The 121,896-nt window shown below is 65.7% G+C and overlaps 2 protein-coding genes across 11 annotated transcripts; both read left to right on the top strand.

Annotated features, from left to right (window-relative positions):
• Positions 1-2,978: 2,978 nt before the first annotated feature.
• On the top strand, positions 2,979-101,780 carry RNF213 (ring finger protein 213). 2 transcript variants are annotated; one of them, XM_070060184.2, is made up of 68 exons: positions 2,979-3,186; positions 5,919-6,065; positions 10,164-10,345; positions 13,313-13,696; positions 15,168-15,281; positions 15,610-15,776; positions 16,321-16,476; positions 17,767-17,969; positions 19,135-19,418; positions 20,189-20,448; positions 21,285-21,482; positions 22,753-22,975; positions 23,522-23,577; positions 24,653-24,806; positions 26,347-26,514; positions 28,741-28,830; positions 30,799-30,921; positions 34,567-34,747; positions 35,961-36,134; positions 37,269-37,424; positions 40,562-41,178; positions 42,965-43,130; positions 44,507-44,724; positions 45,594-45,734; positions 45,836-46,000; positions 46,345-47,500; positions 48,447-48,637; positions 48,802-48,957; positions 50,942-54,550; positions 56,396-56,532; positions 56,742-56,837; positions 57,991-58,109; positions 59,917-60,036; positions 60,397-60,524; positions 61,020-61,155; positions 61,831-61,966; positions 63,495-63,686; positions 64,250-64,389; positions 65,790-65,944; positions 66,890-67,093; positions 67,291-67,472; positions 68,192-68,312; positions 71,155-71,255; positions 71,349-71,531; positions 72,107-72,276; positions 72,693-72,792; positions 77,166-77,277; positions 77,760-77,973; positions 78,124-78,314; positions 79,297-79,416; positions 82,017-82,127; positions 84,001-84,243; positions 84,520-84,601; positions 85,256-85,290; positions 86,537-86,631; positions 88,100-88,259; positions 89,102-89,282; positions 90,497-90,588; positions 91,022-91,273; positions 94,402-94,534; positions 94,869-94,952; positions 95,177-95,357; positions 95,500-95,701; positions 96,555-96,632; positions 97,034-97,228; positions 97,927-98,016; positions 98,098-98,276; positions 100,100-101,780. In XM_070060184.2, exons 2-68 carry the CDS (start codon positions 5,969-5,971, stop codon positions 100,248-100,250), a joined length of 15,390 nt encoding a protein of 5,129 aa, XP_069916285.2. In that variant the 5' UTR covers positions 2,979-3,186; positions 5,919-5,968; the 3' UTR covers positions 100,251-101,780. The 2 variants fall into 2 exon arrangements, with proteins under 2 accessions (XP_069916285.2, XP_069916284.2); XM_070060183.2 differs by having other exon boundaries at positions 23,486-23,577.
• A 2,335-nt stretch (positions 101,781-104,115) lies between these two features.
• On the top strand, positions 104,116-116,555 carry ENDOV (endonuclease V). 9 transcript variants are annotated; one of them, XM_051830613.3, is made up of 9 exons: positions 104,816-104,952; positions 105,303-105,474; positions 108,809-108,943; positions 109,101-109,140; positions 109,941-110,053; positions 110,185-110,253; positions 110,741-110,869; positions 113,353-113,426; positions 116,417-116,555. In XM_051830613.3, exons 1-9 carry the CDS (start codon positions 104,897-104,899, stop codon positions 116,424-116,426), a joined length of 798 nt encoding a protein of 265 aa, XP_051686573.1. In that variant the 5' UTR covers positions 104,816-104,896; the 3' UTR covers positions 116,427-116,555. The 9 variants fall into 9 exon arrangements, with proteins under 9 accessions (XP_051686570.2, XP_089174719.1, XP_089174718.1 ...); XM_051830609.3 differs by having other exon boundaries at positions 114,939-116,555; XM_051830610.3 differs by lacking the exon at positions 105,303-105,474 and having other exon boundaries at positions 104,116-104,952; positions 114,939-116,555.
• The last annotated feature ends 5,341 nt before the right edge of the window (positions 116,556-121,896 follow it).

Genomic DNA, 121,896 nt, shown 5'->3' with positions numbered 1-121,896 from the left:
GAGCGTGGCCGTCCCCGTCCCCAGCGTTTGGCTGCTGGGAGCCTGGGGCGGCGTCACCACTGGACCGGCAGGATGAGAGCAGGAGGGGCGTCCTGGGCCGAACCCGGTCTACGCCACAAACGCCGGCGCCAGCACGGAGAAGGCAGCACCCTCTGTGCCAGGTTTCCATGGAGCTGGCCGAGCCAGGGAGGGACCGAGAGGCCCGGGGTCCTGACGGGGGCTCGTCTGCTGATCCCGGATGCTTCTCCCTGAGCGACTTCCTTGCCGGGACCCAGGGCTGCCCCCCCAATGCCTTCATCACACCCCAGCTTCCTGGTCCCCCAGCCCGTGGCCGCCTGTCTGCAGGCTCAGCCCTGTGCGTGTAAGTCACTCCTTTCTGAGATCACACGGCGTTTGCTGACTTCACAGCCGGCCTGCAGGCCCCCAGCACTCCTCCGCCGCGTCCACTCCGGCTGTTTGGGTCTCGGTCCCAGCGTGGCTGACCTGTGTCACCATCCAGCTGCCCTTACCTTCAGGCTCGTGGCTGTCAGGGGTGGACACCCCCACCCCAGCAGCTTCTCCCCACCCTGGTGGCTCGCGTCTGCACCTGTCAGAAAGACCACACAGCTGGGCCCCGCTGGCTCCACCACGGCTTCCTCTCCTGCCGCACTCCGGGACTCACCTGGAAGCCCACGGGACAGCAGCAGCGCCCGGAGGGGACGCCTGTGGGCGGGATCACCTGACCGCTCCGTCCGCAGCCTCGTTGACCTCGGAACCTGGAGACCCACTGAAGGCAGGACCGGACCCTGTCTCTGGCCAGATGTACAGAACCCCGTTACTGACCTGGTTACCCCTCTAGGGGGCAGACGGGGACCTGGAGGGGGGTATTGGAGGGACGCCCCAGGGCACTAAGATGGGCTCGCAAACCCAAAGGGTGCCTCCCTCTGTGGGGCCTGCTCTCCCTCTGGACCCCGGTTCTCGAAGGCCAGGCTGGGTTCTACCGTGGGCAGGCTCAGACCAGGCAGTGGACAAGATGACCGTGTCTCCAGGTGCTGCTGGCTCCACACCAGGAGGCGGAAACCCAGCTGCCCCTCCAAAGAGCTCATGGACAGGCCCCGGGTTGGTGGCCAAGCTGCCTCACCTCCCTGGGCTAGCCACTGCCCCTCAGGACACACTCAGGAAGTGCCACGCAGCTGCCGGGGCTGGCTGCGCTGCTGGCCGGCAGTGTCCAGTCTTGGCAGCACTCCGCCGGCCAGCGCTGCCTCTGCTGGCTTCCTCAGACCCGAGGGGTGGCAGACACAGGGTGGGGCAGGGCTGCAGGCTCCCCTCTTTTTTTAAAACATTTTTTTCCAAAGATTTATTTATTTGCAAGGTGGAGTTTAGAGAGAGAGAGAGGGTGCCACAGACAGAAATCTTCCATCTACTGCTTCACTCCCCAAATGGCCACCATGGCCAGAGCTGGGCCAGGATGAACCCAGGAGCCAGGAGCTGCATCCGGGTCTCCCACGTGGGTGCAGGGGCCCAAGCACTTGGACCATTATCTGCTGCTTTCCCAGGCACATTAGCAGGGAGCTGGATCAGAAGTGGAGCAGCTGGGTCTTGAACCGGAGCCCATATGGGATACTTGTGTCACAGGCGGCGGCTTTACCCGCTGTGCCACGGCGCTGGCCCCGAGCTGCCCCCCGCCCCCCGACAATTCCGACAAAGGAGGCCACGTGCAGCTGCTGGGACCTGCAGCGTTGACCAGCCCGTGGAGCCGCCTTCCCCACTAGGACCCAGAAGGGCCAGGCCAGCCCAGTGCAGCCCGTGGCCTCCAACACCTCGGACTTTCTGACCAAGTCCAGGTGGCCCAGCTCTCAGAAGATGCTCCCCCCCGGCTAGGTCATCTCAAGGTCAAAGGCCAGAGCAGGAGGGGGTGCTTGGTGCTGCAGTGAAGCAGTGCCTGGGGCACAGCGTCTGGGGCTGAGTCCCCTCTCCTGCAGGTGCACACCTGGGAGGCAGCGGGTGATGGCTCAAGGACCCTGGTCCCTGGACAGCTTCTGAGGGCACTTGGGGAGTGACCCAGAGGATGGACAAGCTCTCTCCCTCTCTCTCTCTCTCTTCCTCCCTCTCCCTGTCGCTCCGACTTTAAACAGGCCACAGCAGTGGACGTGGCTGGATCCTGCCAAGACGCTGGATGAAGTGGCCGGTGTGGGAGAGTGGGCTGTAACTGGACTTGGTGAAACACAAGCCAGTCCTGGGGAGGTGCCCTGGACCACCTCCGAGAAGCCTGCCCTGCATGAGGGGGTGCACGGGGGACACCCCAAGAAGCGCAGAGGTGGGATTCCCAGCCCTGGAGGAGGGGTGCAGCTGCAGCTGCCGGTGGGAAAAGAGACCCCGAGGGAAGCTGGCAGGCGGCGCCCTGGCTTTGTAACTTGACAGTAACAGCCACCCAACAGCCCCACAGCAGTGGGGGGGTCCGCCCCTGCAGGCTCGGCCCAGGGCCCCCACCAGGTGGGACAGCTGAGCAGGTTCTCAGCCCTAGGCGGCTGGACAATGTGCCGAGCGAGGAGGAGTCTCCATTAGTTGGGGCCACCGTGGTCACTCAGCGACCCCCAGACCGCCCCCGGGGGCTGGCGACCCCCACCTTGCGCCTGAGTGGCGATGAGGCGCTCCTGAGCGACCCTCCCCTGTCCCGCTGGCTCTGTCCAGGGTGCTGAGCCCCCCTGGCTCCCCCAGGTCCCGCCCTGGCGGCTGGAGGCGGAGGGAGGCGCTCAGGGACGCCGGGTGCAGACCCGGGTGCGGGCAGCGCGCAGCGGCAGGAGGCGCCTCCCTGGGCCGGGGTCCACCGCCCGCCCAGCGCGCGCGAGCCCGGCCGCGAGGGAGGAGGCGGGCGGAGGGCGCCTCCGAGCTGGGTCCGCAGCGCGGCGGTACGGCGCGGGTCCGCGGGCCGGGCGTGGGTCCCGCGGGGCGAGCCCGGCAGCGGCGCCTGCGTCCTGGCGCGCCCCGGGGCCGCCTCTTCCTGCCGGCGCCGAGTTTCGGTTTCGCCGCGGGGCGAGTGCAGCCCCGCGCTCCGACGGCCGCGGCTCCCGGGCTGCTGACGGCAGGTGGCGTGCGGGGCGGCCCCTCGTGGGGTCCCGAGGACTTGCCCGGGCCGCGACCGCACAGACGCGCGTCTCCGGGGCTCGGTGGCTCTCACCGGAGCGGCGGGCGCGGGACCGAGGCCAGGTGGGCGCCGCGGGGTGGAAGGCGTCGGAGGTGGGGCGTGGAGCAGGTGCAGAGGGGCGGGGAGCCACCCGGCCCGCAGCCCGCTTTCTTCGCGGCTGGGGGCGGGGAAGGGGGGAGGGGCTATTGGCCTTGAGTTCTCAGGTGCCCCCTGCCCACCTGGGACTGTGTGACACCAGCGGGTCCGTAGGTAGATTTCAAGCAGGGTGTTTGGAGAAACTGCAGGCCTGGGGGTAACTCCGATGTGTTTGGTCAGGAGGGTTGGACACCTGGTGCATAACAAGAGGGCGGCCTCAGGGACCCCCCACCAGCCCCAAGCCCCCTTCCGTTCTCAGACTCCCGTGTCTGACCTCCCCCAGCCCCTGTCTGGGGGACTGCGTGGGCTTGTAGCTAGTGTGTATGGTTTTCCTGCTGTTCTCTGTGCCCAGCCAGAGAGCCCAGGCAGCAGGGGGGAGCCACTGTTCTGCCTCCTGCAGAAGCGTCTGAGTGAGGGGAGGGGGTGCCCGGACCCCTGGGTGGTGGGGCGCAGTGGACGCTGGGCTTGGCCAGGCCAGCGAGCTGCACCACTGGTGTCCATCCCGGGAGGAGGTTGTGCGAAGGAGCCGCTGCTTGGCCTGGCTCCACGGAGTTCTTGGCCCAAAGCCCGCAGAGAAGGGAGTGTCTCGGTGCTCCTGGGTTCTGCCACGAGTCTGAGCCGCGCCTGGCTGGCGTGCACACTGCGTCAGTGGAGGCCGAGCGCGCCCACCCCTGCTGACCTGGGCGTGGGACTCAGCAGAGCTCAGAGCGGGGCGGGCAGCGGCAGAGGGGCAGCGGGCGGCAGGCCAGGTGTCAGTGTCCCATGACCACAGGGGACACAGGTCGCCCTAGCCCGGGGTGTGTGTGCCCCAGGCAGATTGCCGCCGGCTGGGGGGCATTTCCATCATGGGGGGGTCACTTCCATCACGCGGGGCTTCTGTTTTGCTGGGGATTTTTGCTGGCGGCTTCCTCATTGCCAGGGGTCCTGGGCCCTTGACCGGGCTGATGCCACTGGCCACAGAGGGGGTCAGGGATGGGGCCTGCACACATGGCAGCTCTGCTAGCCCTGCCCTCCCTGACCCCACGTGGTCACCGGCGATTCCGGGGTGCTGTCGGGCTCTTCCTGCGCGGCATACCCAGTGTTCACCTGGGGTTTCCCCTGTGAGGCAGGTGTGCCTGCCCCCTTCCCAGGTGAGGTACCAGGACAGGCAGCAGCCCCCTCAGGGGTTCCGCAGGCTGGACCCCAATACCGGCTCCCATCCTGTGACCAGCAGCCGTGCTGGGGAAGCCCACCCGGCCCACCGGCTCCCCTCTCACTCAGGAGGGAAGGTGCACGGCGCAGAGGCTGGGTGAACTTGCTATGGGAGTGTTTTCTGTAGAATCCCAGGACTGGGTCCATGGGCCTGGCCTGCAGAAAGCCAGTGCAGAGTTAGAGAGAGCGAGAGAGAGAGAGGTCTTCCACCCACGGGTTCACTCCCCAAATGGAGAGAGAGAGAGAGAGAGAGGTCTTCCACCCACGGGTTCACTCCCCAAATGGGGAGGGGGGGGTCTTCCACCCACGGGTTCACTCCCCAAATGGCTGCAATGGCTGGGCCAGGCCAAAGCCCGGAGCCCGGAGCTCTGGCCAGGTCTCCCACGTGGGTGGCAGGGACTTGGAAGCTGGACTCAAACTGGTGCTCACACGGGACGCCCATGCGATGCTGGTGGCGTGGCAGGCGGCAGCTTAACCCGCTGTGCCACAGCCGGCCCCAGGGCAGTGGATCTGCCGGTGCAGATGTTACCCGCGAGGCTGGGATAGGTCCCGGTGCCCCGGAAGTAACCAGCTCCAGGTTGTGGAGGAGCAGCGGTGAGAGGCGGGGCCCTGGTTCAGGTGGCTGGGCCGCTTCTCCCCTGTGTCTCCCCCCTCCTTCTGGGATTTCACTGGGCCAAGGGCTTTCCAGGAGTGAAACCCCCTTGTTCTCAGCCTGATTAGCATCGGAATAGCTGCCGTGGTGCCCAGCCCGGAGGATGGTCCTGGGACGCCCGGGGAGCAGGCTGGGCCCCGGGACTCTGCCGGGCAGTGCTGCGCCAGCCGCTTCCTTTCCTGTCACTTCCCTTCGTCCCCATTCACAGGCGGGGCTGGGGCTGGGGGCTGTGGGGGGGCTGGGGGCTTCTGGTTGGTCCACGGGGGCGTGGCCAGTGATGGGGGCCAGCGCGTGGCCAGTGGGTTGGCGGGACTGAGTCCAGGGGCAGGGTGGGTATCAGTTTCTCTGATGGGGGGCTTGGCATTCCTGAGAAAGTCTGGGACAAGTTGGCTGCGGGGGTGGGGGTGGTCTGGGAGCGGCAGGATTCCCGGGAACAGAGGCCGGCATTGAGATGTTAACCAGGCAGTTGTGCTCTGAGAAACTAAACGTTGCAAACTGAGGGAGAGATAAGGATGCAGATGTGTCCGAGGGTGAGGGGACTGGGGCAAGGTTACAGGCTCCGGACGGGAGGGGGGAGGAGGAGGAGGAGGAGGAGGAGGCTGTGAGGGCGTGAGGGAAGTGGTTCCTGGGTGGAGCAGGTGGAGCTGGCCTTGGGACCGGGGGCAGGTGCAGGGGTGCCCTGGGCTGGGTTTGCGTTGACTGGGGACCGCGGGGCTGCAGGATTTTCAGTTTCCCAGAAAATGAAACCTAAGCGGGCGGGCGGTCACGTGACGGGAGGCGTGGTTCCCAGCTGCCGGCTCGCGCTTTCGCCTCCAGGTCGGCAGCGGTCGGCACCGGCTGCCAGAAACCCCCAGGCGGGCGGACGCATGGAGTGTCCGGCGTGCCATCACGTCTCCAGCGAGGAGGCCCCCAAGTTCTGCAGCGAGTGTGGGGAGAGGCTGCCACCCGCGGGCGCCCTGCCAGGTAAGGCCCGTGGGTGCACCGGGGGGACACTCGTGCCCAGCAGGCACCCAGGTGCCCCCAGTGTCCTGCGGCTCCGACTCGGTCCCGGGCCGAGGAGGAGGCCGTGGGCTGCCCGGGAGGGCGGCTGCGTCGGGCCCTGCGCCCGAGGTGCCCCTTGCCTTGTAAAGTCCACTTCCCACCCAGAACCCAGGGTCCCCCTTCAGCCTCGGGCTGGGGAGTGTCGGGCAGGGCTGAGAGGTTCTCAGAGGACTTCAGGGGTGCTGCTGGGGTGGGGACCCTGCCTGGGTCTGTTTGTAAAGTGAGGGGTCCCTGCCGGCCCCTCCTGGCTCAGGGCGGCGGCGAGTGACTGATAGGAGCTGGGCCATGCACCTGCCGACGCCGCCTCAGCCGGTGCTGCCCTCTCCGACCCGGGCCCCTCCATCATCTCCCTCTGCTGGCCTCGTCCGGTTCTGTGGTTTTAGTTACTTATATTAAAAAGTATTTATTTACTTAAAGAGTTAGAGAGAGGGGGAGAGATAGAGAGAGGTCTTCCATCCGCTGGTTCACTCCCCAGAGGGCTGCAATGGCCAGGGCTGGGCCAGGAGCCGGGAGCTTCCTCCGGGTCTCCCACGCGGGTGCAGGGGCCCAAGCACTTCTGCCGCTGCTTTTCCAGGCCACAGCCAGGAGCTGGATCAGACGTGGAGCGGCACCCATACGGGACGCGGCGCTGCGGGCCATTGCTTTCCCCGCTCCGCCGTTCTGTGGTTGCAGTGCCGCCCAGGTCCCGGCAGCCCCCAGGTTCTTCCTTTCATCTCAGCTGACCGCACGGCCCTGAGGCCTGGCTGCCCGGAGGACACCCAGCACCGTCCCTGGCTTCTCTCCCTTCCTGCCGCACATCCAATTCCAAGGAGACCCCCTGTCTACACCAGCACCACCTCCTGGCACCCCAGGATGGCTGTGCGCCCAGGTGCATCCCCCACCTGCTAGGGCTCCCCAGGCCGGGCCTCTAGGAGGAGCGTCCGCGTGGTGGGGCCCCGAGGACTCCGGGGCCCCACGGGGCTCTGCCGTGTGGAGAGCAAGGTAGCTCACCTGTGCGCGCCCAGCCCAGCGGAGGGAGCGCCCCAAAACCCTCATTCCAGAGGTGCTGAGAGCGAGGCACAGAGAGGCCTGTAAGTGGCCTGTGGTCACACAGCTGAGCAGCTGGCAGAGACAGGAGTGGGCCTCCGGGGGCTGCTGGTCTGGGGACTCCGTGGACGGCCCGGGCCCGCGGCCCTGTACCTGCAGTCCTGGGAAAGCCTTCCTGGCTGTGAGCCTGGGGTTAGAATTCATCCCTCGGGCTGGGCAGAGCAGGGGCCCCGCGCGTGGCTGGCGAGAGGTGGTGTGGACCATGGAGTGCCCGCCGCGCCCCTCCCGGGCAGCGGTGACCTCTGGAGGCCTCACATTCCTCCCCTGGGCATGTGACGTTCTCTCCAGATGCCCGTGTGCTGGGAACAGAAACCGAAAGCAGGATGTGGGCTGGGAGCCGGCCGCAGCTCCTCCTCCCGGCCGCTGCAGGTCTGCCGGCTGCCCGGTCTCTGTCGGCTGCCTGGTGGTGGGAAGAGGAGCACCGGGGTAGAGGCACGGAGTGGGGGGTCCCTGGCTGCCCACCCGCCCCACCCCGCCCCACCCCGCGCCCCGGCCCCAGGCGGTTACCGCGAGGGCTGAGGGTCTGGGTGATGGATGTCTTTTTCCTTTTTGTGCTCTGAGCTTTCTTGAAGGATCGGGGTTGCTGTATCTGGAGGAATAAGATGGGGAGCCTGAGGCCGGAGTCCAGGCAGGGGCGCGTGCGCAGGCGGCGGTGGTGGGGTGGGCACTGGCTGAGAGGGGGCGCGGGTGCAGGACGTGGTGCCTGCAGGTGCCCTGGGCAGCTCGTGCGGCTGAGGGAGGCCTGTGCCGGTCTCGGCGAGGGACCTCGGGGTGCCCAGGTGGGCGTGCAAGGGGCAGTGGACGTTTCGGTGTCTGGGGCCACAGACGTGGGCTGGGAGAGCAGCGTTTTCTGTCGCGAAGTGGACATAACACATGACTTGGCTTTTTTATTTTAATCATGTATTTATTTATTTGAAAGGCAGAATTACAGAGAGAGAGAGAGAGAGAGAGAGAGAGAGAGAGAGATGTTCCGTCCCCTGGTTCACTCCCCAAGCGGCCGCAGTGACCAGGGCTGGGCCAGGCCCAAGGCAGGCACTCCATTCGGGTCTCCCATGTGGGCGCTGCTTTCCCAGGTGCCTCGGCAGAGGGCTGGATCAGGAGCAGAGCGGCCGGGCATTGAACTGGCGCTCTGACGGGATGTCGGCATCGCAGGCGCCGGCGAAACCCGCTGAGCCACACTGCCGGCCCCACGGCGTGCGGGACTGCCCTGGGGCGGCACCAGGCACGGCCTGCTCAGTGCTGGTGGCCGTCGTCCTGGCCCCCCTCCTGAACCTTCTCATCCTCCCGAGGTGCAGCTGTCCGAGCGCCCACTCCTGAGCCGCAGCCCCCCACGTCTCCCACGTCCGACTTCCCGCGTTCCTCCCGACAGGGGTCTCGCCGGCTCTGAAGTGCACGTGTGGCTTCCTTCTGGGAGGGGCCGGGCTCGCTTGGGCTTCACGGCTGCCGGAGGCCGACCCAGGGGGACAGCGTCACGGTGGGAGGCTCGCGTGGACGTCGCCCGGCTGCTGACCCCTGAGCGAGCACGCGGCTCCTGCCCGCGAGCTCCTGGCTCCCTCCGCCATGACCGATTTCGGGATCTGTCTGGAGGAGGGCGCGGCCCGCTGCGCTGTCTCTGGGTAGCTGTGCCTCTGTGTCCCTGCCCACAGAGCCCGCAGCCAGCAGGGCCTGGTGCGCTGCACGCTCCCGGGGCTGGGGCGGGGCTGGCTCTGATTCTGCCACGGGTCGGGGGGCGAGGACTGAGGCCTGGAGCCTGGGTTCCAGCCCTGCCGGCTGGGAGTGCGTGTTTGCGTCATGGCATGGCACGGCACGGCACGGCGTGGTGCGGTGCCGGGCAGGCTGCTCCCAGTGCTGCCTGGGGAGGACGCCCTGAGCTGACTCGCTGGACGCTGTGGGTGCTCGTGCTTCTCAGCCCCGCTACTTTCCCCTGGATGGTTCTAGAAGTGTACTTGCAGACAGAACCAGGAGACCTGAAGTCCCCCGCCCCTCTCTGTGCCAGCTCCATCCTCCGGCCAGACGCAGACGGGCCGAGGTCTCTGCGTCAGATCTGTTGGTCCCTCCAGCAGGATGTGGCTGAGACCCCAGCAAGGAAGCCCCGGCCCTTTCTTGAGTCCGGCTCTGTGGCCCGGGTGGATGCCAGGTTCTGATTGGGTGCAGCCAACCAAGGCCCGCCCCTCCTGCTGGAGGAGGGGGCGGCAGCCAGCAGAGTCCGGGTGTGTTAGGAAGCCCAGCAGGCACCCGGGCTGTGTGTGTGGCTTCTGACCGTCGGGTCTTGAGTGTGCTCCGTCCCGAGTCCCGCCCCAGAGCTGCCTTCAGCCCACGGCTCCTGAGGGCTCCGGGTGTCCAGGCGCCACGGTCAGCGTGGTCCCTGCCCTCAGAGCTCAGCGTGGGGGCAGGGCAGTGAGAACAGAGGGCGCGTGTGGAGAGGCAGAGGGAAGGGGCTGGGGCAGCGTCAGGCTGGGGGAAGCCCCAGCTGGGACCCTCGGGTGTGAGAGCCGTGGGGTCACTGAGACCCTCGGAGCAGGCAGGGGGTCAGGTGCTCCGTGCTGGTGGGTGACGGCTCAGTGTGGGCCTGGTCCTGGGGCTGACCGACGGGATGGACGGATGGGTCAGGGCCAGGATGGGAGGCGCTGGGCCCCTGGGGACCGGGGACCGGGCGGTGTGTCCTGGAGAGCGGGACATCGGCCCGCATCCTGCTGCGTCCTGGCAGAAAATGCGGGTGTGGACCTGGAGGGGATGTTTTGGCTGCCCGGCCTCTGTCTGTCTGGTCGGTCCCCTTGTTGCGTCTGGGGCCGGGTCCCTGGCTCCGTCCTGCCCGCCTGGCTGCAGGGGCGTGGCCTGCCCTTGCCCGTGGGTCCAGCGAGGGGTCTCAGAGGCAGCCGGGCTCCTGTCTCAGCGCACGCCCCGGAGAGTGCTCATCCCGCTTCCTCCCTGCAGGCTCCAAGAATGACAATGGCGCTGGCACTGTGGCGGTGGCCTCGGTGGCCCTGGAGGCAGATGTGCAGTGTGTGGACACGGCACGGGCAGGAGACGGGGCCCCTGCCTCGACCCTGGGCTCAGGTGATTGGCAGGAAAGCGCAGATGAGCCCGGCTCCGACGCCTCCTGGACCGTCCAGTTGGTGAGTCTCCGCCCCCGCAGCTCACCTGCACCCCTGCCCTGCCGGCGAGCTGTGCCCGCTCTCGGGGTGGCTGGGCCAGGCTGGCCCCGAGCCCGCTCACCAACCGTGTCCTCATGGCAGCCGCCCCGGAGCCGCCTGGCGGCACTGCTGCCCTGTGCCCGCCTCGCCCACCACGGAGTCTCCACCTTCTGCCCTGTGTGTGCCGTGCCCACCATGGTCTCTGCACAGCCGCTGCCCGGAGGCCTCTGCCTGCTCGGGCAGGGGCAGGTGCAAGGCAGCGCGCTGGCCGCGGGCCACCCTTCCTCAAAGGCTGAGCCCTCGCTGTCTTGGACGAACTGGACAGGATCGGGGGTGGTCTCGGCAAGGCCCTCGCCAAAGCCTGACCTGTTCAGGAGGGGGAGGAGGGGAGAGTGGGAGGGGTCAGCTCCGGGCTCCCCGAGCCCCGTGGTGTGGATTGGGGGTCAGCTCCGGGCTCCCCGAGCCCCGTGGTGTGGATGGGGGATCAGCTCCCGGCTCCCCGAGCCCCATGCTGTGGATGGGGGGTCAGCTCCCGGCTCCCCGAGCCCCGTGCTGTGGATGGGGGATCAGCTCCCGGCTCCCCGAGCCCCATGGTGTGGATGGGGGGTCAGCTCCCGGCTCCCCGAGCCCCGTGCTGTGGATGGGGGGTCAGCTCCCGGCTCCCCGAGCCCCGTGCTGTGGATGGGGGGTCAGCTCCCGGCTCCCCGAGCCCCGTGCTGTGGATGGGGGGTCAGCTCCCGGCTCCCCGAGCCCCGTGCTGTGGATGGGGGGTCAGCTCCCGGCTCCCCGAGCCCCATGGTGTGGATGGGGGGTCAGCTCCCGGCTCCCCGAGCCCCGTGCTGTGGATGGGGGGTCAGCTCCCGGCTCCCCGAGCCCCGTGGTGTGGATGGGGGTCAGCTCCCGGCTCCCCGAGCCCCGTGGTGTGGATGGGGGGTCAGCTCCCGGCTCCCCCGAGCCCCGTGGTGTGGATGGGGGTCAGCTCCCGGCTCCCCGAGCCCCGTGCTGTGGATGGGGGTCAGCTCCTGGCTCCCCAAGCCCCATGGTGTGGATGGGGGGTCAGCTCCTGGCTCCCCCAAGCCCCGTGGTGTGGATGGGGGGTCAGCTCCCGGCTCCCCCGAGCCCCGTGCTGTGGATGGGGGGTCAGCTCCCGGCTCCCCGAGCCCCGTGCTGTGGATGGGGGGTCAGCTCCCGGCTCCCCCGAGCCCCGTGCTGTGGATGGGGGGTCAGCTCCCGGCTCCCCGAGCCCCGTGCTGTGGATGGGGGTCAGCTCCCGGCTCCCCGAGCCCCGTGCTGTGGATGGGGGGTCAGCTCCCGGCTCCCCGAGCCCTGTGCTCACGCACACGGCTGTGTGCAGCTTGCCGGTCCCCACTGGCCTTTCTGCTGGGCCCTGCGGGCTGCTCTGTGTTCTTGGGGGGCGGGGGCAGTGACAGCTCTGGGCTGTGACTGAGCGGTGCGTGTGGTGCTGCTTTGGGGTCTGGGGCCGATGGGCGCTCGGTGCCGGGCTGTGTCTGGCGTGTGGCCTGCTGTGGTGTGTCTGTGTGGGATGTGTCTGTTGGGATGTGTCTGTGTGTGTTGTGAGGGACTGCATGAGCCTTGTGTGCAGGAACAGAATGTGGTTCCGAATCTCCCGTCCCGGGGCTGGGCGAGGGCAGTGAGCAGAGCACTCTGGGCTGTGCTGACCTGGGGGTTCACTCTGGGTGAGAGGACGAAGCCCCACGCCCACGCTGTGGGGGCCTTGTGCTGCCCCCCCCCCCCAGCAGACAGGTGTGGAAGGCGAAGCCCGTTGATTTGAGCACACTCATGTAGGGCTGCGGCTGTGGCTGCTGCTGCCCTGGCCTGGCCCCACACCTGTCAGTCACCGTCCAGGTGGTCCTGGTGCCGTGGTGGGGGGTGGGGGTGGGGTGAAGGGACCGGCCAGGGCTGCGCCGCCCTCCCTGGGTTTGCCGCTCACAGCGTGGGTCCCTCTAGGGAACACAGAGTCCCAGGTCCCTCCCAGCCCTGCCGGGCGCTGTGTGTGTGGGCGAGGTCTTCCGTGGGTCACTTCCGTGGTCACTTCGCTGGAGAGTGTCGGCTGCAGGAGGGGGCTACTCAGAGTCCTTGCTCCTTTTCTTTCTTTCTTTCTCTTTTTTAAGATTTATTTGAAAGGCAGAGTGACAGAGAAGGAGAGAGAGTTCGTTCTTCCATCTGCTGATTCACTCCCCAAAATGGCCGCAATGGCTAGGGCTGGGCCAGGCTGAAGCCAGGATCCAAGAGCGCCATCCGAGTCTCCCACTTGGGTGCAGAGGCCGAAGCACTTGACCGTCTTCTGCTGCCTTCCCAGGTGCATTAGCAGGGAGCTGGACCAGAAGTGGAGCAGGGGCTGGCGCTGTGGCGTAGCGGGTAAAGGCTCGCCTTGCGGTGCCGGCATCCCGTATGGGCGCCGGTTCTAGTCTCGGCTGCTCCACTTCCCATCCAGCTCTCTGCTATGTCCTGGGAAAGCAGTGGAAGATGGCCCAAGCGCTTGGGCCCCTGTACCCACGTGGGAGACCGGGAAGAAGCTCCTGGCTCCTGGCCTCAGATCGGCCCAGCCGTTGCGGCCTCTGGGGAGTGAACCAGCGGATGGAAAGCCTCTCTCTCTGTCTGTAACTCTACCTCTCAAGTAAATAAATAAATATTAAAAAAAAAAAAAGTGGAGCAGCGGGACTTGAGCCAGTGCCCATATGGGATGCCGGCATTGGAGGCTGCGGCTTTAACCGCTACGCCACAGCACCGGCCCCTTGTCCTCTGCTTTAGTTCGGTTTCTTGTTGCAGAACGAAGTGTGGGGCCGGCGCTGGCGGCCGCTGGTGCCTGAGCCCTGCCTGTCGCGGCCTTGGTGCAGGGATGGGGGTGCGGTCGCGCCAAGTGCCGCACGGGCACGGGGAGAGCGTGGCGGCCGAGCCGCACACTGATGGAGCTCTCGTTCCATTCAGAGTAAGAAGAAAAGGAAGAAGAATCAGGGCAGTGCTGCTTCCTCAGCGCCGGGCCCCTCGCCCCTGCCTGCCCCCGGCCCCTCCAGTCTGGTGCCCCAGGACACAGCCCGGCCCCAGCCGCCGCTGCAGGGCACAGGCCCCGAGGAGCCGGCCCCGGGGGACAGCCGTCCCAGACCCCAGGACCTGTGCGAAGGGGCGGGCCTGGACCCCGGCCATCCCCTCGGGGGCAGAGGCCTCTCCGGGGCGGGGCCCAGCCAGGCTGCTGCCACTGCTGCCCGGGAGCTCCTTCCGGCAGAGTCGCCGCGGGACGACGCTGAGCCCGGGCAAGGACCCAGGAGCGAGCCGCAGCCAGCCAGGCGGCCGGAGCGGGCCCCCGCCTCCGGGGTGAGTCACCGGGCGGAGGTGGCCAGGGATGGCAGGGTGCCCCCGCCCCTCTGCTGTGTCATGCAGCTCCCACGTCCCTTCCTTGTCCCAGAGGGGTCCTCAGGGGCCTGCTCCCTGGGAGGGGGCCAGGGAAGGGGCGCCCACACCCAGGCCTGTGGCAGGTGCTGGCCTTGTGAGCTGAGACACGGGCTCCTGGGCTCTGAGCTCCTGGGCTCTTTGCTTATTTTAGAAGGTTATTTGAGGCCGGCGCCGCGGCTCACTAGGCTAATCCTCCACTTAGCGGCGCCGGCACCCCGGGTTCTAGTCCTGGTCGGGGCGCCGGATTCTGTCCCGGTTGCCCCTTCCAGGCCAGCTCTCTGCTGTGGCCCGGGAGTGCAGTGGAGGATGGCCCAGGTGCTTGGGCCCTGCACCCCATGGGAGACCAGGAGAAGCACTTGGCTCCTGCCTTCGGACCAGCGCGGTGTGCGGGCCACAGTGTGCCAGCCGTGGCGGCCATTGGAGGGTGAACCAACGGCAAATGGAAGACCTTTCTCTCTGTCTCTCTCTCTCACTGTCCACTCTGCCTGTCAAAAAAGCAAAACAAAAAAAGGTTATTTGAAAGGCAGAGCGCGAGCGAGGTCCTCCATTGCTGATCGGCTCCCCGATGTCCACTACAGCCGGGGCTGGGCAGGGCTCCAGCCAGGAGTCAGGGACTCCATCCGAGTCTCCCACGTGGGTGCCGGGGCCTGAGCACTGGGCCGTCTGCCGCTGCTTCCCCAGGTGGATCGGAAGTGGGGCAGCCGGGACTTGAACCGGCACTCACATGGGATGCTGGCAGCTTAACCAGCTCCCTTCTTAAAGATTTCTAATTTTTCATTAAAATTTTAATTTAATGTATTTGAAAGAGAGAAGGAGGTCTGCCTTCCACTGGTTCAGTCCCCAAAAGTGCACACCAGCTGAGGCAGGGCTGGGCCAGGAGGACGCCGGGGCCCGGGGCTCCATCCCGGTCTCCCAGGACTCGAGCCCTGAGGGTGAATGTCAGCAGGCAGCTGGCCCAGGACCCCGGCGGGGACAGAACCCAGGCACCCTGGGCGGGTGTGGGCGTCTCAACTGCAGAACCATGTGCCCACCCTGGCGCTGGGTTCTTTCTTCATGAAGATTCATTTATTTGAAAGGCAGAGTTAGGGATTCTAGGAGAGAGAGAGAGAGAGGTCTTCCATCTGCTGGCTCACTCCCCAAGTGGCCGCAACAGCCAGGACTGGGCCAGGCCAAAGCCAGAAGTCAGGTGCTTCTTCCAGATCTCTCACGTGGGTGCTGGGGCCCAAGCCCTTGGGCCATCTTCCACGGCTTTTCCCAGGCGCCTTAGCAGGGAGTGGATTTGGACGTGGAGCAGCCAGGACTCGAACCGGCGCCCATAGGGGCTGCTGGAGCTGCAGGTCGCGGCTTTAAGCCACGGAGCCACAGCGCCGGCCCTGAGCCCTCTCTCTTGCAGGCTGTTGAGGCTAGAGCTCAGCCAGCTGCCGGCGCTGGCGAGGAGGTGAACAGCAAGGCCCAGGAAACCAAGCCGCCGCCAGCGAGTGCCCCCGCTTCCCAGAAACAGGGCCAGGTAGGGCAGCTGCTCCCGGCCAGGCCGGGCCTCCTGGGGGGCCTCCTGGCTGCTGCTGTCTGTTCCTCTCCCGAGCCTCCACCCTTGCAGAGGGAGAAGGGAGCCGGCCGGGCAGGGCGAGTGCCGGGAGCCAAGCAGAGCCCCGGGGAGACGCCGTGGGGGCAGAGGCGGGGAGTGGGAGGGTGGGCGGCCCGAGGATGACTTGTGCAAAGGCCCTGTGGTGGAGTGTGGTGGGCGGGAGAGGGGCTGGAGGCCTGGGAAGGTTCCTGCAGGGGGAGTGGAGGAGCGGAGGGCAGGCCTTAGGCTCGGCGTTGGTTCCCGGCTCCAGGAAGCTGAAGCCCAGGACGCCACAGCTGTGACCGGAGACAAAACGCAGAAAAACAAGCCGGCAAAGCTGGAGGCCCCGAAGAGGCCGGAAGGAAGCAGCAGAAATTGTGCGGCTGCTCTGAGGAGCGAGAGGAGCCAGGAGGGGGGCGCCCGGGAGGCCCCGGAGAGGTGGGTGTGGCCGGCCGGGGCGGGCGGGGCCGGGGCCGAGCGCGGGGCGGCGCGGGCGGGGCATCTGTAGCCCTTTCCTGATGGTGCCTGGGATGCAGCTGCAGAGCGGGGCGCGCTGCGGCACAGCAGGTAAAGCTGCACATATGAAGCCGCCATCCCACGTGGGCGCCGGTTCGAGTCCCAGCTGCTCCACTTCCCGTCTCCAGCTCCCTGCCATGGCCTGGGAAAGCAGTGGAATTTGGCCCATTCACCCTTGGGCCCCTGCACCCACGTGGGAGACCCGGATGGAGTTCCGGGCTCCTGGCTTCGGCCTGGCCCAGCCCCGGCTGTAGTGGCCATTTGGGGAGTGAACCAGTGGGTGGAAGACCTCTCTCTCTCTGCCTATTAAATAAATAAATAGACGAGTAAATCTTTTTAAGGGAAGACAAGCGGGGCATGTGTGTGCACACATGGGCGTGTGCATGCGTGGACGCGTGTGTGTGCGTGTGCACAGGTTGTGGGCGGGACTGGACATGACCGGGTCTCCGTCTTGGCCTCCCTGCAGCGGGCTGAGCCCCGGCGAGGGAGTCACGGTGTACTTCCACGCTATCCTCTCTAAAAACTTCGACTTTGACCCCAGCCACCACAAAGTGTTCATCAGGGGAGGAGAGGAGCTGGGAAAGACCAAGTGGACGGATGTGTGCGAGATGAACTACACCAGGTGAGCACATGCAGGGCCCCACGCACACAGCACGTGTGCACAAGGAGGGCCCCGCGCACACAGCACACATGCACTTGGAGGGCCCCGCACACACAGCACACGTGCACACGGAGGGCCCCGCACACACAGCACACGTGCACACGGAGGGCCCCGCACACACAGCACATGTGAATACAGAGGGCCCCGTGCACACGGCACCTAAGTGAGCACATGGAGGGCCCCACGCACACAGCACACGTGCACACGGAGGGCCCCGCGCACACGGCACCTAAGTGAGCACACGGAGGGCCCCGCACACACAGCACACGTGCACATGGAGGGACCCGCACACACAGCACACGTGCACACGGAGGGCCCTGCGCACACAGCACATGTGCACACGGAGGGCCCCGCGCACACAGCACACGTGCACACGGAGGGCCCCGCACACACAGCACACGTGCACATGGAGGGACCCGCACACACAGCACACGTGCACACGGAGGGCCCTGCGCACACAGCACATGTGCACACGGAGGGCCCCGCGCACACAGCACACGTGCACACGGAGGGACCCGCACACACAGCACACGTGCACACATGGAGGGCCCCGCACACACAGCACACGTGCACACATGGAGGGCCCTGCGCACACAACACGTGTGCACACGGAGGGCCCCACGCACATGGCTCCCCAGGAGTACATGGAGAGCCCAGTGCACACGGCTCCCCGGTCAGTACACGGAGGGCCCTGTGCACACAGCACACATGCACTTGGAGGGCCCCGCACACACAGCACATGTGAATACAGAGGGCCCCGCGCACACGGCTCCCCAGGTCAGTACACGGAGGGACCCACGCACACAGCTCCCCAGTCAGTACATGGAGGGCCCCGCACACACAGCACACGTGCACACATGGAGGGCCCTGCGCACACAGCACGTGTGCACACGGAGGGCCCCGTGCACACAGCTCCCCAGTCAGTACACGGAGGGCCCCACGCACACGGCTCCCCAGGAGTACATGGAGAGCCCAGTGCACACAGCTCCCCGGTCAGTACACGGAGGGCCCCGTGCACACAGCAGCCCATCACGGAAACCTGTGGATGACCTCATGCTCGCTCAGTAAGGTGCCCAGCTCGGGGCAGTATCCCCTCGGGCCCGTCTGGGACCCGTGTCTTGTTTTGGAAGCACTGCTCCGGTTGGCTTTGGTTGCTAGCGCTGGGTCTGCGCCCGGTGCTGTGGCAGCGTGAGGAACTCAGGCTTCCGGGCTGGGGTCGGGGGGTGACCGGCTGGCATCCTGTGTTTGCAGGGACTTGCACGAGAACGGGTCCCTCATCGAAGGCAGCTTGGTCATCTCCAGGCAGCACCTGAACACGGCCATCCCCTACAAGTACGTCGTCCACCGCGGCAAAGACTCCGCGGAATACGAGTTCATCTACAAGCAGCAGCAGAGGTGGGGCGAGCACGTGAACCGCTGCCTGTGCGTGAAGTCCGCCCTCGTGGGCTCGGGAGGTGAGCCGGGGCCGTGGGGACGACCCTGCCCGAGGTTCCCCCACGGACAGACGGACGGACGGCCCGGGGAGAGCCGACACCTGCGCCCGCCCCGCTGGGGCTGTCGGGAGCGCCAGGGCCCTCTGCGGTTCTCCTGGCCGTTCCTGGGCCCTCTGTCCCCAGCCCTGGTGTCTGCCTGCGCCCCTCGTGCCGCCCTCAGCTCCCCTCTGTGCCTGGACACGCGCCGTTGGTCGGGGGAGCCGGGCATCGTGGGCTGGCTTTCCTCTTCTCTGTGCATCTGTGTCCTCGGGAGTCCGTGTCTCCAGGGTCTTGTTTGTCGTGTCTGCGTCCTGAGCGTTGGTTAGCGGGCACAGAAGGGCAGAGGCCTCGCCCCGTGAGTCCCCGGGCCCAGAGCCGCCCCGGTGACTCTGTCCAGCTTCCGCGATTTGGTGCGTTTCTGAGCGCTGTTTCTGTCCTGGGTGGTGGACTGAGAAGCCAGCTCCCCGGCCAGGGTGGGAGGCTGCCCAGGGTGGCCCAGAGAGAGCTGTGGCTTCTGTGGCACTGGAGATGGCCCCATTGAAAGAGCAGGAGGCCGGGGGCTGACCCGGGGCCTGGGCAGGTGTCACCGAGGAGGCGGCCCCCAGGCGGGGCGGGGCGGAGCTGGGCAGCCGGCCACTGCGCCCTCCGCCTGTCCTCTCTCTGCTTCTGTCTGCCTGTGTCCCCGTGGCCTCTGACCGTGGCGTTGCTCTCGTCCGTCTCCCGTCTTCTGGGGAGTGCCCCGTGCTCTCGGCCCTTCCCGCCCACACTGCTGTTATTTGCCGCTTGTGCCCGGAGCCAGGGGTTCAGCCCTTGTCCCGAGCAGGCGGCTGTGCCGGGGGCTCCGTGTGCGGCCGCCGGGACTGGGCATCCTTTGTGGGGTGGAGGAATGGGCGCACGTGCCACCTGGCGAGCTCACGTTTTAAGGGACGTCTTTGCTGGGCCTGCCTGCCGGTCACACAGAGATTCCGTGGCCGTGGACTCTTTGCCTGCCTGTCCCCCTCCAGGGGTCAGACCCCCAGTAGCCGGGGGGAGCGAGTCCAGCGGCCCTGAGTCTCCCGCCCCTCCCTTCCCGGCCGCTGTCTCTGTGTCTCTGCCTCGCGCCGGGCCCTGGGCGTCCCGCCTACAGCCTGGCTCTGGCGTCCCCCAGACTGGCACCAGTACGACGACATCATCCGCATGAGGCCGCCCGGGAAGATTCGGAAGTTGCTGGATAAATTCACGGACAACACGCGGAAGGACCTGGTGCGCGGGAAGCAGCTGGCGGCCGGCGTCATGCTGGACAGCATCTTCAGCGTCCTGCAGCCCTGGAGCCCCGTCAACCTCGGCAGCTTCTTCACGCAGCTGCAGCAGTTTTACGCCGTCGTCCGCGTGCCCATGGTGTACGAGGGCCAAGCCCAGCCCTGGAGGTCACTGCAGTACGAGGAGGCGCAGGTACCGGCGGGGAAGAGCGCCCGTCTGCTGCGCCAGGCCAAAGCCAGGAGCCAGGAGTCCGTCCTGGTCTCCCACGGCGGTGCAGGGGTCCAGGCGCTCGGGCCGTCTTCTGCTGCCTCTCCAGGTGCATTTGCAGGGAGCTGGATCTGAAGTGGAGCAGCCGGGACTCGAGCCAGCGCCCATATGGGATGCGGGCGTCATAAGCAGTGGCTAAACCCACCACGGGGCAGCGCCGGGCCCCAGGCTTCACTCCAGCCGCCAGCAGCCCCACCTGCCGGGCGGGCAGCCTCCCCCACCTGCCGGGCGGGCAGCCTCTCCCACCTGCCGGGCGGGCAGCCTCCCCCACCTGCTGGGCGGGCAGCCTCTCCCACCTGCCGGGCGGGCAGCCTCCCCCACCTGCTGGTGGTCACGTGAACCCTGACTTCCTGGCCAGTCAGTCCGTCCTGCCCGGGAGCACTTGTCAGCCTGTGCCCTTCTTCCTTGTCCCCGCGAGTCCTGCCCAGTACTGGTTCCCCCGGGCCTTGGGCAGAGTGGACATGAGGGGTAGAGGCCCCCTTACTGCCCCTCAGCCCCAGCGCAGTGCGGCCTGGCCCAGGCAGTTTTAGGCAGACTTGGAGCCACCTTGGAGGTGATGGTACAACTGCTCCTGCCGCCCTGCTGCCTGGCTCTCCGGGAGCCGAGGGGAGGAGCTGGGGGAGGCAGAGCCGTGCTCTGCGCGGGGTCCGGCTGCGGGCGGCCCCGTGACGCCCGCGTCTTCCTCCTGGGCCCAGGTGAAGGAGGACCTGTGGCAGTATCTGAAGAAGCAGATGGCACCGTTCCTGGAGGGAAAAGGCGGCGAGCACGCGCCCGGCGACGGCCCGGTGAGCAGCAAGCTGAGGATGGGCCTGATCATCCTTTTCTCGGTGGAGAAGTTTGACCTGTGCCTCCCACCGAGTGACCTGGGCCTGCTCTGCCGCCTGCTCGTGCCGGGTGCCCGCAGCGCCGACGCCCTCCATCACGACCTCAGTCACTTCCCCGGAACCTTGCACAGGTACGTCGGTGCTGCCGTGCGCGGCTGCCTCGCTGACCTGCCTTTGCCTACAAGAGCAGGTGCCAGCCCTGGAGTGGCCGGGCACGCCAGGGTCCCCCCGCGGGGTGGCCAGCGCCCTTCCTCTGCCGTGTTTGTGCCTGAAGCCATTCGCACTATCGGCCGCCCTGCCTCTGGGAAGCCCCGCGGTGCACAGGGTCTGGGGACTTCCTGGGAGCAGCCCAGATGTTCGCCCACGGCACTGCCCGTGCCCTGTGCTTGCAGAGCATGATTGTCACCGGCCTGGAAGGGTCGGAGGTGACAAGGCCAGGGCCTGTGCCAGGGAGGCTGCCTGGGGGCCTCCCTGAGCCCGCCTCTTTCCAGTCTGGTCTGCAGCTCTGATTGGTGGAACCTGAGAGTGACATTCGGGGCCTCCATGAGCGGCAGCTCTTGCTGGGACATCTGGTTTCAGGGGTTTTAACACTGGGGGTGGGGAGCGCCAGCGAGGAGGCGCGCGGGGTTAGCGTGTGCCCCCGGGCCATGTGCGGAGTGAGCGCACGTGTTTGGAAGGACGAGGACGCCCGGGCTCTGCAGGCTGCCCCGGCCTTGGCACTGCCCGGTGCTCAGATCGGCAGTGGCCTGGCGGCCTGGGCCCAGCCTCGCCCTGCAGCACAGCCCTCGGCTCTCTGCTCTCCCTGGGGGGCGGGGGAAGCAGCTCTGCAGCGTTTGCGGTGGGGATTGCCCGGTGTCCAGGGTCCCACTGGAGCACCCCAGCCCGCAGCCATGCGGTGCTCACCTCCCCGCGGGGCGGGCCCCACACGGCCGACGTCGGCTCACCGCGGCGTCCCCCGTGCCTGCAGCTGGCGAATGTTCTTGGTGAACCTGTGTCAGAGGTGCATGGAGAGCAAGGTGGACTCCTGGCTGGCCGTGCTGCCCGTCCTGCACTACTTCATGGAGCTGTCGCCGCCCAGCAGGGACGTGGCCAGCCAGCCCGAGGACAGCTGGGCGGCCCTCCAGGGCATCTCCTTCTGTCCGTTCCGGGAGAAGACGCCAGAGCCGTAAGTGGCCGAGTGGGGCCGGATCCTTCCCCTCAGGGTGCCCCCGCACCGGGGGGCCCGCGGCTGACGACAGCGCCTCGCGCTCTGTGCGCCTGGGACGGTCAGGCTGCGTGGGCTTAGAGAGCCAGCTCCGCGGAGCCTTGTTTGTCCTGCACTGACCAGTGCCCCGGGAACAGCTTTGCCTGCCCGGCTGGAGCAGGGCTGCCCGTGTCCGCCTAAGGCGTGAAGGTCGGCGACTCCTCAGCCGGCCGCTTGTTCCTGGGCACCTGGGCACCGTCCCGCTGGGGAGCTCCGCCCGTGCAGCTGTCGCCTTGAGATGAATTCCTGAGGGCGGAAGTGCTGTGACAGGCTCTGTGTGCGCCTCGCCCGGTGTGGGCTCCGGGCAGCGCAGTGGGCGGGGGACAGACCCTGACCTCGGCCACACAGCAGGGCCTCCCCTGCGTCACAGGAGAGTGATCGCACACACAGAGCCACACCACGGGCTGGGGTGGGGGATGGTCCTACTAAATACTGAGTTCATTTCGTTACAGTTACAGAGGTCATCCCAGGGCCCGCGGCACCGGGTTGAGCCGCTGCCTGCATCCCCTGTGAGCTCCGGTTCCAGTTCTGGCTGCTCCGCTTCCTGCCCGGCTGCCTGACAACAAACTGGCAAGGTGGTGGAAGACGGGCCGAGCGCTTGAGCCCCTGACTCCCACATGGGGGACCCGGATGGAGGTTCAGGCTCCCGGCTTCGGCCTGGCCCAGCCCTGGCCGGTGTGGCCGTTTGGGGAGTAAAACAGTGGATGGCAGATTCCCTCTGTTTCTTACTCTCTCTATTTGTCTCTCTGCCTTCTAAATAAATAGATAAAATTTTAAATGTCAGAGTAAGAAAAAATTAAGTATATGACCTTATAATGTGATTTTATAGTTTAAACAAGGTTGTGCTTTATATTTTTAAAAGATTTATTTACCTATTCGAAAGGCAGAGAGAGGTCTTCCCTCTGCTGGTTCACTCCCCAGTTGGCCGCAATGGCAGGAGCTGTGCTGATCTGAAGCCAGGAGCCAGGAGCTTCTTCCGGGTCTCCCACGTGGGCGCAGGGGCCCAAGCACCTGGGCCACCTTCCACTGCCTTCCCAGGTGCTTTAGCAAGGAACTGGATGGGAAGTGGAGCAGCCGGGACTTGAACCAGCGCTCACGTGTGATGTGGTGCTGCAGGCGGCCCCACTGGAGTTCTGTGTTCTCGTGTGCCCCTGGTTGTCAGTCCTGGTTCAGGTCTGTTTCCTCTGCACAGGAACCAGCTGCTTCAGGTCATGGAACGGAACCAGCACTTGCTGGGCCTGGATCAGTATCTCTTCCGCTCCTGGTTTAGTTTGCTTCCTCTGGGGCAGCTGGTGCACTACATGGAGAACTTCGCCGAGCACCTGACTGGCTGTCCTGCCCGGGTCCTGGACTGTTTCCTGGGGACTGCCTACCGGCTGCAGGAACATTCCTGGGTCGGGTACCTGAACACAAAGGTGCGTGGTCTGCACTGGGCCCTCGGGCTGCGGCAGGGGGCGGCCTGGCCTGGGGCGGCCCTTGCTCCTTGGAGCTAGGAGTGGATTTGAGTTGGGTCGTCTTCCACTGCTTTCCCAGGCCATAGCAGAGAGCTGGATTGGAAGTGGAGCAGCCGGGACTTGAAGTGGCGCCCATATGGGATGCTGGCGCCGCCAGCAGCCACTTAACCCGCTATGCCACAGCGCCGGCATAGTTAAACACAATTTATTTATTTATTTGGAGGGCAGAGTGACAGAGAGAGAGGAAGAGAGAAAGACCTTCCACCCACTGGTTCACTCCCCAAATGGGCGCCACAGCCGGAGTGGGGCCAGGCTGAAGCCAGGAGCTTCCTCCAGGTCTCCCATGTGGGTGCGGGGATCCAAGCCCGTGGGCCACCTGCTGCTCTCCCAGGCCTTTCGCGGGAGCTCCATGGGAAGCAGAGGAGCCGGACTCCAGCCCGTGGGTGGTTTACTTCATTCTGTTCTCAGCAGACATCGACGTCTTACTTCCGCCCCTCCCTGCCGCAGGCTATCAAGAAGGTCTTCCAGATGCTGCTGCACCTGCTGGACATCTGTCAGACCGCGTGAGTAAAGAGCGAAGGGCGTGGTCCCACCGTGGGCTTGCGAGTGTCACTGCTCGTCCCTTTGATTGACAGTGTCATGCTACTGTTGTCCCGGGAGAGCCATTGTCCATCACAGTGTATTCTGTTTCTCCTTGTGGGTCAGTCTTGTAGCCATCAATTAGTTGAAAGGTTTGTTGATTTGAAATGCAGAGTGACTGACGGAGAGAGAGAGAGATCTGTCCAGTTCACTCCCCAGGTGGCCGCAACAGGCAGGGCTGGAGCCGGCTCTCCCACGTGGCCGTCTGCCCTGCCTCCTAGTGGCAGGAGGCTGGGTTGGACGCAGAGTAGCCGGGACTGAGACCGGGCCTCCCAAGGGGTGCTCCGCGCCCTCTGCCCCGCCAGCCCTGGCATCTTCAGTTTTCGAACCACAGACACCCGCTGCTGGGACCTGGGTCGTTTCCACCCGGCCTTCGTCCCGCGCGTCCTCCCGTGTCTGTGTCTTCACCCCTTGAACGTTGAGTCCTTGGGTGACCCGGAAGTCGGGTCGGCTTCGAGTCATGCATAAGGTGACTGCACCATCCCCTGCAGTGGTTTGCTCCCGGGCGTCTGTGGGACGTCGTCTCCCTGTGGGACGGGGCGCCGAGAGTGAGTGGAAGTGCAAGGGGGCTGTGGGTGCCTGCCGAGATGCACTGGTTCGCTCCCCAAATTCCTGCAACAGCCAGGGCCCAGCCCCGCTGACGCCGAGTCTGGAACTCAGCCTGGGTCTGCGCGTGGGTGGCAGGGACCCGGGTACTTGAGCCGTCACCGGCTGCCTCCCGGGCGCTAAACACGAGCAGTGGGGACTCGAACCCAGGTACTCAGATACGAGAAGTGGGCGTCCCACGCGGAGACCGGACGCCCGTGCTGGACGCCTGCCCACTGACGGGGCAGAGCCCGAGGACTTGCTTCCTTGTCACCCTGGTCGTGGGTTTGACCACAGGGCTCGAGAGAACGCTGTAGTCGTCGGCATTTTCCAGGGAGGGGTCTGGTCCGGGGGGCTCGGGGCCGCTGCCCGTGTCCTCGGCGGCGTGGACACGCTCTCCTCGCTCTGGGGCAGGATCGTCCAGGAGGACTTGCTGCAGGCCTGCCGGGCGGTGTGCTTGAGACTCCATGAGCTCGCCTGCGGCATCACCAAGAGCGAGAAGTTCTACAAGATCCCTGCCTTGTCTGCGGAGGCCGTGTGCAAACTGCTCGTCCTGCAGCCCGCCGCGGTGAGTGGGGGTGACTGCGACGCGCCCTGCCGGGCGGGCTCCCCACTCGCTCCCCGGGGGCTGGAACGCCACGTGCACCCTGCCGGGCGGGCTCCCCACTCGCTCCCTGAGGGCTGGAATGCCACGTGCACCCTGCCGGGCAGGCTCCCCACTCGCTCCCTGGGGGCTGGAACGCCACGTGCACCCTGCCCGGGCGGGCTCCCCACTTGCTCCCTGAGGGCTGGAATGCCACGTGCACCCTGCCGGGCGGGCTCCCCACTCGCTCCCCGGGGGCTGGAACGCCACGTGCACCCTGCCGGGCGGGCTCCCCACTCGCTCCCCGGGGGCTGGAATGCCACGTGGACCCTGCCGGGTGGGCTCCCCACTCGCTCCCCGGGGGCTGGAATGCCATGTGCACCCTGCCGGGCGGGCTCCCCACTCGCTCCCCGGGGGCTGGAATCCGACACGGTGGCTGATTTAGATCTCAGATACTTAGTGGACACCTAAGAGCAGGGTCTGTGCCCTGGGTCTCCTGGGACTTAGCTGGGAGGCAGGGATTCACTCGGCTCTACAGCCACAGGGAAACCACGGGGCCTCGAGGCCAGGCAAGGACTCTCCCACGATAACCGTCCTTGTTCCCTGATTCCATATTTCACAGGGGACAGGGACCATTTCTCTCTCTAAATAACCCACACGTCCAAGCCCGGCCGTCCCCACCGAGGTACAGCAAGCAAGGGCCACAGGTGCAGGTGCAGGGCTGTGGGCCTGTCTCCCTGTGTGCACTCTCGGGCCCTGGGCTGATCCCAGCTCCCCTGCACCCCTTCGTCGTCCCGACTTCTGTGCCTGCAGTCAGCCTCGCCCGTCTCTGAGCACTTCCTGTCCTGGCTGTCACTCAGGCCCGCACGTCACTGGTGCTGCTTCATTTCCCGGCAGCATTGGTCCTCTTGGGTTTGTGCGCCTCAGCCTAGAGTGATGTAAGGCCTTGTAGTCCCACTGTCCACGTCTTCTTGCTAATGCTTGTTTATGTTCCTCAACTTGGAAGGCAGAGAGAGTAAGAGAGAGGGAGGGAGAGAGAGGGAGATGAAGGTTCTCGGTCACCCCTCTCTGTCCACCTCTGCTGGCTGCTGGGGAGTTGTGTGTGTCTGGGCGACAGTTCAAGACCGAAGGTGGCCCTGGGTGATCACAAGGGACACTTCTGGATTGTTCTAGAAGGTGCCGTGCAAGGGCCAGCATGTTCCATTCCCAGTTGGGAGCCACCGGGCCACCTGGGGAGGGGCAGGCCAGGCCGCCGCTGGGGCCCTGCCTGGAGGAGGCACAGCTACTCCACTGGGCCTCTGGCCGCCCAGGCAGAGAGTGCTCGGCTCTCAGCCTTTCACGGAAGCTGCTGTGGCTGATCCTTCCCCCCACTGTCTGGCTGGGTCCAGAACTTTCTGGGGAAATCAGAGAGCCTGTCCAAGGTGGGCTTCACATGAGGGCTGTGTGTGGCATCTGCAGGGGGCACTGGGGACAAGTGACGCATGGTGGTGTCCAAAAGCCCAAGTGAGCCCCCCCGTTCTTGCAGGACTCCGTGGGGGGGCCTGGGGCGGCAGCCGGGAGGAGCTCGGGCACGGCCGCCTTCCAGGGGACGCTGGCCGCCACGAGGGCCTGGCTCCAGGGGGTCTTCCAGGAGAACATGCTCAAGAACTCGCATTTCTCTGCCGTCCGGTTCACCTACCCCGACGAGATCCAGGTGACTGCTGGGAGCGGGACACTGCTCAGGGCTCCCGGGGAGGGGTGTGCCGCGGCTGAGCTTCCGTGTGACCGCGTCCTGAGGCCTGTGGGCACTGTGCTCCCTCTGTGGAATGAGGACTGGCCGTTCCCCCAGCAGGGCCGCTCCTGGGGCACGGGAGACAGCAAGCAGGTGGGAGGAGCCGCCGCACCTCTTGCCTGGCATGCGGCCAGCAGGATCTCAGTAGTGGTGGTGGTAGTGATGGTGGTGTTGGTGTTGTGTTGGTGATGGTGGTGACTGTGGTATCGGTGTTGGTGATGGTCGTGGTGGGGGTGGTGATGGTCGTGGTAGTGGTAGTGTTTTTGGTGGTTGTGATGGTGTTGGTAGAGAGGTGATGGTGATCATGGTGTTGTTGATTGTGTTGGTGTTGACAGTATCATTGGTGGTGGTGTTGGTGGTGTGGTGATGTTGATGGTAGTTATGATGGTGGTTGTGATGGTGGCAATGATAGAGATGATGGTGATGGTGGTCATGGTGGTGTTGATGTTGGTGGTGGTTGTGGTGGTGATGGTGTTTGGTAATGGCGGAGGTACAGGTGACAGTGTGATGATGGTGGTGGTGATAGTGTTGGTTGTGATGGTGTTGGTGGTAGAGATGGTGGTGGTGGTGATGGTGGTGTTGGTGGTGTTGATGGTGATGGTGTTGGTAGTTATGGTGTTGGTGGTAGAGGTGGTGTTGGTGGTGGTGATAGTGATGGTGTTGGTGGTTGTGATGGTGTTGGTAGTAGAGATGATGGTGATGATGGTGTTGGTGTTGATGGTATCAGTGTTGGTGGTGATGGTGATGGTGGTGGTGGTTGTGATGTGGTGGTGGTAGAGGTGATGGTGATGTTGGTATTGATGGTGTTTGTGGTGTTGATGGTGTTGATGGTGTTGGTTGTGGTGTTGATGGCATTGGTGGTGTTGATGGTGATGGTGTTGGTAGTTATGGTGTTGGTGGTAGAGGTGATGGTGGTGTTGGTGGTGTTGGTGGTGATGGTGTTGGTGGTAGAGGTGATGGTGATGTTGGTGGTGATGGTGATAGTGCAGTGGTAGTGATGCTGTTTGTGGTAATGGTGGTGGTACAGGTGATGGTGTGATGGTGGAGTGGTGGTGATGATAGTGATGGTGTTGGTGGTTGTGATGGTGTTGGTGGTAGAGGTGATGGTGATGACGGTGTTGGTGTTGATGGTATCAGTGTTGTTGATGGTCATGGTGGTGGTGATGGTGATGTTGGTATTGATGGTGATGGTGTTGGTAGTTATGGTGTTGGTGGTAGAGGTGATGGTGGTGTTGGTGGTGATGATAGTGATGGTGTTGGTGGTTGTGATGGTGTTGGTAGTAGAGATGATGGTGATGATGGTGTTGGTGCTGATGGTATCAGTGTTGTTGATGGTGGTGATGGTGATGGTGGTGGTGGTTGTGATGGTGGTGGTGGTAGAGGTGATGGTGATGTTGGTATTGATGGTGTTTGTGGTGGTGTTGATGATGTTGGTTGTGGTGCTGATGGTGTTGGTGTTGTGGTAGTGATGGCACAAACAGGTCTTGTGGGCTCCTGTAAAAGGCTCCATCTGAGGGCAGCTAAGCGGTTGGGTGGGGCAGCCGGGGAAGGTACGGAAACTGCCTCTTCCTGTGGAACCTGACGGGTTCTTGCCAAAGACATTTCGGTGGGACTCAGATCCTGGGGAGAGGGGAAGACAGAGCTGCTGGGGAGACAGTCTACCACGGGGGCGGCTGGGCTTTCACCAGTCCTCACCATCATCAGAGGAAAAGGCCTCCGGAAGTGGGAGGCGACAGCAGAGTCCCTGGGCTGGGCCCGGATGGGAGAGGTGGGGTCGTCGGGGCAGCCCCACGGGGCGTCCTGGCCAAGCAGGGAGCCGCTCGTTTACAGAGGGGGGAGACAGGGCTCCAGGGGGACGCGTTTGGGTGTCCTTGCAATGTTTTTGTACGAACAGAACTCTGGAGTGCAACCCTTTCGATAAACGACAGTCATGGTGCAGGTGGCCAAGGTGGGGCCTGGCGCAGCGGGGCCTGGGGGTGGAGGCCGAGGTGGCCGCCGTGACTGCCGCCGGCACAGCCACGGGTGGTGGGCCCGGCGTCCTGAGTGCAGCACTCGCCGTGCCACCCCCGGGACCCGTCCTGGTGTCGGGGGCGGCTCTGGCCCGAGCTGCGTGGTGACTGTTGCCTTCCTGTGGGTTTTGTTTTGCAGGTCTGGAGGCGGCTGGTGGAAATAGGCTTCCCCGCGGAGCTGGGCTGGAAGGAGTCCCTGCTGGGAGACCTGGAGGGGAGGCTCAGACAGGTACCGGCGGCCGGGGCGCGGGCCTCAGAGCACCGACAACAGCCAACAGATAGGAGCGGCGCAGGGCCGGCCTCTTGTTGGCAGGGAGTAGAAGGAATCACAGCTTGGTGTTTCTTTCTTTTTTTAAAGATTTATTTATTTATTTATTTATTTATTCATTTAGAAGTCAGAGTTACAGAGAGAGAGGGAAGAGATGGAGAGAAACTGTCCATCCATTGGTTCACCCTCAAATGGCCACAACGGCCAAAGCTGAGCAGGTCCAAAGCCAGGAGCCAGGAGCTTCTTCTTTTTTTTTTTTTTATTTTTTATTTTTTATTTATTTTTTTTTTTATTTTTGATAGGCAGAGTGGACAGTGAGAGAGAGAGACAGAGAGAGAAAGGTCTTCCTTTGCCGTTGGTTCACCCTCCAATGGCCGCCACTGCAGCCGGCGCACCGCGCTGATCCGATGGCAGGAGCCAGGAGCCAGGTGCTTCTCCTGGTCTCCCATGGGGTGCAGGGCCCAAGCACCTGGGCCATCCTCCACTGCACTCCCTGGCCACAGCAGAGAGCTGGCCTGGAAGAGGGGCAACCGGGACAGAATCCGGCGCCCCGACCGGGACTAGAACCCGGTGTGCCGGCGCCGCAAGGTGGAGGATTAGCCTATTGAGCCACGGCGCTGGCTACCAGGAGCTTCTTCTTGGTCTCCCACATGGGTGCAGGGCCCAAGCACTTGGGCATCTTCCACTGCCTTCCCAGGCCACAGCAGAGAGCTGCATTGGAAGTGGAACAGCCAGGACTCGAACTGGTGCCTGTGTGGAGTGCTGGTGCCACAGTGGCTTTACCTGCCTCGCCATGGCACTGGTCCCCCGCCTAGTATTTCTGTTTTAGATCCATCTTGGTTGTGTTTTTTGTTTGTTTGTTTGTTTGTTTTTTGGACAGGCAGAGTTAGACAGTGAGAGAGAGAGACAGAGAGAAAGGTCTTCCTTCCGTTGGTTCACCCCCCAAATGGCCACTACGGCCGGTGCTGCGCCCATCCAAAGCCAGGCGCTTCCTCCTGGTCTCCCATGGGGTGCAGGGCCCAAGCACCTGGGCCATCCTCCACTGCACTCCCTGGCCACAGCAGAAAGCTGGCCTGGAAGAGGGGCAACCGGGACAGAATCCGGCGCCCCGACCGGGACTAGAACCCGGTGTGCCGGCGCCGCAAGGCGGAGGATTAGCCTAGTGAGCCGCGGCGCCAGCCTTTTTTTTTTTTTTTTTAATTTATTTGTTCAAAAGGTGGAGGGACACAGGAAGAGAGGTCTTCCATCTGCTGACTCACTCCCCAAACGGCCACAGCAGCCAGAGCTGGGCCGGGCTGAAGCCAGGAGCCTGGAGCTCCATCTGGGTCTCCCACGCGGGTGCAGGGCCCCAGCATGGGGCGTCTTCTGCTGCCTCCCAGGGGCATCAGCAGGGAGCTGGGGCGGAAGTGGAGCAGCCGGGACTCCAGCTGATGCTCTGACGTGGGATGCGGGTCCCGGGCGGCAGCCTAGCTGTGGCTGCTCAGCGCCCGCCCCCCGGTCCTTCCTGCGGAGTTTGACCCCAGAAGAATGGTTCATTGTTTTGTTGGGCTGTTGCAGAGTCTGGCCATCACAGAACCCCAGGAGTTCACGGGGTGAGCCCCCCCCATGCAGGAGCCCTGAGTGGCCTGCTGGGGACGCGAGTCTCACCCGACGCAGTGACCATGGAGAATCAAAAGCGTTCTTCCTTTTGAATTCAGACTGTGGGCCAATTCGTGTTCACTGGTCTGTGTGGCTGTTGCGTGGCTCTTTGTAGACTTTCAGGGGCGTGGAAAAAAGACCAGTTTCTCCGACTTTGCTGCTTTTGCCGGCGGCTCTTATTTCATTCTAACCGTGCCGGTCCGGTCTGGGTGTGGGGCCAGGGGACGGGTGGGTGTGGGCCAGGGAGATGTGGGCAGCCCCAGGAGCCCTCACTGCCCTCCGCGGTTGCAGGAGAGGCCGCTCGCCCAGATCTCCGCCTACTGCAGCACCCGCTGGGACACCGCAGGCCCCGAGGACAGCGTGGCCCAGAGCTTTGAGAAGTGCGTCATCGAAGCCGTGAGCTCAGCCTGCCAGGTAACCGACCAACCTCTCCTGGGAACACGCTGGGGCTCCCGTGGGTCAGCTCGGGGCTGCTAGTGAGGCCGCTGGGTCTGAGACCCTGCGTGGCGCGCGGCGTCGGGAGTGGGTGTCCGCTTCCTGCCCTGTAAGCTCTGCTCCTTCCCCACTCCTGAGCTGACCCCTCCTCCAGGTGGCCCCAAGGTCTCCTGTGCGTCACATGAGGTCATAGCCACACACGTGCTACCTTGGCCCAGTCTCGCTCTTTGCAGTTTTACTTATTTATTTAAATCTTTACTTTTTAAAAAAGTATTTATTTATATTTATTTGAAAGGCAGAGAGAGAGAGAGAGGTCTTCCATCCACTGGTCACTCCTCAAATGACTGCAATGGCCCGAGCTGGTCCAGACCGAAGTCAGGAGCCTGGAACTCTGTCTTCCATGTACTGGTTCACTCCCTAAATGGCCACGAGGCCAGAGCTGGGCCAATCTGAAGCCAGGAGCTTCTTCCAGGTCTCCCATGTGGGTGCAGGGCTCCAAGCACTGGCCCATTCTCTGCTGTTTTTCCCAGGCACATTAGCAGGGGGCTGGATCAGATGTGGAGCAGCTGAGACTTGAACCTGCGCCCATATGGGCTGCTGGCACCGCAGGCAGTACTTAACCCACGGTGCCACGGTGCTGGCCCCAGACTGTCCCCTGCATGCCTGCAACATGTGGGCCAGGGCTGGAGCCCAGGGCTGGGGATTCAGTCCACGCCTCCCTCTAGGGCGGCAGGGACCCGAGTCCTCACACTGCTGTCACTGCTTCCCGGGGTGTGCCTTCGAGGGGGCAGAGGGAAGGCTGGAGCCCGGGCACTCGACGCGGGTGGGGGCGCCCCGCTGCCTTCCCCTGACCCTCAGCTCGTGCGAGGCGCGCTCTCGCTCTCTCTCTCTCTCTCTCTCTCTCTCTCTCTTGTTAAGCGCTTTATTGCGGTATCGCTTGCGCACTGTGCAATCCACCCCTGGATGTAGCGTCCCGTGGTTCTGGGCACCTCCGCAGACCCGTACAGCCGCCTCCGCGTCACCCCAGAGCGCTGTCACAGCCTCCAAAGCGGCCCAGAGCCGCCAGCCTCTGCCGCTCCCGGCCCAGCCGCTGCCTCCCCGTGTCTGCGGGGCTCTGGGCGCTGTCACTGCAGGAGCTCCTGGGGCTGCGGCCTTTGTGTCTGCCGATTCCTCTTAGCCTGCGGGAGTGTGAGTGAGTGTGTAAGTGTGTGTGAGTGTGTAGTGGGTTAGTGTGAGAGTGTGTGAGTGTAGTGTGTGAGAGTGTAGTGTGTTAGTGTGAGTGTGTAAGAGTGTGTGAGTGTAGTGTGTGCGTGTAGTGAGTGTGTAAATGTGTGTGAGTGTGTAGTGTGTGAGTGTAGTGTGTGAGTGTGTGTAAGAGTGTGTGAGTGTAGTGTGTAAGTGTGTGTGTAAGCGTGTGGGTGTGTGAGCATATTGTGAATGTGTAAGTGTATGAGAATGTGTAAGTGATTGTGTGTGTGAATGTAAGAGTGTGTATGTATGTGAGAGCATGTGTGAATGTAAGTGTGAGTGTGTAAGTGTATGTGAGTGTGTGTGTATGTGTCAGACTGTGTGAGTGTGTGTGTGTACTCCCTCCTCGTGGACGAGTGTCCTCTGTCCGCTTGTCCACAGCCGGGTGAGTGTGTGTGAGTGTGTGTGTGTACTCCCTCCTCGTGGGCGAGTGTCCTCTGTCCGCTTGTCCACAGCCGGGTGAGTGTGTGAGTGTGTGTGAGTGTGTGTGTGTACTCCCTCCTCATGGACGAGTGTCCTCTGTCCGTCTGTCCACAGCCGGGTGAGTGAGTGTGAGTGTGTGTGTGTGTGTGTGTGTACTCCCTCCTCATGGACGAGTGTCCTCTGTCTGCTTGTCCACAGCCGGGTGAGTGAGTGTGAGTGTGTGTGTGTACTCCCTTCCTCCTCGTGGACGAGTGTCCTCTGTCCGCTTGTCCACAGCCGGGTGAGTGTGCGTTCGGCTGCTGGAGGCATTGCCGGGCCAGTCTCTGTAGCTTCAGGTCCTCTCTCCTGGGCTGTAACGGGTCCCGTGGGAGCTGCGTCAGGGGCTGACGAGTGGTCACGGGGATGGGCAGTGGCTGGCTGATGGCTCACGGTCCCCGCAGTGGGGGCTTCGCAGTGGGGGCTCCGCGTCTGTTTCCCAGCTCGGATTCTGGCGGTGCCAGTGGGCGTGGCTTTGACTTGCAGATCTCTGATGACCGCGGCTTCGGGCGTCTTCTGTGTCTTGCTTGCAGGAGTTCTGTGTTGCTCCTTCCCTGTGGGGGTCTCCGGGCAGCTACTCCATCTGCGTCTTCTCCCATCCTGGGGGCTCGCTTTTCACTGTGGGGGGGCGGTCAGGCCATTCATGGAGGGCTTGGGAGGGTCTCGAAGAAGCGCTGAGCAGGCGGGGCCCTCCCTGGCCTCCTTGCTCGCAAGCTGTGCTGGTTTCCTCTTCTGAAGCGCAGAGATGTTTGCTTTTGGTGAAGTCCAGTCCCTGTTGGGATCAGAGACTCCCTCGGCACACCCGGGCGTGGGGTTCACCCTCTCGCTCCCCTCTGAGGCCGTGGCAGGCTCAGCTCCCGGCCCCGGCCTGGGATCTGCCCGAGGCCCTTGCTGTGTTTGGGGTGTACCTGCCCGCGGGGCCCAGCTGTGCTGGCGCTGCTCCTGAGGGCAGCGTGCTGGCCCCCTTGGACGACCTTGGACTTGACCGCAGCCATGTGCGTTTTCTGCGCTGTCCGTCCGTTTCTTGGCCCGTTCACCGCCCTTTGCTTTCAGTGCTTTAGTTCCGGGGTTCAAGTATGCGCTGCTTCCGTTGGGTTTCTTTCCAGCGCTTTAGGCTCCTGCTGTGGCCGCCGAAGTTGTTCCTTCCCTTCCTCAGCTCGTTCACTGCGAGTGTGCAGAATCCCAGCTGCCCGGTGTCTGTCCTGCGGCTGTGCTGGTGAGAGTGAGTGTGCACGCGTGTGTGTGCGCACGAGTGTGTACCTGAATGTGAGCATGTGTGCACACGAATGTATGCACATGAGTGTGTACATGAGTGTGTATCTGCGTGTATACACGAATGAGCATGTGTGTACATGTGTGTGTATACATGAGTGTACACGAGTGTGTGTACCTGTGTGTACGCGTGAGCGTGTGTGCACGAGTGTGTGTGCACACGAATGTATGCACATGAGTGTGTATCTGCGTGTATACACGAATGAGCATGTGTGTACATGTGTGTATGTATACATGAGTGTACGCGAGTGTGACTGTGTACCTGTGTGTACGCGTGAGCATGTGTGTGCATGAGTGTGTATGAGTGTACATGAGTGTGTACATGTATGTGTGTGTACATCAGTGTGTGTGCCTGTGGGGGTGTGTGCACGAGGGTGTGTATTTCCGCGTGTGTCTTTGTGTCTGTGCATCTGTGTGTGTGTTTCCGCGTGTGTCTGTGTCTGTGTGTGTGCGTGCATGTCCGTGTCTTCACGTCGCTGTGCTGGTCACGGAAGCAGCTGGGACGCAGGAGGAAGCGGGCGCTCCGAGAACCGTTCGGTGCTGGCTCTGCCGTCGCAGCCGAGGCCCGGGGTGGTCAGTGCTGAGCTGCTGGGCCGCGCACGCGCCCGGCGCCTCAGCGGCTGCCCTCCGTGCCTCTGCCCTCAGTCTCAGACCAGCGTCCTGGAGGGCATCTCCTGTCAGGACCTGAGGAAATTCGGCACCCTCGTGTCCGCCGTGATCACCAAGTCGTGGCCCCGACGCCACGGGGAAGCCACGGACGACTTTGATGAGATTCTGAAACACCTGCTCACGGGGCCCGACGTCAAGCATCTCTTCAAGTTGTACGGTACGTCCCGGGGGCGGGGGCCGGCGCGGGGGGCTCATGTTCATCAGAGGAAGCAGACTGGGTGGTGGAGGGGCCCAGGAAGGCCCGGGGTGCCCTCAGTATGAGACACCCAGCACCGGAAGCCAGCATTGGTCGAGTGCCTGCTGGGTACCAGCTCCCGTGCGGAGACAGTGTCTGATTTTTTTTTAAGGTTTATTTATTTATTTGAAAGGCAGAGTTGCAGAGCAAGAGTGAGAGACACAGAGAGAGAGAGAGAGAGAGAGAGAGAGAGCGCTTCCGTCTGCTGGTTCATGGCTGCAACAGCTGGGCCAGGCCAAAGTCAGGAGCCAGGAACTCTCTCCGGGTCTCCCGCGGGGCCGCCAGGGGCCCAGGCACTTGGGTCATCTTCCACTGCCTTCCCAGGTGCACCAGCAGAGGGCTGGACTGGAAGTGGAGCAGCCGGGACTTGAACCGGCGCCCACGTGGGGTGCTGGCGTCGCAGGCGGTAGCTCAACCTGTGGCCCTCGATGCTGGCCCAGACTCAGCGTCTGACGCCGTGCTTTCTGCGTCTGCTTTAAGCCTTTGGTTTCCTGGTGAGGAACTGGAGACGAGGCTGGCCACCGCCGGCAGCACCAGCGTCTCACGTGGGCACTGATTCGAGTCTCGGCTGCTCCACTGTCTTCCCGGTGCGGCAGCTTGGGCCACGAGTGGGCATGGCAGGGCCTGTGGCTCACTCACTGGGGGGCCCCCTGCACCCTTGCTTCTGCGGTTGGGACGGAGCTGCCGCGTTTCTTTTCAACGGTGCAGATAAGCGTGGTCCTCTCGCAGGCACCGGGAGAGAAGTCTGCAGGTTAAACTAAGCACATCTAAAGAATTCTACCCCCGGTCCCCACCCTGAAGCTCACATTCCGGGTTTGGCGGAGTGGCGTCCTCACGGCCCTCGGCTGGCCTCCGGCGGCCGGGCTGCAGGTGCTCTCTCCCCGCCGTGGAGGAATGGGCCCGGGGCGCTGTGGGGCGAGGCGTGTGCTGGGCGCAGCCTTGGCAAACCCGGGCAACGCTGCCCTCCCGGCTGGTTTGGGCCTCTGTGGAGCCATCGGTGTGAGCGAAGGCAGCCGGTCGGGTCTCCCAGCCACAGCGCCAGCCGTCTGGAAGCCTCCCGGGCTGGGCCGCGCAGGAGTCGGGCTGCTGGCTGAGAGCGGGCCCCGGCTGAGCCCCCCGTGTCCTCCCCTGCTAGGAACCGATGAGAAGATACTGGCCAACATCACGGAGGAAGGCAAGAAGCTGATGGCCGCCGCCGACTCGGTGCTCACCGTGGCCGCCGCCGGGCTCGTGTCGGGCAGCGTTCGGGTCGGGCACCTGGAGCTGATCCTGGGGCACAGGGCCCAGTTTCTCGACGTCTGGCGACTACGTAAGCACAGGCGGAGCCGCGTGCGGCAGGGTGCAGAGGAGCCACGGGCTGCAGCGCCTGTGTGTGCACGTGCGTGTGTGTGTGTGTCTGTGTGTGTATTCTGTGCACTGTATATGTGTGTAGCTGTGTGACTCTGTGTGTATCTGTGTGTAAGTCTGTGTGTCTGTATATGTGTGTGTGTGTGTGTGTCAGTGTGGATGTGTGCGTGGTTGTGTGCATCTTTGTATGTCTGTATCTCTGTGTGTGTATCTGCATATGTGTGTGTCTGTGTCTGTGTATGTGTGTTTATGTATGTGTACATCTGTGTCTGTTAATTACTGTGTGTCTGTGTGTATCCATGTGTCTGTGTGTATCCTGTGCATCTGTGTATATGTTCTTGTGTTTCTATATATCTATGTCTGTGTGTGTGTCTATCTGTGTGTGTATCTGTATCTCTGTGCTTATGTATCTGTGCAAGTGCGTGTCTGTGTTTGGTTGTCTATATGTTTGTGTGTGTGTGGTTATCTGTGTGTGTGTTAATGTCTATATGTGTGTTAAAGTCTTTATGTTGCATGTATCAATGTTTTTATGTGTGTATGTGAATATGTCTACATCTGTGTCTCTGTACATGTCTGCATATTGTGCATGTCTGTTAATATCTGTGTGTATTAATGTTTTTATGCGTATATGTGTGTATCTATGTCTATATGTCTATATGTGTCTGCATGTCTGTATATGTGTGTTAATGTTTGTGTGTGTCTCTGTGTCTGTGTGTGTATATGTCTGCATATGTGTGTATGTCTCTGTGTATATATGTGTGTGTGTGTCTCTGTGTGTGTGTCTCTGTGTGTCTGTGTGTGTCTGTATACGTGTGTACTCTGTGTGTGTGCATGAAGGGTGACCGTGTGGGCTCTGTAGAGTTGCTTTCTTGCAGTGATTCTGGGTGGCCCGTGATTCCCGGAGGAGCCCTGGCCTAGGGAGCGTCCGTGCTGGGTCTCAGGGCCTGGGGGCGTGGGTTCAGCAGTCTCGGGGCTCGCGTGTGCCAGGCCCTCCCGGGCAGTGCAGGGGCCTTCAGAGCCAGGCGGCAGACGCGGCGCTCTGGGGGGTGCTTTGCCCTGTTGATCTGTGTGACCTGTCGCTGTGTGTTGTTTCCAGAGAGAAAAGCGTCTTCCCCCCGAGAGCGAGAGGACCAGTGCGACATGGAGGAGTTGCTGGGCTGGAGGAGCGCAGAGCTTGACTTCCTGAAGACCGAGCGGAGACGCGTGGGCAGCCTCCTGAGTCAGTGTGCGAAGGTGCAGCACCTGGTGCAAGGTGGTGTCGTTTTCCTTTCTCTGTTTGTTTGAAAGTCAAATTCACTCGCGAGAGAGGGGGAGAGAAGTCCTCCATCCACTGGTTCACTCCCCAAATGGCCACGATGGCCAGGCTGAGCCAGACCAAAGCAGGAGCCAGGAGCCTCTTCCAGGTCTCCCACGCGGGTGCAGGGCCCCAAGGACTTGGTCCATCTTCCACTGCTTCCCCAGGCCATAGCAGGGAGCTGGGCTGGAAGTGGAGCAGCTAGGACTCGAACCTGCACCCCAGTGCGGTGGCTGCACCTGCTGCCCGCGGCGCTGGCCCACCTGCTCCTTTCTTAAATCCGGTCCTGTTCCCGTCACGGTCGCTGCCTCATCCTCCCAAGAACACTGAGACTTTGACTAGGTGTTTTCTTCTTCTCAAAAATATGTACTTACTTGAAAATCAGAGTGACAGAGAGAGAGAGAGAGAGAGAGACCCTCTTCCCAGATGCCCACAGCAGCCCCGATGGGGCCAGGCTGAAGCCGGGCGCCAGGAGCCAGGAGCTCCGTCGGGTCTGTCACGTGGGTGCGGACTCAGGCCCTCCGCCGTCATTCGCTCCCTCCCGAGGCGCATCAGCAGGGAGCTGGATCAGAAGCAGAGCAGCCGGGACTTGAACCGGCGCCCACATGAGATAGGGGTGTCCCAGGCAGCGGGTGAACCCGCCACACCATGTGTTCGGCCCCAGGTTTTCATCTTCCTTTTATTTACTTATTTCAGAGGCAGAGAGACAGACGGCTGCCATCTGTGGGTCACTCCCCAGGTTCCCAGTGACAAGTCTGGGCCAGCCTGAGGCTGAAAGCCAGGAGCCCAGGTCTCCCACCTGAGTGGCAGGGGCCCAATTATTGAGCCACTGCTGCTGATTCCAGGGTCCGCCCTCATACAAAGCTGGAGTCGGGATCCCCAGCTGAGGATCGAACCCGGGCATTCCGTTGTGGCATGTGGGTGTTTTAACCAGTGTCCTAACTGCCGAGCCAAACACCTGCTCCAAACTTTTTTTAAATAAAGATTTATTTATTTAAAAGTCAGAGTTACAGAGAGAGAGAAGCAGAGGCAGAGAGAGAGAGAGAGATAGAGAGGGAGCGGTCTTCCATCTGCTGGTTCACTCCCCAGATGTCCTCAATGACCGGGGCTGGGCCAGGCTGAAGCCAGGAGCCAGGAGCTTCTTCCAGGTCTCCCACACAGGTGCAGGGCCCCAAGGACTTGGCCCATCTTCCACTGCTTTCCCAGGCCATAGCAGGGAGCTGGATCAGAGGTGAAGCAGCCAGGACTCGAACCAGCGCCCGTATGGATGCCGGCACTGCAGGCGGCAGCTTTACCTGCTATGCCACGGCGCCGGCCCCCAAACTTTTCTTTCTCTTTTCTTTGTCAGTTTCATGTTTCTTCCACCTTGATTTTATATTTTATAAAATATTTTTCCTTTGGACTTTAAAAAATATTTATTTGAGAGAGGGGAGAGAGAGACAGATCATCCCTCCACTGTTCACTCCCCAAATGCCTTCAACAGTCGGGGCTGGGCCAGGCCAAAGCTGGGAACCGGGAACTCAGTCCAGGCCTCCCATGTGGGCGGCAGGGACCCGGGTACATGAGCCGTCGCCTGCTGCCTCCCAGGTGCGCGTTACCAGGAAGCCGACTGCAGAGTGGAGGGGACTGAGAAGGGACGCGGGTGCCCAGGCAGAGCGGGGCTGCTGCACCCAGCGCCTGCTCCCCCAGATGGCTCCCCTCACCTGCCTTCCGTGTCGGGGACCCCTGTTTGTTTCTGTGAAAGGAGATGCCTACAAACAGGTTGAGACGGGGAGAGTGAGTTGGGCTTCAGGACCACTGGACAGACCTCCCCGGTCTCCTCTCAGGTTCCTGGCCTCCTGCCAGCAGGCCTGGGCCTGGCCGCCGCTCGCTGTGGGTTCTGGGGGTCGCGCTCGCCTGTGTGCGTCAGGCCCCGGTCTCAGTGTCGGTCTCCTCCCTCCTGTCTGCCTGCTCCCCCTCTGGTGGGATGCTCCCCCTCTGGTGGGATGCTCCCCCCGCTGAGTGCCACAGCCTCTCCACCTCCTGTGAATGGGTCCAGGTCTGGAATGACCCCAGCCCGACAGCCTTGCCCTCTGGAACACAGACGCCTGGGTGCTCGCCAGGGGGCAGGAGGTAGGGGCTGTCTGCCTGCTCTGTCTTCACAGGGCTGAACCGGACCCACTTTTTTATTTTAAAGTGTATTTAACTACTTGAAGGGGCGAGTGACAAACAGAAAGAGAGAGAGAGAGACTCTTCCATCCTGCAGCAGCCAGGGCTGGGCCAGGCCGCAGCCAGGAGCCTGACGTCCACCCAGGTCTCCCCTGTGAGTGCCAGGGGCCCGGCTTGAGCAACTGCGTTCCCAGACCCGTGAGCAGAGAGCTGGGAGCAGCGCCCCCTATGGGGAGCCGTCGGCATTGCAGGTGGCGCCAGCCCTCGGACCACGGCTTAAGTGACTGACAGCCTTCCTGTCTCTCAGCGCTGCCACCCCCGCCCCGTCCTGGCCACTGCGTGTAGGGACCCCTGGCCTGGCCCCTGGCGGCCCCAGTCCCCCCGCACCTCTGTGGCCGGGGGATCCCCGCCCTCACCCTCGCCGCTGTTCCCACGGCAAACCTGGTTTTCAGCTTCCGGAATGCTGCCGCTGTTGCCTCCTGTCCGATCCTTCCCTCCTGCTCCGTTCAAGGCTTCTTAAAGCCAGTTCTGCTGTCTTTGGAGTGGGATCGGGGAGGGTGGAAACCCTCGCGTGTTTTCAGCCTGTCAGGAACCCGCGTGGTACAGTGCGTGACCGCGTGACCGCGTGACCGTGTTTGTGGAGGCACAGAGGGACCCGTGAGGGCTTTGTTATTTCTGTTTTAGCTGCAGAGCCAGACAGGATTCCCCGGACTCCCCAGTGCCCACGACAGCCCCCACCTTCCCAGGAGCCGAGACTCCACTCCTGGTCTCGCGTGGGCGTCGGGGCCCCAAGGCCGTCGCGCTGCCTGGCCTCCAGCCAGAGGCGGGGCCCGGAACCCGGCACCCCCGGGGGCCTGGGGGTCATGTGCTCACTTGAGTTGTACTGAGAGGAGATGGAAGGTTCTGTGAGCGAGGGCTGACGTTGGACGTCTCCTTCCTTTTCAAAGTGGACTTCGGCGAGATGGCCGTGAGGCACGCGGAAGACCTCAGCCGGGGAAGACTGAATGCGGCCGTGACCGTGAGGCTGCCCGGCTCCTCGGGCGAGGAGCTGGCCACACACTACCACCTCAGCCCCCAGGCCCGAGGCATGGCCGAGCAGATCGACCTGCTAAAGGACAGCCACGTCTTCCAGCTCTTCTGGGAGGAGGCCGCACAGTCGCTGGGCCGGCCGCTGCGCCTCCCAGAGCCGCTGGGCGTGGCCGAGGACGAACCACAACGGCCAGTCGTGACGCTGGACGCGGCCCACGACGCTCTATTTTGTCCCTGCTACGAGAGGTTTCTCAGGTTTTACCGGAACCTGAAGTCAGGAGAGGTCACCCTGGCGGAGGTGGACGTGGTTTTCAGGGACTTCGTGAGCAAGTACAGCAGCCTGGCCCTGGAGCTCCGGGCCATGAGTGCTGTGGACGGGCAGAGCATGAGGGGCTGGATTTATGGCCGTGTCCAGCAGATCGAGGAGTACCACAGCCTGCACCGGGCCGTGCACTCGGCCAAGGTCATCCTGCAGGTCAAAGAGGACCTGGGGCTGACCGGCAGCTTCAACGTCCTTTACACTTTGCTCAACTTCGTAAGTCGTCTGCTGGGGGCCCCAGAGTGGGCTTCCCGGGGAGCTGGGGGGGAGCTGGCGGGGGGGGCCCGGAGCGGGCTCCTGGGGAGCTGGCAGGGGGGCCCAGAGCGGGCTCCCGGGGAGCTGGGGGGGAGCTGGCGGGGGGGGGGGGTCCAGAGCGGGCTCCCGGGGAGCTGGCAGGGGGGCCCAGAGCGGGCTCCCGGGGAGCTGGCGGGGGGGCCCAGAGCGGGCTCCCGGGGAGCTGGTGGGGGGGGGGCCCAGAGCGGGCTCCCGGGGAGCTGGCGGGGGGGCCCAGAGCGGGCTCCCGGGGAGCAGGCGGGGGCCCCGGAGCGGGCTCCCGGGGAGCTGGCGGGGGGGGGGCCCAGAGCAGGCTCCCGGGGAGCTGGCGGGGGCCCCGGAGCTGCCTTTGAGCTGAACGTGAGGCCAGGAGGTCCCAAGCTTTGTTTTTGCCTTGCTTGTGATCGAGGCTGCTACTCAGCCAGTTGGCCTTCTCTTCTCTTCTCTTCTCTTCTCTTCTCTTCTCTTCTCTTCTCTTCTCTTCTCTTCTCTTCTCTTCTCTTCTCTTCTCTCCTCTCCTCTCCTCTCCTCTCCTCTCCTCTCCTCTCCTCTCCTCTCCTCTCCTCTCTCCTCTCTCCTCTCCTCTCCTCTCCCCTCTCCTCTCTCCTCTCCTCTCTTCTCTCCTCTTTCTTCAGTTTTTCTTATTTGTCAGAGAATTAGGGAGGGAGGGAGAGAGACGTCCTCATTCACGGATTCACTCCCCAAACGGCCACGATGGCCAGGGCGGGGCCAGGCTGAAGTCAGCATCCGAGAACTCCATCTGGGTCTCCCACATGGGTGCAGGGCCAGAGCCCAGGCTGTCCTCCGCTGCCTTCCCAGGCTGTGAGCAGGGGGCGGGTGGACGGTGGAGCAGTGAGGACAGAGCTGGTGCCATGCGGGATGCCGGCCCGACCAGCCTTTGGTTGGCTTGAGGGTCACGTTTTTGAAGGGCAGCCTCTTCAGGTTATAGAAGCTAAACAGGAAACTGCTGCCGATTACCCAGTCATGCCCCCTCGACCTAGCGAGAACCAGCGAGGAGGCAGAAGGTGTATGATGTCATACGTTATAGCAAGGACAGCCAAATGCTCAAAATCTAGCAGATTTTGCACTTGACCTTGACCCCCACAGCATCAGTTCTCAGGTTGCTGGTCGGGCCTGTTTCTTTGCTAAACAGCAGATACCCACACACTTGTTGTGGAGAGGAATAGATTTTACTATTAAAAAGGTTTAATTACTTGTTTGAAAAGCAGAGTGACAGAGAGAGACAGAGTCAGAGAGAGCGAGAGCGAGAGAGAAATCTTCCAGTGCCCACCATAGCCAGGGCTGGGCCAAGTTGAAGCCAGGAGCCCAGAACTCCCTCTGGGTCTCTCGTGTGGGTGCAGGGGCTCAAGCACTTGGGCCACCTTCTCCTGCTTCCGTTAGCAGGGAGCTGGATCAGAAGTGGAGCAGCCGGGACTTGAACTGGCGCTCTGATACGGGACGCTGGTGTTGCAAGCAGTGGCAGCCCACTGCCCCCAGTGCCGGACCCCGGGAACAGATCTAAAACTCTGTGCGACATTCTTAGCTGCATGCGGGGCCAGGGGAGGATGGGGGTTCGACGGGGGGTGTTGGGCCATCCATCCTGGTGGCAAACGCGTGGCCCACTGAGTGGCCAGGGCGTCAGGGAGGGCGGTGCTTTTGGGACGGCCGCTGCTGCACAGACGCCGGCCCGTTAGCTGGTCCCGGGCCACAGCAGGGCTTTGTCTTGCAGACGGATGACTTCGACAGATTTCGCCACGAGAAACTGGACCAGATCAGCCCGCAGCTCATCCAGGCCAAGAAGGTGCTGCAGGACATCAGCGAGCCCCGCTGCCAGTGCCTGAGGGAGCTGTCCCTGTGCAGGGAGTTCATCGGCTGGCTCCGCGACGCCCTGGCAGGTGAGGCCCACGCGCCACGCTCGCGGGGGGTCGGGGGGCAGGGCCCCGTGGCGCTCCAGCTTGTAGGAGGCGTCACCTGCGTTCCGGAGCCGTCTGGGCCAGGTCCCCTCCCGGACTGCTGGTGGAGCTCCTATGGGGCGGGATGCCCCGTCTCTGCCATCAGACTCTGCCCTTGGCCGCTTTAGCCTTTGCTTCCAGTGGAGACTGACCAGGGCACCAGGGGGCGGGGACCCTGCGGCAGCGTCCTCGGCAGGGTGTGCGTCTGCGCGGGCCAGGGCTTGGTGGCCCCGGTAGTTCTGAGGCATCACTGCCTTGGCAGGGAGCGGAGGGGGAAGGTGTGGGCAGGCGGCAGTGCCCAGGCGGGGGGGGGGGGCGTGATGGAGCCGCACTGGCCCCGCTGCCTCCGGCTGTGGACGCTAGTCCTTCACCCCGTCCCTTGGTTAGTAATCAGGGGTGACCGTGCCTATTTCTTGAGAGGAAATGAGGTACGCAGACGCCCGGCACCGTGCCTGGGCCCACGTGGCTGGTGAGGAGAGGTGGATGCCCACGTGGCTGTGGGGGAGAGGTGGATGCCCACGTGGCTGTGGGGGAGAGGTGGATGCCCACGTGGCTGTGGGGGAGAGGTGAATGCCCACGTGGCTGGTGAGGAGAGGTGGATGCCCACGTGGCTGTGGGGGAGAGGTGGATGCCCACGTGGCTGTGGAGGAGAGGTGGATGGCCACGTGGCTGTGGAGGAGAGGTGGATGGCCATGTGGCTGGCGAGGAGGGGTGGATGCCCACGTGGCTATGGAGGAGAGGTGATGCCCATGTGGCTGTGGGGGAGAGGTGGATGCCCACGTGGCTGTGGGGGAGAGGTGGATGCCCACGTGGCTGTGGAGGAGAGGTGGATGGCCACGTGGCTGTGGAGGAGAGGTGGATGCCCACGTGGCTGTGGAGGAGAGGTGATGCCCATGTGGCTGTGGGGGAGAGGTGGATGCCCACGTGGCTGTGGGGGAGGGGTGGATCCCCACCTGGCTGTGGAGGAGGGGTGGATCCCCACGTGGCTGTGGAGGAGGGGTGGATGCCCACGTGGCTGTGGAGGAGAGGTGAGAGCCCACGTGGCTGTGGAGGAGAGGTGATGCCCATGTGGCTGTGGAGGAGAGGTGGATGCCCACGTGGCTGGTGAGGAGAGGTGATGCCCACGTGGCTGTGGAGGAGAGGTGAGATGCGGGTCAGTGATGTCCCCACACCCTGGGAAACTCACTGAAAACACAGAGTGGGTGAAACCCTGCAAACCCATGAGTGGGCGTCCGTAGCGCCACGTAGGACGACTGCCGGGACTGGAGCCTGGGGCCCGCGGGAGCCGCCCCGCACCGGCCTTCTCTGCTTCTCCCCAGACATCAATGAGCTGAAGGTGTTTGTGGACCTGGCCTCCATCTCTGCCGGGGAGAATGACATCGACGTGGACCGCGTGGCCTGCTTCCACGACGCCGTGCAGGGCTACGCGCCCCTGCTGTACAAGCTAAGCGCCACAGCGGACTTCCCCGAGTTCATGGACCATCTCAGGGAGCTCTGGAAGGCCCTGGACAACGACCAGCACCTGCCCAAGAAGCTGGTCAGTCTCACTGTGGCCCGGAGGCGGGGCCAGCCTCGCGGAGCCGTGGGCAGCCTCAGGGGGCGACGTGGGAGTGCGCACCCCTGGCTGCCGGGACAGACGGGTGCTCGCGAGAACAGTCTTGCTGCGGAGGGCACTGCCTTCCCGAGCTTGTTGGTAAACGAGACACGACGTTGCCTGCCCCACCAGCGATGCCGGGGAGTCACACCGGGGACGTGCCGAGTGCTGCCGGGCGGTATCTTGGCTGCAGCGATGCCCACTTCTTGAAGCGCTGCTTTTGACCTTTTGACCACTGACAGAGACGGATTATTGTTTCCTCGGGAGGAAAAGAGCTTTTCGGGGGCGGGCGGGCTCTCGGCTCCAGGGTCTGAGTGCACCCCCGTAAGTAGTAGTGCTTGGTCCCAGGCAGCTGGTGCTTACCCGGCAGAGGACAAGGACGGCACGAGCAGGGGCCTGCGGGCAGGCGTTTCGCGGACTCCCATGCACAGGAGTGCCGCTCTCGCGGTTCCCGGTCTCCCGGTGGTGCCAAGGAGCCATGAAAGGGCCTTCGGACCCAGGGCACCTTGGCCCTGCTGCGTGGGGCTCCCTGCCCACAGAACAGTGGCCCTCCACCGGGGAGCCAGGCCATGGCCGGCTGTTCTCACCTGTTTCTCCACGAGTGACGGTCCCGGCCGTGTGGGCAGGGGGGCACAGCTGGTGCAGAAGCAGCCCCCACCTGAGCCACAGGGTCCTGGCAGGCACACAGTGAGGCGCCTGGGCCGGCCCTGTGCCCCGAGAGGGCTGAGCTGAGCAGGGGGCGGGGCGGGGGTGCCGCGGGCAGGTGGGCGGCTAGCACAGCGCCGGCCTGAGTGCCCGTGTCGTCCCCACAGCGCGATTCCGCCAGGAACCTAGAGTGGCTGAAGACGGTGAAGGAGAGCCACGGGTCTGTGGAGCTGTCCTCCTTGTCCCTGGCCGCGGCCATCAACAGCAGAGGCGTCTACGTGCTGGCGGCACCCCGAGCCGGGCACAGGGTGGGTGGTCCGCTCGCGGGGCTGCCGCGGGGCGGGGCGGGGCGGGGCGGGGTGCTTGCTGCCCTGCCCGGCGGCGGCGGCTACACTGCGATGTTCCGCAGATTTCCCCCGACGCGGTGCTGCGCCTGGACCTGCCCCAGGGCCAGGGCTGGCAGGACGAGGTGCGCAGGTACACCCTGGAGGAGCTGAAGGAGCTGCTGAACAAACTGATGCTGCTGTCCGGCCAGGGGGACCACAACAGCTCCGAGGTGGAGCGGTTCTCCGAGGTGGGCGTCGCCCGGGCCGCGGCAGGGGCTGGACCTGCGGGCTCACGGAGACTGCAGCGCGGAGCCCCAAGGCAGCCCCCTTCTGCCTTTGGAGAGGACGGGGCGCGGGGGTGGGGGGGCCTGGAAGGAATTCACCCGCCGTCCTCACTGAGGCGCGCGGTGGCCCCAGGGGGCCCCGTACCCCCAAGCCGCCGCCGTCCACTTCTCCAGTGCCCGAGAGAAGGCAGCTGTTTGGCCGTGTGCGGGGAAGACAGGCCTCCCGTGCTAAGGGCCCAAGGCCCCACCTCGGGGCGGCGCGGGAAGCTGTCACCGCCCCGCCCCCGCTCACGCCCCGCCCCCCCCAGGTGTTCTGCCGCGTGCAGAGGCTGGTGCAGGCCTTCATCGACCTGTACTCCGCGGGAAACGTGCTGTTCCGCGCCTGGACCGCCGAGGTGCGCTGCTCCGTGACCAAGGTCGCGTCCATCCGTCTGGACTTCGGCCTGGAGGTGCTGGCGCCGCTGACGGGCCGCGGGGACGAGCTGGAGCTGCTGGAGGCCGTGTGCCGGCAGATGGAGCGCTTCCTGGCGCGCTGGGAGGCCTTCGTGACGCGGCAGCGCGAGGAGCACTTCTACCTCAACTTCTACACGGCCGAGCAGCTGGTCTACCTGAGCGCCGAGCTGCCCCGGGTGCCCCCCGGCGAGGCCGCCCTCACCATGCTGGGCTTCCTCAAGGGCGGCTGCACCCCCGCCGACGTCTCGTGGGCCCTCTCGGGGAGCGGCGGGGAGGGGGCCCGGGCCCGCGCCAGCGCCACCCTGCAGGAGCTGTGGCCCACACTCCTCGCCGAGTTCAACCTGGAGAAGCAGCTGAGCCTGTTCCTGGAGCAGGCCGTGGGCTGCGTGAGCGCCTTCCTGCCCCGCTGTCTGGACCTGGACGCCGTGGGCCGCTGCCTGGCGCGCCTGGCCAGCCTGGGGGGGCCCCCGGTGGAGCGGCGCCTTCCCCAGGGCCTGCAGGCGGGCCGGCCCAACCTGATCCTGTGTGCCCAGGCCGAGGTGCTGCCGGCGGCGCTGGCCGTGTACATGCAGGCGCCCGGGCAGCCGCTGCCCACCTACGACGAGGTGCTGCTGTGCACGCCCGGCACCAGCTTCGAGGAGGTGGCGCTGCTGCTGCGCCGCTGCCTGACGCCCGGCTGCCGCGGCCGCCGGCTCTACAGCCTGCTGTTTGCCGACCGCCTGAGCTACGAGGTGGGCTGCCGGGTGGAGGCGTTGTTCCACAGCCTGTGCGCACGGCACCACCGCGACGACTACCAGCTCGTGCTGCTGTGTGACAGCGACCGCGAGCACTGCTGCCTGCCCTCGGCCTTCAGCCGGCAGAAGGTCCTGGTCACCCCGCAGGCGCCCCTGGACACCATCCAGGCCTACCTGGCGCGGCACTACCAGGTCCCCCAGCAGACCCTGTCGGCGGCGGCCGTGTTCAGGGACCGGATGTGTGTGGGCATCGTGGCCTCCGAGAGGGCCAGTGTCGGTAATGAGAGTGGCGGGCCTGCGGGGGGGGGGTCCCATTCCCCAGGGACCCCCGTGCCCCTGTCCATCCAGCAGAGGGGACACTTGAGCCTGGGGGTGGGGGTTGCCTCATGTGTAGGGCAGGGTCCTCCCTGGGCTGCAGGGCGCCCCCTTACCCTGTGACCTAACTGGACGCGTCCTGTGGACTTTGCGGCCTCGTCCTCCAAGCCCACTTCTGCAGTTTACTTGTTTTTTTATAAACTCTTCAGGACTTCTTGGAGTTCATGTTGGGTGTGGGACCCGGGCAGGCAGAGCTGGGAGCTGAGTCTGACCCCCGAGGAACCCCTCAGGGACCAGGGACGCAGAACTGGGCACTGGCACCCTGACCCCTGAGGGACCAGGGATGCACAGCTGGGCGCTCTCTGACCCCTCAGAGACCAGGGACGCAGAGCCGGGCGCTGTCTGACCCCTCAGAGACCAGGGACGCAGAGCTGGGCGCTGTCTGACCCCTCAGAGACCAGGGACGCAGAGCTGGGCGCTGTCTGACCCCTCAGAGACCAGGGACGCAGAACTGGGCGCTCTCTGACCCCTGAGGGGCCAGGGGACGCAGAACTGGACGCTGTCTGACCCCTCAGAGACCAGGAGAGGCAGAGCTGGGTGCTGTCTGACCCCTCAGAGACCAGGAGAGGCAGAGCTGGGTGCTCTCTGACCCCTCAGAGACCAGGGACACAGAACTGGGTGCTCTCTGACCCCTGAGGGACCAGGGACACAGAGCTGGGTGCTGTCTGACCCCTCAGAGACCAGGAGAGGCAGAGCTGGGCGCTGTCTGACCCCTCAGAGACCAGGGACGCAGAGTTGGGCGCTGTCTGACCCCTCAGAGACCAGGGACGCAGAGCTGGGCGCTGTCTGACCCCAGGGGCCCCCGGCCGGCCCCGGCCCTCGCCTGACTGCCTGCTGTCGCGCTGCAGGGAAGTCACTGTACGTGCGGAGGCTGCACAGCAGGCTGAGGCAGGTGCACGGGCAGCGGGTGCCCCTGAAGACCATTCGCCTGATGGAGCCCGAGGTGGACGAGAGCTGCGTCCTGAGCAGCCTCGTGCCCTTCCTGAACGCGCCGTCCCAGAGCACACCCATGATCTTCCACTTCGACGTGACCTCCTCCGTGAGTGCTGGCCCGCCCCCCGGCCCTGCTCCCGCCGCGCGCAGGATTCTCCGTCTTCTTCCGCACGGTGCTGAGCCGCGTCGCTGGGTCGCAGCACAGAGGTGGACCAGCCGGGCTCACCTGGGCGTCCGGCGCCGCCGCAAACGCACCTGCTCTGTCCGTAGGTGCGGGTGGGCGTCGAGGCATTCCTCTTCAAGCTCCTCGTGTTGCAGTACTTGATGGACGTCCACGGGAAGATGTGGCTGCGGAACCCGCGCCACCTGTACCTCGTGGAGATCCTGGAGGACAAGTCCGCGCTGGCCAAGAGGCCGTCGAGACGGGTACGCGGGCTCGGTGGAGCGAGGCGGCTTGGGGGCTCCCAACTCCGCTCAGGGAAGCGCCTGAGTGCCCTGTTAGTACGGAAACACCAACTTTTCACTCTCTTTTTAAAGATTATCTCACTTATTTAAAAGAGTGATAGGGAGGGACAATGAGAGAGAGCTTCCATCCGCTGGTCCACTCCCCAGATGGTCAACACCCAGAGCTGGGTCAGACTGGAGCCAGAGCCTGGAGCTGTCTCGAGTCTGGTGGAGGGCAGGGGCCGTCATCTGCTGGCTTCCCAGGCGCATTAGCAGGGGCCGGATTAGAAGCAGAGGCACCCGACTCAGAGCTCCGGTACAGGATCCGGCCCCTCCACTCTGTCTTTATTTACTTATTTTTGTCTTTAAAGATTTATTTATTTATTATAAGATTGATTAATTTATTTTAAAGGCAGAGTTACAAAGAGGCGAAAAAGAGAGAGAGGTCTTCCATCTGCTGGGTCACTCCCCAAATGGCCACAGTGGCCGGAGTGGTCCGTTCCAAAGCCAGGAGCCGGGTCTCCCACGCAGGTGCAGGGTCCAGGGACCTGGGCCGTCCTCCACTGCCTTCCCAGGCCACAGCAGGGAGCTGGATCAGCAGTGGAGCAGCCGGGACTCAAATCTGTGCCCGTACGGGATGCGGCGCTGCAGACCATGACGTTACCTGCTACACCAGTGCCGACCCCAGATTTATTTTACTCATTTGAAAGGCAGAGTTACAGAAAGAGGTAGAGGCAGAGAGAGAGAGAGAGGTCTTCCATCCGCTGGTTCACTCCCCAGATGTCCTCAGTGACCAGGGCTGGGCCAGGCTGAAGCCAGGAGCCAGGAGCTTCATCCAGGTCTCCCAGGCGGGTGCAGGGCCCAAGCACCTGGCCCATCCTCCACTGCCCTCCCAGGTGTGTTAGCAGGGAGCTGGATGGGAAGTGGAGCAGCCGGGACTCACTGGTGCCCGTATGGGAGGCCGGTGCTGCAGGCCGGGGCTTTAACCCGCTGCCCCACGCGCCGGCCCCTCCACTCTCTTTAATAACACCTCGCAGGTGTGTCTTCCTCACTTGGGGTTGCTGCCGTGGGGGGGGCCGGGCTTCCCTTCCTGATGCAACAGACAGGGAATGGGCACTTCCGTCACAGAGCTTGCTTAGCCATGAGCTCCGTCTGCCCCACGTGCACATAGTAGGTGTTACTGAGAACTGAGTTAAGCGTGTGGCTCCCGCAGGTCAGCTTCTGCAAGACCCTGGTGCCGACCGGAGTGAGGGGTCCCACGGAGTGAGGGGTCCGAGACCGGAGTAAGGGGTCTGACCGGAGTGAGGGGCTCGACCGGAGTGAGGGGTCCAACCTGAGTGGGGGGTCCGACCTGAGTGAGGGGTCCGGCCAGAGTGAGGGGTCCGACCTGAGTGAGGGGTCTGACCTGAGTGGGGGGTCCGACGGATTGAGGGGTCCCACGGAGTGAGGGGTCCGACCTGAGTGAGGGGTCTGACCGGAGTGAGGGGTCCGACCTGAGTGGGGGTCCGACCGGAGTGAGGGGTCTGACCGGAGTGAGGGGTCTGACCTGAGTGAGGGGTCTGACCTGAGTGGGGGGTCCGACGGATTGAGGGGTCCCACGGAGTGAGGGGTCCGACCTGAGTGAGGGGTCCGACAGAGTGAGGGGTCCGACGGAGTGAGGGGCTCGACCGGAGTGAGGGGTCCGACCTGAGTAGGGGGTCCGACCTGAGTGAGGGGTCCGGCCAGAGTGAGGGGTCTGACCTGAGTGAGGGGTCTGACCTGAGTGGGGGTCCGACCTGAGTGAGGGGTCCGGTGGAGTGGGGGTCCGACCTGAGTGGGGTTCCGACCTGAGTGGGGGTCCAACGGAGTGGGGGGTCTGACGGAATGAGGTCTGCGGGCAGCCGCGCGTCTCAGTGACCCCCCGAGAGGGGCTCCCTCGGAGGGCGGGGGGCTGAGCGGTAACGCTGCCCTCGTGTCTCCTTCCCAGGGCACGCAGGCCCCGCACTTCAGCCTCCTCGACGTCTTCCCGAAAGTCACCTGCCGGCCTCCCAAAGAAGTGCTGGGCGTGGGGCCGACTCCCGGGCCCGGGCTGGACGAGCGGGAGTTCCGCAGCGAGACCTTCCAGAGGCCTTACCAGTACCTGAGGCGCTTCCACCTGCGCCAGGACCTGGACGCGTTCCGGTACCAGCCGGGCTCGGTGGAGGGCGGCCCCGGGGAGTGCCTGCAGCTCCTGCTGCTCCACTGCGGCGTGGCGAACCCGTCCTGGGCCGAGCTGCAGAACTTCGCGCGCTTCCTGAACTGCCAGCTGCGGGACTGCGAGGCCTCGCTCTTCTGCGACTCGGGCTTCACCGGAGACACCCTGCGGGGCTTCAAGAGCTTCGTGGTCACCTTCATGATCTTCATGGCCAGAGACTTCGCCACGCCCACCCTGCAGACCTCGGACCAGAGCCCCGGGAAGCACCTGGTCAGCATGGACGGGGTCCGGGAGGAAGACCTGGCCCCCTTCTTGCTCCGCAGGAGGTGGGAGTCGGAGCCCCACCCGTACGTCTTCTTCAACGACGACCGCGTGTCCATGACGTTCATCGGCTTCCACCTCCAGCCCAACCAGGCGGGCGGCGTGGACGCCGTCAATCACCTGAACGGGCAGGTCATCAAGAAAGACGTGATGACGCAGGAACTGTACCAGGGGCTGCTGCTGCAGAGGGTGCCCTTCAACGTGGACTTCGACACGCTGCCCAGACACGAGAAGCTGGAGCGGCTCTGCCTGGCCCTGGGCGTCCAGTGGCCCCACGACCCCGACGAGACGTACGAGCTCACCACGGACAACATGCTGAAGATCCTGGCCATCGAAATGCGGCTCCGGTGCGGGATCCCGGTCGTCATCATGGGGGAGACCGGCTGCGGGAAGACCAGGCTCATTAAGTTCCTCAGCGACCTGCGTCGTGGGGGCGCCGTGGCCGAAACCATGAAGCTGGTCAAGGTCCACGGGGGCACGACGGCCGACGCGATCCGCTCCAGGGTCCAGGAGGCCGAGAGGGTCGCCCTCCGCAACAAGGCCCAGCACGGGCTGGACACCATCCTGTTCTTCGACGAGGCCAACACGACCGAGGCCATCAGCTGCATCAAGGAAGTCCTGTGTGACCGCTCGGTGGGAGGCCAGCCCCTGGCCGAGAACTCCGGTTTGCACATCATCGCGGCCTGCAACCCGTACCGCAGGCACACCCAGGAGATGATCCGGCGGCTGGAGTCGGCCGGCCTGGGCTACAGGGTCAGCGCGCAGGAGACGGCCGACAGGCTGGGCTCCATCCCGCTGCGGCAGCTGGTGTACCGGGTCCACGCCCTGCCCCCGAGCCTGGTTCCCCTGGTCTGGGACTTCGGGCAGCTGAACCTCAGCGCCGAGTGTCTTTACATCCTGCAGATCGTCCAGAGGTCGGTGGACCGCGCCCGGATCGACGAGGGCCACACGCGGGTGATGGCGAAGGTGCTGTGTGCCTCGCAGGCCTTCATGAGGAGCAGGGAGAACGAGTGTGGCTTCGTCAGCCTCAGGGACGTGGAGCGCTGCATGGCGGTGTTCCACTGGTTCCATGAGCGCAGCGAGGCCCTCCTGGGCAGGCTGGACTCCTTCCTGGACGAGGCCGGCGTCAGGAAGGGCGGCCAGGTCGAGAGAGACCCGGTGCTCTGGGCCCTGGTGCTGGCTCTGGGGGTGTGCTACCACGCCTCTCTGGAGAAGAAGGAGTCCTACTGGAGGGTCGTCTGCAAGTTCCTTCCCGAGCCGTACGACAGCAGCAAGGCCGTCCTGGAAGAGATAAGCCAGACACAGGCGCTCTTCCTGCACGGCGCGCCCCTGCGGCAGGCCATCGCCAGGAACTCGGCCCTGCAGGAGAACGTCTTCATGATGGTCGTCTGCATCGAGCTCAGGATCCCGCTCTTCCTGGTGGGGAAGCCCGGCAGCTCCAAGTCTCTGGCCAAGACCATCGTGGCGGACGCCATGCAGGGCCCGGCCGCCCACTCGGAGCTCTTCCGGGGCCTGAAGCAGGTGCACCTGGTGTCGTTCCAGTGCAGCCCCCACTCCACCCCGCAGGGCATCATCGGCACCTTCCGGCAGTGCGCCCGCTTCCAGCAGGGCAAGGACCTGCAGCAGTACGTGTCCGTGGTGGTGCTGGACGAGGTGGGCCTGGCCGAGGACTCGCCCCGCATGCCGCTGAAGGCCCTGCACCCGCTGCTGGAGGACGGGTGCATGGACGACGACCCGGCCCCCCACAAGAAAGTGGGCTTCGTCGGCATCTCCAACTGGGCCCTCGACCCCGCCAAGATGAACCGCGGCATCTTCGTGGCGCGCGGCAGCCCCAGCCAGAAGGAGCTCATCGACAGCGCGAGGGGCATCTGCTCCTCCGACGGCCTCGTGCTGGCCCGCGTCCAGGGCTACTTCGCGCCCTTCGCCCGGGCCTACGAGGCGGTGTGCCGCAGCCAGGACAAGGAGTTCTTCGGGCTCCGGGACTACTACAGCCTCATCAAGATGGTCTTCGCCACGGCCAAAGCCTCGCTCCGGCCGCCCGCCCCGCGGGACATCGCGCAGGCCGTCCTGCGCAACTTCAGCGGCAAGGACGACCTCCCGGCGCTGGACATATTCTGCGCCAGCCTGCCCGAGGCCCGCTGCGCCGAGGAGGTCAGCCCCCTGCAGCTCATCAGGCAGAACATCTTCGGGGACGCGCGGGCGTCGGGCGCGGGGCCGGCGGGGCCGGAGGGGCCGGAGGAGCCGGAGGTCCGCTATCTGCTCGTGCTCACCAGGAACTACGTGGCCCTGCAGATCCTGCAGCGGCTGTTCCGCGCGGGCCAGCAGCCCGAGATCATCTTCGGGTCCAGCTTCCCCAAGGACCAGGAGTACACGCAGATCTGCAGGAACATCAACCGCGTGAAGGTCTGCATGGAGACCGGCAGGATGGTGGTGCTGCTCAACCTGCAGAGCCTCTACGAGAGCCTGTACGACGCGCTCAACCAGTACTACGTGCGCCTCGGCGGCCACAAGTACGTGGACCTGGGCCTGGGCACGCACCGCGTCAAGTGCCGCGTCCACCCCGGCTTCCGGCTGATCGTCATCGAGGAGAAGGACGTGGTCTACAGGCAGTTCCCCGTCCCGCTCGTCAACCGGCTGGAGAAGCACTACCTGGACATCCACACGGTGCTGCCGCCGTGGCAGAGGGGCGTCGCCGAGGAGCTCCAGGCGTGGGTGGCCAAGTTCGTGGACCTGAGGCCGGACCAGCTGCTGGCCAGGCACAAGTACAGCCCCGCCGACGTCTTCATCGGGTTCCACTCCGACACCTGCGCCTCCGTGGTGCTGCAGGTGGCCGAGAGGCTGGGCGCCCGGGACCTGACCGGCGAGCACTACCAGCAGGTGCTGGAGGAGGCCAAGCTGGCCCTGCTGGGCTGCGCCACGCCCGACGCCGTGGTCCGGCTGAGCGCGTCCTTGCTGGGCGGCTTCACCGCGCAGGGGCTGTCACGGGAGTACTACAGCTGCCAGCGGCACGACTCCTTCGCCGACTTCCTGCAGGCCCAGCTCCGCACGGTGGATCCGGAGTGCCGGGCCGTCTTCACCGAGGTGATGACCGCTTGCCCTCCTGAGGGTCCCGAGTTCCTAGTGTCGGGGCCGCAGGCTGGGATCCATGGCTCCTTCGACGTCCACGTGAGGGGTGGTGCTGGGTTCACTGGCACTGCTGGTCATTCCCCGTGTTAAGTGCCAGGACGCAAAGTTCAGTTTCACCAAGTTTAGAATACTTTTTTTTTTTTTTAAAGATTTATTTACTGGGGCCGGCGCTGTGGCCTGGCCTGCGGTGCCAGTATCCCATACGGGCTCTGGTTCGAGTCCCAGCTGCTCCACTTCTGATCCAGCTCTCTGCTGTGGCCTGGGAGGGCAGTAGAAGACGGCCCAAGTCCTTGGGCCCCTGCACCCGTGTGGGAGACCAGGAAGAAGCTCCTGGCTCCTGGCTTTGGATCGGCGCAGCTCCAGCCGTTGCAGTCAATTGGGGAGTGAACCAGCAGATGGAAGACCTCTCTCTCTCTCTCTCTCTCTCTGCTTCTGCCTCTGAGTAACTCTGCCTTTCACATAAATAAATAAATTTTTAAAATTACTTATTTATTTATGTGAAAGGCAGAGCAATGAAGGGAGGGGAGGCAGATCCTCCATCCGCTGGTTTACTCTCCAAATGGCTGCAGTGGCTGGGCTGAGCCAGGCTGAAGTCAGGAGCCCAGAGCTCTGTGCAGGGCCCCGAGCACTTGGGCATCTTCCGGTGCTTTCCCAGGTGCTTTGGCAGGGAGCGGGATCGGAAGTGGAGCAGGCGGCACTCGGCCATCGCTCTGAGATGTCGGCATTACCGCACCACAATGCTGCTGCCTGCAGAGAGGCGTAACAGCGGTCAGGGAGGGGGGAGGGAGGGAGCGCAGACCCCTAGCCAGTGGCTCTCCCCCTAAATTCCTGCGGCAGCCAGGGCTAAGTGGAGCCCAGGCCAGGGGCTGGGAACTGAATCCGGGTCTCTCACGTGGGAGTCGGGAACCCGGTCACCTGAGCTGTCAGCGCTGCGTCCCGGGCTGTGCGTCCGCTGGAGTCCGGCGCCAGGGCTGGGCACAGGCCCAGGCACTCTGATGTGGTGGGAGGACGAGGTAGCCACCAGCCTGACGCCCGCCCCTGCAGTGCCCATTCTGCACCGCGTTCCCTGCCGAGTGCCGAGCTCAGGGCTCTGAGGACGTGGAAGGGAGTTGACGGAGCTGTCTTTGGTCAGCACACGAGGGTGAGGAGAGAGGCCCGGGCAGGTCCCGCGGTGTCCCTGGATCAGGACACTGACCAGTGCTGGGCCGCAGGTCAGGGTCCAAGGTCAAAGATTTCCTTTCAAGTCCCCTCGAGCTGACCCTAAGGAGGGACTTGGGAAAGCTCAGGAGGCCGAAGCACTCCTAGGGCAAAAGTGACCAAGTGTGAGACAGAAGGGCAGGGACCGTGGACGGAGCTTCAGGTTCAAGGCCGAGAGGAGGGCCTGTGCACAGCCCCGAGGGGCCCGAGGTGTCCCACAGGAAGCAGTGCAGGAGGGAGTGAGCGGGCAGTGGTACCAGGTGGACAGGAAGCACTGGGCGGTTAGGAGGCCGGCTCCGGGCTAAGGAGAGGAGCAGGTGGACGTGCAAGGCGGCGGGGGTCACCCAGTGCACAGAGTGGTCTGGGGCCAGCTCCCGGGCTCCTCCTTGTGTGGTCGGTTTCCTTCATCTGAGGGAGAACCCAGGAGCGAGCCGTGACGGCCTCTGGTGGGGGCGCCCCTGCGGGAGGCTGGGTGGGCCCAGGCTGCAGCTCTGGTGTCTGTGCTGTGGACGTGGCCCGTGGGTTCTGCTTGCTTTCTGTGTGCGCACTGCCGGGCCCACGCCTTTCCTGTCCGCCGGTGACCCGCCTCTCCCACCCTCGCAGGTCACCACGTTCTCCAGGCTGCTGACCAGTCAGGACTGCGAGTGTCTGGGGGCGGAGCTGGCCGGCCGGGCTCCGAGGCCCACGGTCCTGTCGCTGCAGCAGTTCGACACCGAGTACTCCTTCCTCAAGGACGTCCGGTGAGGCGCCGGGCGGCGGGCTCGCCCTGCTCCCCCGGGCCCCTCTCCGCCGTCACAGGCTGCCTGCCCCACACACGCTGCCCTTCTGCGCCCTGGCGGCCTGGCCGGGGTCTTCCCTCCGCCGTGGAGCCCTCGCGTTCCCTCCTCTCCGGGGACGTCGGGAAGGGTTCGTGGACGGGAGCTGATTGGGTCTGTCCTTCTGCTTCCAGAAACTGCTTAACGAAGACGGCCAGGTATAAAATCCTCATCATCCAGACGGACTTTGAGGACGGGGGCCACAGCGCTCAGCTCATCGCGTCGGCTAAGTACGTTTTTCCTGTTTTTCTCATAAACTACGGGAAATCCCGCCTTTCTCCCCAGACAGCAGCGTAGTCTCAGAATAGGTACGGAGACGAACGTGAGAAACCTTCTCTCCTTTCTCTCCTCAACGTGGGCCAGAGAGACAGAGACAGAGAAGACGAGGCTGATGGCAGTACCGTAGCTGGAAGATGGGAGAGGTGTAGGTAACAGGGCACCAACCGGGCAATGGCGCGGGCTGGCGCTGTGCCCGTCTGTCAAGCCTCACCAGTCACGACGCCCGCATCCCACCCACATCGGTGCCTGGCTCCAGCTGCTGGCTCTGGCTTCCTCCTGGTATAGAGCCTGGGGCAGGGGCGATGGCTCGAGTGCAGGGGTCCCGCCTCCACGTGGGAGGCCTGGACGGGGCTCCCGGCCCCCGGCTTTGGCCCAGCCCAGTCCTGGCCACTGCGGGCAGTGCTTGTCGGCCTCTCGGATGTGTAAATAAAGATACGGGTGTGGAAGAGTGCCCGAGGCGCACGTTTGCAGCCGTGGTTTAGAAGTTGTTGACTCTGCATTTCTTTTGACTTTTTACAAGTTCCAAGACCCAGCAGTGTGCACAGTCTTTGTTAATCTTTTTTGGACATTTTAAAGTGCTCATGGGAGAATGTCAGGATTTCCAGAATTAACTATGTTCCTTTATTACTAAAAGTAAAATTCACATTTTAAAAAAAATTTATCTACTTCAAAGGCAGAGTTAGGAGGAGAGACAGAGACAGAGAGAGAGAGAGACAGAGAGAGAGACCATGTACTGGTTCACTCCCCCAGTGGCTGCGATGACCTGGTCTGGGCCAGGCTGAAGCCAGGAGCCTGGCGCTGCCTCTGGGTCTCCCAGGTGGGTGCAGGGGCCAGGCACTTGGGCCGTCTTCCACTGCTCTCCCAGGAGCATTAGCAGGGAGCTGGATCAGAAGTGGAGCAGCCGGGACTCGAACTGGTACCCGTACGGGAAGCTGGTGCTTCAGGCGGGGGCTTGACCTTCTGTGCCGCAGCGCCGCCCCTAAGGAACTCGAGTGTGGGGCTGTGAGGCTGACCGAGGCTCCGGACACCGGACACCGTGCAGCCGCTCTCGGCCGCGTGTGCTCATTTGCTGGCCTCGAGCTGATCCGTCTGTTGTTTGAGCAGGTATTCTGCTACAAATGAAATCAACAAACTGCAAGGACAGGAGGACTGCGTGCTGGTCTACTTCATCACAAAGCTGTCGCGGATGGGGAGCGACGCGGCCTACGTGGGATTCCACGGAGGTGGGGCTGCGGGAGCGGGGAACCGGTGTCGGCGCTGGCTGCACCGCGTCTCGCGGGGTCGGTGCTGTGCACGGCTGAAGTCGAATGTTGGTCTCATCAGGACTCTGGCCTTGAGTCTTGTCCCTGTGCTGAGTCAGGATGGGAGTCCCGTCCCTGTGCTGAGTCAGCATGGGAGTCCCTGTGCTGAGTCAGGATGGGAGTCCCGTCCCTGTGCTGAGTCAGCATGGGAGTCCTGTCCCTGTGCTGAGTCAGGATGGGAGTCCCGTCCCTGTGCTGAGTCAGCATGGGAGTCCCTGTGCTGAGTCAGGATGGGAGTCCCGTCCCTGTGCTGAGTCAGCATGGGAGTCCCGTCCCTGTGCTGAGTCAGGATGGGAGTCCCGTCCCTGTGCTGAGTCAGCATGGGAAGCCCGTCCCTGTGCTGAGTCAGGATGGGAGCCCCGTCCCTGTGCTGAGTCAGGATGGGAGTCCCGTCCCTGAGCTGAGTCAGCATGGGAAGCCCGTCCCTGTGCTGAGTCAGGATGGGAGCCCCGTCCCTGTGCTGAGTCAGGATGGGAGCCCCGTCCCTGTGCTGAGTTAGGATGGGAGGCACGTCCCTGTGCTGAGTCAGGATGGGAGGCACGTCCCTGTGCTGAGTCAGCATGGGAGTCCTGTCCCTGTGCTGAGTCAGCATGGGAGGCCCGTCCCTGTGCTGAGTCAGGATGGGAGCCCCGTCCCTGTGCTGAGTCAGCATGGGAGGCCCGTCCCTGTGCTGAGTCAGCATGGGAGGCCCATCCCTGTGCTGAGTCAGCATGGGAGTCCTGTCCCTGTGCTGAGTCAGGATGGGAGGCACGTCCCTGTGCTGAGTCAGCATGGGAGTCCTGTCCCTGTGCTGAGTCAGGATGGGAGGCACGTCCCTGTGCTGAGTCAGGATGGGAGTCCCGTCCCTGTGCTGAGTCAGCATGGGAGGCACGTCCCTGTGCTGAGTCAGGATGGGAGGCCCGTCCCTGTGCTGAGTCAGGATGGGAGGCCCGTCCCTGTGCTGAGTCAGCATGGGAGTCCTGTCCCTGTGCTGAGTCAGCATGGGAGGCCCGTCCCTGTGCTGAGTCAGCATGGGAGTCCCTGTGCGCGCTTCTCATCTACTGGTTCACTCCCCAAATGGCCACAACAGCCGGGGCTGGCCAAAGCCAGGAGCCAGGAGCTTATTCCCGGTTTCCCACGTGGGTGCAGGGGCCCAGGGACCTGGGCCATCCTCTGCTGCTTTCCCAGGCCACAGCAGGGCGCTGGATCGGAAGTGGAGCAGCCGGGACTCGAATCGGCGCCCATATGGGATGCTGGCGCTGCAGGCCACGGCCTTACCCGCTGTGCCACAGCGCCGGCCCCTCTGTGTCCTCACGTTCATGCTGTGGGGAGCTCAGAGGACATCTCCTGCGGCAGCACGAGTGCCCTGGCACCCGATGCCTGTCTCCGGCAGGAAAGCGCCGTCTCCCAGTCTCTAGGAATGGTCACCCTTACTCGTTAGAGGAGAAACTGGTCTTCTAGAGATGGGCAAATAGTTCCATGCTTTCTCAGCCGATGGCAGGCGCACCGTGCCAGCGCCTCCTGCGTGTCCTGACGGTGACGCGTGCAGGACGGTGACGCGTGTCAGCCATAGGCCACCTCTGTCTGTCCTCCACAAGCTGTTTTCTCCCTTTTTAAAACTGAGCTTTCGATGAAAGCTATTAATATGCATAGGATGGGTGTGGCGGTGGCCGCGCCCTGTGCAGCGGTGGGACTGACCCCTGGGACGTCCGGAGGCCACGGCGAGGTTCCCACGGCGCCTCTCTTCCAGGGCTGTGGCACTCGGTGCACATAGACGACCTCCACAGGTCCACGGCGATGGCCTCGGACGTGACCAGGCTGCAGAACGTCCCCATCAGCCAGCTGTTCCAGCAAGGAGACGGCCCCGAGCGTGAGTCACGGCGGCAGGGTCGAGGGAAGGCGGCGTGGCGGGCGGCGGACAGCGCTGTGCCTTCGCCACCTTTGAGCACAGCACCTGCCCTCGGCAGGAGCCGGGGGTGTGTGTGCTGCCTGGCTGGCTCCTGGTCACAGGGCACAGGCCCGGCGGGAGGCCACAGCTCCACGTGGAGGAGGGATCTGCAGGTGCAGACGGCCCCAGAGCACGCGTAGCAGCGGTCAGAGGCAGCGCTGGTGGACCAGGCGGCCGCATTGGGCAGCCAGACCTGGTGGGAGGCCACGGGAGGCCACGGCTGTGCTGCCCAAGCCGAGCCTCTCCTGAAGGCTGACTTGATGGCGCCCCCTTGGCTTGCAGCGAAAGGCGACCATGAGGGGGACATGGAAGTGGATGAGGCTGAGTCAGGGGCCGCGGAGGTGGTGGAAATGGAGACAGAGAGTCCGGAGGGGATGGAACATGGCGCCCCGGCCCCAGCAGGCAGCGACGTGAGTGCCACTTGCTCCTCCCACATCCCCGCAGGAGCTGGAGAAGATGGGGGTGGTGTGTGTGTGTGCAGGCTGGGGTCTTCCCGTCCCTCTGCGCTGGATGTCCAGGGGCCCTGGGGCGAGCTCTGGCGTCCCTGTCTGCACGAGGCCCCCGGGGGTTCAGCTTTGCTCCGTGGCTGCCGTTGGAGCCCCTGGTCGGCGGCCACTGTGTAGGGGTGGCAGGCGTGGCCCGCCAGCTGGCTGGGAGTGGGACCTTGGCCCACGGTGACCATGTGTGCCCGTGGTGACCGTGTGTGCCCGTGGTGGCCGTGTGTGCCCGTGGTGACCGTGTGTGTGTGCCCGTGGTGGCTGTGTGTGCCCATGGCAACCGTGTGTGCCCGTGGTGACCGTGTGTGCCTGCGGCGACCGTGTGCCTGCGGTGACCATGTGTGGGGCCACCGTGCTTGTGCTCGGCCTGTGCGGGGGCACTGAGCACTTGACCGTGGCCATTGGCAGGTGCCCCTCCTGGACAGCACCCAGCTGCTGCAGAGCTGCGTGCAGAGTGCCGTGGGGATGCTCCGGGACCCGGCCGAGAGCGGCCAGCGCAACATGAGGAGGGTGGAGCTGCTGCTGGGGCTCCTGAGCGGGGACGGTGAGCGCCCGGCCCGGCCCCGCCCCTCCCGCCTGCCCTGCAGCCCGGCCGGCCGTGCCAGAACCTCGGAGCGGGCGGCTTCCCATGCGGGCGGGGGCGCGGGGCGGCGATGGCGGGGGCGGGGGTGGCGATGGCGGGGCGGGGGCGCGGGGCAGCGATGGCGGGGCGGGGGCGCGGGGCGGCGATGGCGGGGCGGGGGCGGCGATGGCGGGGCGGGGGCGCGGGGCGGCGATGGCGGGGCGGGGGCGGCGATGGCGGGGCGGGGGCGCGGGGCGGCGATGGCGGGGCGGGGGCGGCGATGGCGGGGCGGGGGCGCGGGGCGGCGATGGCGGGGCGGGGGCGGCGATGGCGGGGCGGGGGCGCGGGGCGGCGATGGCGGGGGCGCGGGGCGGCGATGGCGGGGCGGGGGCGGCGATGGCGGGGCGGGGGCGCGGGGCGGCGATGGCGGGGCGCGGGGCGGCGATGGCGGGGCGGGGGCGCGGGGCGGCGATGGCGGGGGCGCGGGGCGGCGATGGCGGGGCGGGGGCGGCGATGGCGGGGCGCGGGGGCGGGGCGGCGATGGCGGGGGCGCGGGGCGGCGATGGCGGGGGCGCGGGGCAGCGATGGCGGGGCGGGGGCGCGGGGCGGGGGCGGGGCGGGGCGCGGGGCCGGTGTCAGCCTCCCGCCCCTTCGCAGCCGCCTTCCTGCAGGTGCTGAAGGTGCGGCTGCACGGCCTCCTGAGGAGGCAGGAGGAGAACCAGCTGCGCAGTCAGGACTGGGTGCTGAGGGCGGCGTCCAACCAGGACGCGCTGCAGGAGGCCGGCACCTTCAGGTACCGGGAGCGTCTCCGCGCCCTGCGCCGCCCACCGGGGGCCGAGGCCTTTCATTCTGAGCCCCTGCGGTCCCAGCCGGGCTCCGTGTTCCGGCGAGCACAGCACGACCCTGGTGGTGGTGGTGGTGGGTGTGCCCTGAGCTCTCTTCCCTGGTGCTGCGCCGATCCGAAGCCAGGAGCCAGGTGCTCATCCTGGTCTCCCATGGGGTGCAGGGCCCCAGCACCTGGGCCATCCTCCACTGCACTCCCAGGCCACAGCAGAGAGCTGGCCTGGAAGAGGGGCAACCGGGACAGAATCCGGCGCCCCGACTGGGACTAGAACCCGGTATGCCGGCGCCGCAAGGCGGAGGATTAGCCTAGTGAGCCGCGGCGCTGGCCATGATGAGGTTTTTAGCAGAGTGGCCGAGGGACACCACATTTGCTTCTTGGAGGAAGTGGGCCCTGCAGGAGGGGAGCCGGAGTGACGTTCCCAGGCCTCTGCTTGGTCGTGGAACCCACAGAAGTAGGACCCAGGGGAATCACTTAGTGTCCATGGTCCTTTTCTTTTATTTTTTCCTAAAAAAATATTTATTTAGTTGAAAGATGAGAAACCTGTCGGGAGGCGCAGTCCTCGAATGCCTGCAGCAGTCGGGGCTGGGCCAGGCCAAAGGCGGGAGCCTGGAGCTCTGTCCTGGTCCCACACGGTGGCGGGGCACCAGATGCCTGGGCCCTGTCCTGCTGCCTCCAGGCCCATTAATTGGGAGCTGCAAGCAGAGACAGAACGACTGGGACTTGAGCCGGTGGTCTGATCTGGGGAGGTCTGACCTCCGTGACAGGCGCTGGCCTCACCCACCGTCCACGATGCCAGCCCTGGTTTTGTTAATTCCCTCAGGGCTTCCCTTCACCACCCCTTGGGGTCCTGCAGTCCCTGTCCCGCGGCCCATCGCAGCTGGCCATCACCAGTGACATCCCACTCAGTTCGCCTGTCTTGGGGGCTGGCTTCAGGTGCCCGCCCACAGAGTCCACCGACCCCTGTTGCCGTGGGGTTTGTTTTTAAAGATTTATTTTATTTATTTGAAAGGCAGAGTTACAGAGAGAGAGAGAGAGAGAGAGAGGTCTTCCATCCGCTGGTTCACTCCCCAAATGGCCACAATGGCCAGAGCTGAGCCGATCTGAAGCCCGGAGCCAGGAGCTTCTTCCAGGTCTCCCATGTGGGTGCAGGGGCCCGAGCACTTGGGCCGCCCTCCACTGCTTTCCCAGGCCACAGCAGGGAGCTGGATCAGAAGAGGAGCAGCCGGGACTCAGCCGGGGCCCATACGTGATGCCAGCACTGCAGACCGGGGCTTTAACCTGCTGTGCCACAGCCCCGGCCCCTCGCCCTGGGTTGTCTCCCTGGGGAGGGTCCTTTCTCACCCTTAACGTACCTGGGATTCCAGCGCCACCCTGGTGCAGCGTGTGGTGCCCCGCCCAGGGAGCCAGGCGGCGTCCGGGACCGCGGCCCCGTGGTGACTCAGACCACAGCGGGGCCCTGTCTCCCGTGGCACTGCAGGAACTCCCTCTGGAAGCGGGTCCAAGGCGTGGTCACCCCGCTGCTGGCCAGCGTGGTGTCGTTCATCGACAGAGACGGCAACCTGGAGCTGCTGGCCAGGCCGCGCCCTCCGGCCTGGACACGGGCTCTGTGGATGTTCATCTTCACGGACACCAAGCTGCTGGACATCCCCCTGGTGACGAGTGACACCAGGTAACGGGAGGCCTCCCTCTGCCTCGGGCGCTCTCCCGAGGAGCCGATGCAGTGTAGGCGTCGCTGGGAGAGTCGTGGCGTGGTAGTGACCGGCGACGCCCGTCAAGTCCAACGAGCCCTTGTCCCCTCTTTCCTGTTCTCGGAGTTAAAGCGGCCATTGGGTCCGGGGTCCCCTGCTGACCCCTCCTTCCCTGGGGAGAGCCACTCGGCCTAGCTGCAGGCTGACCAGTTTGGGAGGTGGGTTGGGGAAGAAGGTAGAAGACAGGTGCTGCTGGCACCCAGGAGAGGCCCCTGGCCACGGCCCCCGCGTCCAGGAAGGGCAGGTGCAGCCACCAGCAGGCCCGGTTCTGCCAGACGTCAGGCACCCTGCTCGGCCCTGTCTGGCTTTGGTTTTGTCTGTGAGCCAAGGGGTCGCGAGGTCTCCCTCTCCATAATTCTCTCTGGACGGAGACCCTGGCCCCTGGGTAGCCTCGCCCCTTGTCCTCGGGGCCTCGGGGAGGGGCCGGTCCTGTGCGTCGGGCAGGCCTCGCGACCGTGACCTGTGTTCACTTGCCTTGCCGCAGATCCAAAGGCGAGGTGACCTCCATCTTGGTGCAGAACCACATGAGCCTCCCCGAGGGCGCCGACACCCCGTTCAGCTGGAGGATCAAGGACTACCTGGAGGAGCTGTGGGTGCAGGCTCAGTACATCACCAATGCCGAAGGTGAGGCCCCGACAGGCGAGCAGCCCGCGCGCCCCCGTGAACACGCAGGCGGCGGCGGCCCCGACTCCCGGGGCTCTGGTTCCGCTCGGCACGCGGAACGGCCTCGGGTACACGTCATTCCTCACGTCAGTTTATATTTTTAAAGACTTGTTTGTTTATTTGACAGGAGCAGCAGACGGAGCTCTTCCATCCGCTGGTTCACGCCCCAAGTGGCTGCAGAGGTCGGGCCGGGCCGGGCCAAAGCCGGGAGCCTGGAGCTCCATCCGGGTCTCCCGCATCGGTGCAGGGGCCCAGGGACTTGGGTCGTCTTCTGCTCCTTCACAAGGAGTTAGCATCGATCTTCCATTTAAAAATTTCTGCTGGCAGGGCATTGTGGTACGCAGGTTAAGCCACCGCTTGGGATGCCCGAATCCGTCCCAGAGGGCTGGTTCCAACCAGCTTCCTCCTGACGCGTCTGGGAGGCAGCAGAAGATGGCCCACGTGTTTGGGTCCCTGCCACCCAGGTGGGAAACTCAGATGGAGGTCTGGCCTTGGTCTGGCTCATACCGGCTGTTGTGGCCATCTGGGGCATGAACCACTAGATGGAAACTCGCTCGCTCTCTCTCTGCCTTTAAACACACAAGTCTTTAACAGTAAATAAGTAGAGTTTCTGCGGAAGGAGTGACGGGGGCACCTGGGCTCGGGCCTGTGCGTCTCACAGCGAGGGGAGCCCTGTGTGCTGCCCAGGGCTGCCGTGCAGTGGACCGCGTGTGGCCGGGAGAGAACTTTTCCTGCCGCTCCGTGGCCATTCCCATTCCAAGCTTCCTGGGCACCTCGGGTACCGGGATCGGGAGGTGTCACCAGTGAGCTTCGCTGGCCCATGCTGGTCCCCAGAGCGGAGCGTCCCCCTCCACGCAGAGCGGCCGGGCAGTGGCCACAGTCGTCCCAGGGAAGCCAGCGGTGACCAGTGCTGGTGGAGGGCCGTCTGGTCAGCGCTCTCGCTCCCGGTCAGAGTCCTGAGCTTGCTTATCCTGGCAAGCAACTCACTTCCTCCTCCAGGCCCCGCCCCTGCCTCGGGGGGGGGGGGGGCGTGCGACCCGGCGGCCGGCACCTTCATCTAGGGGGCAGACCTGCCTGGTCCGCGAGCCAGCCCCGCACAGCGGCCACTCCTTCCCCATCGCTCGGGTCCAGGGGCTCCCCACGCGTGCACGGGCAGCAGAAGACCCCGTCCGTGCCCGGTCTTTTCCCGCTGTGTGACCCGCGTTGGACACAGATGCATCCTGTCTTGTCCGCTGTCAAATGCCATCAGTGTCTGGACAGCAGCCATCTCTGCATGGCCGCGGGAGCAGGCAGCGGCTGCCCCGCGTCTGGGAGCTCCGGCCGCGCCCGTTCAGCCTCTCAGAGGCTCCCTCTGCCCGCAGGACTGCCCGGGAAGTTGGTGGAGATCTTCCGGCAGACGCCTCTCGGCAGCTTTGTCGCGCGGCTCCCTGCGGAGCAGCAGCGGGAGCTTCTCCAGTGCTTCCTGAGGGACTTCGTCCTCTTGAGCATGAGCGTGTCCACGGGGGAGGAATTCAAGGTAGAGGCGGCCGCGGGTCTAGAGCGCATCTCGCGTGGGAGGGCCCTGGCGGGCTCTGCCCGGAGCCGGTGCTGTCCTGTTTGGGGACCGGAATGTGGTCTGTGCAGGGTGCCGGGGGCTAAGTGCCACGTGAGCCTCCTGGGACACTCAGGGCCAGGGCCTCCTGGACGCTGAAGAAGCCAGGAGCCCAGAACGCCATCCGGGTGCCCACGTGGGTACAGGGGCCCAGGGACTTGGGCCTTCTGCTCTGTCTTCCCAGGACCATTAGCAAGGAGCAGGACTGGAAGTGGAGGAGCCAGGGCTTGAACCGGTGCCCTTAGGGGATGCTGGCAGTGGCTTAACCCAGCGCACCAACGCCAGCCCCTGGAACACCTTCTTACATGTTTAGTTTCTCTGCAAGAAAGTTATGTAAATATTTAACTGATCCCTCAGGGTAACTGAAAGACAGAGACTTTGACCACGTGACAGTTTCAGACTGCACAGCACAGAGGGGGAAGTCCCCACTGTGGGGAGAATGTGCCTACAGCCGGCACGACTAAAGGGTGCCCCGGGCTGGGCACCAGCAGAAACAGGCCCTGACCTTTATTTAAGATTTATTTTATTTGTTTGAAAGAGTTACAGGGAGACACACACACACACACACACACACACAGAGCTTCCATCCCCTGGCTCACTCTCCAAATGGTCAAAATAGCCAGGGCTGGGCCAGGCTGAAGCCAGGAGCTTCATCGGGTCTCGCACGCAGGTGCAGGGGCCCAAGGACTTGGGCCGTCTTCCGCTGCTTTCCCAGGCCACAGCGGAGAGCTGGGTTGGAAGTGGAGCAGCCGGGACTCAAACCAGCACCCGTATGGGATGCCGGCACGTCAGGCCAGGGCGTTAACCCGCTGCGCCACGGCGCCGGCCCCAGGTTGCAATTCAAGGACTCAGAACTCCTTGTCTTTCCAGCTTCTGCAGATGGCTCTGTGGGCCTGCATGCGGGAGCTCAGCGCGGCCGCGGGCCAGCCGGAGGACGGGCTGTGCCTGCCGTGGGTGCTGCTGGCGCAGCAGCACTTCGCGAGCCGGCTGCAGAACCTCTCCCGCATCCTGACCCTGAAGCCGCAGATCCTCCCCAGCCTGGCACAGAAGCACGACCTGGCCGGCAGTGAGATGGTACGGCTTCCCCGGGGCCTTGAGCCTGCCCCCCACCCCCCGTCCCGGGCACGGAGAGCGCGGGGCTGTGTTCCGGACGGGAGGCTTCTCTGTGCGTCTCATCCTTGGGCCTACGGCTGGGTTGGGTTACAGATCGGGCCCAGCAGGGTGTGGGTGGGGCTCTCCCCCGCGCGCCTGACCGGTCCCCTTCCTCGCAGACGCTGGATGTGTTTGCGGCCATGGCCTGTGCAGAAATGCTGACCAGAGACACCCTGCAGCCCAGCGCCCGGGACTGGCTGCAGCAGGTGAAGAGCCTGTCCACGCCGCTGGAGCTGGTCTGCTCCGAGGGCCACCTGCAGGGCAGCGGGCACGAGGCCAGGGCCGTCAGCCGGGAAGTCAGGTGAGGCCCAGAGCCGGCCCTGCCCGTGCCGAGCCCTGTGGGGGAGGCAGCGCAGTGGGGGCTGCTTTCCCACTCGGCCCCTGGGAATTCACAGAACCTTGCTTAGGCCCAGCCGTCGCTGACGCTGTGCATCTGGGGAGGGGGCACTGCGTTCGCGGGGGCCGTAGAAGGGGCGGGGTCAGGAGGCTCGCACACGAGGACAGCTCGGAGCAGGTCGAGGGGACAGCAGTGAGAGAGGGGGACGGGCTGCCAGGGTCTGCCCTGCCTCCTGAGAGTCCATTCCTGCCCGGGCTGTGCCGCTCAGGTGGGGACCCTGCAGTGGGTGGACGCGGTGGCAAGCAGTGTCCCTGAGTGGCCGCTGAGCTGGCATCTGCGGGCGGCAGTGGGTGGACAGCATGGCTGGCCCTTAGCCCGCACTGGCCGTGCCCTCCCCGCTCTGTCCTCGCACCCCTCGGGTGTCTTGGTGGGAGCTGAGCGCCCCCTGTTGGACAGCCCAGTGGCCGTGCCCGCCCCACTCTGTCCTCACGCCCCTCTTGGACAGCCCAGTGGCCGTGCCCTCCCCACTCTGTCCTCGCGCCCCTCTTGGACAGCCCAGTGGCCGTGCCCGCCCCACTCTGTCCTCGCGCCCCTCTTGGACAGCCCAGTGGCCGTGCCCGCCCCGCTCTGTCCTCACGCCCCTCGGGTGTCTTGGTGGGAGCTGAGCGCCCCCTCTTGGACAGAGCCCAGTGGCGCCGGATCTCCTCCGTGGCGCTCTTCGTGGAGCACGTGCTGCTGGGCGCCGAGAGCCAGATCCCCGAGCTGTGCCCGCAGGTGACCTCCTACGTCTTCTCGCTGGACAAGGTGAGTCGCTGGGCCTGCAGCAGGGAGCTGATTCCCCAGAGAGAAGAACCGGCCGCGGCCCGGCAGTTAGAGGCGCCGGAGGCCGTGGAGACCCAGGCTGCGGGAAGACCACTGTGTATGAGGCAAACAGAGAGAGAGAGAGAGAGAGAGAGAGAGAGGGAGGCAGCACTCCCATCTGCTCGTTTCCTCTCCAGACGTCTGCTTGGCCCCAGGCCAGGAGCCAGGACTCAGTCCGGGGCCTCCACCCCTTGAGCCGTGCCTCCCAGGGTCTGCCGTAGCAGGAAGCTGGGGTCAGGAAGAGAGCTGGGGCTGGAGCCCGGGCGCTCCAGTGTGGGACGCCGGCATCTTAAGCCACCGCTAAACACGTCTCTGGGTTCCATTTCCCCAGCATGGCCTCGACAAACCCGTGTCTCTAGAGAGGCAGAGGACAGGGTGTCCCCAGCAGGCTGCCCACCCTCAGTGTCCCTGTTCACGCGCCTTGTCCAGGCTGCTGAGTCAGGGCGTGCCGTCGGGAGGGGGGCAGCTTTGCGCGTCGCCTGCGTAGAGGGCTTCCTGAAACCCCCGGGAGCGTGAGGGAGTGGGTGCTGCCTGGGCTCTGGGGGCGCTGTCACGTCGCCGTGGACGCGGGACAGGGCGGGGACACCCTGCTGCTGAGGCTGGGGGCAGCACTGCGCTGTCGGTGGGACATGGGAGCAGGAAGCCCCAGCACCTCGCAGAGCAGCTGGTGACCGCGCCAACGGAGCCTCGGTGCAGGGAGCTGCCGTCTCGTGAGCACCGTCGCCGCAGCCAGGGCCGCTCCCGGGAGCCCTTGCGGCGGGCCTGGAGCTCTTGCCGTCGGTGCGTGAGCTGTGCAGCCCTGGAAACGCCCTGGGGCACCGAGGGCAGCTGCCGTGGAGCCCGATGCAGCCGCCCCCCTGACGGCGTGCCCTCGCTCCCACACGCTCACACCAGACGGGAGTCAGGCGCCCAGGCTCCTGCCGTCTCACCCTTCATTATCCTCAGTGCACAGCTTCCATCCCACGGCCTCAGAAGGCCGCCCCGGTGTCCCGGCCCCGGACAGAGAGAAGGGGAGTGGGTGCCCCCTGGCCTCAGGCTGCGCCCTGCGCCTGGCTCCCGTCCTGTCCTGAACCTCCTCCCCGGGCCTGATACGGAGCAGAACTCACAGGCGCCTCTGACACAGGAGAAGGGGGCGGGAGCTGGCCGCTCGGACACCCGTGGCCGCCCACCTGGCTGCTCGGACACCCGTGGCCGCCCACCTGGCCGCTCGGACACCCGTGGCCGCCCCTCTTCCCACACGCACCGCCTGTGGCCTCTCCAGTCTGCCGTCCCTCCCCCAGCTGGGGCTGATCCTGGGAGTTCATGGGTGGCTCAGAGTCGTCAGGGGTGAAGCTTAAAAATAAACTCTAAGCGACGCTTTCAAAGGCTGGGAGAAAAGGGTCTGGGAGAGCCGGCGATGGTGGGGGGATTCTGCCACGGCTTGAGGCCCCCACCCGCCGCGAGCCTCATGTGAGTCCCAGCTCCTGTTCCAATCAGCCTCCTGCTACCGGGCTCCCCGCAGGCAGCAGGTGGTGGCGCAAGACTCAGGTCCCTGCACCAACGAGGGAAACCTGGGTGGAGCTCCAGCTGCTGCCTTTGGCCTGGCCTGGTACTTACGGGGTGAACCAGCAGATGGAAGGTTGCTCTCTCTGCATTTCAAGTGAAATGAAAATAAGTTAATTCTTTTACATTCATGGTTTGGAGAACAAGGACTGTGGGTCACTGGGGATGAGCGGGGCGAGGAGCCCATGGGGCTCGGTGACTTCCAGGCGTCCACGCGTCACCACGTCCAGCCTCGGGTTCCAGAGCAGAGCTGTCCGCCCCTCCTCTCCCGTCCAAGCCCTGCGTCCACGTGCAGAGCTGGAGAACCAGTGCAGGAATGCGGGGGTGGGACCGTCTGCACTGAGGCTGGCCAGCTCTGAATACCCCTCACCCAGAGAGCAGGCGGCAGGGGGCGCTGTGCAGAGCTTAGCGTGGGCGGGCCGGACCTGTCAGATCAGGACCGCCGGCTGCAGGAGCCCCGTGCAGCCGCCGCCTTGCCCCCGCTGCTAAGCGTCCCACACGGGCGGGAGCCGTGTCTGCGCGCGCACACGCGTGTCCTCCCTGGGCCGGTGGGGAGGGAAGTGCGGAGTTGCTTGGAAAAGTGGTCTCAAAAAAATATTCCTGGGCGAGCGCTGCAGCTCACTAGGCTAATCCTCCGCCTGCGGCGCCGGCACCCCGGGTTCTAGTCCCGGTCGGGGCACCGGTTCTGTCCCGGCTGCTCCTCTTCCAGGCCAGCTCTCTGCTGTGGCCCAAGTGCTTGGGCCCTGCATCCCATGGGAGACCAGGAGAAGCACCTGGCTCCTGGCTTTGGATCAGCGCAGCTCCAGCCGTAGCGGCCATCTGGGGGATGAACCAACGGAGGGAAGACCTTTCTCTCTGTCTCTTTCTCACTGACCCTGCCTGTCAAATAAAAAAAATATTCCGTGAGTGCTGAGTCTGCGTGAAGCGTGGTGGTGGACCCAGCCGTGGCCACTGCACGCCTGCTCTTAGCAAAGTTTGTGTTTCTCCCAGCGTGGCAGGGGCGGGGCTTACAGAGAAGGTGCTGGAAGAGGGAAGGGGCAGGTGTGGAGGACTGGGTCCTGCTGGCCGCGAAGGTCACCGGGGGGGGGGGGGCGTTGAGAGCTGAGGAAGCCGCCAGCCAGCGGGTCCCACGGGCCTGGCCCGCCGCAGGGCACCGCCTCGTCCCTGTGTGGCCCTGGGGGCCGCCCTCCCCGTGGCTGCCACCTGCGGCCCCCCGAGAGCTCGGTGCCATCCTCTCTTGCAGTGTCTCCAGGAGAACTCCGACTTGAAAGAGCACAGGCCCTTCCTGGCCGTCCTGGCCACCCTTTGTGAGTGCAAGGACGCGGCCAGCAAGGCCCTTGCCAGGTGAGGCCAGGCCGTGGCCACCGCGGGGGGCGGGGAGGGGCCGTCTCCCGGCCGCGCCAGTGCTGCAGCACTGACGGTCCCTCCCGGCTCCAGGTTTGGGGTGGAGCCGTGCCCCATCTGCCTGGGGGACGCCCAGGACCCGGTGTGTCTGCCGTGCGACCACGTGTTCTGCCTGCACTGCCTGAGGACCTGGCTCGCTCCGGGCCAGATGCTGTGCCCCTTCTGCCTGACGGACCTGCCCGACGGGTTCCAGCTCACCGTCTCCCAGGAGCACAGGTGGGATCCAAATGGGGTTTCCGGGGAGCCCCGTGTGGCAGACACCTGGCCTGAGAGGGGGATGATGGGAAGAGGACCCTCCCCTCAGCTGCCCGTGCGGGCGTCTGGGATCGTAAACTCTCTCCCCGAGTCTCTGCCCTGAGCCAACGTGTGTGGACTTGGGAGAGGGCGGAATTGAGGAATAAGCCAGAAAGCCGGGTGTTACAGGAAGACACAGCTGGTGGGCCGTCCTGATGGTCCCTGCCCTGGGACGGGGACAGAGCAGCCGGGTAGAGCCACTCACAGCTCCCTGTGCTCAGCCGGCCTCGGCCCTGCCCGTCACAGTCTCGGCCCTCCCCTCCCCCCATTGCTGGACCCCCTTAAAGGCGGGCACGCAGCAGCCTGGGCAGGGGGCCGCTGAAGGGCCGTGCCAGCCCGTCCACACGACCGAGGGGCTCCCCGAGGTCCGGGATGCTGAGCTCTGTGGGTCCCAGTCTTGAAGGCCGGCCCCAGGCTGTCTCCTTGGGGCGCGGTGGGGTCCCGGCCTCCAGCCGCTGGGTTTGGAGGGGCCTGAGCCCGCGCGTCCCTGCCCTCAGCATGGCCATCGCCAAGCACGCCCAGTTCCGGCAGCTGTGCAACAGCTTCTTCGTGGACCTGGTCTCCAGCATGTGCTTCCGGGACGACTCCCCGCCGCACAGGGACGTGGTCCAGGGCCTGCTGTCTCTGCTGTTCGTGCAGAAGGAGCTGCTGCGACGGGAGCCGCAGGGTAAGCCGCCCTCCGGTCCAGCCCGCACTCCCTGCTTCTTAAAAATGGATTGATTTGAACGTCAGAGTTACAGAGAGGGGGGGAGAGACAGAGAGGTCTTCCGTGCGCTGGCTGACTGCCCAAATGGCCGCAGTGGCTGTGGCTGGGCCCGGCCGAAGCTAAGAGCTCCCTCAGGGACTCCCACGTGGGTGCAGGGGCCCGAGCACTTGGGCATCTTCCGCTGCTTTCCCAGGCCACAGCAGGGAGCTGGACGGGAAGTGGAGCAGCCGGGACCCGAGCCGGCGCCCCGTGGGATGCCGGCATTGCACACGGCAGCTCCCCCGCTGCGCCACGGCGCTGGCTCTGGTGCGCCCTTCCTCGTCTCACCGTTGCGCCCGTGATGTGAGCAGTGAGCTCCGTTCTCTGCCCGGTTTCAGGGCCCCGTGAACACACGAAGTCCCTCTCTCCGTTCAATGACGTCGTGGATAAGACTCCCGTCATCCGCTCCGTGGTCCTGAAGCTGCTGCTGAAGTACAGGTGAGAGCGGCAGGCGTGGCGCTGAGCCCCAGATGTGCAGGAGAGCGGCAGGCGTGGCGCTGAGCCCCAGATGTGCAGGAGAGCGGCAGGTGTGGCGCTGAGCCCCAGATGTGCAGGGAGAGAGCGGCAGGCGTGGTGCTGAGCCCCAGATGTGCAGGAGAGCGGCAGGCGTGGCGCTGAGCCCCAGATGTGCAGGAGAGAGCGGCAGGCGTGGCGCTGAGCCCCAGATGTGCAGGAGAGAGCGGCAGGCGTGGCGCTGAGCCCCAGATGTGCAGGAGAGAGCGGCAGGCGTGGCGCTGAGCCCCAGATGTGCAGGAGAGAGCGGCAGGCGTGGCGCTGAGCCCCAGATGTGCAGGAGAGAGCGGCAGGCGTGGCGCTGAGCCCCAGATGTGCAGGAGAGAGCGGCAGGCGTGGCGCTGAGCCCCAGATGTGCAGGAGAGAGCGGCAGGCGTGGCGCTGAGCCCCAGATGTGCAGGAGAGAGCGGCAGGCGTGGCGCTGAGCCCCAGATGTGCAGGAGAGCGGCAGGCGTGGCGCTGAGCCCCAGATGTGCAGGGAGAGAGGCAGGCGTGGCGCTGAGCCCCAGATGTACAGCAGAGAGCGGCAGGCGTGGCGCTGAGCCCCAGATGTGCAGGAGAGAGCGGCTGGCGTGGCGCTGAGCCCCAGATGTGCAGGGAGAGCGGCAGGCGTGGCGCTGAGCCCCAGATGTGCAGGGAGAGTGTGGCAGGCGTGGCGCTGAGCCCCAGATGTGCAGCAGAGAGCGGCAGGCGTGGCGCTGAGCCCCAGATGTGCAGGAGAGAGCGGCAGGCGTGGCGCTGAGCCCCAGATGTGCAGGAGAGAGCGGCAGGCGTGGCGCTGAGCCCCAGATGTGCAGGAGAGAGCGGCAGGCGTGGCGCTGAGCCCCAGATGTGCAGGAGAGAGCGGCAGGCGTGGCGCTGAGCCCCAGATGTGCAGGGAGAGTGTGGCAGGCGTGGCGCTGAGCCCCAGATGTGCAGCAGAGAGCGGCAGGCGTGGCGCTGAGCCCCAGATGTGCAGCAGAGAGCGGCAGGCGTGGCGCTGAGCCCCAGATGTGCAGGAGAGAGCGGCAGGCGTGGCGCTGAGCCCCAGATGTGCAGGAGAGAGCGGCAGGCGTGGCGCTGAGCCCCAGATGTGCAGGAGAGAGCGGCAGGCGTGGCGCTGAGCCCCAGATGTGCAGGAGAGAGCGGCAGGCGTGGCGCTGAGCCCCAGATGTGCAGGAGAGAGCGGCAGGCGTGGCGCTGAGCCCCAGATGTGCAGGAGAGAGCGGCAGGCGTGGCGCTGAGCCCCAGATGTGCAGGAGAGAGCGGCAGGCGTGGCGCTGAGCCCCAGATGTGCAGGAGAGAGCGGCTGGCGTGGCGCTGAGCCCCAGATGTGCAGGAGAGTGGCAGGCGTGGCGCTGAGCCCCAGATGTGCAGGAGAGAGCGGCAGGCGTGGCGCTGAGCCCCAGATGTGCAGGAGAGAGCGGCAGGCGTGGCGCTGAGCCCCAGATGTGCAGGAGAGAGCGGCAGGCGTGGCGCTGAGCCCCAGATGTGCAGGAGAGAGCGGCAGGCGTGGTGCTGAGCCCCAGATGTGCAGGAGAGAGCGGCAGGCGTGGCGCTGAGCCCCAGATGTGCAGGAGAGAGCGGCAGGCGTGGCGCTGAGCCCCAGATGTGCAGGAGAGAGCGGCAGGCGTGGTGCTGAGCCCCAGATGTGCAGGAGAGAGCGGCAGGCGTGGCGCTGAGCCCCAGATGTGCAGGAGAGTGGCTGGCGTGGTGCTGAGCCCAGATGTGCAGGAGAGAGCGGCAGGCGTGGCGCTGAGCCCCAGATGTACAGGTGAGAGCGGCAGGCGTGGTGCTGAGCCCCAGATGTGCAGGAGAGTGGCTGGCGTGGTGCTGAGCCCCAGATGTGCAGGAGAGAGTGGCAGGTGTGGCGCTGAGCTCCAGATGTGCAGGAGAGAGCGGCAGGCGTGGTGCTGAGCCCCAGATGTGCAGGAGAGAGCGGCAGGCGTGGCGCTGAGCCCCAGATGTGCAGGAGAGAGCGGCAGGCGTGGCGCTGAGCCCCAGATGTGCAGGAGAGAGCGGCAGGCGTGGCGCTGAGCCCCAGATGTGCAGGAGAGAGCGGCAGGCGTGGTGCTGAGCCCCAGATGTGCAGGAGAGAGCGGCAGGCGTGGCGCTGAGCCCCAGATGTGCAGGAGAGAGCGGCAGGCGTGGCGCTGAGCCCCAGATGTGCAGGAGAGAGCGGCAGGCGTGGTGCTGAGCCCCAGATGTGCAGGAGAGAGCGGCAGGCGTGGCGCTGAGCCCCAGATGTGCAGGAGAGAGCGGCAGGCGTGGCGCTGAGCCCCAGATGTGCAGGAGAGTGGCTGGCGTGGTGCTGAGCCCAGATGTGCAGGAGAGAGCGGCAGGCGTGGCGCTGAGCCCCAGATGTACAGGTGAGAGCGGCAGGCGTGGTGCTGAGCCCCAGATGTGCAGGAGAGTGGCTGGCGTGGTGCTGAGCCCCAGATGTGCAGGAGAGAGTGGCAGGTGTGGCGCTGAGCTCCAGATGTGCAGGAGAGAGCGGCAGGCGTGGTGCTGAGCCCCAGATGTGCAGGAGAGAGCGGCAGGCGTGGCGCTGAGCCCCAGATGTGCAGGAGAGCGGCAGGTGTGGCGCTGAGCCCCAGATGTGCAGGAGAGAGCGGCAGGCGTGGCGCTGAGCCCGCACAGGACCCGGCTGCCTGCCTTCTCTGCCAGGGCGCCCCCGGCTGCCCCTCTCCTGCCCGGCAGCTGGGTCCTGAGGCTCGGGCTTGGCAGGAAGGAGCCGGAGTCCCGCGAAGGGAACGCGAAGCCAGGAATCCTGGTTCTCCCCTGGCCCCACGGCTACTCTTGTTTTTTGAAGATTCGTTTATTTGAAATCAGAGTCGGGGGGGGGGGGATCTTCATCCATCCGCTGGCCCACTCTGCAGGTGGCCGCAAGAGCCAGGGCTGGGCCAGGCGCAGCCGGAATCCTGGAGCTCCGCCCAGGTCTCCCACGCGGGGACAGAAGCGCGTCTTCCCAGCTCTCCCAGCCGCATCAGCAGGGTCTGGATTGGAAGTGGAGCAGCCAGGGCTCCAACCTGTGCTCACGTGGGATGCCGGCAACACAGGCAGCGGCCCGGCCAGCCGCTCCACGGTGCCGGCTCCGGCTGCCCACTTTTGTGGTTTTCAGGATGAAATTGGTCAGCACGGGGCCAGGCTGGAGCCGGGAGCCTCATCCGGGTCTCCCACGTGGGTAGGAGGGGCCCAAGCACTTGGGTCGTCTCCTGCTGCTTTTTAGCAGGGAGCTGGATCAGAAGTAGAGCAGCTGGCACGCGGGCCGGCCCCGGTGTGGGTTCCCGGCATCACAGGCAGCGGCTCTACCTGCTGAGCCACAGCGCCGGCCCCTCGGGAGTGCTTTCAGGACCTCCCGAGACCTCTGCGGTGTTGTTCCTAGTGCAGGTGGCAGATTTTCAGATGTCGTAGAAGACACGAGGTCCACATCCGTGGCCATCAGTGAATGTGTTTTCTAGGTAGCAGAGGTCAAGGCGTTGAAAGCACCTGGTGGACCAGACCGCGCCGACCCTGGTGTGGGCTCCGGTTCCACACTGCCGGTGGCCTTCGGCCTCGGTGCAGTACCAAGGAGGCAGCGCTGTGATTTTCCGCAGATTCGGAAAGTGTTCCTCCCGGAGGAGGCAGGCCCTCCTCCTCTCTGCGGTGGCCGCCGGGCGGCAGAGGCCTTTGCCGGAGTCTAAGACAAAGGCTCTTCTCCCACTGGCTTCTGTCCTAGTAGTGTTTTTAAAATTTTAACCCGAGTTTATTATTGTTATTTTAAATGATTTAACAAGTATTTTTAATTTTTTCTGTTGTCATTCTGGTAGTATAAATCGCTCTAGGTATGGCCACAGAGACAGACTCTCTCAGATCTTCATCATTTCTAGGATCGTAAACAGGTCCTAACACCAGAAGCTTTGCCAATGGCTCGTGTGAAATTTGCCGTTGTAGGGGTGGCGCTTGGCCCTGAGCCGAGATGCTCTTACGCCCCCTGAGCCCGGGTTGAATCCGGCTGCGCTGTTGATTCCAGCTCCTTGCTGTCCTGTGCGCAGGTGCCCGGGTCCCTGCCGCCCAGGTGGGCGACGTGGGTGGAGCCAGGTCCTGGCTTCAGCCTGGCCCAGCGCTGGCTGTTGCAGCGTGTGGGCAGTGAGCCAGGGCTTGGGAGCCCTCTGTCCCTCAAATAAGTAAATAAGAAGGTGAAGTGGGGAGCTTAAGGCTCTCCCGTGCCGTGCAAAGTGTGCTCCGCGAAGCCGTGTTGCGCCGGGTGGCCGCGTGCTCGCGCGTGCGCGGATCCGAGTCCAGCCGAGCAGCCGCCGCTCACGGCTGTGCACCCGCAGCTTCCGTGAAGTGCAGGACTACCTCCAGGACTACCTGACCTTGCTGGAGAAGAAGTCGTTCTTGGTGGAGGACAAGACCGAGCTGTACCTGCTCTTCCTCAACTGCTTGGAGGTGGGCGAGCGGCCGGGCGTGGTTCCGCCGGGCGGGCGGCGGGGGAGGGCGGCCTCCGGACACGCACGGCCTCGCCGCGCCGTCCCGCCCGCGTTCCCTGGCCTTTGTGCACACGTCCTCGTCAAACACACGCAGCAGCCGGGAGGGCGCGAGACCACGTGCAGCGGTCGGTGGGGCACAGCACTCCCAGGCGAATCAGTTCTGGCGTTAATCCGTGCGTGGTTTGCGCCCACGAGGAGTGGTCCCCACAGACCCCTGCCCCACACCAGGCCCTGGCCCTGGCTGTCGCGGAGCCCAGCCACCGCCACGCTCTTGATCTGCAGTCTCTTCATATTTTTATTTCCAAAAAGATTCTCCCAGCCTTCCCTTCTCCTCCCCTTCCTTGTCCCCAAATCAGAGGAGGCGTGGTCCTCCCGGCCTTGGAGAAGGCGCCGGCTGGGGCCCTCACAGGCGCCCGCCTTCCCTGCTTGCTTGGCCCGCAGGACTCCATGCAGGAGAAGGCCAGCGCCCGCCCCAGGAGCGAGGCCCTGAGCCTCCTGAGGGAGGAGAGCCGCTTCCTGCAGGCCCAGCGCCGGGGCGGCCCGGGCTGGGAGCGCGCCCGCGAGGCCTCCGTGGCGTACCTGCAGGAGGTGGCCAGGATCCGCCGCTGCCTCGACAGGGCCGCCGGGCTCCTCGCGGAGCTCCAGGAGGGCGCAGGTGAGGCTCCCCGGGCTCGCGGGCTCGGCTCGGGCGTAGGGCAGGCTCGCCCGGGGGCTGTGCACGGGGGCTCCCGCGGGCTGGGCCCCTCCCGTTGGCTGCCTCTGTCCTCGTGAGCGCCCCCAAGTCGCCTCCTCGCTGAACCCGCAGAGATGGCCGAGGCGCAGCGGAGCTACCTGTCGGAGGTGGAGCGCTTCTGTGCCCGAGCCCAGAACGACTGGTACCGCGTGTACCTGGTGCGCAAGCTCGCCAGCCAGCGCGGCATGGAGTTTGTGCAGCGCCTGTCCGCGCAGGGCCACCCGTGCCAGTGGGTGTTCCCCAGGGAAGTCGTCACACAGCAGGTGAGATGCGGGGCCCCCGTGTGCCAGGCCCACCTCCCCGACACCCAGGGAGGGGGCACGTGCGGGTCGCCTGGTCCTGTGCACCTCAGCATGTGCTTGCCTAGCTTCTGAGACAAGTGTGTGTACATGTGTGTGCACGTGCGTGCACGTGTGCCTGCCTGTGTGTGCATGTGCACGTGTGTATGCCCACGTGTGCACATATGTGCGTGTGTTCCCGCGTGTGTGCTTGTGTCTGCCCGTGTGTGCATGTGTATGTGCGTGTGTGCCCACGTGTGCACATGTGTGTGCCTGCATGTGCACATGCGTGTGCCTGCCCATGTGTGCACATGCGTGCACGTGTGCCTGCCTGTGTGCATTGCGTGTGTACGTGTGCACGTGTGTCTGCCCACGTGTGCACATATGTGCATGTGTGTTCCCGCGTGTGTGCACATGTCTGTCCATATGTGCATGTGTGTGCGTGTGTGCCCACGTGTGCACATGTGTGTGCACGTGTGTCTGCCTCAGCATCCAGCGGCAAAGCCTATGTAGGTGTCACCTTTAAGCAAACCTGGCGCAGGGACAGCAGCGGAATGTCTCTGCGGCCTTTGCTTCCTGCAGATGGGCAGTGAGCGAGCCGGCCCCGAGGCTGCGGTCCTCTTAGGCCGGTGTCCGGCGGCCGGGCGGGCAGAGCCGAGGGCAGAGTCCGGGCTGGGGCGGCGCTCGGAGCGCGTTCTCAGGGCCTGGGGTACAGAGCGGCCTCGGAATCCCTGGGGCTGTCCCTCCTCACCCCTACCTGGGGCTCGGGGTGACACAGCGGAAGTGGCCCGAGGCCTGGGCGGGGTCCTCAGTCACCCAGCAGGAGCAGCTCCTCCGGGGGCGGCGTCTGCTCGCCCCGGGGACTCCCGGCTCGGCCACTTGTCGGCCCACAGTGACCCCTGGCCCGTTGCCCTGTGCCCCCCCTCGCCCGGCCCCCGTACGTGACGCCGTGCTCCTGGCCTTGCAGGAGCACGTGGGCCAGCTGGATCGGTTCCTGGTGCATGGCGAGGAGTACAAGGCCGTGCGCGACGCCGTGGGCAAGGCCGTGCTGGAGGGCAACGCCTTGGGCATCACGGCTGCTCTGAAGGTAAAAGCTGGCTCCGGTTCTGCGTGGCACCACGTGGCACCGCGTGGCACCCCCTTCCCTCCTGCACGGGAAGGCGAGCTCGGCCTCCACGCACGCCTGGCCCCCACGCACGCCTGGCCTCCATGCACGCCTGGCCCCCACATACGCCTGGCCCCCACATATGCCTGGCCCCCATGCACGCCTGGCCCCCACATATGCCTGGCCCCCATGCACGCCTGGCCCCCACATATGCCTGGCCCCCACATACGCCTGGCCCCCATGCACGCCTGGCCCCCACGCACGCCTGGTCTCCACGCACGCCTGGCCTCCACGCACGCCTGGCCCCCATGCACGCCTGGTCTCCACGCACACCTGGCCTCCATGCACGCCTGGCCCCCACGCACACCTGGCCTCCACGCACACCTGGCCCCCACGCATGCCTGGTCCCCACGCACGCCTGGCCTCCGCGCACGCCTGGCCCCCGCCCACACCTGGCCCCCTCGCACGCCTGGCCCCCACGCACGCCTGGCCCCCACGCACGCCTGGCCCCCACCCACACCTGGTCTCCACACACGCCTGGCCTCCATGCACGCCTGACCCCCACATATGCCTGGCCCCCATGCACGCCTGGCCCCCACATACGCCTGGCCCCCATGCACGCCTGGCCCCCACATACGCCTGGCCCCCATGCACGCCTGGCCCCCACATATGCCTGGCCCCCACATATGCCTGGCCCCCATGCACGCCTGGCCCCCACATACGCCTGGCCCCCATGCACGCCTGGCCCCCACATACGCCTGGCCCCCACGCACGCCTGGTCTCCACATACGCCTGGCCCCCGCGCACGCCTGGCCCCCACGCACTCCTGGCCCCCACATACGCCTGGCCCCCACCCACGCCTGGCCCCCTTACACGCCTGGCCCCCATGCACGCCTGGCCCCCACATACGCCTGGCCCCCATGCACGCCTGGCCCCTACATACGCCTGGCCCCCACGCACGCCTGGCCCCCACGCACACCTGGCCCCCACCCACACCTGGCCCCCACCCACACCTGGTCTCCACCCACACCTGGCCCCCGCGCACGCCTGGCCCCACGCACGCCTGGCCCCACGCACGCCTGGCCTCCACACACACCTGGCCTCCATGCACGCCTGGCCCCCACATAACGCCTGGCCTCCGCACATGCCTGGCCCCCACGCACGCCTGGCCCCCGTGCACGCCTGGTCCTCGCGCACGCCTGGTCCCCACGCACGCCTGGCCTCCACGCACGCCTGGCCTCCACGCACACCTGGTCCCCACGCATGCCTGACCCCCACGCACGCCTGGCCCCCACGCACGCCTGGCCCCCACGCACACCTGGGCTCGGCCGCAGGACACTGTGTCCTGCTGCCCCTGCTGCTCCGTTTGGCTTGTCTACGTCCGTGGCCTCCCCGAGAACCCGCCGGACACCAGAATGTTCGAGGGGTCGCTCGGACCCGAAAGGTGCTGGCAAAGCTGCAGAATCCGTGTGTCTGCGTGTCCACGATTCACATGTGGGCTCGCCTGCCTGCCTGTAATCCGTGTCTGCATGTCCATGACTCACGCGTGGGCTCGCCTGCCTGCCTGTAATCCGTGTCTGCGTGTCCACGACTCACGCATGGGCTCGCCTGCCTGCCTGTAATCCGTGTCTGCGTGTCCACGATTCACATGTGGGCCCGCCTGCCTGCCTGTTTTGACGCGACGGCGGGTGCTGAGACTCTGAGCCTAGCGGGCCGTGGCCTGGCCTCCTCTGTGCGTCCCCGTTTCCCCTGGCATGGTGCCAGGAATACCTGGCTTCCAAGAGGCGGCAGGTGGCGAGCCCGTGCCGTGCGACAAGCCGGCCGGTCGCCCTGGGTCTAGGCTGACGCTGTCCGGAATCTCGCAGCCCCAGTGTCCTTTGCAGGAAGAGGGTCCCGGGTGTCTGGGGCTGGGAGGGCTCCTTCCCCGGTGGCCCCTGGCTGATGCCCACCCCCTCCCTCCGTGTGGCCCCTGGCTGATGCGCGCTCCACGCTCACGCCCACCCCCCTCCCTCCGCGTGGCCCCTGGCTGATGCCCACCCCCTCCCTCCGTGTGGCCCCTGGCTGATGCTCGCCCCCCTCCCTCCGCGTGGCCCCTGGCTGATGCCCACCCCCTCCCTCCGCGTGGCCCCTGGCTGATGCGCGCCCCCCCTCCCTCCGTGTGGCCCCTGGCTGATGCTCGCCCCCCTCCCTCCGCGTGGCCCCTGGCTGATGCGCGCCCCCACCTCACGCCCGCCCCCTCCCTCCGCGTGGCCCCTGGCTGATGCGCCCCACCTCACGCCTGCCCCCTCCCTCCGCGTGGCCCCTGGCTGATGCGCCCCACCTCACGCCCGCCCCCCTCCCTCCGCGTGGCCCCTGGCTGATGCGCCCCACCTCACGCCCGCCCCCCCCCTCCGCGTGGCCCCTGGCTGATGCGCCCACCTCACGCCCGCCCCCCTCCCTCCGCGTGGCCCCTGGCTGATGCTCGCCCCCCTCCCTCTGCGTGGCCCCTGTCTGATGCGCCCCACCTCACACCCGCCCCCCTCCCTCCGCGTGGCCCCTGGCTGATGCGCCCCCACCTCACGCCCGCCCCCCTCCCTCCGCAGGCCTGCAGGAAGCCCCCCGCCCAGCAGGCGGCCCACCTGCTGCTGGCGCTCTTCCAGGAAGTGGCCGTTTTGTACAGGTCCCGGGACATCAGCCTGCACCCCAAGCCAGAGGTGAGTGGCAACAGCCGGGGCTGTGTTCAGTCCCACTTTTTTTTTTTTTTTAGATTTATTTATTTTATTCAAAAGGCAGAATTACAGAGAGAGACAGGTCAAGGTCTTCCATCTGCTGGTTCACTCCCCAGAGGGCCACATCAGCTGGGGCTGGGCCAGGCCAAAGCCCGGGCCAGGAGCTTCCTCCAGGTCTCCCACGTGGGTGCAGGGGGCCAACGACTTGGGCATCTTCCACTGCTTTCCCAGGCGCGTTCGCAGGGAGCTGGATCGGAAGTGGAGCAGCCGGGACCTGAACCGGCGCCCACACGGGACGGCGGTGCTGCAGACGCTGGTTTAACCACTGCACCACAGCGCTGGCCCAGCCCCGTTATTCTTTGCCTATTTATTTGAAGGGAGAGAAAGAAATCGACCTTCCATCCGTGGGTCCACTCCCCAAACACCAGGCTGCAGCCAGGGTCCCAGTGCCCAGCGCAGGTGCCCGTGTTGGAGCCGTCATGGCTGCCTCCCAGGGTGTGGATCAGCAAGAAGCTGGGGTCAGCCGCAGGGCTGCGACGTGCGTGCAGCCATCAGGGTGGGACGCGGGCCTCCCAGGAGGCGTCTGCTGCTGCGCCCAACTCCCACCCTCCGGTCTCAGCTCGAGAAACGTGAGAGACACAGTTTCTGTCCCCAAATGCCTACACCTGCCGGGTCTGGGCCAGGGCAGAAGCCAGAAGCCAGAACCTCAAGTCAGCCGTCCCATACAGGCGGTAGGGACTCATTACTGAGCCACCCCCGCTGTCCAAATCGGCAGCCCCAGGCCGGGAGTGGGAGCCAGGAGGGCAGCCCCAGGCCGGGAGTGGGAGCCAGGAGGGCAGCCCCAGGCCGGGAGTGGGAGCCAGGAGGGCAGCCCCAGGCCGGGAGTGGGAGCCAGGAGGGCAGCCCCAGGCCGGGAGTGGGAGCCAGGAGGGCAGCCCCAGGCCGGGAGTGGGAGCCAGGAGGGCAGCCCCAGGCCGGGAGTCGGAGCCAGGAGGGCAGCCCCAGGCCGGGAGTGGGAGCCAGGAGGGCAGCCCCAGGCCGGGAGTCGGAGCCAGGAGGGCAGCCCCAGGCCAGGAGTGGGAGCCAGGAGGGCAGCCCCAGGCCGGGAGTTGGAGCCAGGAGGGCAGCCCCAGGCCGGGAGTGGGAGCCAGGAGGGCAGCCCCAGGCCGGGAGTGGGAGTGGGCTGAAAACCCCCTCTGCAGGAGCTTTTTTGAGTAAAAGTCTCGAACACAAATTACGCCTCTGATGGACATTTTCTCCCTTATTATGTGGAAGGAGTGTTTCTGTTTGATTCAAAGCTTGTAGCACTATAATCAAGTCAGAACGGCTGGCGTGGTGGTGCAGGGGTGCGGTGGGCTAAGCCGCCACTTGGGACTCCGTGCCGGTTCGAGTCCCGGCGGCTCCACTTCCAGTGCAGCTCCCTGCTCTGACCCGGGAAGGCAGCGGAGGTGCAGCGGGAGACCCAGATGGCGCTCAGGCTCTGGGCTTTGGCCTGGCCCAGCTGTGACCATTGCCATTTGGGGAGTGAACCAACACATGGAGGGCTCGCTCGCTCTCTCTCCCTCTCTCCCTCTCCCACTCTCCCTCCCTCCCTCCCTCTCTCTCTCTCTCTCATGCCGCCAAATGAACAAATCCATCTCTCTCTTTTAAAAAAAAAAAGTGCATAACCTACGCTAAGGTTTCCCAAAACAGAGTTGGAAGTGAGTGTGTGCATGAACAGGCGTGTCATCCGGGCGGCCCTCTGACCGCCTGTGCCCTGGGAGCGTGTGTACGTCTGCCATCGACGCGCACAGCTCAGGGGCCCGCGGAGTCCGCAGCGCCTGTGCGATCTGTCTCGTGTTCGCGTGTTGTCCCGCAGCAACGCGAGGCTCTGAACACCTTCATCGAGGAGAACCAGGTCCTTCTTTCTCCGGACATGCGAGCTTTTGCCGTGTCCCTCGTGGCCAATTCCCTGCCCCTGCTGAGGACGGGCCCCGGGGACAGCAGCCTCGAAGGGGCGGTGGTGGAGCTGGCCGTCCACTCTGCAGCTGTCCTCCTGAGCGGACGCGGCGCCGTCTTGGGACCCCTGCGGAACCTGGCCTTCTCCCCGGCCAGCATGGCGGTAAGGCTGGGTGGTGGCTGCGGGAGCTGTCGCCGCAGGTGCCGAGCCGCGGAGGTGGGGCGCGGTGGGGCCTCTCTGCCTCTGTGTCTCACTGGGCCCCGCAGCCCCCCGCGGTGGTGGGCACCCGCCTTGCTCTTGGTTCCTTCACAGAGAGCCGGTGTGGTTTCGTCCTGGGGTCAGGTTCAAGTTCGCGTGCTTTCTCTGGGCCTCTGCTGGAGTGTGTGGGCCGTCAGTCCGCTCAGCCCCCAACCACGGTCTCTCTTCTTTACTTCTCAGGGAGCTTATCTTCCCACAATGCCCGAAGACCTGCTGGCTCAAGCCAGGAGCTGGAGAGGCCTGGAGGGCCTGCAGTGGTACAGTAAGTGCCGGTGGCCTCGGCCTCACGGGCTGCCCGTGGCTCGCCAGGCCCTGGTTAGACGCAGGACCCCGAGCTTATTCCCGAAGGTGCAGATCCGGCCCGGCTGCCTCTGGCACCCTGCAGCATTGGTGTGGCTCCAAGGACCCGGCCCCCTGCCGGCCGCGTGGCCCAGCCACTTCCCTTCTCTCTTAAGGGAGCGCCCCTTCGGGATGCGCCTGTGCCCTCTGGCGTTTGCCATCCGGGGTGGGGCCGGGGCCTGTGTTGGCGCTCGCTCGTGGCCCCGCACGGTGCAGCCAGGTTGTCGACCTGAAGCCCGGACCTGGGTGAGACCCTGCAGCCCAGGCCGTGCCGTTCTCTTGAGAAGACTGGAGGCTGCAAAGCTGTAAAACTCGCTCCCCGCAGGAGAGAAAGGCACACGCTCATGACCCCTCGGCCTCAGGCGCGGTCCCCGGGGTGCGGCCAGAGTGCAGCTTTGCTGCGTCCCCTCGCAGCCGGGCGTCCGGCCCTGCCAGCTGCAGGGTGTCATGGAGCCAGGCTGGGAAAGCAGCCGGGGCTCAGCGCAGGGCACCCACTGTGTGTCCGCCCCGCGGGGGGAGGGTCACAGCAGCGGGGACACCCCAGGAGCCAACGTGAGTCCTGTTGTCCCCTTCACAGCTTGTCCCAACGGCCACCCGTGCTCCGTGGGGGAGGTGAGTCCTGTGTCCTGGGGGCTCCTCCAGGTCTCAGCGGGGTGGCTTGGGGAACGCGGGTGCCTTCTGAGGGTGGCACAGGGCGTGGCAACCACCTGTCCAGAGGTGCACAGGGCTTCCAGCGGGGTTCCCCCACCTGGGCACCGCAGACACAACCCCTGTTGTGTGACCCGGCCCGTACGTCCCCTGACGAAGCCGCAGGCCTCACCTCAGCTCAGCGGCTTCCGGGAGCGCCCCTCTCCCTGACTGTCCCCCCACGCTCTTCAAGACGGCCGCCAGCCTGGGGTCTGTGACTGGGTTACAGAGAGGAGGTGCTGTGCCATGGGCGCCTGCAGAGGGCGCTGTGGCATCCACCTCTGCACTGCTAAGGAGCTGCCCGGGCCCTTCGCGGTTCTGGACCCGGAGCCCTTGGCGGTGCCACGTCACCGCGTAAATAAGAGACCAGGAGGGGATCCTGATGGACTCCCGCGGGGCCACGAGAGACAAAGCCTGAATGTTACGTAGTTGTCTACAAAGAGTGTGTAAGAGTCAAACCCTCTGCCAGCCGGCGCCGCGGCTCACTAGGCTAATCCTCTGCCTGCGGCACTGGCACACCGGGTTCTAGTCCCGGTCGGGGCGCCGGATTCTGTCCCGGTTGTCCCTCTTCCAGGCCAGCTCTCTGCTGTGGCCAGGGAGTGCAGTGGAGGATGGCCCACGTGCTTGGGCCCTGCACCCCATGGGAGACCAGGATAAGCACCTGGCTCCTGCCATCGGATCAGCTGCGCCGGCCGCAGTGCGCCAGCCGTGGCGGCCATTGGAGGGTGAACCAACAGCAAAAGGAAGACCTTCCTCTCTGTCTCTCTCTCACTGTCCACTCTGCCTGTCAAAAAAAAAAAAGTTCAGAGGGCGGCGTTGTGGTGCAGCGGGTTAAGCCGCCGCGGCCAGCGCCAGCATCCCGCATCGGAGTGTCGGTTCCAGTCCACCTGGGAAGGCTGCAGACGATGGCCTGAGTGCTTGTGCCCTTGGCTTTGGGCTGGCCCAGCCATGGCTGTTGGTGGCCTTTTGAGGAGAAAACCAGCAGATGGAAGTGCTGCCTCTCCCTCCCTCCCCCTCCCCCCCCTTTCTCTCTGCTTTTCAAATAAATAGCTTCATTTAAAAGAAGTCCAAATTCGCCCAAGTCCGACCTGGCTGGTGCCGAGCGTGGGCCCCGCCCCCACGCCGCTCCCGGCTGGTGGCGCCCGTGTGAGTCCCCTCTGTCTTGTCCTAGTGTGGCAGGCCGATGCAGCAGAGCCAGTGTGTGGACTGCGGCGCCCAGGTGGGAGGGATCAACCACAGACCCAACGCCGACTTCCACATCATCACGTATGTAGGGCTGCCCACGCGTGGGCTTGGCCGTGGCCGTTGCAAATGCAGCATCACGCAGAGCTGCCGGGCATCTGGCCCCGACACAGGGCAGAGCGGCCCTCACCCTCCCTGGCCCTCACCTCCCCCGGCCCTCACCCTCCCTGGCTCTCACCCTCCCTGGCTCTCACCTGTCACTGGCCCTCACCTGTCGCTGGCCCTCCCTGGCCCTCACCTTCCCTGGCCCTCACCTCCCCCGGCCCTCACCTTCCCTGGCCCTCACCTTCCCTGGCTCTCACCTGTCGCTGGCCCTCACCCTCCCTGGCCCTCACCTGTCGCTGGCCTTCACCCTCCCTGGCTCTCACCTTCCCCGGCCTTCACCCTCCCTGGCCCTCACCTTCCCCGGCCTTCACCCTCCCTGGCTCTCACCTTCCCCCGCCCTCACCTTCCCCGGCCCTCACCTTCCCTGGCCCTCACCTTCCCCGGCCCTCACCTTCCCTGGCCCTCACCCTCCCCGGCCCTCACCTTCCCTGGCTCTCACCCTCCCTGGCCCTCACCTTCCCTGGCTCTCACCCTCCCTGGCCCTCACCCTCCCCCGCCCCCACCCTGACACACCTGATGAAGCAGGTGACTAACGGGGATTCCAGCAGTCCCCTCGATATCAGGCCCCCAGTCCCACCCCACCCCCACACCGAAATGCAGAGTCGCGCGAGGCGCTTCTAGAGTGGCATGGGTTTCCCTGTGACTGCGACTCCCCCCAGGTGGCCAGCCAGGCGTGGGGGACGCTGACGCGGTGGCTGTGAGGCCGCGCTGTCTGGGGAGGAATGACAGCCGGGGAAAGCGCCACATGTCCAGTCGGGGTTTTCCCCCGAATATTTCTGGTCCGAGGTTGGTTGAATCCACGGAGGAGGACCCCAGGGCTACGGTGCCGACTTCAGGATCCAAAGAGCTGAGTCCTGACCGCACCCCGGCTGGGAGCCCGGGGTGTGCTGCTCCTCGGGCCCGCGGGGACCTCTGGGTCTCGGGCGGCGGCCGTAGCTCCGGACGCTGCAGCCTGTTGTCCGGGAAGCCCTCGGCTGCTGTCTGCAGTGCAGTGGGTCCATCTGTCACACCTCCTGCCTGGACGTGATGTGAAAGCCGTGGCCGCATCTTGCACCCCCATTTTTTGGCTTGAGAAAATGAGGACGGTTCCCACGTGGCTGCCAGCTGTCCCCAAACCCAGCTGTCCGTAGCCTGCCCGCGCTCTCCCACCAAGACTTCGGTGCCAGAGGCCTTCGTCCCGACCCCGGCCTGGGATCAGCACCCATGGCCGCTTTGCACCGAATGCTGTGGGGTCGGTGGGCCAACAGAGAGAAAGGCTTGTGGGAACACGGTGTGCCATGGACACTGTGAGCCTCGCATCCAGGCGCGGGGGACCTGAGGCCCCCACGAGGGCTGGGAAGAGCCGGCCCTCTCCAGGTTTCCCCGTGTCTCCTCTCGTCCACTCCAGGAGCGACGCAGACAGAACTCAGACTGGACACGTGCTGGGGGACCCGCAAAACAGAGGCTTGGCGGTGGCGCCTGACCGGGAGCTGTCCCCGGTGGCCTTCGTCCTCATCCGGCTACTCACTCATTTGGCCTTGCTCTGGGGAGCCGCCCAAGACCCCCAGGTAGAAAACCGCGCTTTCGAGCCGTCTGCCTCGCTGTGGGAAGACCTGCCCTCACTCGGTCGCTCGGGGCCTCAGTCTTGCGATGCAGAGTCCTGTGGGTGGAGCCTCCCGCGTGGCACGCCACGGCGCCGGGGGCGGCACACCAGGCTGTATCAGAGCCACAGCCGCGTAGCCCGAGCACAGCTGGGGGTAGCCAGGCCGCGTCCTCTCCGCTTCACCCTTAGTGCCAACCGTGGTGGCAGACGGGGCTGCGTGGGGCTGTCCTCTGTCACTCGGGGACCCGGGCCTGGCCCGCCCGCCCGCCTCTGCCTCTGCTGTGTCAGCCAGGTCCCCCGGCTCCCTCTGGGGCTGCGTCCACCCTGCAGCCGCCCCGAGCCCATGTCCAGCTCCCTCTGGGGCCACGTCCGCCCCGCAGCCGCCCCGAGCCCCGCCCAGCTCCCTCTGGGGCCGCGTCCGCCCCGCAGCCGCCCCAAGCCCACACCCGGCTCCCTCTGGGGCCGCGTCCACCCCGCAGCCGCCCCGAGCCCACACCCGGCTCCCTCTGGGGCCACGTCCACCCCGCAGCCGCCCTGAGCCCACACCCGGCTCCCTCTGGGGCCACGTCCACCCCGCAGCCGCCCCGAGCCCATGTCCAGCTCCCTCTGGGGCCGCGTCCGCCCCGCAGCCGCCCCGAGCCCACACCCGGCTCCCTCTCGGGCCGCGTCCACCCCGCAGCCGCCCCGAGCCCATGTCCAGCTCCCTCTGGGGCCGCGTCCGCCCTGCAGCCGCCCCGACCCCACACCCGGCTCCCTCTGGGGCCGCGTCCGCCCCGCAGCCGCCCTGAGCCCCGCCCCTGCCTGCAGGCTCTGATGAAGATCGTCAAGCCTCCGGTGCGGGACCTGCGGGGCTTCCTGCAGCAGCACGTCCTGCGGGACCTGGAGCAGCTCACCAGGATGCTGGGCAGGAGCGCCGACGAGACCGCCAGCGTGGCCCACCTCGTCCTGGGCAGCCTGCTGCACGAGTGGCACCCCGACTCCAGCCAGAGTATGGAGGGGGGGGGCGGGGAGATGGCAGCCAGAGCAGGCAGAGGCCCTGAGGGACTGGCGCGGGAGAGAGCTCTGCCTGCCCGGCGAGGTGCGGGTGGGTGCTCGCTGGCCGCGACCGGGAGACCTAGGCTGCCGGCTGCCGTCGGGCCGCCCAGCCAAGGCAGCGCTGTGTGCTCAAGACCCCGGGCCACAAAGGCCCCTGCTGCCTCCACGTGCCGCAGCCTGTGCTGACCAGGGGCACTGTGTCCCGGGATATAAGCAGCCTACAGAGATGTTTTCTCAGCCCACTTGTCTATTTTAAAAATTCAGGTCTGGGCTGGCACTGTGGTGTAGACGGTTAAACCTCCACCCGCAGTGTCGGCATCCTGAGTGGGCGCTGGTTCTAGTCCCAGCTGCCCCACTTCTGATCCAGCTCCCTGCTAATGCACCTGGGAACGCAGTGGAAGATGCCCAAGTGCTTGGGCCCCTGCACCCACGTGGGGGACTCAGAAGAAGCTCCTGGCTCCTGGCTTCAGCCTGGCCCAGCCCGGGTCATTGCAAGATCTCTCTCTCTGTCCCTGTCCCTGTCCCTGCCCCTGTCCCTGTCTCTGTCTCTGTCTCTGTCTCTGCGTTTCAGATAAATAAGCCAATGTAAAATTCAAATCCATAGCAACAGCAAGGCCTGTAGGCAGCTTAGTGACTTGGTTCTCTCCGAGGGTTGAACCGAGTGATTTTATTTTCCTCGTATTTATCTGCAATAATCTTCAAGCTGCCACGGTGGGGACGTGGTGGGGACAGAGTTAGAGTAATCATAGCAGCGACTGCTGCCCGGAACAGCGGATGCCTCCCCCGTCAGCACGGACGCGTGTGTGATCCCGCAGCAGGCGAGGGCCCCGCTGTCACACTGCGAGAAGCCCAGGACCCCAGAACTCTGCACGCGGCGCCCCTCGTGGGCCCCACCTGTGGCTGGGCTGGCCGAGGGTGGTGCCAGGCCCTGGGCCCCGCGGCCGCGCTCTGTCCTCGGGCAGGGCTGTGGTCTCAGCTCCTCTGTGGGTGAGCGGGGCTCCTGGAGCCCGACGTCTCCCCACAGAGCACCCAGTGCGTGTGGCCCCGTGCTGAGGTGAACCAGGGCAGCACCCGCGCCCCCCCCCCCCCAGCAGCCCCGGTTCTGTTCCTGCTTCTGTGTGCTCTGTGCTGTGTCTTCGGAAACCCACGCATTTTGGTTTTCTTTAGGGCCGGTGCATTTCGACGCGCACCTGTCAACTAAGGAACAGAGGAACGACTGGGAGAAGCACGTGGAGGCCTTCATCCTACCCATGCTGGAGGTCAGTGACTGGCAGCTGCCGGCCATTCAGCTGCGGGCGTGGGGTGCACGGGGCACAGTGGCCACTGTCGCCTGGGAGTGCCACCAGAGGCCCTCGCGCAGCCCCAGCCTTCGAGCTCCCCACCAGAGCCCGGTCCTCCCACTGCCCTTGCGTCAGAGGAGAGAGCTAGGGAGACGCTCCCCGAAGCCGTCCTGACGGTTGTGGATTGATTGTGCCTCTGCCTGCTGGGCACGCTCCCGAGACGACCAAGCCTACAAGGAGATTAAAAAAAAAAAAAAAGCGGCAAGAAAATACAGGTTTCTGAGTCTAGGGTATTGGAGGCGACAAAAATCTACAGATAGAGCAAGCCGGGCACGCGCCCTACGAGGCCCCCTGGTGGAGGCACTGGGGGTAGCAGTCGCTCCCTCCAAAATCCTCCGGTTGTCTCCACCAGCACCTGGACAAAACCCTGCTCAAGGTGAATGCTCTGATCAGCCAAGACGAACGCATCAGCTCCAACCCTGTGGCCAAAATCGTGTACGGCGACCCGGCGGCCTTCCTGCCCCGCCTGCCCCGGGGGGGTGTGGTTCACTGCTCGAAGGTCTGGAGCTGCAGGAGGAGGGTCACGGTGGAGTACCTGCAGCACGTCGTGGAGCAGAAGAACGGCAGAGAGACCGTGCCCGTGCTCTGGCAGTTCCTGCAGAAGGTGCGTGGGGCCCCCGCCGCCGCCGCCGGGCCACACGGCGGCTTCCCCGGAGGTCCTGCGTGCTCCCGTGCAGGTCGTTCCTAGAGACCAAAGTCTTCCCCGTTTTCCAATCTTGCTGGAAGGCGTAGTAACAGCTCGTCTCCACTGGTTCGTTCCAAAGGCCCAGGACAGCGGGGGCTGGGCCAGGCTGGAGCCAGGAGCGCCATCGGGGGTCTCCCCGTGGGGGGCACCGCCCCCTGCTCCTCCCAGGTGCATGTGAGCAGGACAGAGATGGGGCGTGACCCCAGCACTCCAGCAGGGGTCGGTGTCCCGAGTGGCAGCTTAGGCTGCTGCGCCACAGCGCCCGCCCCCGAGATGCAGCGCGCACAGGCTCCTGCGGTGCCTGGGTTTCTGGTGGACCTGGGGCAGGGACTCAGCTAGAGCTGCACACGAGCAGGCGAGTGCGGGACGGGCAGCCCACACAGCTGAGAAAGGTGGTGAACCAGGGGGCCGGGAGCGGATCGCTGGGTACGCAGCAGGAGGGGAAAGATGTCTCCCTGAGGGCCAGGGAGCACTTCCTGTTAGCACTGATCCCCCCCGAGGGGACCAGGAAGCACTTCCTGTTAGCACTGATCCCCCCCGAGGGGACCAGGAAGCACTTCCTGTTAGCACTGACCTCTCCCTGAGGACCAGGGAGCACTTCCTGTTAGCACTGATCCCCCCCGAGGGGACAGGGAGCACTTCCTGTTAGCACTGATCCCCCCCGAGGGGACAGGGAGCACTTACTGTTAGCACTGATCCCCCCTGAGGGGACCAGGGAGCACTTCCTGTTAGCTCTGATCCCTCCCTGAGGGGACCAGGGAGCACTTCCTGTTAGCTCTGATCCCTCCCTGAGGGGACCAGGGAGCACTTCCTGTTAGCACCGATCCCTCCCTGAGGGGACCAGGGAGCACTTCCTGTTAGCACTGACCTCTCCCTGAGGGGACCAGGGAGCACTTCCTGTTAGCTCTGATCCCTCCCTGGGGACCAGGGAGCACTTCCTGTTAGCACCGACCTCTCCCTGAGGGGACCAGGGAGCACTTTCTATTAGCACTGACCTCTCCCTGAGGGGACCAGGGAGCACTTTCTATTAGCACTGATCTCTCCCTGGGGACCAGGAAGCACTTCCTGTTAGCACTGATCTCTCCCTGGGGACCAGGGAGCACTTCCTGTTAGCACTGACCTCTCCCTGAGGGGACCAGGGAGCACTTCCTGTTAGCACCGATCCCTCCCTGAGGGGACCAGGGAGCACTTCCTATTAGCACTGATCTCTTCCTGGGGACCAGGAAGCACTTCCTGTTAGCTCTGATCTCTCCCTGGGGACCAGGGAGCACTTCCTGTTAGCACTGATCTCTCCCTGAGGGGACCAGGAAGCACTTCCTGTTAGCACTGACCTCTCCCTGAGGAGACCAGGGAGCACTTCCTGTTAGCACTGATCCCCCCTGAGGGGACCAGGGAGCACTTCCTGTTAGCACTGACCTCTCCCTGAGGGGACCAGGGAGCACTTCCTGTTAGCACCGACCTCTCCCTGAGGGGACCAGGGAGCACTTCCTGTTAGCACCGACCTCTCCCTGAGGGGACCAGGGAGCACTTCCTGTTAGCTCTGATCTCTCCCTGAGGGGACCAGGGAGCACTTCCTGTTAGCTCTGATCTCTCCCTGGGGACCAGGGAGCACTTCCTGTTAGCTCTGATCTCTCCCTGAGGGGACCAGGGAGCACTTCCTGTTAGCTCTGATCTCTCCCTGGGGACCAGGGAGCACTTCCTGTTAGCACCGATCTCTCCCTGAGGGGACCAGGGAGCACTTCCTGTTAGCACTGATCCCCCCTGAGGGGACCAGGGAGCACTTTCTATTAGCACTGACCTCTCCCTGAGGGGACCAGGGAGCACTTCCTGTTAGCACTGATCCCTCCCTGGGGACCAGGGAGCACTTCCTGTTAGCACCGACCTCTCCCTGAGGGGACCAGGGAGCACTTCCTGTTAGCACTGACCTCTCCCTGAGGGGACCAGGGAGCACTTTCTATTAGCACTGACCTCTCCCTGAGGGGACCAGGGAGCACTTTCTATTAGCACTGATCTCTCCCTGGGGACCAGGAAGCACTTCCTGTTAGCACTGATCTCTCCCTGGGGACCAGGGAGCACTTCCTGTTAGCACTGACCTCTCCCTGAGGGGACCAGGGAGCACTTCCTATTAGCACTGATCTCTCCCTGGGGACCAGGAAGCACTTCCTGTTAGCTCTGATCTCTCCCTGGGGACCAGGGAGCACTTCCTGTTAGCACTGATCTCTCCCTGAGGGGACCAGGAAGCACTTCCTGTTAGCACTGACCTCTCCCTGAGGGGACCAGGGAGCACTTCCTATTAGCACTGATCTCTCCCTGGGGACCAGGAAGCACTTCCTGTTAGCTCTGATCTCTCCCTGGGAGCACTTCCTGTTAGCACTGATCTCTCCCTGAGGGGACCAGGAAGCACTTCCTGTTAGCACTGACCTCTCCCTGAGGGGACCAGGGAGCACTTCCTGTTAGCACTGATCCCCCCTGAGGGGACCAGGGAGCACTTCCTGTTAGCACTGATCCCCCCTGAGGGGACCAGGGAGCACTTCCTGTTAGCACTGACCTCTCCCTGAGGGGACCAGGGAGCACTTCCTGTTAGCACCGACCTCTCCCTGAGGGGACCAGGGAGCACTTCCTGTTAGCACCGACCTCTCCCTGAGGGGACCAGGGAGCACTTTCTATTAGCACTGACCTCTCCCTGAGGGGACCAGGGAGCACTTCCTGTTAGCTCTGATCTCTCCCTGGGGACCAGGAAGCACTCTCGGAGGGTGTTACCGCGTGGACGTTTTTCGGGTGGACAGAGGGAGTCACCGCGTGGATGGAGGGTGTCACCGTGTGGATGGAGGGTGTCACCGTGTGGACGGAGGGTGTCACCGCGTGGACGGAGGGTGTCACCACGTGGAGGAGGGTGTCACCGCGTGGACGAAGGGTGTCACCGTGTGGACGGAGGGTGTCACCGCGTGGACGGAGGGAGTCACTGCGTGGACAGAGGGAGTCACTGCGTGGACATAGGGTGTCACCGTGTGGACGGAGGGTGTCACCGCGTGATTTCCCTTCTGCAGGAAGCAGAGCTGAGGCTGGTGAGATTCTTGCCTGAGATCCTGGCCCTGCAGAGGAGTCTGGTCAGACAGTTCCAGAACGCGCCAGACGCCGAGTACACATCCATCCGAGGGTTCCTCAGCAGTCAGGCTTCAGGTACGAACGACCCACCAGGACTGCCTGTGCCGGCGTCCCCGCAGGGTCCCCGCCGTGGCGGCACGGGGCAGGGCTGCGGGGCCTCGGGGTCCCGGCCCCTGACGCCTGAACAGGAAGGAGACGGTGCCCAACCCCAAATCCCACCAGAGGCTCTGGCCGCAGCGGGGAGCCCTGTGCGCGCGCAGGCACAGAGCTCAGCCACATAAGGCAGCCTTGGGGACACGCTGGTGAGCGCGTGGCGGAGGCAGGCTTCCGCCAGAGCCCGCGCCGTGTCCCTGGGCCCTGGTTGGGCCGGGGTGACCGCGGGGCTCTTAGTGAGCGCCTCGTCCCACAGACGGGCGGCAGCACCAGCTCCACCAGCAGATCACCGTCTTTCTGTCCACGTGGAACAAGCTGAGGCGATCCCTGGGGACCAACGGTGAGTGCCCCGGCTCCCTCACGCTGCCCGCGGCAGGCGGAGCGTCCGCCCATCTTGAACCCCTACGTAGGGGAGTTGAGGAACGCGTACGAGGAGTTGAGAGCGTCTGTAACTCCTCAGCACATCGAGCAGAGCGCGGGGCCCAGCCCCGCCCCGTTCTCCCTCCTCTTCCTCTCCGCTTCCTCCCGGGGGCCTCTGCGCGCTGACAGCCCCGGCGTTCCCAGGTGAAATCAAGCTCCCCGAAGACTACTGCCGTTCGGACCTGGATCTGGACTCGGACTTCGGGGTCGTCCTGCCGCGGCGCCGGGGGCTGGGCCTCTGTGCCACCGCCCTGGTCAGCTACCTGATCAGCCTCCACAACGGGATGGTCTGCACGGTGGAGAAGTTCTCCCAGGAGAACAGGAGGTGGGTGCACAGGCCAGCGGGGAGCCTGGCCGCTCCGCCGGTCCCTGAGCCAGGCCCCCCCCCGCCCGGGGTCCCTGGTTGGCTTTCAGCCGCTCAGGCTGACGGGACCCAGCCACGAGTGCCGTGTCTCCGTGTCCCTCAGCTACTCCGTGGACGCCTCGGACGTGGCCGAGCTGCACGTCATCAGTTACGACGTGGAGCGGGATCTGACCCCACTGATCCTGTCCAACTGTCAGTACCGGGTGGAGCAAGGCGGGGAGGCCCTACAGGAACTGGACCTGCACAAGATCCAGCGGCAGGTCATCAGCCGCTTCCTGCAGGGCAAGCCCAGGCTGACCCTCAAGGTGAGCAGAGCCGTGCGGCCGCGTCCGGCCGGCGTGTGTGTGGGGACCGCGACAGCCCAGGGCGAGGCGGGGCCCCAGGGCCGCTTCCGCCTCAGCCCCTTGCTCCCACGGGGCTCTCGCATCAGTATCCGCAGTACTCCGCCAGGCGTGGCTCTGAGTCCCCGTGGACCCGCTGGGTTTTTCTCCTGGGGTCAGTGGCGTCACCCTCCAGCCTGGAAAAGCTCACCGTGGGCTGTGCCTTCCGTGTGTGTCTGTGTTCTGGCCGCCACAGCCCGCTGCAGCAGCTGCCCTGGATCCGGCTGCCTCCAGAGGAGCCCAGTGCCACCCCCAGAGGGCCTTGCGGGCCTCCACCGCTTAGGGGCGGGGCCTCCACTCCTCGGTCTGCAGCCACTCACCCCTCGCCTGCGCTGCAGCCTGGTGACCGCACCCTGGCAGCCCCTTTTCCCCACACCCTGCAGGCACCTGCCTCCCCTGTGCCTTTACGGGGGCCACACCAGTTCTTGCTAGGACGGTTTGCTCCGCCCCCTGCCCAGGGGGCAGGAATTGTCTGAGCCCAGGCTCTCTGCCTCCCGATACTGCTGCTGCCCGGCCGAGGGCCTGCCATGCTCGTGGTCCGCGCCCAGGGGCTGGGGAAGGGCACGAGGCCGCAGGGACCCCCACGCAGCCAGCCTGGCCGTCGTGGCGGGCCGGATCCCTCGCGCGGCCGCTCCCGCGGGCTGAGCGCCGCGTCCCAGCAGTGAGGAGCTGTGCGCTGTGGCCCTGCCTTCGTCCAGCAGACGGACTTGTCACCGCCAGGACCTGCACGCCGGCTCCACCCTGAAAGCTCTCTCTCGTCCCCACCCTCCCCCCGCAGGGCATCCCGACGCTGGTGTACAGACGGGACTGGAACTACGAGCATCTCTTCATGGACATCAGGAACAAAATGGCACAGGTGGGCACGGGCACTGTGCCAGGGCGGCGCTTCGTCTCCGCTGGGACGGCCCCCGCCTCGCCCCAGCCTCGCGCTGTCTATGGAGGGGCGGGAAGCACAGCAGCCCCCGCCCCATTCCCGTGTGGACACGGGCGGTCGGTCCTGGCGGGGCGGCTCTCTCTCAGGCGCCCAGAGACCCGCTGGTCCCGCTCTGACTTGGACGTCGCTGGGCAGCTTCTCCCCGTCCCCCCGCGTCCCCCCGCGGCGGTTCCGAGGGTCCTGCGAGCTCACTGTGGCCCAGTTGTGGGATGCTGCTTGGTGGGCGCCACGTCGGCTGTCCCTGTGGTCATCAGGGAGTCAGCCCTGCCTGTGGCCTTGGGCAGGGAGCCCACCCACGGCCGTGTCTCGCTTCTGGCTCCCAGAACCCTCTGCCCAGCTCGGTCGCCAGCGCCATCACTGGACAGCTGCAGGCCTACAGTGACGCCTGCGAGGCGCTGTCTGTCACCGAAGTCGCCCTGGGCTTTCTCAGCACCGCCGGCGGGGATCCCAGCATGCACCTGAACGTATACACGCAGGACGTCCTGCGCATGGCCGGGCAGTCGGCTCTCGTGGTGAAGGTGGGTCCTGCGGGGGCCAGGGACAGTGCCGCCCACGGGACAGCGCCACCCACGGGACACCCGCCCATGGGACGCCCGCCCATGGGACACCCCCACCCACGGGACACCCACCCACGGGACGCCCGCCCACGGGACACCCCCACCCATGGGACACCCCCACCCATGGGACGCCCGCCCATGGGACATCCGCCCACGGGACAGCGCCCACGGGACACCCCCCGCCCATGGGATGCCCGCCCGCGGGACACCCCCACCCACGGGACACTGCTGCCCACAAGATGCCCGCCCACGGGACACCCACCCACGGGACACCCCTGCCCACAGGACACCCCCGCCCACGGGACACCCCCACCCATGGGACACCCGCCCATGGGACACCCCCACCCACGGGATGCCCACCCACGGGACATCCACCCACAGGACAGCGCCCACGGGACGCCCGCCCCGTTTGGTGGCAGAGGCAGGGGCCCCAGTCCAGCTGGTCCCCAGCGCGACAGGAGGGTTAGGACGGGCGTGCGCGCCAAACGCTGACCGTCCAGAGGGAGCCTCTGAGGACACGGGCCACAGCACGCGCCCGGGCGGGAGAGGCGGCGAATGAGAGGCTGGGGCGGAGGCGGCGTCAGAGCGAGGGCGGCCGTGGCAGGCGGGGTGGGGCCTCCGCCTCCCCTCCCCCCTCAGGGAGTCCCTTCCTCCTGCAGGCCCTGAGCGGGTGCCAGCTGAAACACACCGTCGCCCTGTGGCAGCTGCTGTCCGCTCACAGGTCCGAGCAGCTGCTGCGCCTGAAGAGGGTAAGCCTGGCCTCGCCCCCCCCCCCCCCGCAGGGCGCCCCCGCCCTCAGGCTGCAGCGCAGTCCTCTGCCCTCACTGCAGGACCCGTTCGGGGACCTCAGCCCGCGGTACAAAGAGGACCTCAGCCCGGAGGACGCCAGGCTCCTGCGCGCGTTCCTGAAGCAGCCCGGCCTGGACGCCTTCCTCCTGGAGCTGCACGAGATGATGGTGCTGAAACTCGGGGGCCTGCAGCCCGCGGACGGCTTCAACCCCGCCTGGAGGTGAGCGCCGCCCGCCCTGCTGCTCCTGCCCCGCCCCTGCTCCTGCCCCGCCCCCACCCCCGCCCCACCCCCTCCTGCCCTGTCCTGCACCTGCCCCACCCCGCCTCTGTCCTGCTCCCTGCCCCGCCCCTGTCCCCCACCCCCCCTTCCTGCCCTGTCCTGCACCTGCCCCACCCCGCCTCTGTCCTGCTCCCTGCCCCGCCCCTGCCCCCCCCGCCCTGCTCCCTGCCCCCCCGTCCCGCCCCTGCTTCTGCTCCGCCCCTGCCCCGCCCCACCCCTCGCCCAGCTCCCTGCCCCGCCCCTGCCCCCTGCCCCCTGCCCCGCCCATGCCCGTCCCTGCTGGCTCTGCGGTTGCTGTCTATTGAGCTCTCTAAGGGTTAGAAGAGTCACATATCCTCACACTGACGAGGGCACCTGTGCTGTCAAAGGGACGGGCGTTTGGAAGTTATTAAATTTGAAAGGCGGAGAGGGAGGTCTTCCATCTGGCAGCTCACTCTCCAAGTGCCACAGCAGCCAAGGGCTGGGCCAGGCCAAAACTGGGGGCCAGGAGCGCAGTCCACATGGGTCTCCCACGTGCGTGGCGGGGACCCAGACACGGGAGCCATGACCTGCTGCCCCCTGGGGTGCACGTGGGCAGGAAGCCAGAAGGGAGGGCAGAGTCAGGACTTGAACCCAGGACACAGAGGTCCCGAATGGCGGCTAAGCCACTCCAACACAGGCTACCCTGAGGCGTGCGGTTTTTTTAAAGATTTATTTATTTGACAGGCAGAGTTAGAGAGAGTCAGAGAGAGAGAGAGAGAGAGAGAGGTCTTCCATCCGCTGGGTCACTCCCCAAGTGGCTGCAATGGCCACAGCTGAGCCAGGCTGAAGATGGAGCCAGAAACTCCATCCAGGTCTCCCCCTGGGTGCAGGGACCCAAGCACTCAGGCCATCTTCTGCTGCTTTCCCAGGCCACAGCAGGGAGCTGGACCAGAACCGGGACACGAGCCGGGGCCCCTGTGGGATGCCAGCATCGCAGGCGGCAGCCTGACCCTGCACACCACAACACCGGCCCCTACTTTCACTATTTTTAATAAAAAAGCATGGGCCAGTGCTGTGGCATAACGGGCTAAGCCTCCGCCTGCAGTGCCGGCATCCCATATGGGCGCCGGTTTGAGTCCTGGCTGCTCCACTTCCCACCCAGCTCTCTGCTGTGGCCTGGGAAAGCAGTAGAAGATGGCCTGAGTGCTTGGGCCCCTGCACCCACGTGGGAGACCCTGAAGAAGCTCCTGGCTCCTGGCTTCGGACTGGCCCGGCTCTGGCCGTTGCAGCCATCTGGGGAGGGATGGAAGACCTCTGTCTCTCCCTCTCTCTGGCTGTCTCTCAAAAAAATAAATCTTTGAGGCAGACTGCAGAGTTGCCCTACACCGCGCACTTGCTGCTTCTGCGCGCACGGGCTGTGGATCAGGTCTTTCTCCCTGGACTTGGAGTTTGCAATCCGGGTCCCCACAGGGCGCTTCAGGAAGGCTGTGAGAGGGGGATGAGGAGAGAAGTTTGTCTTGGTGCAAACACTGAGGTCCCTGCACAGTTTCTTCATAACGCGCGCTCTCCATGAACTCATTGAAGACACGCACATACATGGATCTAAGACATTTTTGCACTAAAATAAACTTGTTTTAGCTTTGTTTGAACTTTTTGAAATCGCCCCATGTAAACAGGAAGTGGGGTGCGTGGTCCTGAGTCACGTGACTGGTGGGCCCGGCCGCCGGGTTCCAGTCTCAGGGGCGCGGGGCCCTGCGGCAGGGAAGGCGGCTGAGCGCTGCCCTGGCCCCTTCGTGTTGCAGCCTGAGAGACACCCTGCTGTGCTACCTGGACGCCAAGGAGAGCGAGCTCCCGGCGGTGGAGGCGCAGTTCCCGGAGCAGATCCTGCTGTCCAGCTGCGTCGCCGTGTGGAAGGCGGCCGCCGTGCTCAAGCAGGAGCGCCAGCTGCAGTAGAGCCGCCCGGGCCGTGGTGAGCGCCAGCGTGAGCGCCGGAGCCCCTCGGTGAGCGCCAGCGTGAGCGGCGGAGCCCCTCGGTGAGCCACGGCGGGAGTGACGGATGACGTCGGGAGTGATGGATGACGTCGGGAGTGACGGATGACGTCGTGAGTGATGGATGACGGGCCCCTGCGTGGGCCGGGCCTCAGGGAGCGCTCAGGAGGCCGTGGCCACAGCGCGCCACGTGCGCCACCCTTTCTGGAACGCGTTCCGGCACTTTCCGCGTTGTGCGTGCTGTTCACGAGGGGCTGAGACGACGGGGAGCAGGGAAGCGGCGCCGCCCTTTATCGCAGGAGAGGAACGCGGTCGCCCCTCGCGGTCGCCCCTCGGCCTCGCACCCAGGACGGGGCTGTCCCCAGCCTGGGGACGCGGCCACCGAGCCCTCCGTCCGGGAGGGAGGGGACGCCCCGGCGACTCGGCTTTCCTGCCTCACTGCACTCACAGAGAGAAGCGGGTTCCTGCCTCGGCCCCGCCCCTCACCTGGGCGCTGGGCACGCATCCCCGTTCCCAGAAGGAGAGAAACTGCCAGGCTCCTCGTCTTCACACAAATTCCGGGCGAGCCGGGAGCCTCTGGGAGGAGCCGCGGCCGGATTCCCGGGGGCCCAGCCCCAAGCTGTCGGGACGCTGCCAGGGTCTCCGTCTCCCCACGTGGCTGGGGGCTTTGAAAAGTGCCTGGAAAACGTGGGTTATGTCTGTGGGCTGCAGCATTTTTTGTGCCAAAGTGTATTTTTAACTCCTTCTTCCACGGACTTTTTGAAGTCTCCCCGGACCTAAGGGCACGGATCAATGGCCAGAGCGCCCCCCGGTGTCGGGTCTGAAAGTGCCGCGTGGGGGCCGCTGCGGGCGCGGCGTGTGAGGAGCTGAGGCGCAGCCCCTGCGGGGTCGCGGCCAGGGCGTCAGCTGAGGCCAGGGCGGCCTCTGTCCCAGCATCGCCCGAGCTGGTGCTGTCCTAAGGGTCACCTTCCTCCCCCGCCCCCGGCCCGCGTGGAGCTCGGCACCTGTCAGCGGCGTAGCGCAGGTCGGGGGCCACGGCTTCCACCCTCATTCAAGGGAGTTCGTGACTCGGCCTGAATCGGGCCCCTGGGAGACGCCAGCTGAGAACCGGCCACAGACTCCGGCGGGTCCGACCCCGGGGAGAAGCTCCCTCAGTGCCCCCTCGTGTTGGGGTGCCCGACGCGGCCTGAGCCCAGCCACGCCCCACAGACCCGGCCTCCGCCTGTCCCTCTGCCTGGAACTCCTTGGCTACCTCAGCGCTGGGGTGCAGCTGGGCCTGGGCGCCCACCCCACCTCCTCACCGCCCATGCCTTAGCGGGGGTGGGGAGGTCAGGCGCCAGTCTCGTTCCTTCCCTCTGCCCCCCGTTACGGGTTTCCAGTTAAAATGCTTGCAAAGCCTTAGTGTCGCCTTGTTAGTGGGAGCACGCAGCCTAGCACAGGCGGTGGGTTCCACTGTCCCCGCATCCTGTTTTAATAAACCCGCGTTGGTTCTGCTCAAAGACTCCTCCCTGGGGCAGCGCCTCCGCGGCACGCAGGCACCAGCGAGGCTTCTGGGAGTGGTTGTGGTTCCTGCTGACGTGTCCGTGACGCAGAAGGTTCCGGCGCTGTGGCTCAGCAGGTGAGGGGGAGCCCGTGCCTGTGGACGAGACGGCAGAGCTGCGGCCCACGTGGGGCTGGCACGGACGCGGCCCGCGGGGCCCCACCTAAGCGATGTCACCACAGACAGCGCGACCCTGCTGCCCATGGCAAGGCCCCAGTCTCTCAGCTGCGGTGTGCGGAGAGCTCCCGGCCACAGGCAGCAGAGGCAGCGGGAGGGGAGCCGGGGCCCTTCAGCGGCCCACCCAGTGCGTCAGGAACACCACGGGTAGCGAGGTGGCGCACGCCGCCTGCCCCGGCCCTCATCCTCCCTCCCATGGAGGTCCGTTCTCCGGACGTCACCCTAGAGCCCGCTCCCTGCCCGGAAATCCGCACAGCTGGTCATAGTCTCCTGTAAGAGGTCCCCGCGGGGCCGGGGCCGGGGCCGGGGCCGGGGCCGGGGCCGTGGTGCGGCCGAGCTAACGCCTCTGATGCCGGCGCCCCACATCCGAGTGCCCTCTGCTTCCAGTCCAGTTCCTGGGGTCAAGCGCCTGTGTCGCTGCCGCCCACATGGGAGACCTGGGCTCCTGGCCTGGGCCTGGCCCCAGTCCTGGCTGAGTTGGGGAGTGAACCAGCGGATGAAAGATCCGTTATCTCCCAGGCAGATGAGGGTGAGTGAGCATCTGGGAAAGACCTCACTGTGTCTGCTTTCTTCTTTTTACTATTTTATTTATACGAGTTACAGAGAGAGGTCGAGAGAGAGAGAGAGGTCGAGAGAGAGAGAGAGGGAGGTCTTCCATCCACTGGTTCACTCCCCACATGACTGCAATGGCCACAGCTGAGCTGATCTGAAGCCAGGAGCCTTTTCCAGGTCTCCCACGTGGGTGCAGGGGCCTAAGGACTTGGGCCACCTTCTACTGCTTTCCCAGGCCACAGCAGAGATCTGGGTCAAAGTGGAGCAGCCAGGACTTGAAGTGGCACCCTTATGGGAGGCTGGTGCCACAGACAGATCTGCCAGCTGCCACAGTGCCGGCCCTGGAGACAGACTTAGTGGTAACAAGTCACTGTTAAGCCAGCAGGTAGAGGGGCCGGCGCCATGGCTCACTCTGTTGATCCTCTGCCTGCGGCACCGGCATCCCATATAGGCGCCGGGTTCTAGTCCCGGTTGCTCCTCTTCCAGGCCAGCTCTCTGCTGTGGCCCGGGAGTGCAGTGGACGATGGCCCAAGTGCTTGAGCCCTGTACCTGTGTGGGAGACCAGAAGAGCCTGGCTCCTGGTGCAGCTCCGGCCATGGCGGCCATTTGGGGGGTGAACCAACGGAAGGAAGACCTTTCTCTCTCCCACTGTCTAACTCTATCTAAGCAGGTAGAGTGCCCAGGTGCACCCCTGCACCGCACACGTGGTCTGGGAGGCAGCTCCACTGTGTCCTCAGCTGGGCCCTGAAAGGGGAGAAGAGGAAGGCCTGAGGCCTCCGGATTCCGGCTGCGATTGGCATTCAAACTAATTTGCATTTTCCCCACCCCTCGGGGCTCATTAATTCTGCTCACACAGGAGGAATCCGGTTCCCAGCTGGAAAAACAAAGGCGGGCACCGAGGACGCCTGCTCTGCTCGCTTATTTAATTTGGGTTTGTGTATGTGTTCACTTAAAGGCAGAGTGAAGGAGCTGTTCCATCTGGGATTCACTCCAAAGGCCAGGACAGCCAGGGCTGTGCCAGGTGGGAGCCAGGAGCTCCACCCTCGGCCTCCCACGGGGGTGCAGGCGCCCAAGCCTTCCCCAGGCCACCAGCAGGAAGCTGGGTGGAGGCGGACCGGCCTGAGCCACAGAACCAGCTGCCTGCTCGCCTCGGAGCACGAGGGAGTGTCCTGGAAAGACATCAGGGGCCAGGGCGGCCATCAGGGCCCCTGCTGGGCACGGGCTGCCCTGCCCGGAGACCCTGGCCCCTGCCTTCACACCTGCACTCAGGGGAGGGTTAGCCCCAGTAGCTCTCCGGTAGCTCAGGCCGCGAGGGACTGAGTGACCACACCTGAGGGCCCCTGGGTCCTGGCCACTCTGTAACAACAAAGTGGGCACAGACCACCCAGCGGGGCCTCTGGGAGCCCCGTGGCTCCCAGTCCCAGCCCAGCGACCTTGGGCGAGGTGCTCAGCCTCCTGCAGGCTCCGGGGAGGGGCAGTGTGGATCACCGGGACCTGCGTGGCGGCACAGTCAGTTACGCTGCCACCTGCGGCGCGGGTTCGAGTCCCGGTTCCCTGCTGATGTGCTGGGAGGTCAGTGGAGGAGGCCCGGGTGCTTGGGCCCCTGCACCCGCGTGGGAGACCCGGATGGAGCTCCTGGCTGCATCTGGGGAGTGAACAGCGGATGGAAGACCTCTCTCTCTCTCTCCCTGCCTCTCCTCTCTCTTTCCAATAAATAAATAAATCTTGTTGATCACTGACGCGCCGGGAAGCCACGAGACGAAGCCGTGACCCCAGCGCCCGGCTCGGCGTCGGCCCCACGGGGGCGCCGGGCTCATTCAACCGAGGAGCTCCGGGTCTGCCAGCTCCAGACGCGCCCCACTTCCCTCGGCGCGCGAGGGTCCCTGCGCAGCAAGATCCGGCCCCGGTGAGCCGCGCGCAGGGAGACCCGGCGCCCCGGGGGCCACCGAGGCCGGGAGCCGCGGCTGGCTGTCGTTGCTCTGAGGGAGCGGGGTCCAGCCGGAGCCAGAGGGGCTGCCCGGCGCGCTCCCCACAGGGCCTGGGGCCGCCAGGGGCACAGCCGAGGCGGCGGCGACAGGGACGCCGGGTGGGACGGGCGGCCGGATCGGCGGTCCGGCGGCTGCTCTCGCTGGCCACGGCCCCGGCCGTCCGCGGCGAACAGATCCAGGCCACATGGCGCGCAGGGTCGCCTCGGGGCCGGAGGCGTGCGTGTGCGGCCGCACAGGGCCCCGCGTTCACGCCACGAAAGTCCCGGCACCGCGGCGCCATGACAACGAGGAAGGCGGCGCCTGCGCGGGGGCACCGGAAGTGACGTTTCCGGAAGGGCGACCGGGGCCCAGCCATGGCCCAGAAGGCGGCGGAGCGGCCCCCGGAAGAAACCCTGCTGCTCTGGAAACGGTACTGGGATCCGGGAGACGCGGGCGCGGGGCCGGGGCCACGCTGCTGTCCGCCGGCGCTCGGACCCCGTATCACTGGCTGTGGCGTTGGCGCGGCCGGAACGCGAGCGGCCGAGGCTGGGAACCGCTTCCGGCGCCAGGGCGAAAGGGCCTTCGGGAGTTGTAGTCCGCCGGCGGCGTGGTTCCCGCTTCCGGCCCCGCGTGTCCGGGGCGCGCGTGGGCGGGGTCCGCTGGCGCCTCGCGGTGCGGTGCGGCGGGGCAGGCCCCGCTTTGGGTGGGAGGGAGGTCGCGCGGAGGGGAGCGCGGCGTTGGCAGTGGCCGCGGCCCGCTGTGACCCGCCCGCCCTCCTAGGGAGCAGGCCCGGCTGCGGGCCCGCGTCGTCGACCGGGACACGGAGGCGTGGCAGCGGGACCCCGGCTTCTCGGGGCTGCGGAGGGTCGGGGGCGCCGACGTGTCCTTCGTGAAAGGGGACAGCGCCAGCGCCTGCGCGTCCCTGGTGGTGCTCAGCTTCCCCGAGCTCCAGGTAACCGGGCGGCGCAGCCCCAGGGCCCGGACCCTCGCCGGCCCGGCCCGGCGTGGCGTGGCCGGGGGCCTCTGAGTGGCAGAGACACGAAGGGCATCCTCTGATGGTCAAGGCTCCACCTCCTGGTCTTTGCCTGCGTCTGGCGTGGTCAAGGCTCCTCACCCCGGAGGCGGCGGCAGCACACCCCTGGGTGCCCCCGCTGGGAAGGACCCCTGCCTTCCCCTCACGCCCACCAGCATCCGTCCCCTGGGCACAGCCCCCTGCCCTGCAGAGCGCTGTCCCTGGAAAGCCAGGGGTTACCAGGGGTCGGGTCACGTGGTGAATGCCCTGCGGCCCTAACCCTGCGGGCTCAGCGCCCAGCACCGGCGCCCGCCCTCCCCCTGCGCGGCCACGCGGGTCTGGCTGCCCGGTCTTTCCCCAGCTTTGCTCTTCCATCACGTGGCCGACGCCTGCCCACCCCCCACCGCCCGGTGTGGGCCAGGAGCCCCCCTCTCGGTTCCCTCCCCGGTCAGCTCGGGGTGCCAGCGTGGTCAGTGGTGAGGGCCTCGGCCAGGTGGCCCTGTCAGCTTCGTGCTGTGGCCTCGCGTGACCTGGTCACCTCCCCAAGGGCCCCGTCACAGGGCCGTCACCGTGGGTTAGCAGGCCAGCGGTGGATTTGGAGCGGACACGGGCGCTCAGACCGGAGCCGTCGGAGTCCCCTTGGCCGCACCGGCAGGAGCCACGCCGGCACCTCCAGTGGCCTTGGCACCAGCCGCACCCCCGCGCAGCCGACCTCGAGTCTTGTGCACACGGGTGCGTGCGCCGGGCCTCTGCTGCCCCCGGCTGCGTGCCCCCTCATCCATCACCGCCTGCTCCTGAGACAGCAGGACGCCCCCCGCCCCCGCCCCGGGGCTCTGAGCTCTGCGTGGAAGGACCCCTCCCATGCAGTCAGCCCGAATGTGCAGGGCCCCTACCTTGGGGGAGGAGCCGCCCGGCTGTGGGCGGGCCCCAGCGCTGCCCCCTCCCCCAGGCCCCTGGCCTTGGCCTCAGCCTCCTTTTTCTAGCTCGGAGGTGACAGTAGTGTTAACGCCCAGCTGACAGGCTCTGCTCGGGAGTAGGTCACGCGTGGAGGCAGTGAGCCCTCCGTGAGCGCCAAACCCACTGAGCTACACACCTGGAGCCGCGATGTCCGTGGAGTCCACGGTGCACTTCAGTAAAGCTCTTAGAAACTGCGCGTGGGCAGGGCCGGCATTTTGGCAAAGCCAGTGAAGCCGCTGCCCCTGGCGCTGGCGTCCCACATGGGTGCCTTTTCGAGTCCTGGCTGCTCCGCTTCCAATCCAGCTCTCTGCTAATTTTCTGGAAAAAGCAGTAGAAGATGGCCCACATCCTTGGGCCCGTGCAGCCCACATAGGAGACCTGGAGGAAGCTCCTGGCTTCGGGCTGGCCCAGCTCTGGTCATTGCAGCCCTCTGGGGAGTGAACCAGCAGGTGGAAACCTCTCTCTCTGTCTCTCCCTCTCTCCGTAGCTCTTCCAAGTGAAATAAAATAAATCTTAAAGCAGGAGCGAACGCACAGACATACTTCTGGAAAGCAGCTCCGCGTTCTGTCTCAGGCCAGGCGAGCTCCAGGCCCTTGGCCTGCTGGTGGCGCCCAGGGATGGCGCCCAGAGTTGAGTGCGGCAGCTGAGCTGAGTTCAGCGCCCCCTGGCCCCCACACACACTCCCAGCACCGCCTCCCAGCCCTGGCGCCCACGCCGCCGGACGTGCAAATGTCCCGAAAAATTGAAAAGAAAACGTTGCGTGCCCAGATAGCTTCCAGTGACTCAGCTCTTGCTGATTTTGTCATGTGTGCGTGTGCATGCGTGTGTCCAGGGTGGTGGCAGCGCCCCCCCCCCCCGGCCATCAGCTCCTGAGAGTGACATTGTCCTATGTAACGGCAGTGTCAGAGTCGCACCTGCATAAAGCCATCAGCCGCCCCCCGCGGCACATGTCCTCACGATGCATTCCTGCCGTGTCTGGGAGCCCCGTGGTGGCGGGGCTGCTGGGGCTGGGTCGGGCTCCAGAGGTGTGGAGCCGGCTGGGCTGCGGGGGTCCGGCTCGTCTCCTGCCCGTCCCCAGGCGTGGGCGATGGGGTTTCCCTCCTCTCCTCGTTGGCCTCTCAGGCCGGGAGCATTAGCAGCCACCGTCACCTGTGGGGACTCCGGCCGCACCCGAGCCCCACGCGTGTCCTGCGCACAGTGCTCCACCTGCCGTGTTCACCGTGAACCCGGATTGCCCTGTCTGCCGTTGGATCGGACCCTCCGCACGGGGGGCGTCGGCACATGGGATACGTTCCCCACTGAGTCGTTGGCAAGCGTGTTGGGAGCTCCAGGCCGGTACGGGGGCAGCTCAGGTGAGCCGCCCGCCTGTCCTCAGGGGCGTCCAGCTGCTGACCAGGTCCCACAGGAGCCGTGCGAGTTGTGATTTGAAAGCCAAGAGATTGGGGCAACTCAGTAACGGAAATGTGGGAACATGGAAGGTTCTGGAGAACGTGGCTCCACATTTGGGCAGCCGGACCCTGATGCGAACCCTGGGGTTGGAGCCCCGGGCTCTGCGCAGGTCCCTCTTCGCGCTGCAAGCGGCCAGTGCCGGGGCCTCCCTCGTCCCTGACGCTGTGGCTGAGGCTCTGCCAGAGAGGCCCTGGGAAGGACCCGCCCTGCTGAGTCCTCTCTGGTCGTCCCGGCAACCCCGCGGCCGCCTCTGCCCCTCCACTGCCCCCTGTCTGCACAAGGCCTCCAAGTCGTTGCACCTGCTGTTGGGGTGGGGGGCTCACGTGGCTGCAGCTGCCCCCCTCCTCCTGTTCCAGGGTCATCCGCAGCCTGGGGTTTACTTTTCGAGCTCCCCCATCCCCTGGGACCCTGTTCCCTTGCCGAGTCTCCGGCTCTGAGAGTGCACCTGCCGCACCTGCCGTCTCCCTGAAGCCAGTGCGGCCGCCCTTTCCCTGGGGGCCTCTGCGCGGGCGGAGCCTCTTCCCCCGATGGGCGGAAGCACCAGAGTGCAGCGCTGTCCTGCTCCACACGGGCTCCAGCGCCCTGTGCAGGCGGGGCAGGGCCGGGCGGGGTGGGCGGGGCTGACCCTGGCCAAGCTCCTGACAGAGACCTGGCCCAGGTGGGCACCCTTGGGAGGACGTGGAGTTGAAGCCCCACAGCTGGTGTGAGGGCAGGTCATGTGTCCCTCTCAGTCCCGTCCCCTGCACCTCCCGCCCCTGGGTGAGGCACGGCGGGGGCCCAGGGAGAAGCTCTGGGGCTCGGGAGGAGGAGGGGCCAGTGGCCGAGGGCCGCCTGCTGACCGGCGCGCCCACACCCACGCCTGGGGCAGGTGGTGTACGAGGAGAGCCGCATGGTCCGCCTGACCGCCCCCTACGTGTCCGGCTTCCTGGCCTTCCGAGAGGCGCCCTTCCTGGTGGACGCGGTGCAGCGGCTGCGGGAGAAGCAGCCCGACCTCATGCCCCAGGCAGGTGCCTGTCCCCAGGGTGGGGGAGGGCCCTCCGCTTCCCCCCACCGGGAGGGGGCAGCCCCTACAGAGCATGTGAGCTTCCTGGAGGAGATGCAGGACCCTGGCTAAGGGGCGAGTGCTGCTCAGCTGACCATGACCCCCCTGTGGTCTGCAGGTCCTTCTCGTGGATGGGAACGGGGTGCTCCACCACCAAGGTAACCCCCCAGGACGGCCCCCTCACGCTGGCCCCGGAGCCTCTGCCTCCTGCCTGGGCTCGCTGTCACTGTCAGGACCCGCGGTGCCCCCACCCCCGCCCCTGCTGCCCACAGGGCCTGCAGTGGCCGGTCTCCAGCTGCCCACCCAGAGCCGGCTGGTCAGGCCCTCATCCGTGACCTGGGCAGGGGCACCTGCGCCCTGTTCCCTGGGTCCCTCCCCAGATGATAACCAGGGCTGGGCCGACACCAAAGCCGGGGACCAGGGAGTCCATCTGGGCCTCCCACGTGGGAAACAGGAGCCATCACCGCTGCTGCCCAGGGTCTGAGTCAGCAGGAAGCCAGAACTGGGCGCTCGGACACGGGACGCGGTGACGCAGCTGGCGCATGGCCCACCAGGACAGACGCCCGTGGCCGATGAGCTGATCCACTCTCACAGGCAAACCTAGGGGGGCAGCGTGGCCCTGCTGGCAGGCAGGTGTGGTCAGGGCCAGCCGCTGCCCTTGGACCCGCCGGCTGCTGGGACCATAGGCCTGCCGTCGGCACGGAAGGAGATCCAGTTCCAAAGAATAGAGCCCCAGGGGTGGCTGCCGGGGGTGAAGGGGGCACGCCGATCTGGCTAGCCACCACCCCATACCCCAGAGTCGGGACAGAGAGGCCTGGGTCTAGGAGTCTGGTCTCCACCCAGCTGCCCCCTCGGGAGACTCCGGGAGAGGCCCCGACGGCCCCTCATCCCGCACCTGTGTCCAGGCCTCCGGCCTCCTTGCTGCCGCCTCCCAGCCTCCCCTCCTCTGCCCCGGCAGGCTTCGGGGTGGCCTGTCACCTTGGCGTCCTCACTGATCTGCCCTGCATTGGGGTGGCCAAGAAACTGCTGCAGGTGGACGGGCTGGAGAAAGACGCTGCCCACAAGGAGCAGGTGAGGGGGAGGGGTGGGGCCCTGGGTGGACGGGGCCTGGAGCCCCTGGGGGTGTTGCTGTGCCCAGGGCTCACTGACCTCCTCAGCCCCCCCCCCCCCGCCTGTTTTCCAAGCTTTTCCCTGTCTCCTAGATTCAGCTCCTGCAAGCGGGGGGAGAGGCCTTCCCTCTGATTGGAGGCTCTGGGACGGTCCTGGGAATGGTGAGTGGCCGGTCAGAGAGGCAGCGGGGCTGGCGGCAGGCTCACGCGTGCGCACCCCTCCCATACATGCATGTGCACTGTGCACACACACGGGCGTGCACATGTATACACGTGAGCACAGCGTGAGCGCAGGTGCACTCCCACATGCATGCACACTTGCACACTTACATGCACATGCAGGCACACACGGGCATGCACACGCCTACACACATGCACGCCACCAGCACACGCACTTGCACCTGCGCACACCAGAGCTGTCCATTCCTGCCAGGCTCCCTTGACCCCAGCTCACCTAAGAGGTCTCTGGGTTCCCTCCCTCCACCCTGCAGCAGGAGGGCCCGAGGCCTGGAAGCCCTGCCCTGACGTCCTCAGGCCCCCGCCAAACTCCAGTGCCCATCAGAGACTGGGCCCCTGAGGCTGCCGGCCCAGCGCAGCCCAGCCACCGGGCCGCGTCCCGCAGGGCCGTGACCTCCCCTCTGTGCCGCAGGCCCTGAGGAGCCACGACCGCAGCACCAAGCCGGTGTACGTCTCTGTGGGCCACAAGGTGAGCCTGGAGACGGCCGTGCGCCTGACCCGCCACTGCTGCAGATTCCGGGTCCCGGAGCCCGTGCGCCAGGTACGGGTGTCGTGGGGGCGTGGCCTGAGCCGGCACCTGCGGCTCGCCACCCGCCCTTCACCCACTCCCCATCACCCTGGGGGTTGGGGTGCAGTGGGGACAGAAGGATCTGGGTGGAGGACGCCCATGGGTGGCACCGAGTCAGGAGAGAGCCAGGGACGTGGCCCTGTGGGACCCGTGGAGCCTGTCCTGGGGCCTGTGCCCCGTGTGTAGCCCCACGGCCTCTCTGAGCCCCCTCCCGTGCCCTAACCCCATGTGGTTTGCAGAATCAGTTACGGTCGGCACGGGGGGGGGGGGGAGCCACTGTCCTCGGGCGGGGGGTGGGTGCTGTCCTCGGGCGGGGGTGGGCGCTGTCCTTGGGCCGGGAGGGAGCTGCTGTCCTCGGGCCGGGGGGGGGGCCGCTGTCCTCGGGCGGGGGGGGAGCCGCTGTCCTCGGGCTGGGGGGGAGGAGCCACTGTCCTCGGGCTGGGGGGGGCCACTGTCCTCGGGCGGGGGGAGCCGCTGTTCTTGGGCGGGGGGGAGCCGCTGTCCTCGGGCGGGGGGGGAGCCGCTGTCCTCGGGCGGGGGGGGGCCGCTGTCCTCGGGCGGGGGGAGCCGCTGTTCTTGGGCGGGGGGGAGCCGCTGTCCTCGGGCTGGGGGGGAGGAGCCACTGTCCTGGGGGGAGCGCTATCCTCGGGCCGGGGGGGCGCTGTCCTGTGGGGGGCACTGTCCTCGGGCCGGGAGGCCCTTGCAGCGATGCTGCGGGCTCAGGACCAGCATGCGGGGTGCTCCAGGGGACGGGCGCAACAGGGCCCGAGGGTCAGCCCTCTGCTGAGTCAGCAGGGCAGGGGAGATAGAGCTGAGCGCAGGGGCCACAGCCTCCACGAGGGTCAGCAGCAGGGCAGCTGCAGGTCCAGGAGGAGGCCCACTGGGGGCGGGGCACGGTGGCCCAGGAAGTTTGGTGTGCTCGGGGGAGGTGTGGCCTGCGCCCAGGCAGCGGGTGGGACAAGTGGGTATGGCTGAGGTTGTCGGGTATTCCAGAGGCTCCCCTGAGGCCGGCTGGGTGGGCGAGCAGGTCTCCCCTGGTGCGTGCCCACGGCCTGAGCGGAGGCCGGCTCTGGGAGCCACATGGCCCAGGGCCCCCGACTCCAGTGCAGTGCCCAGGCCGGCCTGCAGGGGGCAGCTGCGGCCCGCACAGGACTCACAGGCCTCAGCGTGGGCTCCTCCGTCTGGCCCCTCCACGTCCACAGCTTAGCTGGAGCCGAGGGTGAGTGGCCCTCAGGCCTGTGAGGGTGTCCCCGGCCCCCAGGGGGCTTTTCCTCTTCCGCTGCAGCCCACCCGTGTGGACGGGGAGGCAAGCAGGAGATGCCCGCTCCAGGCTCTCAGCCCACGGCCAACCCTGGTCCCCCGGGAGAAGAGCCCGTGGGCAGGCGGGGTGGGTGGGCTGCCGCACTGTGGCTGTGCTGTGGGCCCCGTCCAGCAGGCCCGGCTGCCCCTGCAAGGGCATCTTCCTTTTCTGACTGCTCTCCAGTTCCTCGGACAGTGAGGCCTGGGCCCCCACCCCCGTCACAGAGCCTGCCGTGCTCCTGCTGCCAGGCGGGTCGGGGGCTGCCCCCCAGAACACCCCTGCCTGCGCCCCTCCCCGTGCTGCTGGACGAGAGCCCCGTGGGGTGAGCTGTCCTGAGCCAGGGTCAGCGGCCCCAAGGCACAGTGCAGCCCCTCTGAGCCGGGCCGGGGGCCTCTGGGGCCAGGGCCGCAGGGCCCCCCGCTGCGGTAGAGCCCCGTTCCTTGTCCCACCTGCCGGGGTCCGTCCCTGTCCCTCCCTGCACTCCTCTTTGTTGTGGTAACTGCAGAGATGAGTTGGGGTTCCAGCTGGGGAGACAGTGAACCCTGAAGTGCAGTCTTCAGAGGGCTTTGGGGATAAAACTGCACAGCCGTGCGGTCCGGCTGCCGGGGTGGCCGGAGCCCCTGCTGGCCCATCCCTGGCTGACGGCTCGGGCCTGCACGCGCTGCCTCTGCAGGCCTCAACCCTGAGGCTCGGCTTTTAAAAAAAGGACAGAGGGGCGGGGGAGAGGCACAGAGAGAGGTCTTCCCTCTGCCGTTCACCCCTGCATGGCTGCAACAGGCGTGGCCGGGCCAGGCCAAAACCAGGAGCCCGGGACTGCATGCAGGTCTCCCACGAGGGTACGGGGCCCAGGCACCAGGCCGTCTTCTGCTGGCTTCCCGGGTGCGTTAGCAGGAGCCGGGCCAGATGCAGAGCGGCTGGGGCTCGAACTGGCCCTGCGGCGTGGGTGAGACTCTCGGGCGGCAGCACCGCCGTGCCGGCCCACCCCGGGGGTCTTGGCAGCCCCCTCCTCAGTACGCTGACGAGGCTGCCGCTTCTGCCCCTGGGCCCCAGGCCCCGAGGGAGCCTGCAAGGGCACTGGGCATGGGCTGTTGTGCGCGGGAGGGCGTGTCCGGAGCCCAGCCCCGCCCCTCACTTGGGCCCCTTCTGTCTCCTGCAGGCCGACATCCGCTCCCGGGAGCATATCCGCAGGACCCTGGGCCCCCCCGGGATGCCTGCGCCTGCGCAGGGGAGGTGAGCACCTTGGGGCCCCGTGGACCCCATGTGGGGCGTTGGTGGGGGCTGGGCCGTCCCTGCTGCAGGGCCAGGCCTGGCAGGGCGCCGCTTCCGGAAGCTGCTAGGAGACCCGGGGTCCTCGCGAGGGGAGGACGGCGGTGTGGACCCCACGTCTGACGGGAACGCTCTAGGAACAACCCTGTCACACACACACAGCCCTGGGGCCAGCCCATCTCCCCACAGGGCCTCTGAGCCTGCAGGGCGCCGGGTGGTGGGCGCCGAGTGGAGGGCGTGGCCTGAGGGGCTGCTGCGTGTTTTGTGCCCTCCCAGCCTCGGCTTCCTCTCTGCACCTGCAGCCACTGCGCTCTCAGCTCTCTTGCGGACTCAAGCCCCTAGCAGCCATGCGCAGGGGGGTCGGGGTGCAGGGCGTGACCCACTACACAGGGGGGTCGGGGTGCAGGGCGTGACCCACTGCACAGGGGGGTCGGGGTGTAGGTGTGACCCACTGCCCAGAGGGAGGTCGGGGTGCAGGGTATGACCCACTGCCCAAAGGGAGGCTGGGGTGGAGGTGTGACCCACTGCCGGGAGGGGGAGAGGGGGTGCAGGGTGTGACCCACTGCCTGGAGGGAGGTCGGGGTGCAGGGTATGACCCACTTCCCGGTGGGAGGTCGGGGTGCAGGGCGTGACCCACTGCCTGGAGTGGGGGAGTTCGGGGCGCAGGTGTGATCCACTGCCCGGAGGGGGGGTGTCAGGGCGCAGGTGTGACCCTCTGCCCGGAGGGGGGGAGGTTGGGGCGCAGGTGTGACCCTCTGCCCGGAGGGGGGGAGGTCGGGGTGCAGGGCGTGACCCACTGCCTGGAGGGAGGCTGGGGTGAAGGTGTGACCCACTGCTGGGAGGGGGAGGGGGGCTGTAGGGCGTGACCCACTGCCCAGAGAGGGGGCAGGTGTGACCCTCTGCCTGGAGGTGGGGAGATTGGGGCGCAGGTGTGACCCTCTGCCCGGAGGGGTGTCGGGGTGCAGGGTGTGACCCACTGCCTGGAGGGGGTCGGGGTGCAGGGCGTGACCCACTGCCTGGAGGTGGGGAGATTGGGGCGCAGGTGTGACCCACTGCCCGGGGGGGGGGGAGGTCGGGGCGCAGGTGTGACCCTCTGCCCGGAGTGGGAGGGAGGCTGGGTGCAGTGAGTGGTGCAGGCTGTGCTTGGCGGGGCTCCGAGCCTCCGCACAGAGGGGGCTGCCTGGACCCTGCCTGGGTCTGTCCCGCCCTCCCCAGCACTGCCCACTCTTCTTGGCTCCTCGGCCGCCTGAGCTGCTGTCAGAGCTAGGAGGATGGGTGGCTGGGACCCCCGGGTTCCCAGCGTGGGGGCTGGCCAGCCTGACTGCAGGCCGGAGCCTCTGCCAGTCTCGTCCCGCCTGGCTGTCTGGCCCGGGCCCATCAGCGGGCCCCAGGGATCCAGACCCCAGGCAGCTTCCGGGGACCACCTGGAGCAGGGGCCTCGGGCCGGCTCTGGCGTTGATGCTGCCCCTCTCTCAGTGTCACTGCACAGAGGCCACAGGCACATCCCGCAGGCAGCGCAGGAGAGCCTGTGGGGGAGGATGGCGCCCTGCGGACCACGGTGGAGGCCCCAGCACAGGCCTAGAGCTCCACCCCCAGGCCCCGGGAGTGGTGGAACTAGACGCCGTGAAGACCCCGCCACCCCTCTCCGGTCTCAGGACAGTGCCCGGGGCTGGTCCCTGGGGACGGTGGGGGGCTGCCCTGTGCACAGGAGGCGCTCCCAGCCCCAGAGACGCTGACCACGCCGCCCCGGGGAAGCAGCAGGCACTGCCCGGCTCGTGGTGAGGTGGGGTGGGGTGGAGGAGCCGTGGCCACGGCGCCCCGGGCTGGGCCAGACCAGAAAGCAGGAGCGGCAGGGCCCCGAGCGGTGCGGGGGAGCCGGGGTCCAGCTGCCGGGACAGCGTCGGCCTCTGCTCCACCGCACCTTGGACTGTGCCTCTGCGCGGGTTCACTCTTCTTGTTCTCTGTGGGGTTCATGCGTAAGCCAGACCCCCCGCCAGCCACGCTGAGCCACCTCTGCCGCTGGGAGGGGTCCAGGCTGGGGCGGCCGCACTGGTCCGGCCCCCGTCCTGCTGTCCCACCCAGCCTGGCTGCTGAGTCCGAGGCCCCGCCCCGGGCCCTGCTGCTGCCTGCTCCAGGCACACTTTGCCTCTCCGCACGCCAGAGCTGGGGGCTCACGGCGGGCGCCACCATCTGCCCGCCTGACTCCTTCCAGAGCTTTCCCACCCAGAGCTCCCTCAGGACCAGGGTGGGGGCGTGGGAAGTGCATGGCTGGCCCTGCACAGGGCTGGCGGGCTCTCCCGCCCCTGCCCACTGGCCTCTGGCGGGGCTCAGAGCTCCCTCCCGTGGGCGAGGCGTGGGAGGGGCTCGGCAGGGCGCTGGCCCCAGTGACACCTTGACGAAGGAGGCTGATCGCTTGCTGACGGCCCTCACGCTGCAAGGCCGAGCTGGCTCCCATGAGAAGGTCCCCCGAATTCGGGCTCCCCCGAATCCCCTCGGTGCCCGCCCCGTGCCAGCGGGAGAGCCGCCTGGGCCAGGTGCCCTGTGGCGTCCCCTCCCGAGGAGCAGGCCAGGGTGGTGGCGGTCCTGCAGCAGTGTCTGCGTGGCCGTTTTGAGCCAGAACTCAGCATTTCGGCCCCTTCAGAGCTTAGTGGCCGCGCCATCTCGGGCAGCCATGCCTGCTGCCCCCGGGAACCCCGCACCCGTCGGCAGGCGCTCCCACAGTCTCTTCCCTGTGGACCCTCTCCCCGCCTCTGGCCCGGCCGTTCCAGGGACTCCTCAGTGGGCCTGGGGCGGGGCTGGTGTTTGTGGCACTGTTTCCCTCCTCCATCCATCGGCTGGTCCTGCTTGGTCGGTGTCCTTCCGTGGCTGCTGGCCGTTTGGGTACTCGGAGCGCTCCCTTGGGTTTGTGCGTGGAGGGAGTTTCTGGGCCACACGTCGACTGTTTCTCTCTGTAGGAAACCCTAACCATTGTACACGTGTATCCTGGGAGAGCTCTGCTCGGGTCCTGATTGGGCTGCTTTCTGTGGCTGTGTTCGAGAGTCCTGTGTTCTGGGGATTCGATCCTTACCAGTTACATGGTTTACAAACACCTTCTCCCGTGGTTTGTGTTTTCATTTTTAAAAAAGCTCTGTTTATTTATTCAAAAGATAGAGTTACAGAGAGGCAGAGAGAGGTCTTCCATCTACTGGTTCACTCCCCAAACGGCCACAATGACCAGGGCAGGGCCAGGCCAAAGCCAGGAGCCAGGAGCTCCTTCCAGGTCTCCCACATGGGTGCAGGGGCCCCAGCACTTGGCCCATCCTCTGCTGCTTTCCCAGGCGCATTAGCAGGGAGCTGGACTGGACGTGGAGCAGCGGGGATGTGAACCGGTGCCGATCTGAGATGCTGGTGCTGCAGGCGGCGGCTTTACCTGCTACACCGCAGCCGGCCGCTTGTGCTTTCCTTGTGGAAGAGCAGACAGTGAGTGGCCAGCTCTGGCGAGGGCCCCTGCCTGCGTCGCACCCCGGCGATGGCCTCCTGCGTGGTGCGCGGTGAGACGAAACCGGCGTCAGGCGTCCAGCAGCCCCTCCAGCCCTCAGTTCCTTCCAGGGCAGCGCCCCAGGGGCCGCCCTCCGGACCCACCTCCTCCTCACCCTGCACACCCGGCACTCCCGGCCCCCACACAGGAATCCTTGGAGACACACGTGGCTCCTCCCCCGGACCACACGGGTCCAGCACCATCCCATTCCGCCTCCCTGTGGCCCGGGCAGCATCGCAAAACCCAGCTGACGGCCACTGATGCCTGGACTGTGAATTCCGTTGCCTGGGTCTTTGTGCCAGCGCCACACCGCGCCGGGTGCCGTGATGTGTAAACCCAGGGGTGTCTGATGCTGTTGTGGGGAGCTGAGTAACTCAGGGTGTAGAAAGACAGCAGACTCCTTAAAGATGGTTTTATTGAAAGTTGAAGTTAGAGGGAGAAACAGATCTTCCATTCCCCAGATGGCTGCAACGGCCAGCGCCAGGCCAGACCAAAGCCAGGAGCTTCCTCCAGGTCTCCCGCGCGGGTGCAGGGGCCCAAGGACTTGGGCATCTTCCACTGCTTTCCCAGGCCACAGCAGAGGGCTGAATCAGAAGTGGAGCAGCCGGGACACAAACGGTGCCCATATGGGATGCCGGCGCTGCAGGTGGCGGCTCTACCGGCTACGCCACAGCGCTGGCCCTTACTACTAAGCCCCGTATCCTGCAACCCTGCTGTGCTGTTAGCTCTAGAGTGGTGGGGGGGGGGGGCTCTGTGAGGTCACGTCTCGTGCAGACACAGAGCTTTACTTGTGCGTCTTCCTTTCCAATGTGAATGCCTGTTTTCTTGCCTGATTGCTCTGCGAGGCTCTGGGCCACGGGCACAGTGGTGACGGTGCCATCCTGGTGTCCTGCTGTCCGTCAGGCTCCGGCACTTCCCGCCCACCCCTTCATCCTGACAGCGCTGGGTCTGGTCAGGTGGGCTTTCTGATGTCCCCCTTCCCTGAGGGGCGCTCGGCCATTGGTCTCACACTTCTGAAGCTCTCAGCTCAGCCATGATGTCACACCCGTCTACACTGCCCAATGTGGATCGCTGACCCTGGCCCAGGCCACAGAGCCAGGATTCAGGTCAGGCCCCGCCCACACCTGCCATCCGCGCTCCTCACAGACCTGGCGGACGCCGGCGACGCCTACCAAGTCCGGGGTGAGGCACAGTGTGACTAGGGGCGTGGGGGGAGAGCTTAGAAATGGCAGAGCCCCCCGGCCCTTTCCCCAGGGCAGCCGGAGGGACCCAGGGCAGGGGGGAGGGACCCCAGCTCCCCACCCCTTCCCTCAGCCCCTCCCCAGTCGCGGGTGGCCACTCCGGGGCAGGCGGCCGAGACCCCCGCCCGCTCCCTGGTGCTGGGGGCCTGAGTGCCGAGGCATCTCTGTTCTTCCCACAGAGCCTTAAAAATAGGGCCGAGTGACGTCCGTCCGCGCAGACCACAGCCCGCGCCCCGAGCTAAGAATATTCCTGAACCTCTTAATAATTCAAGTCAGACCCAAATAGATCTGCGGGCTCACCTGTGGGCCCCCTGCCCCTCCCGGCCCGTGCCAACAGGGCCGGAGGAGCTGGGTGGCCTGGCCTCGGCCTCATCAGGCCCCCTGGGTGCTGCCCAACCAGCCGGGACCCCAGCCTGTCCTCCCACCACCGTGGCAGCTTCCAACAGCACAGGACCCAGGGCGGGAGGGGCCCTGCCTGAACAACCTGGAGCCCCGCCCGCTCCTGGCGCCCCAACCCCACCTCCTCGGGAAAGCCCAGACGTCCTGCCTCCTGCTCAGAGGCCCCGAGGCCTTGGCCTGGGGCTCTGTGTCCTGCAGCACAGGCGCTGGGGCCAGGCCATGTCCTCTGGGCACCTGTGTGTGCGCCTCGGGCCCTCAGTGGCACTGCCCGGGCCTTTGAGGCGGCAGGCAGTGCGTGGCTGGAGCCCCCAGGCCCGGCCCCTCCCCGCAGGGGCGGGGCCCCAGTGCGCGCACCCCTCAGGTAAGGCGCCGGGGGCTCCCAGGCAACGCGGGGGGTGGGGGTGGGGAGCAGGGGTCCCAGCAGCCCCTGCAGCAGTGCCCCGAGCAGGCCCTGCATGGACTTTTACCGAATTATTAATTAAAGGCAAAGGCAGGGCGGCGCTGACAGCCAAATGAATCGCACGCGGGGTAATTAGGCGAGGTGTCGGGAGATGATGGAGCGCGGGCCGCTATCCCCGGCTCACCTCCCGGGAAGCAGGAGCGCCTTCTCCCGGTGCCCGCAGCGTGGGCGGCGGCGGCGGCGGCGGCGGCTGCAGCGGGGGCGGGGGCAGGGACAGGAGCGCTGCAGGGGCCACCCCACCCCCTGCTGCGCAGGCTCTGGACCCCTCCCCTTCCCTCCCGCGAGGGGATTCGATGGGGCAGGGCCAGAGGCGGGTGGGAGGCAGAGGGAGGGAGCAGGAGGGTCCGCACAGGTAGGGGAACAACTCAGGACCCGCCATGGGGGGCGGGGTGCAAGGGGGGGACTCCAGGCAGAGAGGCCGCAGCCCCGGGCCCTTCCCAGACCTGCAGGCTTCGGTTTTTCATTACTTGCTGCCCTGTATCAAAGCCGCAGGTGTCCAGGCTGGGAGTGGTCACGTGACCTCGGGCAGCCCCGCCCTCGCGGGGGGCCCAGGGCAGTGGTGGCCGCAGAGGCGAGGCCTGATGCTCTGGGCTTGTGCTCGCACACCTGGCCCACACGTGCGCGCGCTCATGCTCTGGTCACCGTTGAATCAGACCTGTGTGTGTCCCCAGCGCCTCGCACACACGCGTCCCCACCGAACAATGAATTCTCCCCCCACTTCTTTGCTGGTGCGACCGCTCGCTTTTCCTGAACTCAGTAACGGCCTCGTTTTGTTTACCTGCGTGTTGGTTACTTACTCATCCTGGCGCTGAGCACTGGGGGGTGAATCTGCTGTAAGAGTAGGAGCCGCAGGCCCCGCCCCGGACCCTCTGAGCTCAGCCTCCGCCCACCTCCGTGAACTTGTGCAGTCGCCCTGGGTGCAGGACCAGGAGGGTCAGGGTTGGGCCACAGCAGCGGGCCGTGTCACTTCTGGGGCCAGGCCATAGCATATTGTGGGGGGCGGTGCTCCCTCTCTTTCCCAACCCACTCCCCCCATAGGGAAGTCAGCTGTGCCATGGCATAGGCGCTCAGAGACGGGACCACATGCCAGGACCAGAAGCCTCCTGCCGTGAGCCGTGCCCTGCTCAAGCCTCCAGAAGCCCGCAGCCCCGGCCGTCACCTTGTTGGTAGCTCACGAGACCCCGAGTCAGAACCACTGGGCCGGTCTGCATCCAGACACCCCCCCCACCCCACCCCCCGCAGAGCCTGGGCAAGACAGCGCATCTTCATTCGGGGGTAATTTGCTATGAAGCCACAGATCGCTGGCTGCGGCACTCCTGGACTCCGGTCTGGGTTGCCCGGTACACCTGCCGCCGCCTCTATCCCCAGGGTCTCTCCTTCACCCTGGGAGTCTCCGGCTCCTGTACTGAAGCCCCTCCTTTGCGGGCCCATGCTCGCCTGCCTGCTTTAACCAAGGGCTTCCAGAGAGAAGAACTAGAAGTCAGCACTCTCAGCAGGAAGATCAGGGAAACTGGTGATTTTTTTTTAACTGCCCACGAGAGTCCTTGTCTCGGTTTTTTGTTTTGTTTTAGTTTCTAAGGCGCACAGACACCATGCTCTGAGCCGTCAGGTGTCCACGAGTGAATCCCAGCTGCCCAGGGATCCGCCTGTTCCTCCTGGGAGAGCGCGAGTGTGGGAGGTGGCTGCCGCTGTCCTCGGTGCTGAAGCCAAGGCTGGTGGGCCTCGGCCTGCGGGTCCCAAGGCGGCCGTGGGAGACCCTCCAGCCTCTCTCCACCTCTGCCTGCTCCCTGACTCAGCCTGGGGTGTGGAGCCAGGAGACCCCGAGGGACAGCCACCAGGCCTTCCTCAAGACCACCCCCTCCAGCCCTGCTCCTGGTGCTGGCCCTCTCCCCAGGGGGCTCTGCAGATGGCATGAGCCTGGGTAGCAGTGTGCAGGTCTGAGATCTCTCCAGGTTACACACGCAGGAACCAACTCCAAGCAAAAGCGAGGCCCTGTGAGTTCACCCCAGGGCGGAGCTGGCCCTCCGCGGCCCGCCACATGGAGCGGCTGACCCTCCACCAGGCCTGACCCTGGTGTGGGCTTGTGGCTGCATTCCCAGGGTCACTTGCTCTCACACTCAAGCCCACCTTGGCCAGCTGGTTTGAGTCACAGGCCTTCCCCGAGTGTCACCGGGGCCTCCGCCCCCTGGTGGGAGGGGTCTCAGTGGAAACTCCAAGCACTCCCTAGAAGAAGGTGCACCTGTCTGGGGAAACTGAGGCTGGGGGCCTTCTGCAGAAAGGGGAGTGTCGCCAGGGCTCCAGGGGGGTGGTCTCTTCCCACCAGCGCCCGTCTTATCTCCGGGTAATTCTCTTCCAGTGCCAGCAGGGACCGTGTGACTCAGGCTCCATTATTAACCTGCCAATCTTGTTTCTGGGGCACAGACGCTAACAGCTTAGGGGACCCACTTGGCATATAACGAGGTCTCCATGACAAATTACTTGGGCATCAATTAACTGCCTGGGGAAATGTCAAACGGGACTCGTCATGCTGGCCGGGAGGAGGGGCCCGCTGACCCGGAGTGGTCAACCTATCCGGGCTCGACCTCCAGCAGGGCTGGAAATGAGGAGCCCAGAGGGGGGGGGGCCTCTCCTGCACCTGTGGGGGCTCCGTCCGCAGCCTCGGCTCTGCCTCACGCCAGGCACCTGCCGCGTGTGCAGCCCAGTGTCTGCGGCGTGCATGGCTCTGCAGGACCCAGGGCGGGCGGGCAGCGGGGAGAGGAGGACAGGAACACATCCCAGAGCTGGGAGCTGAAGGAGTGGCCAGGTCCGAGGGAAGAG

Source organism: Oryctolagus cuniculus, chromosome 17, assembly GCF_051225735.1.
Source record: "Oryctolagus cuniculus isolate XC-2025 breed Fujian yellow rabbit chromosome 17, ASM5122573v1, whole genome shotgun sequence".
Taxonomy (NCBI): domain Eukaryota; kingdom Metazoa; phylum Chordata; class Mammalia; order Lagomorpha; family Leporidae; genus Oryctolagus; species Oryctolagus cuniculus.
This window is presented reverse-complemented; position numbering and strand designations above follow the sequence as displayed.

What these genes read in the sequence shown, in the direction of transcription:
- ENDOV (XM_051830609.3), top strand. Translation starts at nt 104,897, where the DNA reads ATGGCCCAGAAGGCGGCGGAGCGGCCCCCGGAAGAAACCCTGCTGCTC. An exon ending in TCAGCTTCCCCGAGCTCCAG is followed by an intron (nt 105,475 to 108,808) that starts GTAACCGGGCGG and finishes CGCCTGGGGCAG; the next exon opens with GTGGTGTACGAGGAGAGCCG. An exon ending in AGCCCGACCTCATGCCCCAG is followed by an intron (nt 108,944 to 109,100) that starts GCAGGTGCCTGT and finishes TGTGGTCTGCAG; the next exon opens with GTCCTTCTCGTGGATGGGAA.
- RNF213 (XM_070060183.2), top strand. Translation starts at nt 5,969, where the DNA reads ATGGAGTGTCCGGCGTGCCATCACGTCTCCAGCGAGGAGGCCCCCAAG. An exon ending in TTCCCCGGAACCTTGCACAG is followed by an intron (nt 20,449 to 21,284) that starts GTACGTCGGTGC and finishes CCGTGCCTGCAG; the next exon opens with CTGGCGAATGTTCTTGGTGA. An exon ending in CGGGAGAAGACGCCAGAGCC is followed by an intron (nt 21,483 to 22,752) that starts GTAAGTGGCCGA and finishes TCCTCTGCACAG; the next exon opens with GAACCAGCTGCTTCAGGTCA.